The sequence below is a fragment of the Mesoplodon mirus genome (assembly GCF_964341445.2).
Source record: "Mesoplodon mirus genome assembly, chromosome: 5".
Classification (NCBI taxonomy): domain Eukaryota; kingdom Metazoa; phylum Chordata; class Mammalia; order Artiodactyla; family Ziphiidae; genus Mesoplodon; species Mesoplodon mirus.
Genome location: NC_138980.1, coordinates 88,091,974 through 88,236,152, shown reverse-complemented (window position 1 = coordinate 88,236,152; position 144,179 = coordinate 88,091,974).

Here is a 144,179-nt window from a genome sequence, read left to right as displayed (position 1 = left end):
AGCAGAGCTGGGACTTCAACCCAGATCTGTTCTGGGCCTCCAGCCAGTCCTCTTGACTACCAAATCATACACATTCTTGAGAACTTTCATATAGTAAGTGCTGGAATACATTAAAAAGGGAGCTTTCTGCTTCTTACATGTCCCTTCAATAGAGTACAATAAAATCAAGTCAGGCAGAATTATGCAAAAGCAATCCTAATGGCTGCCACTGTAGCAAGTGTCAAAAATGTATTTTTTGTGCTGAACTCTTCTTGGACCAACGCTTTAGAACAGAGTTTTAGTTTGCTGGGCATTTGGTTACACTGTGAATGGTTGACACCTAAGTCCTCAGGATAGCTAGTGTGTCTGGGGTAACCACAGCCCCGGGCTGTTTGCTTCAGGGCTCACGTACACGGATGGTGACCTAAACACATGGCAGAAACTGAGAATATCTGCTGTAATTGCTCTTCAGAAACTCCCTGAGCCTCTCCAAGGAAGTGCTACTACCTTGCCATCTATGTTAGCATCCAGCGTAGAACACACTATTGTCGATCTGTAACGAGGGCTCAGTGAAGCTTTTTCCCATATCATTGGTTGAAAAGACTATCCACTGAAATGACTTTTCAACCTTTGTTAAAAATCAGTTGTCTGCATATTCATGAGACTATTTCTGGACATTATTCTTTTTGTTTATCTATTTGTATTTACACAGATACCACACTCTTTTGATTACTCTAGATTTATAAGTATTAAAATCAGGTAACCCTAATCTTCCACCTTTACACTTTTTCAAAAATTTTCAAAATTGTTTTGGTATCCTGTGTTCTTTGTATTTCCATATGAATTTTAATTTTAACTTATTTTTTTTCAAAAAAATGCCTGCCAAATTTTGATTGGGATTTCATTGAATCAATAGATCAATTTGTGGAGAAGTGACATCTCGTCAATATTGACTCTTTCGACCTATAACTCCATTTATTTAGGTCATCTTTAATTTTTCTCAGCAATGTTTTGTAGTTTTCAACATACAGGTCTTGCACATCTTCTTGTCAGATTTATTCCTAAGTATTTCATATTTTCTGATGCTATACTTCATTTTATAATTTCAATTTCTGTTTGTTACTAATATATAGAAATACAATTGATTTTTATAGATTGCTCTTGTATCTTGCTAAGTTCATTTTTTAGTTCTGGTAGCTTTTTATAGATTTCAGCTGACTTTCCATGTAGATGACAATGTCCAACTAGCTTTTATTTCTGTGTCTCTAATCTGGGTGTTTTAAATTTATTTTTCTTGCCTGACTGCACTGGCCAGAACTTGGAGTACAGTGTTGAAGAAAGCACTGTAAGAGCAGTCATTCTTGCCTTTTTTTTTTTTAATGGAAAGCCATTTTATTTTAAATATAGCAATGTGTGCATGTCAATTCCAAATTCTCTATCCTTCCCCCACCCCTTCCACACCTGGTAACCATAAGTTTGTTCTCTAAGTCTGTGAGTCTGCTTCTGTTTTGTAAATAAGTTCATTTGTATCATTTGCCTTTATCCTGATTTTAGGGGGGAATCTTTGGGCTTTTCATCATTAAGCATGATGTTAGCTGTAGATTTTGTTTGTTTTTGTTTTTTGGTAGATGCCCTTTAACAGGTTGAGAAATTTTTCTTCTATTCATAGTTGGATCAGATTTTTTTTTTTTTTTTTTTAGCAGAAATGAGTGCTGGATTTTGTCAAGTAACTTTTCTGTATATATTGATGATTGTATAGTTTTTTTTTTCTGGTTTGTTAATATGTTGAAATACATTGATTGACTTCTTAACGTTAAAGCAATTCTGCATTCTCAGGATAAATCTCACTTTGTCATGATGTATTATACTATTTATATGGAGTTGGATTTGATTTGCTGAAATTTTGTTCAGAATGTTTACATCCGTGTTCATGGGGTATATTGGTCTGTGGTTTTCCTTTGTTGTAATATCTTTGTCTGATATTGGTATCTGGTTCATGCTGTCCTCATAGAATGACTTGTGGTATGTTTTTACCTTGTCAATTTTCTGAAAGAATGTGTAAAATTGGTATTAGAGTTGACCTTTGAACAAAGCAAGGGTTAATCCACATATTACTTATAGTCAGCCCTCTGTATCCGTGGTTTCTCCACATCCGTGGATTCAACCAATCACAGACTGTGTAGTACTATGATGTTTACTATTGAAAAATATCCAGTTTTAAGTGGACACTTCCTTGGAGTTTGAACTCACATTGTTCCAGGGTCAACTGTATTTCTCTCTTAAATATATGGTAGAATCACCAGTGAAGCCATCTTGTCTTAGATTTCTCTTTGTGGAAATGTTTTTACTACATTCTTAATCAGATACAGGTCTATCTATGTTATTTCTTCTTGAATGAAATTTGATAGTGTGTGTATTTCCAGAAATTTGTCCATTTCATTTACGTTTTTCAGTTTACTGGCATAAAGTTTTTGATAACACTCACCATCTTTTTATCATTTGTATAATGTGTAATGAAATTATCTTTTTCATTTCTGATTTTGGTAATTTGTATCCTCTTTCTTTTTTTCTTGGTCAGTCTGGTTAGAGGTTTATTTTACTGATCTTCTCAGTGAAATTGGTTCCATTGATTATTTCTGTTGCTTTCTGTTTTATATTCCATTGCTTTCCACAGTAATTTTTATTATTTTCTTCTGCTTACTTGGGGTTTAATTTGCTCTCCTTTTTCTAGTTACTTAAGGTCATTACTATGAGAGATTTCTTCTTTTCTAATGTAGGCTAGTGCTATAATTTCCCCCCAGTAGTATTTTGGTTCATCTCACAAATTCATATGTGTTTTGCTTTCACTTTTATTCCATTCAAAATATTTTCTGTATTGACTTTTAATCTGTTCTTTGACTCCTGGATTTTTTTTTTGGAGTGTTATTTAATTTCCAAATATTTAGGGATTTCTAGAGAGCTGTTTGCTATTAATTTCTGTTATAATTTCATTATGGTTAGAGAACATATTTCACATGACTTGAGGTCTTTTACATACATTGAGATTTGATTTTTGGTCTAGAATATGGTCTATTAGTATTAGTATATCTGCCTTACATTTCTTGTTATTAGTAGGAATGTGATATATGTATTTCCATCCTTTTACTTTTAATCTATTTGTGTCTTTATATCTAAGTGCATTTCTTGTAGGCAGAATATAGTGGTCTTACTTTTTTATTCAATCTAAAAGTCTCTCATTGGGGTGTTTAGATCATCTACTTTTTTAAAAATTTTTTTTAATTGTTTTTTTTTACATTAATTTAATTTATTTATTTATTTTTGGCTGTGTTGGGTCTTCGTTCCTGTGCGCGGGCTTTCTCTAGTTGCGGTGAGCGGGGGCTACTCTTTGTTGCGGTGCGCGGGCTTCTCATTGCAGTGGCTTCTCTCATTGTGGAGCATGGGCTCTAGGCGCACGGGCTTCAGTAGTTGCGGCACGCGGGCTCAGTAGTTGTGGCTCACGGGCTCTAGAGCACAGGCTCAGTAGTTGTGGCACATGAGCTTAGTTGCTCCGCAGCATGTGGGATCTTCCCGGACCAGGGATCAAACCCGTGTCCCCTGCATTGGCAGGTGGATTCTCAACCACTGCGCCACCGGGGAAGCCCGATCATCTACTTTTAATATGATTATTGATATGCTAAGAGTTAACTGTATCATACTGGTATTGGCTTTTTATTCATCCTATCTGTTTTTCCTTCACTTTTTTCCTTTTCTATCTTATTTGTGATTAATCAAATATATTCTATAATTCCATTTGTGTCTTTTTGAGGGTTATTAGTTACAAGCATTTGTTTGGACATTTTAATCATTCCTTTGGGGTTTATAGTATATATATTTATCTTATTTCAGTTTACTATTAAGCAATATTATACTATTTCATGTATAAGAACTTTGTAATAGAATAATTCCATCTCCCATTGTGGTTTTTATATTTAAACAGTCAGTTATCTTTTAGATAGATCAAAATGATAGGAAACAATTTTATATGTTTACCCATATATTTACCATTTCTGGTGTTCTTCAATTCTTAGTGTAGATTCATAGTTCAGTTGGTATCATTTTCATTCTGCCTAAAGGATTTCCATTTATATTAAGTGAGATGAGGGTGATGATTTCTTTCAACTTTCTGTCTGAAAATGTCTTTAATTAGTTTTTGTTTTTAATGACATTGTTGCTGGACTCTATGTTGACAGCTTGTTTTTTCTTTCAGTACTAAAGGATGTTGTTCCATTGTGTTTTCACTTCCATTGTTTCTGACAAGATGCCTGACATCATGCTAATTTTTTCTACTATAGTAAACATATCTGTTTTTCCTGGCTGCTTTTAAGATTATCTTTTTAAAACTGGTTTTGAGCCATTTGATTTTGTTGGTGTATTTTTTTTCTTCGTGATTTATGTGCTTGGAGATAGTTGAGTTTCTTGCATCTGTAGGTTCATAGTTTTTGCCAAATTTAGAAATATTAGGCCATTATTTTTTCAAATATTTTTTCTGTCTAACACCTCTCTGCTCTCATTCAAGGACTCCAGTTACATATATATTGAGTTACTTAAAATTTCCCCATTTTTCACTGATGTTCTTTTCACTTTTTTTTTTTTTTTTCAGTACGTGGGCCTCTCACTGCCGTGGCCTCTCCCATTGCAGAGCACAGGCTCCGGCCATGCAGGCCCAATGGCCATGGCCCATGGGCCCAGCCGCTCCATGGCATGTGGGATCCTCCCAGACCGGGGCACGAACCCATGTCCCCTGAACTGGCAGGCGGACTCCCAACCACTGCACCACCAGGGAAGCCCTTCTTTTCACTTTTTAAATTAGTTTTTTGTCTGTGTTTTGTTTTGAATAATTTCTATTGCTGTGTTTTATAGTTCACCAATCTTTTATTCTGTAATGGCTAATCTGCCATTAATCCCATCCAGTGTATTTTTTTCCTCAGACACTGTAGTTTTTGTCTCTAGTGGTTTTATTTTAATGCTTTGTACATCTTCTGTGTCTCTATTTAACTTTTAAAAAAAATGTAAATACAATTATAACCATTCTAAAGTTCTTGCCAATGAATTTTAACATATGTGTCAGTACTGGGTCTATTTTGACTGATTAATCAATCTTTTCATTCTAGGTTTTTCTTCCTCTTTCAATGACTGGTAATCTTGGATTAGATGCCAAACCTTGTTAATTTTATTTTTCAGATGCTGAATATTTTTATATTCTTATAAATTTTGTTGTACTTTTTTTCTGGGAAACATTTGATCCTTTTGAGTCATGATTTTATGATTTGTTAGGTGGGTCCAGGATAGTGGCCAGCCTAGGGCTAACTGTCCCCTATTATGGGGTCAGAGTTTGTTTCACTATTCTACCCAATTCCCTGTGAATTATTAGTTTTCTTTTATTCTTTCAGATGGTTTTCTCCTGGCTTAGGACAGTTTTCCTTACATGCATACGCTGATCAGTACTTCACTCAGTAGCTGTGTGAGGCCATCTGCAGATTGCCAGGGTTCTCTGTGTACAGTTTTATCTCTGGTGGCCTGTCTATGAACTCCAGCTGCCTTGATCTCCCTCAGTTCTTATCTTCATCTTCTCAACTCAGGGAGTTGTCTGCATACTACTTGGGTTTCCTCTCTCTACCCTGAAATTCTTTCTCTCTCCTCTGAAATTCTTTCAAGGCTGTAGGCTTAGGTAAGCCTGTCTTTCAGCGATCACTGTCCTTGTTGCCTGACTTCCGGTTTCTTGGATATTATTCCTTAATATATTTTGTGTGTAACGATTGTTTCTTTCAAGTGGAAAAGTGAATCTGGTCCCTGTTACTTCATCTTGGACTGGCTTTACACTTTTTGTTACTGATTTGTACAAATTTTCTGATGGATGGTGACTCTCAGGATTTTGAATACATCACTATTAAAAATTTTAATTGAGAATTGCATCTAGCCATTTTAAGAATATTAAAAAGTTGTGTTCACAAAAGCAAGCTAAAGAGTCTCATTAAATATTTGAAACTTTTTTATTTAGACACTTTATGCACATCTAATAATTATCTTCTCTAATGCTTTGCATTTCATGCTTATAATTACATAATATAAGAAAATATGATGAATTTTAAAATCATTTGCAGCTTAGATTCCCCTAAATCCCTCAGCATCCTATACAAAAAAATCTAATTTTCTATTTGTACCATGACATGAAAAAATGTTGCGAAGTGCTGACTTATAAAATCTGATTAAAGCAGTGAGCTGTTTCTCCTGAAAAATATTCACAGAAATCCAATGTTACATATACTTTGGGGGCATTTTTAGGTCTCCTGAAAACTACTCATGAACTCTTCCAGTTAAGTCTCTGCTTTAGTGAATGGAAAGGCTTCAGGTAATTTTTCACAAAAATTGTTTCGCTCAGCTGAGCACTTGAAAAGTACTTGGTAGGAGTGAATTAAAAATTAAGAGTAGGGGGCTTCCCTGGTGGTGCAGTGGTTGAGAGTCCGCCTGCCGATGCAGGGGACACGGGTTCGTGCCCCGGTCCGGGAGGATCCCACGTGCCGTGGAGCGGCTGGGCCCGTGAGCCATGGCCGCTGAGCCTGCGCGTCCGGAGCACTGCAACGGGAGAGGCCACAACAGTGAGAGGCCCGCATACCGAAAAAAAAAAAAAAAAAAATTAAGAGTAGATGCTTAAAATAGCAGCTTTAAGCAAGGGGCTGGGTTCTACAGTCAGTGCCTATAGCTAAAATCATGTACAGTTACGTAGACTTCTGAAAATCTCTTAAATCCCCTGTAAAGTAAAATATCCATGTTTGTATATACAAGCCTATTCTGTAATTCTCAAACATACTAAAATTTGAGAACCCTTGAGTTTAAAAGGAATGAAAGGAAGGTCTATGTATACATGTTTGGGTTTCTAAAATGGTCCTGTTTAAACTGTCCAATTCCTAGGTTAAATAGGGTAAAGGTGGAAATTACTAATGTGGGCCTGGAGATACAGGGTTCCGCTTACCTCATTTTAAGAGTAAACATCTAGAACATTAGATGCATGTAAATAAATTATTTTGTTCTTGTAAGGATTAAGTAAAATAGTGGAGTCTATTTTGGATTGGTGGATAGTAGAAGCTGTTTATGATTGAAAGTTAGGGTAAGTTAAAAGCTTGTATAATGAGACTTTTTGGTGTGGGAAAATGGTCCCAAATGAGCAAAGCAAATTGAGATCTTGCAGTATGAGTCTAATATCATTTCAAATACCCCTAGACATGAAATAAAGCATGATCTTATAAATTTCAAGAATCTTTAAAGTTAAACAAAAGTTTTCATATTTTAGGAAATAAAATATTAAATCTAATCAAATGATTAATGTTGGTGAGAGTCACAAACTTCTCTGAGCAGAGAATTCTCTCATTCTCACATAATTCCATTATGTGCTCTAAGATACAAACCCCTCTTAAAGTTTTGAAACCCATGATACAGGGAATATAAAAAGGATTGCAGTATAGCAGTTGGTGGAAATAAGACTCTCTCTAGGTTTGGAAGTAATAAGAATTGCTTAGCCATAGTTTACTGGAGTCTTCCATGAAAATGCATCTTATAACCATGGGATGATTTAGAATTATGTACAAATAACTTAAAAAATTGTATAAGACCCCAAAAGAGAAAAATGAAATATTTTGTTTAGAAATATATATATATGTGGTAAAATATTATATACATAAAGATAGGCAAAGGGATGATAGCCACCATCACTATTCAAATATTTTTTAGTTTGTTTGGGCTGAAGTAGGGTGATGGGATGGGGGTGGAACTCCTAGGTAGATTTCAGTGTAGAGATCACTGTGTTGTATATGTGACTTGAGTGGTAGGTTCATAGGTATTCATTTTTGTAACTGTGCTTTACAACTAATATATTTGTTACATCTATTCAGTTAAAATGTTTAATATTGGATTTAGGGACTTCCCTGGTGGTTCAGTGGCTAAGACTCCATGCTCCCAATGCAGGGGGCCCAGGTTTGATCCCTGGTCAGGGAACTAGATCCCATATGCAGCAACTAAAGATCCCGCATGCTGCAACTAAGGCCTGGTGCAGCCAAATAAATAAATAAATAAATATTTAAAAATATTAGCTTTAAAATAATAATGAAGATGTTTTTATCAGGTTAAGAAAAATAAGAATCATAGTACTAATCTTGTGTTAAAAAATTTTGTATATTTGATGTTTTTAGTAGTTATAAATACGTAAGAGAAAATGGCATAAACCTGGCAGCACCTGCAACTCTAATGGAAAATGTGTAACTGTGTAGTTGATTCAGTCTTATGATTTTAAGAAATTTTACCAAGTGAATAAACAGTGTTGGGATATTAATATTAGAGTCACTATATTTACAAACTTAATTACGTTCACAAGTTATTTAAATACTGGCCATTTTTATTAAGTCAGAGAAAAAAATACTTGAAGAAGGAAGGAAAAGTCACAAATTTAATAAATGCTGTTTAACGTGCTTAAACGTTTTTAGCTAGGTTTGTTAATACAACAAAATATTTAAAGACCCTTTTAGAAATAATTGATAAAATCTGCTAGATGTAAAAATAGATGGTATGATTGGTTATGTAAATTTACAAGCCTAAGGAAGAATGAAGATTTAAACTTTTTAGTTTTAATAAATTTAATAATAATTGTTAAACCAAAACTAAACTTCTGATCAGTCTTTTTATTGTATACAAAAACCACATATTCAAACAGATAACCAAGTATACCTAACTTTGCAAGGTAAATGTAGAATCATGAACTTTAATCATCATCAAATCTGGGGTACAGTTGACATCTTTCTGCAAAAATCCAGGATTCCTAGAAAGATAGGTATATGAATAGAAGGCCAGGTATTTCTGCTGGGAAGAGAGGCAATCAATCCAAGCAGGCATAGTCAAACCTTACTTTAAAAGAGAGTTTGCATTAACTACGATGCAAAGACATAGGATAATCATGGCCTCAAATTGTATAACACAAAGGAAGAGTGCACCCATTTTGTCCTGGGGAGGAAAAAAACAAATTAGCTGCAACAAAATAGCCGCCTCCACTTTTAAACCATGAAAGTGAAATAAATTATTGACCAAGCCCAACTTAAAAGTCTGTTGTTCATTTTACTAATGAGTAATTTGCTATGGTTAAACTATTAGCCATTACAGGGAAAGGTTGGGCCATGACTTTCAACTGTGGTGACTTTGGTTTGAATGTAATTCATCTTGGTCTTCTTCCTGGCTGCTGCAAGATGGCAAGACCAGTGGTCAAACAAGGCTGCTCTTGATTGTAACCATGAACCCAGCATTTGTGAATTTAAAAAGAAAAAAAGTTTATATTTTTGATAGAAACAGGAGGACATCCATAAGTGGTATCAAATAATGTATAAGTTTAAAGGAAGGGGCACTGCAGGATTTGGGTTTCACATGAGTCTCTCTGGAATCTCAAGTCAGGAGCCCATCTCTCATAGCTGCAGGGTAGTTGAAGTGGAGGGCAGCTTTGGATAACCGTTGTTTGGTGGTTGTGTTGTAGTTTCTCAGGTCTTGCACTAAAGAAGTAAAATAGGGCCTCCCTGGTGGCGCAGTGGTTGAGAGTCCGCCTGCCGATGCAGGGGATACGGGTTCGTGCCCCGGTCTGGGAGGATCCCATGTGCCGCGGAGCGGCTGGGCCCGTGAGCCATGGCCGCTGGGCCTGCGCATCCGGAGCCTGTGCTCCGCAACGGGAGAGGCCACAACAGTGAGAGGCCCGCATACCGCAAAAAGAAAAAAAAAAAGAAGTAAAATATTATATGGCAGTGAACTTGGAGATAGTTTTTTTTTTCCTTTAATATAGGTTTTATTATGCACACACCTAGTTTCCAGCCACAGAGTAATTCGGCTCTGTAATGACATCAGAAGGATTATGACATAATGGGTGCAGGGAGTTGTAAAAATGAAACACCACTGTTATCCTTCATCTTGAAACTCCAGATCTGTTATGAGTCATATTGTCATCTGTAGTCTGCTGTGAAGTTGAGCGCTGTGTTCTACAGTGAGACAATAAATTGCAGAGACTTGCTGAAGGTCACAGAACGCAAAGGCTTTTAGCATCCAAGAGGCTAGAATTAAAAAGATGTAGGACACAGAGTCCTACTTTGAACTCAGATGAAGTATGGTTTACTCTTTGGGAAGAATCTTACATACCTATGGGCCTGGGATAGAATGTAAACATATGGTTAAGCATGAATGTGATGGATCAGGATATAGTGTCTATTTGAGTGTGTGTGAGGCTGGGAATGAGGGAATACTATCCTCTATGATTATGCCAAATTATTATATATTATTTTCTATAGAAATGTTATAAAAGGAATACATTGCTGTATTATTTTCCAAAGACTAGTTATATAAGCGTGGCGAACTGTTCATTTAATAACATGAATAGCACTTAAAGTCATGGAACATTGTTTGAAAACTTGTTTACTTGATCTCCTTTAGACAAAGTAGAAATTCAATTTGTTTTAGCTTTGTTAGAAACGCCCTCATCTTCTAATTATCCCTGTTTGTGCATGAGTAGACAGAGCAGTAGATAACACGCTGACAACTTGCAGACCAATGTGTGAATATCTGTTATCACACCTCCTAGTGTTTAGACCAGATGTTAGTGAATTCAATGCGTTTTTCCAAGTGTGACGTGGCCAGCATTTTTAACAGAAAAGACTTGCCTTCTAAAAACTAGAAGGCTGTTCAAAGAGAAAGGTATCTATACGAAAATTAATTATAACAGAGATGCATAGTAAAATACCTTAAAATAACCACCACCAACAAAACTCCTTGTGATAATGTGTGAGTGAAATATATCTTCCTGAAAACTTTTTCTGGGGAAAATGAGAGCTGAATTTCGAGCAGTAGCAGTGAATTTCAGTTGTCAGCACAAGCTGAAGAATTACTGGACATACATCTAGGATGTGAGTAAAGTAAATCAGGTTCCCCAGTGACTGATTTCTATTTAATTTTCTACTGGAAGCAAATAGCCCTGAGATTCTGATCACTCTTTTTAGTGATGTCCAGTGTCCCTGCGTTAACTTGTGGATATCAGTCATGATATTATTGTAAACAACAAATACAGCTTAATGCAATGAATCACTGACGATGACATAATTTATAATGAATATCAAAATCTGCATCAAAGTTTGCTTGGACAGTAAAGATTCATGGCTGCAAAATATAAGCTGCAGATAATAAATTTATAACTTAAGGAAGTTTTCTTATAATGCTGTAGGAAAAGAAGTCTTTCAAACATTTAAAAACCGAGTGTATGCTGGTGTTCCAAAATAAGGGGATAAATCAGAAATCTTTTATTTATTCATAAAACAAAGAGCTTTTTTATTGTGCAATGCCTGTGACCTTAACCTCGCATAAACTGAACATAAACTCCCACCCCAACCCCTGCAATCAGCCTTTTCTTCTGCCAGGGAGAAAAGCTGTTGCCAAATTACCCTGATTGTCCTGAATAATGGACAAATAATAATGGGAATGCTTTGAACTCATGAAACACCTTTCATCCGCAAAGCACAAAACACTTCAAAAAGAATAAGTCACACATTCACATAATCACTCAACCCTCTTGCTGGGGCTGGAGGTGAGGGTGAGGTGACGACGTGTAGCAGTGACGTGTTCTACTTTGTTCAGCAAAAGAAATTAAAACGTATAAAATTAAAGTAGTCTTAGATAAGGAATAGATGAAAATACAGGGATGACTTAACTGGATTGAAAGCTTATGGGACCGAGTGATAAGCAAGTGGTTGACTGTGAATCTGGGGAAAACAGGCGTGTACCAGGGCTGGAATGGGGGTGAGGTAGAAGAGGTGCCTAGGACAACTCTCAGGGTTGCCCAAGTGCCTCATTAAATTGTGCGCTGGGGGTGCCCATCTTGCTTAATCCTAGTGCCAGCAGTTTTACTAGAGCTTCAGTCCTGCCTCGTGTAGTATGGCCACACGGTCTTAGATGTGTGCTTCTCTGTGTGTGGTGACAGTGGTGGAAGGCAGATTTGGTTGACCTCAGACTGAAAGGCAATCTGGTAGGCATTGGCCATAGAACCTGAGATGTGTGATTTGAACTCAGCTCAAAGTGCCTGCAAAGGCAATCCTCTCCCCTCTGTGATGGACTGGGTCTGCCGTCTCATCACGGGGTAACTCAGAGTTGAGTTCCACTGCTTCCGATCCGTTTGGAGACAGAGCAGGCTGGTACAGCTAGCAACGGGGAAGGGAACTTAGTCTCTTTTAATTCCCAGGTCATGCTTCAGAAAATGATGGTTTAAATACTGATTGTGAACAGGTCAGTCATCGTGACCGTTTATGATGATGATAATACTTAAATACATGACATTTAACATATTTTTGGTCTTTTTTTTTTTTTTAATTTATGGAGTTGTAGAGAGCCCTCTTTGTTCCCTACTCAGTAACCATTCAGTTACCTTTTCCTTTCTAAGGGAACCTCAATTTTTTTAGGTTTGACCTTTCAGTCAACCCATTTGACTTGAGGGATGCTAAATTCAAACCTCTTTCAGAACCTAGGCATGAGCTAATCAGCTAATTGGAACTATTTTTAGTCCAGGCATGGGTACTAGTATAAATTGGCCCAATCAGTTTGAAGGGAAAACCTTTAATTGCATAACTGTGGAAATCTCTTCTTCTCTTCACTGAATGCTGCTGGCCTCCATCCCCCAATCAAAAGTGGACCTACATGATGCTATTAAAGGCAGACCAGAGACAGGAAGACAACCTGGGCTTTTTATGACACCACTGAGTCACAAAATCAACAAAGTCAGGGATATTTGTTGCCAGATAAATTTCTTTACTGCCTAAATTACTTGGAGTTTCAGTTTACTGTTACTTTCAGGAAACAGCTTCCACTGATGGAAAAGATTCAGTCAGTTTTTCTCTCCTTTGTATAAATGCCTGATGCCAGTAATATTTGGTGAATCATACCATTAGCTGGGATTTGGAATTTGCCGTTTTTAAAGCATACATGTATATCTTTATGTATATCTTTATGTATAAACATGTATATAGTATATAGAAATAGACAATACAGTTAATATGTGGATAACTGTACATATGGCAGTTAATTATGTTTGCATGCTCATTTTTGTATATGTAGAGCATATGTTATTAACCATATTTTATGTTAAAATATTTTTATATTTCTAGTTTTTTTTTTTTTAGACTATAGACGCTACATCTCATATTATTTATCCTTTAAAACACTCACCATCTTTCTGGTGATAACTACTGCATTCTGAAATAGAGAACCTCAATCAGGCATTCTGAAATTTGGTTAGTTTCTGGGAGACAATAATCTGGGTTCAGAATATATGTCATAAAATAATTATGAAAGACAATAAATTTTGAGATAAAGTCTAGGTGATGTGCAAGTAGAAGATACAGATCAAAAGTAAAGGAAAGAAATGCAATGTGCTCAGAATTCAGTGAGGTTTTCTAGTGATTTTCACTGGGCTTCAGCCCTCTTGTCTGAATTATATGCTCTTGTGGGTTTGTGCCAGCTGTCCCATCTTCCTGTGAAATAACGCTTCCTGCTCATCCCAAAGGAGCATCCAAACAAAAAAAAAGGGGGGGGGATTTTTAAGGAGAGAAACAAATGCCTTTCAGTTTTCTTGTGGGATTTGAGGCAATGAATTCATGGAAATTTATTCAGAAGATATTTTTTGATAATTTAGGGCCCAGCTTTTGTAAATGATAAATATTACTTTTTTTTTTTTGCAGCTGTTTCTTTAAAATTTTTTATTCCAAACTAGATCTGAACAGAAGTAGCTTAAGTAAGTAAGTAGCTTAAGTAAAAAGTTATAGATTAACTACTGTGGCCAAAAAGCTCTTTTACAAAAATTTAATGTTTTTGCACTCCCTGTTGCCCCAAACCTGGGAGTTCCGAAGTTGGATATTATGACTATACTAAGACAGAGTCACATTCAGCCCATGGGTCCTAGAAAGTAAGGACATAAGGATGTAGAATCATTTATATGGAGCCCACTGCATAAACAGATAAAAGCAGAAGTATTCCAATTGAATCAGTGGAAGGCTTCAAACTTAGCCAGCACGGTTTTGCCCTCTGCATCTTTCCTCACCTTCCCTCTGCCTCTTTCCTCACCTTTCCTCTGCCACTGAAGAACTTTAGCGAGCCCCAGGACTCCAAAGAAGGTATCTTAAAACACCACTGAAATAGATGAGTCTTTTAAAAAAAAATAGTCATTGAGCATCTACTATGTGCCACTCACTGGGGACAAAATAGTGAGATAATAAAGCAAAACAAAGTCACTGCTCTCCTGAAGCTTATATTCTAGTAGAGAGAGAAGAAAAGGCAAGTAAACAAATAAACAAGGTAACTTTGAGGATGGATGAATGATAAGAAGAACATAAGCAGGGTACCATGATGGCCCTTGGCAGGCCTGTGGATATCACCATTCAGTGCGGGTAGACATTTAGGTGTCACTGAAGAGGTGACTTTTTAAGCTGGGTCTGAAAGACCTTGAGGGAGGAATAAGCTTAGTTTGTTTCAGGAAGAGAAAGAAGGCCAGTGTGGCCAGAGTGTGAATGAGGGGGGGATGTGGTAGAGCTAAAATTTGAGATAGGATATACAGGGACCAGGTCAGCAGTAGGCTTTATGCCATGTTCAAGTTGGACTCTATCATGAAAACAAATGAGAAAGCACTTTATTTCAATCAGGGAATTGTAATATCCTATGTGCATTAAATGGTTCCTTTAGCTGTTGATGGAGTATAGAAACAGGGAGACAAGTTGAGAGGGTTTTCTAAGGATCCAGTGAGATAACGGTGATGACAGTATACATGCAAAGAAATAGGAAAAAAAGATACATTTTGTGGATAAATGCAACAAGACTTGCTGATGGAGTAAATAAGTGGGGTGATGGAAAAGGAAGAATCAAGGATGAAGCCTAGTTTTATATTTGAGCCACTGGATAAATGGGGTAGTTTTATTGAATTAACTGGGGTTGGGGAAAAAAAGAGGCTGGGGTGATAGAGAGAGAGGTTTGTTTTAGACATACAAGTGGAGATGTCAAGTAGGAAATTTGACATATAAATCGGGGAAAGGTCAGAGTGATATAAATTTGGGAGTGGCTGACATACAGATGATATTTAAGAGAATGAAATGGGCTGAGATCACCTAGGGAGAGAGAGTGGAGATGGAGAAGAGAAGAGGGCAGAAGACTGAAATCTAAGACACTCCAACCTTTAGACCTCTCCAGGAAACTCTCTCAGGTCTCTCATAGTTCTAAAAGGCCTAATTATATTGCAAAAAATGTAGCATCTTCTTTACTGTAAGGCTCTTTTCACCTGCAACTTGCTGTTATGGCCTCAGACTTTGTTTCTCTGTTGCTTAGTTCTTTCTCTCTTCCCTCCTAATTGGAGATGTGTGAAACGTGCTGCTTAGCATGACCCCACAGATCTATTTGTCATGCACGCCGCATTGTTAGATGGCATCTCCTTTGGTTAGGATCGTGTGGGCTGGTGGCACTTAGTAATGGAACAACAGGGCTTCCAGCTGCCGGCTGTCAAGAGTTTTAAGATGGTTGGACTTGAAGCCCATGGAGAACTCACCATCATCCAGGACTCAGCTTGTATACTGGCTGAGCTTGAATGGCAGCCTAGCCCTTTATATCATACAGGTTTAGGTTTTGAAGTAAGAAAGGATAGGCACTTCTGAAGTGTCAGTGTTTATAAAGGTGCCTCTATTTCTTATGCCAATCCAAAGGTAAATATTTTATCCTCTGTTAGGGATCTAGGCAGCCCACTGGGCAAAAATAAATTTTACCTCTGGATGCCACGTGGGGAGGGCTAATCCATAACCTATGGATATGGTAGACTGGGCGATTTGTTGTCCAGGACACATTGTATTCTGTGATGATTCCTACTCTTGGCTCTCTGTCTGGTTCAGGTAAAAGCAATATCCTCAGTATAAAAAATTGGAAATAGAATTCATCTGTGCTAAACCTTGCAAAATCTAAAGATTGTAAATGTGGTAAAAAAATTCTCAAAATGTTAAAACTAGAAATGAATTTAGAGAATGTCTAAACTGCCATTTTATAGATAGAGCATATATCCAATACCCTCTAGTCTATCTCCATTTGGAAGTCTGAAGGCGTTTCAAAATTAAAATTAACATGGCTAAAACTGGATCTCTAATTACTATTACTTTCCCCAATAATCTGTCCCATCTTCAGGGTTCTCTATCTTTTTTTAAATAAATTTATTTATTTATGTATTTTTGGCTGTGTTGGGTCTTCGTTGCTGTGCACGGGCTTTCTCTAGTTGCGGTGAGCAGGGTCTGCTCTTTGTTGTGGTGCGTGGGCTTCTCATTGTGGTGGCTTCTCTCGTGGAGCACGGGCTCTAGAGCGTGAGCTTAGTAGCTGTGGCACACAGGCTTTGTTGCTCCACGGCATGTGGGGTCTTCCTGGGCCAAGGATGGAACACGTGTCCCCTGCATTGGCAGTCAGGTTCTCAACCACTGAGCCACCAGGGAAGCCCCAGCATTCTCTGTCTTAGTAAGTGGCACCACTATTCACTGAATTGCTAATGCCAAAAACATAGGAACTTTTTTGTTTCTTCTCTTTCTCTCACACAGCACATTCAATCAATTCAATTCAATTCTGAGGGTTCTACTTTTAAGACATAACCCAAATCTGATAATATCTTGTCTCTTCCATGGCTTTCACTCACATCTAATCCACCGTCATATTTCCCATGTACTAGTCACCTATTGTTGACTGTGTTGGCTAGCTATTACCCCAGTAATGCTGTGCAACATACCATTCTCAAAACACAGTGTATTACAACAACAAACATTTTTTCTTATGAGTATGGGCTGTTAGGTCAGCATTTCGGACCTATCAGTTCTAACAGATAATTGACAGTCACGATGTACGTTTGTTTCATTTTTTGCCATTCTCCTGGGTTTTTGTACCTGTCTACTTCTCAGATCTGCAGTTTGTTTGGGTTTGATATTTCCCACCCCCTGGACTATGGGGATTAGTTCAGGGATGGCTGTGCATACCATATAATGGATATGAGGCCTCATGGGTCATGAAGCAGAAGAGGTGCCCTCTCTTCCTCCAGACAGTGGGAGGATGACATAGTATGTGCCTGGAAGATGTGTTCATTCTTCTGCTGCCTGAGGGATGAGCCTGGACCTGCTGGGAGACCACTCATGAGCAGAGGGGGAGAGACAGAGAAAAAGCAGTTTCCTGATGACATCATTTGTTCAAACCTTGCCTGAAACCAATATTGCTTCTGGAGTTTGTGATTACAGGAGCCATCAATTTATTTATTATTTACGTCTGCTTGCACTGGGCTTTCTCTCCTTTGAAACTGATGGAGTTCTGACTGATAGAAGATCTTAGATCATAGCACCATTTGCACTGGAGGGAGTGCCCTCGCTACCCTGCAGATAAAGACGCTTCAGAGCAGAAGGGAAACAAGTGTTCATTAAGTGCCTTGTGCTATGGGGAACATTGCATATATCACCTCATTTACTCCTCAGGCAATCCTCAGAGGTAAGAATTATGCTGCCTAGACTTAAGGCAGTGGAAGTTGAGGTTCAGGAACACTGGGGGATTTCCTAAACTTGAATCTCTCATTTAGCTTCAATCTTATGTGAGGTGACAGAGGAAGCTGCATGTGGGAATGGTGATGCAATTCCTAATGCCTGCATTTCCAGCCTTTGACTAATCATGCTTCATGTTGTGCTTATTTTTGTCCCTATATTTCCCATTGATTTCTCACTTTAACACATCTAAGTTTCAGTTTACTTGCTGCCATATTATTACGGGTGCTTGTAACCATTCTGACAAGAGTGCAGACATACTGCTTGCTTGATACGTAATGTTGCAAGCATAAAAGTACCCACATTCAGGATGCAGATGGAAGTGGAAGCATATAGTTAACAGCTCAAATCAGTAAGACATTTGCCCAAAGGAGCAGATTGATTTTATTTACGCCTGCAGCAATGGACTCTCTGTGTCTCTCTTCCTTGGGGCTCGTGCTGCTCAGGCATTGACAGTGACAAGACTGCCGGGGATCAATGAGAATGGAAACCACATTTAGCTATGGTCAGCTGAAGCTGGAGATTTAGCTATCTGTAATTGACTTAAAGACAAAACAGTTGAATTTTCACAGCGTACTCAACTCTACTTTCCTTAAAGGCATTTCTTACTAAGTAGCAGGTTTTTGTGTTAACCAGGATGTTCCGGAAAGAGGTCTTTAAAGGGTGAATTCTCCAAAGGAAGAGGAATCTGAGACAGGAGCTGACTTTGTCTGTGGAGGTAACACTCACTGCAACAAGCTCAGTTGTTTTGTGGTTCTGGATGGTAAGTTCAAGGTCCAACTCTCGCGTCTCTAGATGACTTTGACAAGTCATTCCTCCCCATGACAGCTAAGCGTGCTTCCAGAATTTTGATGGTCAAATCAATCTGTAGGTTCCTTAGGATTAAAAGAAAAAAACTGGCCTTTCCTGTCCTCTGCAGTTGACAAATGATAACCCCAAGCCCAACGCTTGGTTTTTCTCTTCTCAGATTGTTAGTCTTTCAAACTTTATCATTATCTCCATAGCAACTGCAGTCTCTAACAGCTTATGCAGTTTGAACCACATTCAGTAAATGTAGTCCCTCAAAAATCTTGGATTGCCGTGTGACTGTCCCCAAGTCTGTTTGTGCTAGGGCTGTCCCTGGGTCATCCCTGAGTGAGACTTAGGCCAGAAATGGCAGACAGACTCTGTGTAATACGCCAACTGTGAATAAGCAAGAGTGGCTGCCTGCAACCATGGGGGGAGGCCTATAAGCCAGGCTGTATCTGGGTTCAGTTGGAAAGAATTCTGTTATTGATTATCAGGCTCTTGCTTGGGTACCACACAGTGGGAGTGATGGTATCACCCTTTCTAGGTGTCTGAAATGGAGTATTAGTGGCTGCGTATTTGTATTTGTCAGTTAGGCAAGGGCTCAGGAAGGAACAAAGCAGTACTTTTCTTCCTGACTCAGGCAGTTCTTTGCTTCCCAAGCTGCAGCTGTTGCATTGGCCAGATGGCTCTGGAGGTGTTCTGAAGGCCAGGAGGCTGGGAGTAGCTTCTGGGATCTGGATGGATCAGTGTAAGCCTCAAGCTGAGGGGAGCTTAGAACAGCAGCCCAGACTGGGACCTGGGGCAGGGCTTCACAGGGTGTGCACATTGAAGGCTACACTGGTATTTGAACTTTAGCCTCTGTAGGCAGTTTCATTCAGGTGAAGATAACCTGTCTGTTTGTCCTGGGAGAGTTAAATGCAGCTTGAGCTGTGCTGGATAAAGTCGTTTTCATGTGGACCTTACCATGTAGAATAATTGTAATCTCTAGCTAAACTTACCAAATTTTATTTATTTTTATTAATTTATTTTTTTTGAGGTATGCAGGCCTCTCACTGTTGTGGCCTCTCCCGTTGCGGCGCACAGGCTCTGGACACGCAGGCTCAGCGGCCATGGCTCACGGGCCCAGCCGCTCCGCGGCATGTGGGATCTTCCCGGACCGGGGCACGAACCCGTGTCCCCTGCATCGGCAGGCGGACTCTCAACCACTGCGCCACCAGGGAAGCCCCCCAAATTTTATTTTAGTTAGGATTATAAACTATTGATCCTCTTTAGCCATAACTCTTGCTTTTACCGGGGATATTTTTGGAGTGCTACCTCATCTTGAAGAGTTGAACCACCATTTTTCAGATCAGCTCTTATTAAGTTTCCAATTAAGACACTTAATATAATAGATCACAGTCCTAGAATAATTCGACTATGCCAAATTAGGCTCCCCAAATTGGTCTATTTATTAGCAATTCAACAATCATACTCATATTTCATAAAATATTCTTCTGTCATCTCTTGTCCACACCTATTACTGTTCTTTTGAATTTCAGTAACATATACCAGATCAGTATTACATCATATTAATTTTGATGTTTTAAGTTGTCCCTATTGAGAGAGTGATGGGGCTTGCGTTTTATATGCTTCTTTATACTCCTGTAACAACACAGTGCCAGATAGAGCAAAACGTGTTAAGATGTGTAAAACATTAATATAATAGTGTTGTTTTAATGAAATAATGGCTTCCTTTGCTAGTCTAGCAGGAAGAGACTAAGTACTAGCTCTGGTAAAGGAGAATTCAGTATCTGATTCATTCCTTAGTTACATTTGAAGGAAACTATAGACCCAGTGTGTGAACTTATCAGTTGCTGCCTGTTCTACTGAAACTTTACAACTGATGTGGGCTTAGTTTTTTCATAGATGGTTAAGTCAGCCAGAGGAGGAATTTACAAGTCAGTGAAGAACTTGGTAGAGAGGATGAGCCTATTGACTACAACTTGACAGAAGAATTTTCTCTATTCTCTTTTATGTATTCAAACCATTTTCACTAAAGATATAAAAAGTATCTTAAAGTATCTTTTTGGAATGCATAATACAATTCACCTTGGAAAAAATTATATCAGGTTGGAATTATAAAATCTTTCTCCTTTCTCTAAAAAGTTATACTAATCAAATTTATGGAAGTAGCTTCTCATTTTAGAGCACCTGTTTATGCTACATGTATAATGTAGTCTTCGTATGAGTAAAATCTGTGATGTGTGTAATAGCTTACTTGAGAGGAGTGAAAAAGCAAAAGCTTATCTTGAGAAACACCTCCAGAATGTTCATGTAACATTGAAGGAATTGCTGAGTGCAGTCCCACAGTCTTTAAAGGCGGCAATTATTACTGTTCCACACCCAACCTCCCTCTTCTCAATTTGATGTCTTATGGGAAGAGAGAGAATTTTTCTTTATGGTTTGAATTAGGCAAGCAATTTGTAATGCATTACATCTGGCCCTCTCAATAAAAAATGGACCAAAAATATTTTGCATTCCATTGTAAATTAAACTACAAATTCTGTTATTCCAGATGTTTGTCTCCTGACTGAGGATTGTTTTCTGGGAAAGAATATTAATTTCTGAAATGTCAGTCTGGAGGTTCTCAGTGTTGTCGGTGATGGTGTTGTATTTCCCTTACATTCAGAATAAAAATACAGAGTCTCATGAGCAGAATGTTACATGGCCATAAGGAAAAGACCAGAATTAACTGACTGAGGTGTCTCAACTTATAGCAAGGATTCGTTACTTTGATTATAAAAGCCTTTTTATCCTTACTGAGTCTTCTATTAAAACACAAATACTCAGGGAAAGTTAAAATTAAAAGCACAAGCTAATAGTCAGGAGTGGGAGGTGGATTATTCAATACTTCATTACACTCCCAAGGCCATGGGAAGGGGATGCAGGCTAAGGAAAAAGAGATTTGAACATAACCAGGAATAGCCAGATAAGAGGAGAGGTTCTTGGACTTGACTGATAATTGGAACCACCTGGGAAAACTTACTTGGAATAATTGGATGGAATTAGTTATAACTCCTTGTGGGCCTTGAAGAAATGTGATCATGGGTTTTAAGTAATCATTGAATAAATTTTAGAATGTAGGTATGTGGGACAAAAGTACTGTTTTCAATAAAACAAGATGGCTGTATCACCTTAAGACAGGTAGTGATTCTTCCCTAAAATTCACTTTTGTTTTTGTTAGAAAATAAGATATTGGCTTAGATAATGAAATAAGCAATGTTTTTTCTTTTCTCTTTTGCATCTCTGACAAGCAAATACATGGTATATGTGTTCATCTTGATATATATATTTTTAACACTAGTAGGTAATAATTGTCCTAGTGAATTATATATTATGGTTGGTTGTCATATAATTATTTTGACATGAGAAACATTAGAACAACTAAAGACTTTTTTTGCATTAAAAATTAGAAAAATTTCCCTCATGTCTGTGTTACATTTAGTAATATTCAGTAATATTATATTTAGTACTATTCAGTGCTAAGAAGCTTAACTAGAAGGAAAATAAAGAATTGAATAATTTGTGTTCTTTATTTTCGTAACAATTTAGAACAGACCAGAGAGAGTGGTTAGTTTCAGGACTTGGTTGTCTTTGCAGACATGGCATCTTCCAGATCAGAGCTGTGATTTCCTCCACTATCTAAAACATAGGTCTCCTAAAATAACATTCCTTTAATTATTTACTCTTACTTTCTTTAACCCCACATGACCATCACTACCGGAACAATAGTCATCAGGGACAAGGACCTGATTTGAAGTCAGTTACTTAGCAGTGAACCAACTAAACCTATGGATGCTCACTGGTATCCAATTCTCTTTTCATGGTGATTTGAAGGCACAGGAGAATTGTTTTAATGTTTTGTAGGAAGTTGACTTTCTAGTCAAGTGGTAGTTGCTAGAACACCCTGGTGTGAGATAACCTCTAATCAGATGACTGTGTTTAAGACTCTCTAAGTAAAGATAGAGATTCTGGAGACAAAACTCTGCAAATAGAATGAGATATTAAGTGCTTGTGTCACACGAGTGGCTTTATATGTTTCCAGTGTAGAATGACAAGTTTTATATTTTGAGAGGAGAGACACTTATGTTTCCTGTATTTGTCATCTACAAATTGCTTTCAGCCCCAGGAAATCATTCTTTTCTCACAAGGACAGTACGGTGTAGAAAGAACGTGTATTACTCTGTTCCTTCTACAAAGAGAGACAAAGGGTTAGAAGAGTTTAAGTGACTTAAAGTTAAGTGACAGATTGTAGATATCTCCCAAGGTGTAGAGAGAATACCCCTCCTTGTCATTGCCCTTAAGGCCTAACCATGGAGCTGAAGTCCAGGAGAAGCAGGATAGAGGAAGTCTCTTTCCACTCGCATGGGATGGTGAGAGGGAGAGTCTAGACTGCCTCATGACAGGTAACTGAGGTGGCCCCGCAGAGGGAATCTCCAAGGCCTTTCTGTTTCTGTAGGCTGTGGCAGGGACCCACGTGTTCTTACTCCCCGAGTGTGTCCAGGGATACAGCTGAGTTGAACGCAACAGGACTGTCATGGAGCCTGCCTTGGTTAAGAGCGATGCGATCATATAGCCAAGGTAGCAAGTTGAACACTCAGTTGGGAGATGAAATGGAGGTTTGTCCAAGACTTTGTGAGCCTCTGTACACATGAGAGCCCAGGTTAGGTCCCCTTGACCAAAAGCAGGCCCCAACCAAGCCAAGAGAAGGAGGCAATATCACTACCTACCATTGCCCCAGATTTGAGAGGAACAAAGGACTGTGCCTGAGGAAGCATGCTCTTCTCTTCACAAGAAGGTTTTATGCCATAGTCCTCATCTATCCCCTGTACCTCAGACATGCCCAGCAGCGCTGATGAGGGGGCGAAATCTAGAACACTTTAAAATAGATGAAACGATATTATTTTAAAGGTTTTTTTTTAAAGAATGGACAAAATGTATTTTAAATTGAATAGCTCTCTGAACTAAATTTTCAAGCCAGCCAGTAGGAGCACCGTAAGAAAAGTAGGTTGTTCATTGACTAATTAAGGGACCTATATAAATTATGGTGTGAGTGGATTTGGGACCCCATTACACTTATATATACAGAGAAATTCTCCATTGAAAGCTACTCATAATATACATGGATATTCCTTCAAAATAACTGTTCCCAGATCATGAATTTTAGACTTTTATTATTTCAGCTCAAGCCTGCAGATGTTTAGAATTATTATAGCTTTTATTTTACAGTGTTCAAGAGTAACTGTGTAGAAAAAAATAAAAGAACTCAGAAAAAGTGCTTGCTTTATTAGTCACTTAAATGGGGAGTACCGCCATGAAGAAAAGAAGGGAAATGAAAATTTTAGCCTGAGGCACTTAGGACAAGAATAGTTTACCTAGGGAATTCTGTTTCCTCACCTACTTGTGAATTGGGTGGAGGAGAGTGGAAAATCTCCCACCACTACTTTTGGACCTCCTGTAAGCAGTCAACATTTTTAAATGTTCCGTGGTTATGAAAACTTAACCATTCTCATACTCAGAATGATGTTTGAGTTTATGTGGCATTTGATTCAGAGTCAAGGGCATCTGATCATTCAACACACTACTTCATGAAGTCTCTGGGTCAGAAGTTTGATTTCACTATTGTTTTCACTGAAGTTGTAAGTTCTGTGAATTGCTTCTTTTTTTCCCACGTTTGGAAGAGTTGTATTGTTAATATGTAAAATCTTTAATTGCCCACAGCTGAAGTTTCCTTCATTAATTATGAGATTCTTTTCTGCAGTTTATATTGTTGATCATCCTGTGTGAGATTCTGTAACAGCCCTCATTTAACTCTTCTAGAGTGCTTGAAAAATTATCACTTTGGAGACAGGAACAAAATCATATTAGATACTTTTCTCCTTTTGGCATTGGAGCAGGTTCCCATTGTTGAAAGTAGGCATGATCAAAATATTTTAAAATCATTCTCAATTGTTTTGGGATTAAAATTCCTTCTAGGTTCAAGCTTGAAGGCTTTGATCTCTGTCTGAAATTTTTTTCTTCTGCTTTTATGAAAAATAGCTTCACCCATTTTTAGTTTTTAGAAGCAAAAAATGCTATATGTGTGCTGGAGAGTTTCCAATTTTTTTTCCTATTTGAAAAGTGATGTTAGCTAGTTTTCTATCAAGACAGATTGATGAAATTATTATTACTTCATCTATTGTTATTTCATCCATTTTAAAATAAATTCTTTAAAATCATTTTCTTTTTTCTTTTTTTTTTTTTTTAGGGCTTCCCCTAGTTGTGGCAAGCGGGGACCACTCTTCATCGCGGTGCGCGGGCCTCTCACTATCGCGGCCTCTCTTGTTGCGGAGCACAGGCTCCAGACGCGCAGGCTCAGTAGTTGTGGCTCACGGGCCTCGTCGCTCCGCGGCATGTGGGATCTTCCCAGACCAGGGCTCGAACCCGTGTCCCCTGCATTGGCAGGCAGATCCCCAACCACTGCGCCACCAGGGAAGCCCTAAAATCATTTTCTTAATTTGCCTTTGGCTTACTGTAATGTAAAGCTTTTAGCCTTAGTGAAACCCATTGAGTTGAAAATGACAGCCCTCTACAGAGATTTTACTCACCATCACCACTTGGAATCAATACTCTTTTGGTTGAGAGAGGCATGATTGCAATTTACATGATCACAGTACTTAACAAACATATATTAATTTCTTCTTCCAAAAAGAGAGGTGAGGTTTCCCTCTAGAGTATGAGACCTTAGCTCAAAAGTTAACACATGAATTTTACATTCTCACTTTAAACTTTGCGATGGCGGCTTATCTGGGTGATTGAAAGCAATTTCAGTAAGTGCTAAATCTAATTGTTTCATAGTCACACAGGATCTCTGGGGGTTTTCTTCCATATTCCACTGTGTAATATGTTCCCCAAATTCTCTTCCTCTGTACAAAGAACACTTCCCTCAGGATCTGTGTGTTGCTGACTGGTTCACTGTACTTACGTCAGGTTTAGTACATAGCTCTGTAAATTTGTGTTCATTAACCAGACACCCTTTGCTCAGGAAGGACTTGGAGAGAAGCATAAAACTGCAGGAAACCAAGGAAGATGAATGTACACTTCTAACAAGGCAACGGAAGAATCTCTTTGTTTCCCTGTGTGAGATATTACCCATGTAGAGTATTTTGCAGTAACAATAATGGCTAATATTTATTGAGAAATTGTTGATCTGAGTGCTTGGCATGGATCATCTTACTTCATCCTCACCATGTCTTTATGCAGTAGGTGCCATTATTTGCAACTGTGAACCCGAGGAACAGAAAACCGGAGTTACTACTTTGCCCAAGTTTCTACAGCCAGTAAGCATCTAAGGCAGTATGAATCCAGCCATTCCAACTTGAGAGCTTGAGTGCATAAACTTCTCTGCTGTTTTTGATCTAAATCATGTCTTGATGGTTTGAAGTGCTAGATGGTGACAGTGTGTGTCACATCTCAAAATGAGTGTTGCCTGCAGTAACTCCAGACTGCAGTGTTAAATTGAATTTGATCTTAACGGTTTTCTCCCTAATTCGCTTGTGCTTAATAATTCCTTATGATGCATCACTTTTTTCTAGTCTTCTTAAATATATGCATTGATACTATGTGTCTCATTTAGACCATGAAATCACTCATAATAGAACCTCTATTTCCCTCATTCGCCTATTCATTCATTCATCCACCAAATATTTAGTGAGCTGACCCCGAGTCCCTGGCCTTAGAATATCCTTTATTTACTTAATAACATCTGGTTTCTCAAAACAGCAGGGGCTAAGGAACTTGGAGGGAGAGAGGGGAAAACCCCAGAAACAGTATTCTGAGAAGAGGCAGAGGAGGAGGACATCACAGGACCGCTGGAGGCAGGGAGATGGGAGGTGCAGGATGACCCCAGCCAGCAGGACCTGGCCAGGAGATGGTGGGCACATATATCCTCATCTATCTATGTGATAAGACACATTCCTACTCTTGGGACTGATAAGAATGTGATGATTCTTTGCATCTCTCACAGCCTCTAGTCCAGTCATCTGTGCATTAGGGGTGCTTAATTAATGTTCACTTCAGGAATAAATGAATCACGTAGAGGCACACTGAGAACATATAAATAAGAATGCAAATCAGTCAAATAAGCTGCAAATAAATTCTGTTTGATACATGAGAAGGAGTTTCTCGGTACTCTGAATGAATCTTCTTCAGGGCCTGGGTAGCTTGGATATGGGGCTGATGAATCCTTGGCATAAGTTGTGTTCTCTTTTCTTCGGGAACAATATGGTAGGAAAGAGCTGTTTAAGCCTGAAAGTCTGGTTTTAGCTCATCTTGATACTAGTTTAACATCTAACCCATTCCACATACTAGAAGCAATATCTGGCTATATCTGAGTTAGTATAATTTTGGTCTTGAGAGTGCCTTGTATATTGTTTTTGAGAATATTTTATTTTGCTTCCTTCCTTTGGTGGCAAACTGGAAATCTGCCCATGCATAACATATGCTTTACTCAGTGGTCTAAAAATCACTTAAAAATGTTTCCCTTTAAAAGACTTAATTATAGAATTGGGCAGATAGAGGAAGCGATTCATTTAATGTGTTTTTAAAAGTACATAATGGCTTTCAATTCATCCATGAAATGTGACACAAACTCTTGTATTTGGGAATTTGGTGGTGTATGTAAGACCCATGTTTAAATGCTCCATCTCTTGGACAGTTCAGGCCATAGAGTGACTCTGAAAAGCAGCCGCAGGCGAGTGGACCATTTGGCTCCAGAGCTTGACTTCAGCACAGGGGTGACACGTGAACAGTTTTGTCTCTGCTCAACCAGAGCTTCGGAAGGCATGCTCTCCCTTCCTCAGTGTGTGGGGTGGCTTGGACACCTGCCATGTGGACACCCAGGAGAGGAGAGAGATGAGCCCTGTGTTACAGTTTCAGAGTTGTTTGAAGGCAACGTGAGAGGTAGACAGTAAATATTTTTAAATGCTGCAAGGAGTTTTCTCTGGGCATATTGAGGGCTAGGCATCAGGGGAAAGGATTGAGACAGATGCCCTCCAAGTTACCTTGCTGCGCGGCTTTGTGGACTCAAGCTGCTGTTTGATGTGGCTTCCAGCTGCCTTTCATTAAACCCATGCCTTGGGCTGACCCCCAGCACCTGGCCTCTGCTCCAGTGCCCTTTTCTGCATAGGCAAATGGCCAGGACCACAGACGGTTTTGTGATGAGCTGGGCACCCTGGGGGGCAAGAGGTGCCCTGCCCTTCTCTCCACAGGCCCTGCCAGACAGGGCAATACCCTGCCTTTGAGAGCCATTAGTGTGACCACGATATGCCCTTGGAGAGCCTGGGCCTCTCAAAACTACCCAGAAATAGCAAGCAGCAACGAGGGCTCATTATGTCTCCAACGTTTAAGTGTTTTCAAATGGAAACAACTTAGGACATGGCTGTACTGTGGTAGCCTCTGCCACAGTCTTCTGCACGTTTCTTGTCATTGGGTTTGCTCGGCCCACCTGAGAGCTGCACAGTGAGGTGAAATCTTATGACTGCATTTACTCAACCTTTGCTGTTCAAAGTTACATGAGGGGCGTGTGGTTCATGTAGAACCAAAATTTAAGTAACGGTTGATTAGTGGAAAAATGAGCCTTGACTGTTAAGGTATTCCTCCCATGTAAATGAATCCTTGTGCTAGTAACAAGAGGGAATTACTTACTTTGCAATGCTAGAGGCATTCAACAAGGTTTTACTAATCCACATAACACACCTTCAGGGTTTATAGGAAGCAAGCATTTTACTATTAAAAGCAGCAACATCTTGGTATTCTATATTTTAGGGAAATGACTTTTATAAAGATGCCCTGGGCACTTCTGCAGGATGACATGGGTGCTCCCTGGCCATCTCATTCAGCATCAGCATCCTCCACTGAGATGGGAATTGATTGCTGTTGGGAAGATTATTGCAGCTCTTTGGGACAGCCAGAGCACCAGGCCCTGTGCAATTTACAACAGAAACAGGGTTTTGCCCTTTCGCAGTTTGCTGTGAAAAGGCAGACCAAATTGAGAGAGACACTAAAAATGGTGGGTGAATCCAATCCATTAGCATCTCCCTCTGCCAAATCCCCCTCTGAATCACTCTTCTCACCAGGTGAATGGACCTACTTAGGACACTTATTCTTCCCTTGTCTAAAGGGACATGACCTTCCAGGGGTCAGGGGTCGGGCTCTTTCCCCGCCCGCTATGCTTTGTGCATTGTCCTAAATTTTTCTAATGGGAAAAACATCAGAGATAGTGCAACTAGTATATAAATTTTAGTATATTTTTGTTTCTCAGAGTCATGGTAAAAGCAGCGAAGGTTTTTACCTGCCCCTGTTTTGGACTGACCCACTAAGTGACTCTAAGCAAGTCAGGGGATCCCAAGGGCTTCAGTTTTATAACTTGTTAATTAGAGGGAGTTGCATTTAGAGACCGCTAACACTAACATCCCATTCAGCTCTAAGACACTAATCCTCAGAGGCTTTCTCTTTCTGCCTGTGTTATGTCTTTCTCAGCTCTGAATTTTCACTATGTTTCTTTTCTTTATAGTATAGAAGAGCAACATTGGCTTCACCTGGAAACTTGTCAGAAATGTAAATTCTTGGGACCCCTACTGAATGAAAAAATTCTGCAGTGGACCCAGCAATCTCTGCTGATTCTGAAACACACTAAAATTTGAGAACTACTGGTCTAGGGCTCTGATTATTTGCATACTTTTAGCATATTTTGGGCAGGGGTGAAGCCTAATACAATTTATATCTTCTATGGTTCAGAATATAAGTGCTGAAAAAAGCTTGTTTATTAAGTGTATCTGCATGATACTGAATCGGCTATTACTTATGATACATATCTAAATTCTGAAAGTGACTTTTTCCAAGAGCTCTGTACCATGGGGTAAGAGAAATAAAATAGTTCCTGTCTTGCTCACAAACTGCTTTTCCTTTTATTCCTTCTCTCTTAATTGACCTCTTCCTTCTGCAAAAAATATTCTCTCATTTTGCATTTTCCTTCCTATGACTTATTCTTTTAATGGCTAATGTTGTATTTTATGGAGCTGGGAGACAGAGATTGAAGCTTTCTTTAAATACATCATAAGGCAGAGCTTCCCTACAGCAGGGAAGAAACAAACAAAACAACAAGCAATGTTTATTTTAGTATCTGAGGCCATGATTTAAAACCTGTTTACATGGCTAATTATTAAAGCATGATAAGCATACTTTTTCAAAGACATGAGGAAAAGTGCATGTTTTAGACTACCTTCTGTTTCTACTGGGCGATGTTTCCAACAGATGGCAGGAGCATCTGGGAAGCAAGCCAGTTTAGGCGCGCTGATGGGCCCTGTACTAACATAGCAACGGCTCCTGGTCATTTCTATGAGTCAAGAGTGCTGATGAGAGAGGCATTAGCGCTGAGCTTAAACATAAAACCTGAGCTGTCTCCCAGAGCGAGACTGGAAGTAAAAGGATTGTAGATTTGATAGAACTGGGAAGGATGGTTAACTGTTTTGCATTTTAGACGTGATTGGTGTTGGAAAGAAATTAATATGTGTAGGTGTGTTCTTAATGATACAAAGATTATCTCTTTTGTTGAAAGGACCACAGCCAGCAGTAATTAAGCATGTCATTCCCTGCTGGCAACTGCTTAGTTTACGTGCTGTTTTTATTCCCATTTAGCTGTTTTCTGCAGTAAAATACTCTAGAATCAACAAGGACATATATATGACAGGGAAAACATCCACTTCTTACAATATCTCATAAAACTGTGAATTGCAATATCTGAGAATGCAGTTAGCTTTATAGAGCATGCAAAATTTATTCATGGATAGATCTGCAAGGAGACTTGGGTAAATACTGCAAAACAGTCACAAGACACTGGATAACTTTGCAATTCTGATGACATTTCTTGCAGCTGGTATGCAACATAATGAAGAAAGCTTCACATTTTGTGAAATGAGTTGGAGTCTGCAGGATAAAAGGAGGAAAATATATTATCCTTTAAAAAGTAGAACACATTTGACTTAAAAAAAAAAATCAGTGGCAGAGATGGCTATTCCAAAGAATACTAGAGAGAGTACCATTCTCAGCTTTAAATACCCCCACGGAATTTCCTGAATATACCTGGGAAGTTGTAAGTAAAACTGGATAAACCAATTGTAAGCAGTATCAAAGACCATGTCACTAAGAGTAAGGTACAATGAAAAGCAAAAACTTTCAGGCGCTATTTTCCCCCATGCCCTTGTAGTAACAATCAGTACTCCTCTTCATCTATTATCAGGGCCCAACTCTATGGTTTTGGCCTTGGGCTGATGAGCTATTCCACTAAGCTTTGAGAAACAGGAAAATATTTTATCTTCTTATTTTTGAGTCCCCATTCCCCAGTCTGTAAGGACTTAATAAGTGTTGAGTGTTTCATGACTTAAGAAATCCACAGGGAGCCTCTGGCTCAACAGACTGTTGGCTTTTTATCAAACCCAACTCTTTCTTTATGGTCTGTTGGTGCCCCCTGCTCATCTTAAGCCCCTTGCCGAGATTCTGACCTTGCATTAGCTCGGCTCCCTGTAGTGACTTTCTGATCCTTGGGGCCCACAAGAGAAATAGAGGCGGGAAGGAAGAAGCTCCTGAGAAAGGTTCTGTTAACCAAAAAGATAAGTACATGGTAGTGGGTTAATCACTTCATTTCCCTCTTTCTCATATGAAAAATCCTTAGGGCAGAGTGAAAATGTCCATCCTCCTTATATTAGTCTTCTGTATGGTAGTTCTTTTGTAAAAACAGTCAGTTAGGTCTTTGCCATTCAGAGAAGGCCATAAAGTGAGTGGTGTAGAATGTGAAGGCAGGATAGGAGATGGACTCCTTGGTGTTATTTTGGGGAATATGGGAGCTGGATCCTTGCTCATCCCCAGATTCCTTCCTTCCACTACCTATTAAGCCTACAAGTCTACAGTTGATATTTTTTTTTGCGTTAAATGGAAAAACATGCAGATATTTCTGGGAGAAGTAAAAAAGTTACCCATCCTGCAATATATCATTTTCAGAATGATAGAACATTAGAATATGTGATCATAATTCACGTTACTGTGAATAAATTGACCATTTCTAGGTACCTTCACTCTAAGCTTCTTTGCCATAGATGTCTTTGCCACAAACATTTTCATTGCATAACTAATTGGCTGTAAGGCAATTTTGCTATGAAAGATAACAATACCTGGTAGATAGTTTGGTTTGACGGTTTGGTTTCAACTGATTGAAGCACATTAGCATTTCTTTCAGTTATCAGTGTTATTGACAGCTTTTTTGAGCTGACAGATGATGATGATTTGCCCCCAAAGTTGGTTTCTCTTATTTTGATTTAATTTATTTTTATTGAGGTATAGTTGATGTATAATATTATTTAAGTTTTAGGTGTGCAACATAGTGATTCACAATATTAAAAGTTATATTCCATTTACAGTTAGTATAAAATATTGGCTATATTCCCTGTGTTGTACTGCATATTCTTGTAGCTTATTTATTTTATACATAGTAGGTTGTATCTCTTAATCCCCTACCTCTATCTTGTCCCTCCCACATCCCTCTCCTCACTGGTAACCACTGGTTTGTTCTCTATATCTTGAGTCTCTTTCTTTTTTGTTAAATTCACTAGCTTGTTTTCTTTTTTAGATTCCACATATAAATGATATCACATAGTATTTGTCTTTCTCTTTCTGACTTACTTCAATTAGCATAATACCCTGAGTCCATCCATGTTGTTGCAAATGGCAAAATTTGATTCTTTTTTTATGACTGAGTAGTATTCCATTGTATATTTATACCACATCTTCTTTATCCATTCATCTGTTGATGGACACTTAGGTTGCTTCAGTATCTTGGCAATTGTAAATAAGGCTATGGACATTAGGGTGCATGTATCTTTTCGTATCAGTCTTCTTGTTTTTTAGATAAATACCCAGGAGTGGAATATGGTTTTGTTTGTTTTTTGTTTTTGTTTTTGCTTTTTTTAGTTTTTTGAGGAATATCCATACCGTTTTTCACAGTGGCTGCACCAATTTACATCCCAACCAACAGTGTACAAGGATTCCTTTTCTTCACATCTACACCAACATGTGTTATTTGTAGCCTTTTTGATGATAGCCATTCTGACAGGTGTGAGGTGATATCTCATTGTGGTTTTAATTTGCATTCCTCTGAAGATTCATGATGTTGAGCATCTTTTCATGTGCTTGTTGGCCATCTACATGTACTCTTTGAAAAAATGTCTATTCATGTCTTCTGCCCATTTTTTAATTGGGTTGCTTGTTTTTTGGGTTTTGAGCTATATGAGCTGTTTATATATTTTGGATATTAACCCCTTATCAGTTCTATTATTTGTAGACATTTTCTCCCATTCAGTAGGTTGTCTTTATTTTTTGTAGATGGTTTCTGTTGGTGTGCAAAAGCTTTTAAGTTTAATTAGGTCCCATTTGTTTATTTTTGCTTTTGTTTCTTTTGCCTTGGGAGACAGATCCAAAAAACAAAAATTTCTGTTTTTGAGCATTCCACCTGTGTTTTCTTCTGGAAGTTAAACCATAGGGTTTTCAATTTGGGCAGCCTCCTGGTAGTGTTTCTGTTTTTTTCAGCTTCCTTTTCTGTAATCCTACCACAAAAGAACTGCATCTAACTTCATAAGCAGAATAGTCTATAGAAATAGGTTTCCCACAACCAAAAAACAGGTGGGGGAGAGGATCAGATTCTCTCAGTAAATATAATCTAGGAAAAAATTAAATAGTCTATGGGGATATGTTGGAAGTGCCTCGAATTACCGTATCTTGTCTGGATTTAGATTTCATATATTACAACTAATTTTTCTCTATAGGGTAAAAGTACATTTGCACTTGGAAGACAAAAGCATGTTAAGTCAATCTTTAAAGAGTGAATTTGAGTTTGTGAGAGATTGGTTTGAAAGAAGCTAAACATAATCATGAAAGAGAGTTCTAGAGTTTGGCTGGTTGAGAATTAAAAATTGGCATGAATTTCTAGCAAGGAAAGTCATTAATTTAATTGCAAAGATTATGGGCTCATCCCTATGTCTAATAACAAAGGAACTGACATCTCCTATGAAGAGAGAATTTAGCAGTACTCCAGTACCCCTAACTCCTTCACAGCCATTATGAACATGGAAAATCTGTTTCTGGCTATAAATCTCATGTCACCAGAAAATCCAAAGAGAAGTCATTACCAGTTGATAACTCAAAACTCCACAAGTATGTAGATAAGAAAACATATATCCTAAAAAATACATTGTTACCTCCAGTTAACGCCACAGTATAATAAACTAATAAAGCATCCTCACCTCTTTCATTTATTAGGACAACATTCCACTGAATATTTGCACTTTTCAAGGCAGACATTTATTCTGGAGTTGAAACAATGAAGCAATGTTAGGTGATATTGTATCATGTCTGAGAAACTCTATATTTACATCTACCTTTTTTTTTTTTTTTTTTTTTTTTCGCACGTGGGCCTCTCACTGCCACGGCCTCTCCCGTTGCAGAGCACAGGCTCCGGACGCGCAGGCCCAGTGGCCATGGCTCACGGGCCCAGCCGCTCTGCGGTATGTGGGATCTTCCTGGACCGGGGCACGAACCTGTGTCCCCTGCATTGGCAGGCGGACTCCCAACCACTGTGCCACCAGGGAAGCCCTTGAGAAACTCTTAACTACTGTTTTTCATAGTGGTAAAATTCCTATATCCATGTAAAATTAAGTAAGTTAGAATATTTGAGTATTGGCTTATTTTATTTCTGGAAAAATATAGGTAGATTAATTGTCTATATTCCACTGGGTGTATAATAGATATTGGGTGAGTTGCTTAATCTCTCTGTCTCACTTTTCTCATCTATAAGTAATACTAATAACTATGCTTTACAGTAGTTGGAAGAATTAAAATGCTTACTCTAGACCTTTCTGTGATGATGAAATTGCTCTATAATTTAGCCACTCACTACACGTAGCTATTGAGCACTTAAAATGTGGCTAATCTATCTGTGTAACTGAATTTATAATTTAAATTAACTTAAGTTATATTTAAATAGTCACATATAGCTAGTGGCTACCTTACCTGACTGCACAGGTTTAGAGCAATCCTTGGCATGTGATAAATAATCACATGGTCAAAGAACTGGTCAAAATGAAAAAACTCAATGTTAGCAGATTTGTGAAGAAATAGGCACCTGATGCAATCCTGATGCATTAGGATTTTTTTTTCCATTTGCCTGGAATGCTTTTCCCACAGATATCTGCATGTCTTGATTCATCACTCCCTTCAGGTATCTGCTTTGATGTCACTTTAAAAGAGTTCCTCCTTGACCATCCTGTATAAAATTGCACCTTCCCATCCATCACTCTCTCTACCTGTGCTTATCATTCTCTTTACCTCTTAACTGTTTATTTTCTTTATAATATGCATCATTTCTTAATATATTATTTATTTTCCTGTTTATTGTCTGCTTCGCTTCACTAGTATGAAAATTCCCTGAAAGTAGAAAGTTTGTCCCAAGTATTTATTCAAGTGAAAAATGGGAAATCATCCAAATGTTATCAGACTCTCATATTAACACAATGAATTCAGTGCTATAAAACCAAACTAAGGTGTTAAAGGTTTTTAAAATGGTTTAAAGGTTTCAGTGAATCTACTGCCCCTACACGGGTACACAGACATGCTTACCTTGTCTATGCCTCTTCCCTTTTACTATGTACTTTTTATTGGCTTCGGGAAAAATTACAAAAATATACATTCATTATAAAAAGTCAAGCAATACCAAAAATAATACAAAAAAATTGATTCTGTCATTCTTTTGTCTGTGAAAATCAAATGTTGAGGATTTTTGCATCTATATACATTAGGGCTATTGGCCTGTAATTTTCTTGAAGTATCCTCGTTTGCTTTTGGTTCAAGAGGGCATTTGTAGGAATAGAGTCCCTGAAGGAGGTACGGTTAGAATAAAGGCTCTAGGGTGATAGCATACTTGGTGTATTCAAGGGACAACAAGATGGCCAGTGTGCCTAGACCAGAGTGGTACAGGGCAGTAGTGAGAAAGGATGTAAGAAAGGTAACAGGAACCAGTTTATGCAGGATTTTTAAGCCACAGGAAAGATTTCGGCTTTTACTGCGAATTAACTGGGAAGCCATTGCAGTCAACTGAATTAAACAGGATGCTATTTCAACTCAGTGCTAAAAGAAGTTGAAATGGTAATTCTTAAATAGGGGTAAGTTTCTGAGGTTAAACTATTTAGGACATATATATAAAATCTAGTACAGTGTACAGATGCATCTGTATTTAAGAAAATCAATGATACCAAATGCCTGAATCACATCAGTATAAACCTTAACCCTAATTCCCCTAGTCCATAACTGATTTAAGAACACTTAGTTAATCTGCAGGGCTTCTAACAATTTTAATACCCGACTACATTGTCAGGAAATTTTGATAATTTAATCTAGAATATCACTAAGGTAAGAGTGGTCAACTCTTAAAGAATAAAAAAGTAAAAAAAAAATTGAATTTATATATTTCTCTTAGACATTGCAAAATTTTAAATTGTGTCCCACAAAAAGAAATACATATTATATACACGGATAAAGAATCCCTGGGATTCAATGTGTATAACTGAGACATTAGTTTCATAGAACAACTCAAGTCTGTGTATTCTATTTTTAATTTAATTTAATTTCACTCTATACCTGTTGTGCCCTCCAGCCTTAATATTTTTTTCCCTTCTGAGAGTGATACCTTGCTGGGTCACTGAAGACCTCCTGACCTCCCTGTGATTAATGCTTTAAATTCAGCTCTAAGGACATGCAGGGATATGTTTATAATTAAATGGAAATGACTGATACCAAGTATTGTATAATGTTTCCCAATACACTATCGAGGAAAAGAGTGGAGGTTTGACTGGAAAAAGGTCAGACAGAGATTCTAGGCAAGGCTAATTGGTAAGCACCGCATTGGCCAGGAAGTCTTTGCAGGAGAGGTCAGAGGTCATACCCTGTAGGCAGGAGCAGCAGGTGCCACAGGCCAGCTGAATTGGAGCTTCTGCTTACAAAGACTTTGTCACTGACTCTGCTTTTTCAGGAGGTACAAGGTCAGCTAACCTCATTTCTGAGGTAATACATAGAATACGAGGTGGTACTAGCAACCAGGGAAAGAAGAACTCCTAGGAAAATAAGAGCCAACTCCCCCTACCTGAACACATACCCTGTAGTTACACAGCTGCACAGACTCCAGTGTCCCTGGTTCCAATTTTTCAGGCAGTTCCCAGGATTTAGGGCAAATTCCAGAGTCAGAATATTTATTTTTAATCTTTAAGTAAACCTCATATTCACTAATTTACTAGTACGTTCTCCTATGACCAATTACATTTCCCCATGTGCCAACTATAATAAACTGCACAAAGCGTATAGAGCATTTTTGTTTGTTTGAAGAAAGTTGGTAATAAAAATGTGCAGGGGAGCTGTTTAAACATAGCAATGTGGATCTCTACCAAAACAGGAAAAAAAAGCAAATAAAGGCCAACTGAGGGTTTGTAAGTTTGAGCACAGGGAATTGCTTCCTAAAAGTCCTATGGAATCTACTTTTGATAGTTAGTTATGTGACTTCACGTAAGTTATTCCACCTCTCTGAACCTTAATTTGCTCATCTGAAAACAAAACAAAAACAAACAAAAGGTATCTGGATATGGCTATGCAAGTTACTTTCCTGCTTCATTTTTCTAAGGTTTTGTTACTGAACTTGATTTTATATAATGGTAGCATTTCTGAGGTTCTCTTTTTCCCTTTCTGATTAATCCAGCTGGGTAAAATCCATGTAGTAAAATGTCTCTGAGAATGAAGAAGCCCACCCTGCTTACTTTATGACTGACTAATAATTCTATGTCTGATGTAATCCACAGGTTTTGAGATTTATTAGATCGAGTTGCTTATCTTGGAGGCTGTCAAACCATGACAAGATAAGTTTCCCAGATTCATCTGTAAAACAGTACGATGTCAGGAGCACAGTGAGATGATTTTAGAAGAACTGAGAAAGTCATAGGGAGGACAAAATGACTAGTTTTTTTCCTATCTAAGTGTTGGCATGTAAAGTCAACTTTATTGCATAAATAAGTTTAATATTTGATAAATTTATGTTTCAGTACAGAATAAATTTTTTATTATTATTTTTTAACATTTTTATTGGAGTATAATTGCCTTACAATGTTGTGTTAGCCTCTGCTGTACAACAAAGCAAATCAGCTATATGTATACATATATCCCCTTATCCCCTTCCTCCTGTGCCTCCCTCCCATCCTACTATCCTACCCCTCTAGGTGGTCACAAAGCACTGAACTGATCTCCCCGTGCTATGCCGCTGCTTCCCACTAGCTATCTATTTTATATTGGGTAGTGTATACATGTCAGTGCTACTCTTTCACTTCATCCCAGCTTACCCTTCCCCCTTCCCATGTCCTCAATTCCATTCTCTACCATCTGCATCTTTATTCCTGTCTTGCCCCCAGGTTCATCAGAACCTTTTTTTTTTTTTTTAAGACTCAATATATATGTGTTAGCGTACGATATTTGTTTTTCTCTTTCAGACTTACTTCACTCTGTATGACTTCACTCTTACTACACTTTGTATTCACTCACTACAAATAACTCAATTTCATTTCTCTTTATGGCCAAGTAATATTCCATTGTATATACATCCCATATCTTCTTTATCCATTCATCTGTCGATGGACACAGGTTGGTTCCATGTCCTGGCTATTGTAAATACAGCTGCAATGAACATTGTGGTACATGACTCTTTTTGAATTATGGTTTTCTCTGGGTATATGCCCAGTAGTGGGATTGCTGTGTCATATGGTAGCTCTATTTTTAGTTTTTTTTGTTTTTTTCGTTTTTTTTTTTTGTGGTACATGGGCCTCTCACTGTTGTGGCCTCTCCTGTTGTGGAGCACAGGCTCCGGACATACAGGCTCAGCGGCATGGCTCACGGGCCCAGCCGCTCCGCAGCATGTGGGATCTTCACGGACCGGGACATGAATCCATGTCCCCTGCATTGGCAGGCGGACTCTCAACCACTGTGCCACCAGGGAAGCCCCTATTTTTAGTTTTTTAAGGAACCTCCATACTGTTCTCCATAGTGGCTGTATCAATTTACATTCCCACCAACAGTGCAACAGGGTTCCCTTTTCTCCACGTCCTCTCCAGCATTTACTGTTTGTAGATTTTTTGATGATGGCCATTCTGACCGGTGTGAGGTGATACCTCATTGTACTTTTGATTTGCATTTCTCTAATGATTAGTGATATTGAGCATCCTTTCATGTGTTTGTTGGCAATCTGTATATCTTCTTTGGAGAAATGTCTGTTTAGGTCTTCTGCCCATTTTTAGATTGGGTTGTTTGTTTATTTGATATTGAGCTGCTTGTATATTTTGGAGATTAATCCTTCATCAGTTGCTTCTTTTGCAAATGTTTTCTTCCATTCTGAGGGTTGTAGTTCGTCTCATTTATGGTTTCCTTTGCTGTGCAAAAGCTTTTAAGTTACCTTAGGTCCAATTTGTTTATTTTTGTTTTTATTTCCCTTTCTCTAGGAGGTGGGTCAAAAAGGATCTTGCTGTGATTTATGTCATAGAATGTTCTGCCTATGTTTTCCTCTAAGAGTTTGATAGTGTCTGGCCTTACATTTAGGTCTTTAATCCATTTTGAGCTTATTTTTGTGTATGGTGTTAGGGAGTGTTCTAATTTCATTCTTTTACATGTAGCTGTTCACTTTTCCCAGCACTCCTTATTGAAGAGGCTGTCTTTTCTCCATTGTATATTTTGCCTCCTTTATCAAAAATAAGGTGACCATATGTGCATGGGTTTATCTCTGAGCTTTCTATCCTGTTCCATTGATCTATATTTCTGTTTTTGTGCCACTACCATACTGTGTTGATTACTGTAGCTTTGTAGTATAGGCTGAAGTCAGGGAGCCTGCTTCCTCCAGCTCCACTTTTCTTTCTCAAGATTGCTTTGGTTATTCAGGGTCTTTTGTGTTTCTATACAAATTGTGAAATTTTTTGCTCTAGTTCTGTTAAAAATGCCAGTGGTAGTTTGATAGGGATTGCATTGAATCTGTAGATTGCTTTGGGTAGTATAGTGATTTTCACAATGTTGATTCTTCCAATCCAGGCACATGGTATATCTCTCCATCTGTTTGTATCATCTTTAATTTCTTTCATCAGTGTCTTATAATTTTCTGCATACCGGTCTTTTGTCTCCTTAGGTAGATTTATTCCTAGGTATTTTATTCTTTTTCTTGCAATGGTAAATGGGAGTGTTTCCTTAATTATTCTTTCAGATTTTTTATCATTAGTATAGGAATGCAAGAGATTTCTGTGCATTAATTATGTATCTTGCTACTTTACCAAATTCATTGATTAGCTCTAGTAGTTTTCTTGTAGCATCATCAGGATGCTCTATGTATAGTATCATGTACAAACAGTGACAGCTTTACTACTTCTTTTCTGATTTGGATTCTTTTATTTCTTTTTCTTCTCTGACTGTTGTGGCCAGAACTTCCCAAACTGTGTTGAATAATAGTGGCGAGAGTGGGCATCCTTATCTTGTTCCTGATTTTAGGGGAAATGGTTTCAGTTTTTCACCACTGAGAATGATGTTGGCTGTGGGTTTTTCATATATGGCCTTTATTATGTTGAGGTAATTTTCCCCTATGCCTACTTTCTGGAGAGTTTTTATCATAAATTGGTGTTGAATTTTGTCGAAAGCTTTTTCTGAATCTATTGAGATTATCGTATGGTTTTTATCCTTCAGTTTGTTAATATGGTGTATCACATTGATTGACTTGCATCTACTGAAGAATCCTTGCCATCCTGGATAAACCCCACTTGGTCATGGGGTATGATCCTTTTAATGTGCTGTTGGATTCTGTTTGCTAGTATTTTGTTGAGGATTTTTGCATCTATGTTCATCAGTGATATTGGCCTGTAGTTTTCTTTTCTGTGACATCTTTGTCTGGTTTTGGTATCAGGGTGATGGTGGCCTCGTAGAATGAGTTTGGGAGTGTTCCTCCCTCTGTTACATTTTGGAAGAGTTTGGGAAGGATAGGTGTTATCTCTTCTCTAAATGTTTGATAGAATTCACCCATGAAGCCATCTGGTCCTGGGCTTTTGTTTTTTGGAAGATTTTTATTCACAGTTTCCATTTCATTGCTTGTGATTGGTCTGTTTATATTTTCTATTTCTTCCTGGTTCAGTCTTGGAAGTTTGTGCTTTTCTAAGAATTTGTCCATTTCTTTCAGGTTGTCCATTTTATTGGCATAGAGTTGCTTGTAGTAATCTCTCATGATCTTTTGTATTTCTGCAGTGTCAGTTGTTACTTCTTTTTCATTTCTAATTCTTAGATTTGAGTCTTCTCCATTTTTTTCTTGATGAGTCTGGCTAAAGGTTTATCAATTTTATTTATCTTCTCAAGGGCCAGCTTTTAGTTTTATTGATCTTTGCTGTTGTTTGCTTTGTTTCTATTTCATTTATTTCTGCTCTGATCTTATGATTTCTTTCCTTCTACTAACTTTGGGTTTTCTTTGTTCTTCTTTCTCTAGTTCCTTTAGGTGTAAGTTTAGATTGTTTATTTGAGATTTTTCTTGTTTCTTGAGGTAGGATTGTATTGCTATAAACTTGCTTCTTAGAACTGCTTTTGCTGCATCCCGTAGGTTTTGGATCATTGTGTTTTCATTGTCATTTGTCTCTAGGTATTTTTTGATTTCCTCTTTGATTTCTTCAGTGATTTCTTGTTTATTTAGTAGTGTATTGTTTAGCCTCCATGTGTTTTGTGTTTTTATATTTTTTTCCCTGTAAGTGATTTCTAATCTCACAGCCTGTGGTTGGAAAAGAGGCTTTACATGATTTCAGTGTTGTTAAATTTACCCATGCTTGATTTATCACCCAAGATGTGATCTGTCTTGAAGAATGTTCCATGTGCAGTTGAGAAGAAAGTGTAATCTGCTGTTTTCAGATGGAATGTCTTACAAATATCAATTAACTCTATCTGGTCTATTGTGTCATTTGAGGCTTGTGTTTCCTTATTAATTTTCTGTCTGGATGATCTGTCCATTGGTGTAAGTGAGGTGTTAAATTCCCCCACTATTATTGTATTCCTGTTGATTTCCTCTTTTATAGCTGTTAGCCTTTGCCTTATGTTTTGAGGTGCCCCTAAGTTGGGTGCATATATATTTATAATTGTTATATCTTCTTCTTGGATTGATCCCTTGATCATTATGTAGTGTCCTTCCTTGTCTGTTGTAACATTCTTTATTTTAAAGTCTATTTTATCTAATATGAGTATTGCTACTCCAGGTTTCTTTTGATTTCCATTTGCATGGAATATCTTTTTCCATCCCCTCACTTTCAGTCTGTATGTGTTCCTGGGTCTGAAATGGCTCTCTTTTAGACAGCATATATACAGGTCTTGTTTTGAATCCATTCAGTGAGCGTGTATCTTTTGGTTAGTGCATTTAATCCATTTATGTTTAAGGTAATTATATGTATTTTCCTATTACCATTTTCTTAATTGTTTTGAGTTTGTTTTTGTAGGTATTTTCTTTCCTTTGTGTTTCCTGCCTAGAGAAGTGCCTTTAGCATTTGTTGTAAAGCTGGTTTGGTGGTGCTGAATTCTCTTAACTTTTGCTTGTCTGTAAATGTTTTAATTTCTCCATCAAATCTGAATGAGATCCTTGCTGCTTAGAGTAATCTTAGTTGTAGGTTTTTCCCTTTCATCACTTTAAATATGTCCTGCCACTCCCTTCTGGCTTGCAGAGTTTCTGCTGAAAGATCAGCTGTTAACCTTATGGGGATTCTCTTGTATGTCATTTGCTGTTTTTCCCTTGCTCTTTTTAATAATTTTTCTTTTATTTAATTTTTGATAGTTTGATTAATATGTGTCTTGGCGTGTTTCTCCTTGGATTTATCCTGTATGGGACTCTCTGCGCTTCCTGGACTTGATTGACTGTTTCCTTTCCCATACCCCTATAATTCGAATGTTGGTGCATTTAATGTTGTCCCAGAGGTCTCTGAGACTGTCCTCAATTCTTTTTTCTTTATTCTGCTCTGTGATAGTTATTTCCACAATTTTATCTTCCCGGTCACTTGTCCATTCTTCTGCCTCAATTATTCTGCTATTGATTCCTTCTAGAGAGTTTTAAATTTCATTTAGTATGTTGCTCATCATTGTTTATTTGCTCTTTAGTTCTTCTAGGTCCTTGTTAAATGTTTCTTGTATTTTGTCCATTCTGTTTCTGAGATTCTGGCTCAGCTTTACTATCATTACTCAGAATGCTTTTTCAGGTAGACTGCTTATTTCTTCTTCATTTGTTTGATCTGGTGGGTTTTTACCTTGCTCCTTCATCTGCTGTGTATTCCTCTGTTTTCTCATTTTGTTTAACTTACTCTGTTTGGCGTCTCCTTTTCAATGGCTGCAGGTTCATAGTTCCTGTTATTTTTGGTGTCTGCCTCCAGTAGGTGAGATTGGTTCAATGGCTTGTGTAGGTTTCCTGGTGGAGGGGACTGATGCCTGTGTTCAGGTGGATGGGCTGTATCTTGTCCTTCTGCTGGGCAGGGCCACATCCGGTGGTGTGTTTTGGAGTGTCCCTGAACTTAGTGTGACTTTAGGCAGCCTCTCTGCTAATGGGTGGGGTTCTGTTCCTGTCTTGCTAGTTGTTTGGCATGGGGCGCCAAGTACTGGAGCTTGCTGGCTGTTGGGTGGAGCTGGGTTGTAGTGTTGAGATGAAGATCTCTGGGAGAGCTCTCGTTGGTTGATATTATGTTGGGTTGGGAGTTTTCTTGTCGTCCAATGTCCTGGACTTAGGCTTCCCACCTCGAAGGCTCAGGCCTGACACCTAACTGGTGCACCAAAACCCTGTCAGCCACACAGCTCAGAAGAAAAGAAAGAGGGAAAACAACAACACCAACAACAAAAACAACCAAAAAAGCCAAAAAAAAGCTAACAGACAGAAACCTAGGACACATGGTAAAAGCATACCTATACAAAGTCACACAAAGAGGCATATGCATACACATTCACAAAAAGAGAAAAAGGAAAAAAAATGTATATAAAAATGAAGAAAAAGGTAGAGAGCAACCAAACCAATAAGCAAATCCACCAGTGATAATAAGCAGTAAATACTGTACTAAGATAAACATAAAACCAGAAACAAATTAGATGCAGAAGGTAAACCCTAAGTCTACATTTGCTCCCCAAGTCCACTGCCTCAATTTTGGGAAGGTTCGTTGTCTATTCAGGTATTCTTCAGATGCAGGGTTTATCAAGTTGATTGTGGGCATTTAATCTGCTGCTCCTGAGGCTGCATGGAGAAACTTTCCTTTCTCCTCTTTGTTCGCAGAGCTCTTGCATTTCAGCTTAGGTTTTGGCCCTGCCTCTGCATGTAGGTCGCCCTCTGTTCCCCACCCAGACAGGAGGGGGTTAAAGCAGCGGCTTATTAGGAGGCTCTTGCTCAGTCAGGCTGGTGAGAGCGAGGGATACGGTGGTCAAATTGGAATGCAGGGTGAGCCTGAGGCAGCAGAGGCCGGTATGACGTTGCAACAGCCTTAGGCACACCATGTGTTCTCTCGGGGAACTTGTCCCTCGATCTTGGGACCCTGGCAGTGGTGTGGTGCACAGGCTCCTGGGGGTTGTGGATAGTGACCTGCGCTTGCACACAGGATTCTTGGTGGCTGCGGCAGCAGCCATAGTGTTTCATGCCCATCTCTGGGGTCCGAGCTGATAGCTGTGGCTCATGCCCTTCTCTGGAGCTCACTTAGGCAGTGCTCTGCCTTCTGTGGGAACACTGGGAAGGAATTCCCTCTCCAGCTTTGGGTATCTTACTTCCTTTACTAGTCATTTACTTTGTGTGCCTGTCTACCAGTTACCATAGCTTCTGGACCTTATTTCCTTGCTTCCAACACAGAAAATAAATCACAGAGGGATTGTATGGGTTAGATCCTTTAGACCCTTTCAGTGGTCTAAAATGAGTTAGAGTGAAGAGAGAGACTGGATGTTAGGAGAATATTCCATAGGTACTTCAGGTGGTGAATATGCTAAGGGGTAAGGAAGTTCTGAACTAGGATAGTACAGGAATGACTCTTAAACAGTAGTGCTGTGACAAACATTACTCAAAAGGCACTTCTCAGTTATGCTTTTGATCACTTTGCATTTAATTAAGAGTAGAAACTGAATAGAATGAAATTGCTTATGAAGTTAGTAATAATTTATGTGGAAATTGAGATAAACCATAACTATGGGCAGTTGGGTCCAAATTGTCCTGAATGTGTCTTTATCTGGGTTTGGGATGTTATGTCATGCTATTACTACTTAGCTGTTCACCACAATCATGCCAAGGACACACAGACTTTGGAGAATCTTTTCAATTTTTATTTCATTTTCCTTGAAGATGATCTGATTTTTCTCTTCACAGTGGAAAGTCACAGGTACATGGTCACAGCGGGCATCTGGGCACAGTATTTAGAATGAAAACTATATTTATCTTCTATAATGAATGTTAGATTGATAGTCTGTGTCTCAGCTCCCTGGCATCAGTTTAAATGGGATTTACTTAATAAGGAATTCATTGTAGAGGTAATTTATTGTAGAGAAGTGTATTACAGAATTTGAGGTAGCGATACTAGGGATTTCTTCTAAGTCACCAAAGACTCAGGGGACTTTCAGAATGCTCCATGCTGACATGAAAATCATCTCATACAAATGCAGATAGTGACAAGATAAGACAGGACTTACCTTTGTGTTAAAATAATTACTGTTTGAAAGGATAACCTCTTCTTGTCTACAGAAAGCTGAAATGCTATTATGATTGAATGAATTTTGCTTCATAGTCTAAGGTTTTGATGTCCCCAAACCCATTCATTGACTTCACACTGAGGGTTCTGCCCAGATTTATAGGATAACGCTCCAGCATTTTGGACCTGCTCTAAATTTCAAAGGGAAGTAGGAGATGATTGGATCAAATTATTCAGATATTGCTTGAAAATTCATTTTATTTTGTGTAGGTATAGACTAGTATATTTGCACAGAGAACTTAATTTTAAGTCACTAATTTCTCCGGAAGAGGAAAAACCTTGCATTTGATTACAAATGCCATTCAGAGAAATGTCTGGAAGGCAGATATTAACTTGATTTTCATTTGTTTCCATTCCTTTATTACCATTTTTTCCTTTTTTATATCCACACACATCCACAAAGTTGGAAACATGCCAGTTTTTCTAGACTATTTTATAACAATCCAAATTGAAAATGTCTGTTTTCCAGAGAAAACTTTGTGGCAACAATCTCATCCATTTTCATTCAATTTATTCTTTGAATGTCCGGAAGAAAACTGACTGAGCAATCACAGCAGTGATATTTCAGTGGCTAAACTTGTTATTTTGGAAACAAGATTATGATTTAAACAGAATCAAACACGTTGACCTCCATATCACCGCCCCGGAGTCCTTGTGAACATCTCCAGACTGTCCTCTGTGTCCTCTGACTGGCAGGAGAATGTGTCTTCTGACTAGACAACTGAGTCCCAGGGCTTCCCCTCACACTGACAAGTTTTGTTAATCAAATTAATGTATGGTTCATCACCCCAAAGGAAAAAAGGTTTCATCTAGAAGTAATTATTAAACTATGCTAAAAATGAGTTATAAATTCTATAATACTATAGTATTAAATAAAATAATAACAAAGCACCATAGAAGGCAGAGAGATCCTTGAAGGACCCAAAACCCATGCGATATGGGGGATTCTTTGAGTTAAAGAACAGCAATAAGAAAGAGGGGAAAGACAAATTGGGGACTTTCAGCCAAAGAGGATATAACAGTCATTTCCTTTTCAACATCTTCAGCACTGCCTTGGAGACCATTTCCAGTTTTGATTCTTATTGGTATCTTGCCATATTAGCTTGACAACTGGCCTTGACTATTTAGGGTGTATATGAATGTGTATAATGACAAAGAAAAAAGAAAGAAAGCTTCTATTATATCTGTCTATGTTACATCTATATATTCTATATATGGAGCTTGTATTATATGTCAGATAAACTACTGAGTGATCTTATGTATGTTATCTCATTTAATTTTATCTATAACTCCATTATCAAACAAAGAACCCAAGGACGCCTATTTGGAGACTCTATAAAGTACTGTGAGAAGAAATGCAATGTGATTTTTGGGGGGCAGTAGCAGGCATGGTTATTGCAAGTCTTAAAAACTCGTGGTGGTCATTTAGGAGGAGAAAAATAGACACATAAATTAGTCCCTGCCTCCTAGATTAAGTGTCTCTAGGATGGGGGAGGAGCATGACAAACGTTCTGTAGCCTGGAAAATTTAGCATTTGGTTTTATCAATTATTTTTTCCTGATCCTGTTGTCCCATGGGTGCTCAACTGTCTATATAACTGATCACACTTTTCATTTTTAAAAATCTGTCTCAACCAGAAGACTAATTCAAAACTTCAAGAATAAAACCCAGAATATAAGTATTATTTGTTGAAATAATGATTTTAAATGTCTTCCAGTGTTTCTTCCTCAGTTGACTCTTCTTAATCCTCTCTCCAACCTCTTCACCCCTCTTGAATTGCCCTCTGCACACAGTGACTTCTTATTTCTGATAAAAGGCTAAGTGTTATATTCAAAGAGATGTAGAAATTGGCTACAGGCCATGTCCTTTCTCATTGTCTTCATTTATAACAGGAGTAACTGATAGTGTTTTGCTTCTCTTCCTGTGAAACGTTTGTTTTAAGCATGCCTTTAAAAGGAGTTGGTGGTGCATGCTATGTAGGTCTCAAATGAAGGGTTGATTGGTTAACAACTAGACTGGCTTTAACCAACTTTTCCCCTCTTCTACTCTGCAGTATTCTTCTCTAGCAATCCACAGAACCAACTGTCACAGCCATCCCTGATCTCCATTCTTTGCCTAAACATTTAATGGTAAAAGGCAGACCTCAGATTATACATGTGATTCATTATTAAAATGATGTAGTATGTATGTTAGTTAAAGGTTTTTTTTTTTTTTTTCATGTGTGGTACATGATTTTTGAAAGAGAATATCCCTGACAATACCTCAAGACATAATTGTGGGCAAAAATATACTACTGCTAAGCCCAGGACTGGAAATTTTGAACAGTTGGGTTTGTTTGTACAGACTATTCCATGTTGTGTCTTTGAATCAAACAAAATCTCCAGAAGTTATTAAGAGCGTCACCTGTTCTTTTTTCTTTTTTTTTTTTTTTCTTTTTGCGGTATGCGGGCCTCTCACTGTTGTGGCCTCCCCCGTTGCGGAGCACAGGCTCCGGACGCGCAGGCCCAGCGGCCATGGCTCACGGGCCCAGCCGCTCCGCGGCATATGGGATCCTCCCAGACCGGGGCACGAACCCGTATCCCCTGCATCGGCAGGCGGACTCTCAACCACTGCGCCACCAGGGAGGCCCCATGTCACCTGTTCTTAATGCTGGGGACAGTGGGGAGTTGAAAGGACTTGCAGCTCTAATGTCTTTGCCAGGTTTGAAAAAGCAATTTAATAGTGCCCAAACCCCTTTATGAATGTGAAGTTCCCCACTGCTTTTGAAGAGCAGCCTGTTACCCCCGAACCTTTGAACAGTCACCAAAGAAGACATTGCACGAGGGGCATGCATGTTAATGGCAGCAGTTGCACACGATCCCAGATGAATGGTTCTTTCTCCTCTCCCCTCATCCCTTGTGATTAGAAAGAAATTTGTTAGGTATGTCTAGAAAACTAATTACATCATCATGAGGAATATCCCAGTGGGGAAATCTTTTCTTTCCACATCAAAAGGATGGCCAGCGGCTACTGTGTTGAATCCAGTAATCTGCGGGAGATAGTGCCAGGGATGGGAAAGCAGCTCTGCTCCTCAGGAACATCTGCTCACAGACAATGCTGGGAAATTAACCATGTATTGGGAGGCAGCTGCAAAGCATGCAGCAAACAGGCATCAGGGAAAAGCTCAGCAAGTCAGAGGAGATAAAATGGGAAAGAAGCTTATGAAACATGGAAGTTCAGGACAGTAACAGGAATATTGATTTATTAGAAAATGGCATCGAGAGCCAGGAGTCCTGGGTTTATGTACCAGCTGTGATTCTTATGGACCATTTTTCCTCCTAGAGTCTCCTTTTCCTCATCCCTAAAATGGGGACTGGCACTGTTACCTCACCGGCTGGTTAGTGAAGATTAAATATGTTAAATATAAGGTACCAGATAGATCTGCATTTTTATAGAGTGAGATCCAATCTCACTTTGATATTTCAGCTAGCAGCCCCTCATTTTTCTGAGAATTACAGTGTGATATGCCATTGAAGGCGTATTTTTCTTAGGATGGAACCCTCTGCATGGATGTACCCTAAGAACAGTGCTCTCAACCTGGCAGTGAAGTCTATGAGTTCTAAACATGCTATTAAAAAAATCAGTGGGTAAACGATGAAATCAAAGAGGAAATGAAGGCTATGAACAACTAGCACCCAGTCACTTAATGTCAGTGAAAATAAAGAGAGACATTAATGATCCAAAGAGTATGTTGTAAAATAGTAGTACACAAGAAACCTTAAAATACACTCAGGGATTCAAATTAAATCCTAAAATAAAAATGTAGGGCCTCCCTGGTGGCGCAGTGGTTGAGAGTCCGCCTGCCGATGCAGGGGATACGGGTTCGTGCCCCGGTCTGGGAGGATCCCATATGCCGCGGAGCGGCTGGGCCCGTGAGCCATGGCCGCTGGGCCTGCGCGTCCGGAGCCTGTGCTCCGCAACGGGAGAGTCCACGGCAGTGAGAGGCCCGCATACCGCAAAAAGAAAAAAAAAAAAAAAAAAATGTATATGACCTGAAAACTTTGAGCCATAGAACTTTCTGTGACCTGGGAGAGACTAGTTCAACATCCACAATTTACAAAAGGAAAAATAAGGCGAGATGGCCTAGAGACTTCAGTTACAAGGAACAGTAGAGAAGGCTGGTTGTAAATCAAAGATACCAGCTTCCCTCACACAAGGAGTGTGATTGCCAGAAAGTGAGTGCACAGCAAGAGATGTTTGTCCACTCTGTTAGCGAGATGGAGCCATTTGGCCAGATCTCACCAATGAAATGTGAGTGGAAATGATGTCAGTCATTGGAGAGACAAGAGGTTAGGAAGCAAGTGTGCCTATCTTCCTTCCCTTGTGTGCTGACTGGGTTTCAATGCCACAGGTAGCTTTGGAAGCCATATTTGAAGATGGCAGTGCTGTCTTTGGATTTCTGGATGACTGTGTGAAGCAAGGCTTTCACTCTCTCTACCCTGTCCTTTCTTTTCCAATAACTGATCTTTCTGAGCTAGATAGGTATTTCTTCTGTGTTAAGGTAGAGTTTCTTTGTTAGAGTAATTAGCTTTACCTTAATGACGTAGAACTAGGTCCCAGATTTGTTTTCAATAATTTACCTGTATGATGTGGGCTGCTGTTTTTTTCCCTCCTTATGCCTGAATAGCAAACATGCCATTGGCCCATGTGAACCACACCTTATTTTTAGACAAGCTTTTACAGGTAAGTACTTCAAGAAAAGATAAACACTTCAAGAAAGATATTAAGAAATGTAACAGCATCAGGATAAAGAGTAAATTGCATGTGAGCTCCTAAATAATTAGGTTAATAATTGAACTTCACTGTGTGCTCTTTCTTCTCCTATAAGAACCAAGGTTTAGGGGAAATTTTCATGAGTATTATGGTATGTATTTGCATTTCTTTGGTATGGTTGTTATTGCCATCTATTTGTATATCTACCCTAGACAGAATGAGAAGCAAGGCAGAGCTAAAGAAAATTTTAAGCACATAAACTTAAGAGCTCTGGAACCAGATGGTCTGGGGCTAAATCCTGATGATAACACTAGCTCTGTGATCTTGGGAATATCACATATCTGTTCTATGGCCTCGGTTTCCTTATCTGTAAAATGAGACTGTGATGGTCCATATTTTATAGAATTATTAGGAGGATGATATAAAGTAATATCTATAAATTACCCAACACAGAAACATACTCAATAGATACTCTTTTGTGGTGGAAGAGAATGTACTGTTGAATTAATGAGGTATGTAAAGTTATCCAATACTAAAACAAACAAAAACCAAAACTAGAATTGTTAGAGAAGCTATATAAGGCTTTTATATATTTATTTTTAAATTGCTTTTCACATTAAAAAAATTTATTTATCTTTTTGGCTGTGTTGGGTCTTTGCTGCTGTGCATAGGCTTTCTCTAGTTGTAGTGAGTGGGGGCTACTCCTGTTGCAGCACATGGGCTGCTCATTGCAGTGGCTTCTCTTGTTGCAGAGCACAGGCTCTAGGCACACGGGCTTCAGTAGTTGCAGCACGAGGGCTCAGTATTTGCGGGACATGGGCCCTAGAGCATTCAGGCTCTAGGGTGTGCAGGCTTCAGTAGTTGTGGCTCGTGGGCTCTAGAGGGCAGGCTCAGTAGTTGTGGCTCACGGGCTTAGTTGCTCCATGACATGTGGGATCTTCCCAGACCAGGGATCAGACCCATGTTCCCTGCATTGGCAGGAGGATTCTCTTTATTTTTTTCCTTTAGTTATCTATTTCATACATATTAGTGTATATATGTCAATCTCAGTTTCCCAATTCATCCCACTACCACCTCCCACCCCGCTTTCCATGCTTGGTGTCCATAAACTTGTTCTTTACATCTGTGTGTATTTCTTCCTTACAAACTGGTTCATCTGTACCATTTTTGCAGATTCCACATATATGCGTTAATATACAATATTTGTTTTTCTCTTCCTGACTTCACTCTGTATGATAGTCTCTAGGTCCATCCACGTCTCTACAAATGACCCAATTTCGTTCCTTTTTATGGCTGAGTAATATTCCATTGTATATATGTACCACATCTTCTTTATCCATTCCTCTGTCGATGGGCATTTAGGTTGCTTCCATGACCTGGCTCTTCTAAATAGTGCTGCAATGAACATTGGGGTGCATGTGTCTTTTTGAATTGTGGTTTTCTCTGGGTATATGCCCAGTAGTGGGATATCTGGGTCATGTGCTAATTCTATTTTTAGAATTTTAAGGAATGTCCATACTTTTCTCCATAGTGGCTGTATCAATTTACATTCCCACCAACACTGCAAGAGGGTTCCCTTTTCTCCACACCCTCTCCAGCATTTGTTGCTTGCAGATTATCTGATGATGCCCATTCTAACTGGTGTGAGGTGATACCTCATTGTACTTTGGATTTGCATTTCTCTAATAATTAATGATGTTGAGCAGCTTTTCATGTGCCTCTTGGCCATGAGGCCATTTCTGTCTTCTTTGGAGAAATGTCTACTTAGGTCTTCTGCCGAATTTTGGATTGGGTTGTTTGTTTTTTTACTATTGAGCTTCATGAGCTGTTTATATATTTTGGAGATTAATCCTTTGTCCATTGATTCATTTGCAAATATTTTCTCCAATTCTGAAGGTTGCCTTTTCATCTTGTTTATAGTTTCTTTTGCTGTGCAAAAGCTTTTAAGTTTCATTAGGTCCCATTTGTTTATTTTTGTTTCTATTTCTATTTCTCTAGGAGGTGGGTCAAAAAGACCTTGCTGTGATTTATATCAAAGAGTGTTCTTCCTATGTTTTCCTCTAAAGTTTTACAGTGTCTAGTCTTACATGAAGGTCCTTAACCCATTTATAGTTTATTTTTATGTATGGTGTTAGGGAGTGTTCTAATTTCATTCTTCTACATGTGGCTGCCCAGTTTTCCCAGCACCACTTATTGAAGAGGCTGTCTTTTCTCCATTGTATATCCCTGCCTCCTTTTTCGTAGATTAGTTGACCATAGGTGCATGGGTTTATCTCTGGGCTTTCTGTCCTGTTCCATTGATCTATATTTCTGTTTTTGTGCCAGTAACATATTACTGTAGCTTTGCAGTATAGTCTGAAGTCAGGGAGTCTGATTCCTCCAGCTCTGTTTTTTCCCCTCAAGGTTGCTTTGGCTATTTGGGGCCTTTTTTGTCTCCATACAAATTTTAAGATTTATTTTTGTCCTACTTATGTAAAAAATGCCATTGGTAATTTGAAACGGATTGCATTGAATCTGTAGATGACTTTGGGTAGTACAGTCATTTTCACAATATTGATTCTTCCAATCCAAGAACATGGTATATCTCTACATCTGTATGTGTCATCTTTGATTTCTTTCATCAGTGTCTTATAGTTTTCTGAGTACAGGTCTTTTACGTCCTTAAGTAGGTTTATTCCTAGGTATTTTATTCTTTTTGTTGCAATGGTGAATGGGAGTGTTTCCTTAATTTCTCTTTCAGATTTTTCATCCTTAGTGTATAGGAATGCAAGAGATTTCTGTGTAGTAATTTTGTATCCTGTAACTTTACCATGTTCATTGATTAGCTCTAGTAGTATTCCGGGGGCATCTTTAGGATTCTCTATGTATAATATCATGTAATATGCAGACAGTGACAGCTTTGCTTCTTCTTTTCCAATTTGTATTCCTTTTATTTCTTTTTCTTCTCTGATTACCGTGGCTAGGACTTCCAAAATTATGTTGAATAAGAGTGGTGAGAGTGGACATCCTTGTCTTGTTCCTGATCTTAGAGGAAATGCTTTCAGTTTTTCACCATTGAGAATTATATTTGCTGTAGGTTTGTTGTATATGGCCTTTATTATGTTGAGGTAGGCTCCCTCTATGCCCACTTTCTGGAGAGTTTTTATCATAAATGGGTGTTGAATTTTGTCAACAGCTTTTTTCTGCATCTACTGAGATGATCATATGGTTTTTCTTCTTCAATTTGTTAATATGGTGTATCACATTGATTGATTTGTGTATATTGAAGAATCCTCGCATCTCTGGGATAAATCCACTTCATCATGGTGTATGATCCTTTTAATGAAATGTGTTGTTGGATTCTGTTTGCTAGTATTTTGTTGAGGATTTTTGCATCTATATTCATCAGTGATGTTTGTCTGTAATTTTCTTTTTTTGTAGTATCTTTGACTGATTTTGGTATCAGGCTGATGCTAGCTTCGTATAATGAGTTTGTGAGTGTTCCTTTCTCTGCAATTTTTTGGAAGAGTTTGAGAAGAATGGGTGTTAGCTCTTCTCTAAATGTTTGATAAAACTCACCTCTGAAGCCATCTGGTCCTGTTCTTTTGTTTGTTGGAAGATTTTTAATTACAGTTTCAATTTCATTACTTGTGATTGGTCTGTTCATATTTTCTGTTTCTTCCTGGTTCAGTCTTGGAAGGTTATACCTGTCTAACAGTTTGTCCATTTCTTCCAGGTTATCCATTTTATTGGCATAGAGTTGCTTGTAGTAGTCTCTTAAGATGCTTTGTATTCCTGAGGTGTCCATTGTAGCTTCTTTTTCATTTCTAATTTTATTGATTTGAATCCTCTCCCTCTTTTTGTTCATGAATCTGGCTAACGGTTTATCACTTTAGTTTATCCTCTCAAGAACCAGCTTTTAGTTTTATTGATCTTTGCTGTTGTTTGCTTTGTTTCTATTTTATTTATTTCTGCTCTGATCTTATGATTTCTTTCCTTCTACTAACTTTGGGTTTTCTTTGTTCTTCTTTCTCTAGTTCCTTTAGGTGTAAGTTTAGATTGTTTATTTGAGATTTTTCTTGTTTCTTGAGGTAGGATTGTATTGCTATAAACTTGCTTCTTAGAACTGCTTTTGCTACATCCCATAGGTTTTGGATCATTGTGTTTTCATTGTCATTTGTCTCTAGGTATTTTTTTATTTCCTCTTTGATTTCTTCAGTGATTTCTTGTTTATTTAGTAGTGTATTATTTAGCCTCCATGTGTTTGTGTTTTTACCTTTTTTTCCCTGTAAGTGATTTCTAATCTCACAGCCTGTGGTTGGAAAAGAGGCTTGATATGATTTCAATTTTCTTAAATTTACCCAGGCTTGATTTATCACCCAAGATGTGATCTATCCTGAAGAATGTTCCATGTGCAGTTGAGAAGAAAGTGTAATCTGCTGTTTTCATGTGGAATGTCTTATAAATATCAATTAACTCTTTCTGGTCTATTGTGTCATTTGAGGCTTGTGTTTCCTTATTAATTTTCTGTCTGGATGATCTGTCCATTAGTGTAAGTGAGGTGTTAAATTCCCCCACTATTATTGTATTCCTGTTGATTTCCTCTTTTATAGCTGTTAGCCTTTGCATTATATATTGAGGTGCCCTTAAGTTGGGTGCATATATATTTATAATTGTTATATCTTCTTCTTGGATTGATCCCTTGATCATTATGTAGTGTCCTTCCTTGTCTGTTGTAACATTCTTTATTTTAAAGTTTATTTTATCTAATATGAGTATTGCTACTCCAGGTTTCTTTCGATTTCCATTTACATGGAATATCTTTTTCCATCCCCTCACTTTCAGTCTCTTTGTGTCCCTTGGTCTGAAGTTGGTCTCTTGTAGACACATATGTATGGGTCATGTTTTTGTATCTATTCAGTGAGCCTGTGTCTTTTGGTTGGAGCATTTAATCCCTTCACATTTAAGGTAATTATTGATATGTATGTTCCTATTACCATTTTCTTAATTGTTTTGTGTTTGTTTTTGTAGTTCCTTTTCTTCTCTTGTGTTTCCCTCTTAGAGAAGTTCCTTAAGCATTTATTGTAGAGCTGGTTTGGTGGTGCTGTATTCTCTTAGCTTTTGCTTGTCTGGGTTTAATTTCTCCATGGAATCTAAATGAGATCCTTGCTAGGCAATCTTTTTTTTTTTTTTTTTTTTTTGCTGTATGGGGGCCTCTCACTGTTGTGGCCTCTCCCGTTGCGGGGCACAGGCTCCGGACGCACAGGCCCAGCGGCCATGGCTCACGGGCCCAGCCGCTCCGCGGCATGTGGGATCCTCCCGGGCCGGGGCACGAACCCGTGTCCCCTGCATCGGCAGGCAGACTCTCAACCACTGCGCCACCAGGGAAGCCCCAGGTAGGCAATCTTGATTGTAGGTTTTTCTCTTTCATCACTTTAAGTATATCCTGCCACTCCCTATGGCCTGCAGAATTTCTACTGAAAGATCATCTGCTAACTTTATGGGGATTCCTTTGTATGTTATGTTTTGCTTTTTCCTTGCTACTTTTAATATATTTCCTTTGAATTTAATTTTTGTTAGTTTGATTAATATGTGTCTTGGCATGTTTCTCCTAGGGTTTATCCTGTATGGACTCCTCGTGCTTCCTGGACTTGGGTGGTTATTTCCTTTCCCATGTTACGGGTTTTCCACTATAATCTCTTCAAATATTTTCTCAGACCCTTTCTTTTTCTCTTCTTCTTTTGGGAACCCCTATAATTTGAATGTTGATGCTTTTAGTGTTGTCCCAGTGGTCTCTGAGATGTCTTCAGTTCTTTTCATCCTTTGTTCTTCATTCTGCTCCTCGACAGCTATTCCCACCATTCTTTCAACTCATTTGTTCATTCTTCTGCCTCAGTTATTCTATTATTGATTCCTTCTAGTGTATTTTTCATTTCAGTTATTGTTTTGTTCATCTCTGTTTGTTTGTTCTTTAATTCTTCTAGGTCTTTGTTAAACATTTCTTGCATCTTTTCAGTCTTTGCCTCCATTCTTTTTCTGAGGTCCTGGATCATCTTCACTATCATTATTCTGAATTATTTTTCTGGAAGGTTGCCTATCTCCACTTCATTTAGTTGTTTTTCTGGTGTTTTATCTTGTTCCTTCATCTGGTACATAGTCCTGTGCCTTTTCATTTTGCCTATCTTTCTGTGAATGTGGTTTTTGTTCCACAGGCTGCAGGATTGTAGTTCTTTTTGCTTCTGCTGTTTGCCCTCTGATAGGCGGATTCTTAACCACTGCACCACCCAGGGAGTCCCTGTAAGGGCCTTTTAGAAGCCTATCTGCATACTGATGTCATTTTTGTTCTTTGAATAAGTGCTTTCCTTAAGCTTTGAATATTAGAGAAATCAAGTTCTTTCCTTAAATAATAGGGCAATAAATTATTTGCTATTAGCATGTTGAAAGGTGTAACTGAATTTATAAGACATTTTGCTACTTCCACCTTTCTCCATCATTTCCCATTGTAATTAAATGAGACAAGCTATTGGAAGAGTTCTTCATAAGGTGTAATGAGTTATTACAAATTCACCCATTTGTTTGCCCATTTAGTATATGTCTATCAAGTATGGATGAGGTATCACGTATTCAGTTAAGGACTGGAATGGTTATTTAATGGTCTAGTCATGGGTTTTGCCATCATGCAACACCAATTCTAGCGACAGATTACAGACAAGGACACAGTTTTGTCATCTATTGTGTTGCCCTGAAGGAATGTACAAAGCAGTATGGAAATAGAAGAAAATGACAAGTGATTTTATTGCTAAAATGCCTTTTCCTTCTTTCAGAATAATTGATCCTAAATCTAAACTTTACTCCAATTAAATTTCAAGGTCAGGATAAAGAGATTATTATCACTCTCTAAAATTATAATAATGTTTACAGCAGGAAACAAAATCTAGGTTTTCTCAATATCAGGATTTATTACCTAAGGTAAAATATTGGCTTAGGCTTTACTTGGGTCAATATTTACCCAACTCTGTTTCATGGCTGTCACCACAAAAATGTCTGTTTTTTTAACCTCACGTTAACAAACAGCTGTTAGAGAAACTTGAATTCTCTTTTTGGAACTCATTGAAGGGGTAGTAAGTAGACCCCATTAGTTGTAGCACAAAGTTGGGAGTTCATACAGGAATCTTTGTAAAGCTCAGGTTTCCTCCGCCCCAAAGGGAGCTGTGTGAATCAGAGCTCTGTGTGACTTGGTGCCCTGCCTTCTCCTTGACCTGTTCACACTGAGGCACACTGTCTCTGCCAGGGGGAGGACAAAGTCCTCACACCGAGCAGAGTGGTGCAGCCAGAAAGGTCCATGGCCAGAATATATTGGAGGCAGAGCAGTCCTGAGGATGTTTTCTTCCCTGTTGACTGGTCTACTTGCTGCCTAGAGTCTATGACTAATAGCACTAGGATCATGGATGCATTTTGAGAAAGATTTGCCAGCAATACACCTTTTTTTTGTTGGTGTTTTGGGTTTTTTTTGTTTTTTTGCAGTACGCGGGCCTCTCACTGTTGTGGCCTCTCCCGTTGTGGAGCACAGGCTCCGGACGAACAGGCTCAGCGGCCATGGCTCACGGGCCTAGCCGCTCTGCGGCATGTGGGATCTTCCCAGACCGGGGCACGAACCCGTGTCCCCTGCATCGGCAGGCGGACTCTCAACCACTGCGCTACCAGGGAAGCCCAGCAATACACCTTTATGTTTTATTTTAATAACTGTTTATTATACAAGAATTTGTGCTCACTGTGGAAAAGATAAACTATAGATGAATGAAAACGATAACAAAAATTATCCAATTCCTACCACCGGTGGCTTCTAGGCTTTTTCTATGCATATGTACACATATATATTATACACATTGTTTTGTAACTCTCATATTATTAGGAACATTGAGGAAAGACTTAGAACTAGAACATTCTTAAATTATCAGTGTACCTAGTATGTTTGATGTTCTCAAATATCTTCAATATATATTATGTCAAATATGACATTGAATAATCTCATGGGGGAGATTTACACATAGATTCCGTCTTCATTGAGTACTGTGAAGCATTATGGTAGAGTGAAAAGACTTGAGTTTTGGAAGCAGACAGAAATTCTTCAAATTTTACTTTGTTCACTTAGTGGCTGTACAACCTTGGCAAAATTATATAGGTTAAACATTATGAAACTGCCAACATTTGACCTTTTTTGACTTACAAGACTGGCAGTTTCATATGGTTCAGTCTAATTCCTAAACTCTTCGAGTATAGCTTTTTCAAGTATTAAATGTACGATAATACTCTCTAGCAGAGTTGATGTGGGAATGAATTTAAATTATATAATATTTGTAAATTAGTTGGCATATACTTGATATTCAACAAATGTTAACTGCTTATCCTAAAATCTTCATTGGGAATACAGAATACGCTTGGTGGGTGAGTGAATGGGGTTCTTTCAAGAAGTAGATGCCAAGATGGAATAAATACATAAGAGACTTCTTAAGGAAAATGCTTCTCAGAGAAGATGGAGTGAGGACAGGCTGGTGGAACCATCAGACCATGATGGAGGTCTGACCTCAAAGAAGGAGAGAAGGAAGAAAGGAAGGAAGGCTGGATGGAAGAGTTTTAGAACATCTTGCAGTTTTGAGGAAAGTTTGTCAAGGCTATCAAGAGCTGTGGAGCCAAGGTTGCCCATTTGAGGAGTCCCATGTCTCCTAGGAGCTAGTTTGCCTGAGTCTCCCTGCCAAGCTTGATTGTTGGCTGGGAGTAATGTGGGAAGCAGAGCCTTAGCACCTGGGAAGGTGGGATTTTCAGAGGGCAACCCCTGGGGCCTCCCACTCAGAGATCAGAGAGGCACCTTCTTATAGCCACCACTTGTGAATATCAGACATTAATCAGTGTAATGTGTTACTCATTAATCTTGGAACATTGAAATGAGAATTTTGGGAATAATTAGTCTATAAGTTAAATTTTTCTAGCATCCTTTATGCCTTCTTTCCCGTATCTACCCCACATTCCCCTCCCAGTTAAATCTTTACTGACTTGACCCTTAGCCTGCTCTTAGTCATGCCCTGAATCTCTTTTCTTCTGGCCTCTCTTCCCACTTAAATGCCTTGAGCTCTGTAAATCCCTTAGAATAACATTAGGTTTTTCATAATCATTGACAAACTATCTCTTCTGTTTTTGTTTTTTTTTGGTTCTTTCTACTGATAATATAAGATTCCTGACATGAGATAATCATCCTTTTGTCTCTGAGTAAGGGAGTCCCAGAAAAAGAAACAGGAGAGAGCTGATGGGAATAATATCCAGGGACAAGGATCATCATGACTCTTTAATTATTGCCAAAAATAATCTTGCCTATAGTTATGATAATCATGTTGTAGGTTCTGAGTATTAATAAGCTGATGAGGTGGTATGATGCTTCAAGATGTAGCCACTGGGCCTTTTTTTTTTTTTTTTTGGTCATTACAAAAAGACACAGGAAGAACATATAAAGAGTCATAGAATGTTTTAGTGTGGGGCCATTATGAAACAGTATACTGTCATTTTTCTAGTTAACAAAAATCACATGCAAATGTCACATAACCAAAGCAAAAGATGATTGACAAACCTGTCATGTGTACACATTTTTCTACCTTCTCTGTGGATTTAATACATTTCAGCAGTCATTGTAATTGTGTTAGAATTTATTCTTTGCAAAACCATCAGAGTCAATGAGCTAATATCAAAGTTTATATTAACAACTCAAAATAGTTCCAACCTTTAAATTGTTGACATGGAAACACATCTTTCTTCACCTTATCAGAACTCTGCACATGTGCTGATGTGGACTGGGCCCTGGATTAATCAGAAATATACTATTCGATTGTGCCTTCAAGTCAGAAAGTTAAGAAGGGAAGCATTATTATTCATATATTCCGTGTATCTACAGAAAACAATCAGTCTAATGGTGCTGCCATGTTGGCTGATTTTCAGTCCTGTTTTATTAAACTGGAACAATCTTCACACAATCTGAATTTTTTCAGCTCCAGCACCAGAGTAATTAACAGATGTTTACTTTGAAGAAGAGATGCAAAGCTTTTTCTCTCAAAGTTATTTTTGAAAGTTGAAAATGTTCTTTGAATTCAGTTTACAGTATTAAAAAGAAAGTAAGATGAGGAAAAAACTATATTCCAAACAGCTGATTCCTAAACCATGTTAGAGAAAGGCAGTTAAGGGGTTTGGGTTAACCATGTAGCATCAGGAACACAAACATCCTGAACCATTGTGGTTCATTTTGCTTTGTTTGAACTGTTAGACCAGTCATTTGGGAGAAGGTTAATCAGTTCATCTGGGTGGGTGCTTGGCTCTGAAGGCCAGAGCGAGGATCCTAATGCCCATATGTTACTCACCTGGATTGCTTCATCAAGATAATATTTTGGTGCAAAACCATGTTTGAGAAATAATCTGATATAACTCAGTTGTACCAGAGTTTGGCCGTTTCCAGATACCAATAAAGAAAGATAGGATACCTTCCCCCAAAGGAGAAGGGCAGATCAGGGATGGCTAATCTATTTACATATATCAAAATTCATTTTTGAGATTTTTCTCTTTAGTACTGCACCTAGGTGAGTTTGAAATTTAAAACAACATGGAGGAAACTTCTGGCATACTGCAGTGAAAAATAAACGAATTAATATTGTTCCCTTTGCAGATTTTTAGAAGTTTTGAATATTAGACTCACTGTGAGTCTAAGAATCTCATTTTTTTTCAAAACAGAATGTAATTTTTCTTTCTTTGAATTCATAATACCATCAGGGGATTAGGTATTATGGTGCCCACAATCCAAGTCAATGAACCAAAGAAAAGAGGTTGGATGATTTTACATGGGGCCCTAAGTGGGAGTGTGGTCCAGGACAATCTGTTTGAGCCTTGGAGTAAAAGGTGTCACAGGGCCTGCCAATTGCATGATTAATCCCCTTGGGTTTCAATCTTTACTCATAAGTAAAAAGCTTCTTCGTCTGTATTTTGGTAGCATGTAGTTTCACAGTCATTCATTTATTCATTCACACATCCATCTATCCATTCACTCCTTCAGTCAACCAATGCATAGTTATGGAGCACTTGCTATGTGTCAGGCACTATGTATACATTGGGGGTGCAACAGTTCCTGCTTTCATGGATCATAGGTGCTAATGGTAAGGGATCTAGGGGCAAGAGAGTGATGAATCTCTCTGCCTCCTCTAACTGTATTGCCTCATTTTAGAAGACAAGGTTCATGTGCCCTCGGTGCCTGGCATAGGGGTAGGCATAGCAAAACTGTTGACTGGGATGTCCTTGAAGCACTGCCATCTGTAGGTACTATTCCTTTCATTTGGAGCATGGAAAGTCTATTTATTTAGATTCTTGCTTGCAGTCCTAAGACAATCAATGTTATAGTAGTTGGCACAGATCACACTTCCCCCGTCACATTCCATCAACTCCTTCACACATCCACAGAGCTGGTGGCTAATTCAGAATTCATTCCTTATAAGCCCTTCTGTGTGAGCCCAAAGAGTCAAATATAGCCATGATGTGCTCCCACCAGCATTTTAGCAACTGGAACAAATCTGAGATGTTATTGACAACTCTGGTAACAGCTCCTGGATTTTAATTAATTACATTAAGAATAAATCCCCATGTAATTATCTTGATTCCCACGGCATTTATTAAATTTGGGGGAAAGTGTGTAAATACCCCATCTTAGGCACATTTTTCCCTACTGGATTTGTGTGATTAGTTTCATACTAATTAGTTCTCTCTTTGTGGTAAATTTTATTTTTGACATCAGAATTGTTGTTGGCCAACTAAAATATGGCTGTCTTGATTTTGTTTTGTGGGGTAGAACTGAAGAAGTAAAAGCATGTGAAGAGTCAAAGCGGAAGTCATTTTGTATTTGATGCTGGCTTTAAACCCTTCTGATGATTATTGCTGATAAGTAATATGGGTGAATATGGTTATATCTGTTCTATCAGAGATGCGATGCCATGAAAATCACCTTCTTTAGCAGGATGGCATGACTCACAGGTCCTATTCCCGTAGCTAAGTCACCTCTATTTTCCTGGATACACCTTCTTTGAGTTTGTTCCTAAATGGCTTTAGTTCTGAGCCAGGAGGAGCAATGTGCATCAGAGAGCTGTTAGTCCACCTGGGCAGAGAAGGGCTCAGGGAAAGGAGTAAATGTACATGTAAGAGAAGTATTTTTAGTGCTTCAGATATTCCTGAAGATATATGCACACATCCAGGTGATGGAATATTTTGCCTTGTGAGATGAGTTAAGGTCCAAGTACAGCTCAGGGGCCCTTCATACTTTGATGCTCAGGGATTCAGTCTCCTGGCTTCCCATCCTGGAGCACATGGATTTCAATGAGCCAGACAGGGAAGCCTGAGAGTTGAATGGCCTGACATTGCTACAGATAGTTCCCATCACTTTGGAGCAACTTAAGGCGAACTCAGAAGTCACAGAAGGGTCAGGGCTTGGTAAGTCAAATGGCTATAGCTATAACAAATGAGTGAGTGGAGCCTGAGAATGAGTATTATGGTACCTGGGACCCAGATACCAAAAGTCATTTATAGTAGAGTATTGTCCACCATATTGGCAACTAGATTTAGGGTTGCTAGGTCTGATTTTTCAGGATGTAAGAAATTCCGATTTTGATGTGAATCTCTGTTATTTAGATGTTGGCCATAATTTTTAAAAACACACTGTTGTGGCACAAATAAAATACATATTTGAAATACCAGGTTGCAAACTTGGTTTAAGAATTCAGATATATTTATAACCTTAGTGGTCTTGGCTCTTTGTTTTCTGGGAACATATATTTGATGGAACCAAGTACCTGGGCCTCAATGTTTATCTGAAGGGCAAAGACCACCCTTTCCTTTGGCAAAGGGAGAGCCAGATGCTGGTGCCAAAGATTCACTTCCTACTTGAAGTAAAGCTACATTAGATTCCTAAAATCTAATAGAATTTAACATGAAATCTTTTTAATCTCTGAGAAATTGGGGATCACAGAACTCTGTGATGGAACCAATTGTCTGAACCTGAACTTGGCAGATTACAGGTGACTGTAGATTGCCAATCTTCCACTGAGATGCCAGTTAACCACCTACCCATGCATGGCCTTAATAGTTCATAAAATCCTTCCGTATGCATCATTTGATTAGTTTCTCATCTACAAGGGTAAACATTTTTTCTTTACTACAAATAAGTAAACTGAAGCTCACAAAAGTGAAGTGATGAAGTAAGTTGATATGGCTGGTAAGTAATGACTTGGAAAGCCAAGGGGCTTTCCATCAAAGCAACCAACCTCTTCCTACAGGGCCGTACTTACGTGGTTCAGTTCTCTTCTGCCAAATCCCTACTAGGCATTGCAAAGGAAAACCACGCAGTGACATAGCTCCAGAGACCCTGACTTATGAAACATGAGTATTTCTCCTAGCCAAATTACTATTTTTGACAACTATTACCATATGTGTCCACTGGCAGCGTATAAAATTAAGTTAGATTATTAATAAAAAACAAAGTTAGTCAATGAAAGACCCTAATTTTACTAATATTTCACAGAATATATGATGTTGAAATTACACTGATATAAACACTGATATTAATATCATCATTGATTAGGGAGCCATTTCAAAGTTGTCAATATATCATTTTGGCAAAAAGGTAATTAAATGATAAGATCTTCTACTAGAGAAATTTCTTACTTTATATCTTTTAAGTTTCTTCAAGATTCCAAAGGCATATTAGCATTACCATTTTCTTCTAGCTGTTTTAAAACCTTAATGTGCATGTACATCAACAAGGGATCTTATTGAAATACAGAATCTGATGAGTAGAGCTGAGGTGGGACCTGAGAGGCTACATTTCTTTCTTTTTTAAATTTTAATTTAAAACATATTTTTTAGATTTAATTTTTATTTTATATTGGGGTATAGTTGATTTACAATACTGTGTTAGTTTCAGGTGTACAGCAGTGATTCAATTTTATATATATATATACACACACACACACACACACACACACACACACATATCTATTCTTTTTCAGATTTTTTCCCATATAGGTTATTACAGAATATTGAGTAGAGTTCCTTGTGCTATACAGTAGGTCCTTGTTTATTTTACATATAATAGTGTGTATAAGTTAATCCCAAGCTCGTAATTTATTTCTCCCCCCTACCTTTCCCCTTTGGTAACCATAAGTTCGTTTTCAAAGTCTTTGATTCTATTTCTGTTTTGTAAATACTTTCATTTGTACCATTTTTTTTTAGATTCCACATATAAGTGATATCATATGATATTTGTCTTTCTCTGTCTGACTTATTTCACTCAGCATGATAATCTCTAGGTCCATCCATGTTGCCGCAAATGGAATTATTTCATTCTTTCTTATGGCTGACTAATATTCCATTGTATATATGTACTGCATCTTCTTTATCCATTCCTCTGTCAGTAGACATTTAGGTTGCTTCCATGCCTTGGCTATCGTAAATCATGATGCAATGGACATTGGGATACATGTGTCTTTTCATAGTATGGTTTTCTCTGGATATATGCTCAGGAGTGGGATTGCTGGATCATCTATTAGCTCTTTTTTAGTTTTTTGATGAACTTCCATACTGTTCTCCATAGTGGTTGTACCAATTTACATTCCCACATATAGGACAGAACATATAGGAGGGTTCCCTTTTGAGAGGCTTCATTTCTAATAAGCCTCTGGGTATTGCTACTGCTGCCACTGGAAAGACCACACCAGGAATGACAGAGTGTCATAGCTTTCTAGGGCAGGCTAATAACTTTTAAGGCACCTTCTCTCACGTTACATGTGGAAATTTACCACCTCTTTTAAGTAAATGGTTGAAAATGAAGTCCTCTCAAGAGTTTTTGTTTTGTTTTGTTTGCATGTTTATTGTAATAATGTATAACTTCAATCAAAATGTGTTTGTAGCATTTATACTTGTTATACACCAAATCAGCTGACAGCTCATCTCACCATGTCTATGAATGTCTTAAATGGCATGTGACCCACATTCTCTAAGTCGCATTCCTGGCTTCTTAGTGGCCAGAGGTATAGGTCATGGCAACAGGTAAAACCATGAAACAGGAGATGTTTCTCAGACTTTAGTCACCTTTGTATAATCGTCATGATTTTTAGAAGTCTACATGCCATTACTATTTATTTCCAAATACATTATCTATCTCTCCAGTTTGGGCGACATGGCAGATTGAGGTATTGTTGAACATCATCTCACTAAAAAAGTACAAAATTACATTGAAAAATAACCAGATTTGAAAGAAACACAGGGTTTCATGGCCTGAGCACCAAGCATGTGACTTGATGCTGGAGAAGTTCAGAGTATACTAACTCTAAATATGAGTTCTAAGAGCAAGAGACTGAGGACTTATCCTTTAGAGGGTTGGCAGATGTGGTTTTGGATTGGCAGGAGGCAGAAAGCTTGACTGAGACCCTTTTCTAAAGATGGAATCCTAGAAAAGCTGCCCATTTAGTATAAGAAAAAGGTCTCCAACAGGCTAAGGGAAGGAACAAGAAAGCTGCAGGAAAAAAAGATGGAGAAAAAAATACCCCATGGGAAATCAAAACTCAAGCTTTTTGTTACACATAGACATGGAATTCAAACGTATATATTTCACACGATATGACCAGTGTAAAATCTGGTCCCACATTGATGAAATGTGGAACATGGTGAAAGCAAACACAGAACCACTCTGGAAGGACCCTTTTTTTTTTTTTTTTTACTTTTACATCTTTATTGGAGTATAATTGCTTTACAGTGGTGTGTTAGTTTCTGCTTTATAACAAAGTGAATCAGTTATACATATACATATATTCCCATATCTCTTCCCTCTTGCATCTCCCTCCCTATCCCACACCCCTAGGTGGTCACAAAGCACCGAGCTGATCTCCCTGTGCTGTGCAGCTGCTTCCCACTAGCTATCTATTTTACGTTTGGTAGTGTATATATGTTCATGCCACTCTCTCGCTTTGTCACAGCTTACCCTTCCCCCTCCCCATGTCCTCAAATCCATTCTCTAGTAGGTCTGTGTCTTTATTCCTGTCTTACCCCTAGGTTCTTCATGACTTTTCTTTTTTCTTAAATTCCATATATATGTGTTAGCATACGGTATTTGTCTTTCTCTTTCTGACTTACTTAACCCTGGATGGACCTAGAGTCTGTCATACAGAGTGAAGTAAGTCTGGAAGGACACTTTTACAACACAGGGCACACAGGAATTTTCTGGTGGGAGTGTGAGTCCAGGAGCACGTAACAGTGAAGATGACCTCACAATGGGAACAAAAGGTACCTGCAAACCATGTGAGGAATGCATGCTATGAAGAAGATTCAGCAGACAAAACATCCCAAGAGCTTGAGTAAAGCAATCTAACACTTCAAAATAAGTTAACTTGATTAAAGAGATAAAAGTAGGAATACAGACCACAATGAAAGAACTATAGACTGTTGGGGGAAAAACAGGTTTGTGAAAGATATGTAAAGAACTCCCAGAAACTAAAAAGGGACATTAAATTTTTAAAAATTACTGGGTAATTAAAAGTTGCCAAGATTTTAATGTTCCAGTGGGTTTTCCTGTGTAGAGTGGGGGTATTTACTACTACTTTTTTCTTGTTTAATGCTCAAAATATGAAGATTTAAAATCGGTCAAGCACAGAAATCTAAATATTTAAACTCTGCTAATGATTGAAATGGGGACATTTGAAAAATTCTTAGACATGCAAACATCAGTTTCAATCAAATTTTCCAAACCTTAAAAAAAATTCACAAATGAAATATGTCACGTTCCCTTCAGTGCTTCAGACATTTTATAAACAACACATAGACATACTCTTGACTAATGATTACAGAACATAGTGAGTATCTTGGAACTTCACTCATGTGATTATGTTATATGACAAAGGTGAAGGGCTTTTGCAGTTGTAATTGGGCCCTAAATCAGTTGCTTTTGAGTTAATGAAAAAAGAGTTTATCCTGGTTGGGCTAGACTTAATTAAGTGAAAGCCCATAAAAGAGGAACAGTGCCCTTCCTGAAGAGCGAGAAATTTTCCTGCTAGAGGCAAATGGCTAAGTTGTGAGCTCTCTGCATTTGTCATGGAACTATGAACAGCCTTGGGACCTACAGGTGGACTCTAGCTGAAAGCTAGTAAGAAAATGAGGAGTCAGCTATATAGCTGTATGGAGAGGAATTCTAGCAACCAACGGAGGGAGCTTGGGAGTAGATCTTCCCATCAAGCCTTTAAGGAGACCTGAGTCAGTCACACCTGGATTGCAGCCTGGAAAGAACCTGGGACAGAGAACCCAGTAAAAGCCATGCCTGGATTCCTGAACCAGAGAAACTGTAAGACAATAAAAACATGCTGTTTTAAGCCACTGAACTTGTGACAATGTGTTACACAACAGTGGTAAACTAATACATTCTCATTGATAGTGTTTATGCCAGTCATATGGGCACAGTGGGACATCCCCTCTAAAGTAAACAACAAGTTGTTAGATCTTCTACCTTTTGGAACTCTTTGGGTGTTGGAGCCAGTCTATGCCATACTTGAGATTGCTGTCTAATCCATTCCTGTGTGACTCTCAAGGCTAACAGATTAGAGTAGGGGCTGGATCAAGAGGTTTCTGCAGCAGGTGCAAGTTGTTGCTCTGCTGCTCAGTTTGTATCACCCAGCAGATCTAATGGCATTGAAGTTCAAGGTATGCACTATGCATAAAAAATGCCATGAGGCATCTCTGGAAAATGTCCATAGGAAAATTCTGGAGCAAGTTCGTGCCTTCTGCAGAAAATAAGTACTCTGGGTTAAAAACACTGTTCCTGGTATGCTTCACCCTAGTAGAGACTGAGAGCCTGACTAGAGGGTACCCATTGTCTGTGCAACCAGAACTACCCATCAGGAACTGTGTATTATAAGATGCACCAAGTCATGAGATCAGGCAAGGCAATGGCAATCCAATGAATGATGAAAATGGCATACTTGGGATCAAGCCTGGGTAGAATCAGAAGATACTAACAAACCACATAAATAGCTGAGCCAGAGCTGTATGTTCCCCACTTCTATTAGACCAACCCCTCTTTATCAGCCCACAATATGGCTTTATAAGGGTTTTTCTATAACCAACTCATAAAGGGGAATACTCAGGACTGGTGCCAGCCTGGAATGAACCACTGTTGCATCACAGTTCCCCCTTAAGGCCAGTGCTGTAGGACATTGTAAATGAAAATCATCGTATTAGGCAGAGATGTGAACAAACACTTGGTCATTCACTTTATTTGGAGAGAGAATTGACTGGAGATGTAAACATATACTGAAATCCTGGGAAATGGCAAATAGTTTGTTCAGCTGGGTAAAGAATTCTAGAAAAGCAGCCTGAGGTTGGGCTGATTGGATTGGCACGAAATCTATGAATCTTCGTGTTTCATCTTAGAGGATACTCTCAGAGAACAAGTGTGCAGGATGGCTCATTCTGTGGATGTCAAACATCTTCTCTCTTCATTCACTCCTGTACCACAGTGGGCACAGAGACAGTGGCCATGATGGTAGGAATGGAGGCTATTCATGTACTGAACAATAAGGTTTCCTCTCACCAAGGTTGATGTAGCTATTGCCACTGCTAAATGTCCTAGTGGCCAACAGCAGATATATACTGTATCCTTCATCTGTCACCAATCTTTGGGTACACCAGACAGCTACCTGGAGTAGGGTTGCCAGAGATAGCAAGTAAAAATACAGGATGCCTGGTTAAATTTGAATTTCAGATAAATAATGTTATTTTTTAGTATAAGCATTTTGGGACATACTCATATGAAAAATTATTCATGTTTATCTGATATTTCCATTTAAATTGGGGTCTTATTTTATCTGGCAAACCTAACCAAGAGGCTAATCAATTAAACCAGATTCCTTCCATTTACAAGCAAGAGGGAAAACAAAGAATGGCTTTACTGGAATCAGTATCTGTTCAGGATATTAGTTGGATTTTCCTGCAAAGAGTGTGTACAGAATACCTCATTTATCAGCAGGTACCCCACACAGTATTGTCCTGGATTGATAAACACGTTTTATAGCAGAGGAGGTATGAGAATAACTATGGGATACCCTGGCCTTATCTGTACTCCATCTCCAGTAAGCAGCCAGACTAATAGAATGGCTTATTAATATCTCAGGTACTAGTTGGGTAATAATCTGTAGAGATGAGGCCCTGTCTTGTCAGAATTTGGATATTCATTAAACCTGCCATCTTAGCTGTGGGGAAAAAATTATTTAATAAAATTTCATCTCTCTTCTCTCCCTCCCTCCCTCCCTTCCTTTTTTCTAATAAGTTCCATTTATTATTTATTTATTTACATTTATATTAAAAATTATTAGTAAAGTATAGTTGATTTACAATGTTATATTAGTTTCAGGTGTACAACATAGTGATTTGATATTTTTTTAGCTTATACTCCATTTAAAGTTATTATAAAATATTGGTTATATTCCCTGTGCTGTAACATATTATCCTTGTATCTTATTTATTTTCTACCTTGTAGTTTGTACCTCTTAATCCCTTTCCCCTATCTTGCCCCTTCCCCCACTTCTCTCCTCACTGTAACCATAGTTTGTTCTATGTATGAGACTAGTTCTATTTACTTGTTCATTTCTTTTATTTCTTAGATTCCACATATAAATGAAATGTCTTTCTCTGTCTGACTTATTTCACTAAGCAAAATACTCTCCAAGTCTATCCATGTTGTTGCAAGTGGCAAAATTTCATTCTTTTTTGTGACTGGGTAATATTTCATTGTGTGTGTGTGTGTGTGTGTGTATGTATATACATACACACACACACACCACAGCTTCTTTTTTTATTAAAATTTTCTTTTTATTTTTTATAATTGCTTTACAATGGTGTGTTAGTTTCTGCTTTATAACAAAGTGAATCAGCTATACACATACATGTATCCCCATATCGCCTCCCTCTTGCATCTCTATCCCTTTCACCCTCCCTATCCCACGACTCTAGGTGGTCACAAAGCACCGAGCTGATCTCCTTGTGCTATGCGGCTGCTTCCCACTAGCTATCTGTATTACATTTGATAGTGTATATATATCCATGCCACTCTCTCACTTTGTCCCAGCTTAGCCTTCCCCCACCGTGTCCAAGTCCATTCTCTAGTAGGCCTGTGTCTTTATTCCCGTCCTGTCCCTAGGTTCTTGATGACCATTTTTTTTTTTTAGATTCCATATATATGTGTTAGCATACGGTATTTGGTTTTCTCTTTCTGACTTACTTCACTCTGTATGACAGATTCTAGGTCCATCCACCTCACTACAAATGACTCAATTTCATTTCTTTTTATGGCTGAGTAATATTCCATTGTATATATGTGCCACATCTTCTTTATCCATTCATCTGTTGACGGACACTTAGGTTGCTTCGATGTCCTGGCTATTGTAAATACAGCTGCAATGAACATTGTGGTACATGACTCTTTTTGAATTATGGTTTTCTCAGGGTATATGCCCAGTAGTGGGATTGCCGGGTCATATGGTATTTATATTTTTAGTTTTTTAAGGAACCTCCATAATGTTCTCCATAGTGGCTGTATCAATTTACATTCCCACCATCAGTGCAAGAGGGTTGCCTTTTCTCCACACCCTCACCAGCATTTATTGTTTCTAGATTTTTTGATGATGCCCATTCTGACTAATGTGAGAGGATATCTCATTGTAGTTTTGATTTGCATTTCTCTAATGATTAGTGATGTTGAGCATCCTTTCATGTGTTTGTTGGCAATCTGTATATCTTCTTTGGAAAAATGTCTGTTTAGGTCTTCTGCCCATTTTTGGATTGGGTTGTTTGTTTTTTTGATATTGAGCGGCATGAGCTGCTTGTAAATTTTGGAGATTAATCCTTTGTCAGCTGCTTCATTTGCAAATATTTTCTCCCATTCTGAGAGTTGTCTTTTCATCTTGTTTATGGTTTCCTTTGCTGTGCAAAAGCTTTTAAGTTTCATTAGGTCCTATTTGTTTATTTTTGTTTCTATTTCCATTACTCTAGGAGGTGGGTCAAAACAGATCTTGCTGTGATTTATGTCATAGAGTGTTCTGCCTATGTTTTCCTCTAAGAGTTTTATAGTGTCTGGCCTTACATTTATATCTTTAATCCATTTTGGATTTATTTTTGTGTATGGTGTTAGCGAGTGTTCTAATTTCATTCTTTTACATGTAGCTGTCCAGTTTTCCCAGCACCACTTATTGAAGAGGCTATCTTTTCTCCATTGTATATTCTTGCACCCTTTATCAAAGATAATGTGACCATATCTGTGTGGGTTTATCTCTGGGCTTTGTATCCTGTTCCATTGATCTATATTTCTGTTTTTGTACCAATACCATACTGTATTGTTTACTGTAGTTTTGTAGTATAGGCTGAAGTCAGGGAGCCTGATTCCTCCAGCTCCATTTTTCTTTCGCAAGATTGCATTGGCTGTTCGGGGTCTTTTGTGTTTCCATACAAGTTGTGAAATTTTTTATTCTAGGTCTGTGAAAAATGCCTGTGGTAGTTTGATAGGAATTGCACTGTTTCTGTAGATTGCTTTGGGTAGTAGAGTCATTTTCACAATGTTAATTCTTCCAATCCAAGAACATGGTATATCTCTCCATCTATATGTATCATCTTTAATTTCTTTCATCAGTGTCTTATAGTTTTCTGCATACAGGTCTTTTGTCTCCTTAGGTAGGTTTATTCCTAGGTATTTTATTCTTTTTGTTCCAGTGGTAAATGGGAATGTTTCCTTAATTTCTCTTTCAGATTTTTCATCATTAGTTTATAGGAATGCAAGAGATTTCTGTGCATTCATTTTGTACCCTGCTACTTTAGCAAATTCATTGATTAGCTCTAGTAGTTTCCTGATAGTATCTTTAGGATTCTCTATGTATAGTATCGTGTCATCTGCAAACAGTGACAGCTTTACTTCTTTTTTTCTGATTAGGATTCCTTTTATTTCTTTTTCTTCTCTGATTGCTGTGGCAAAAACTTCCAAAACAATGTCAAATAATAATTGTGAGAATGGGCAACCTTGTCTTGTTTCTGATATTAGTGGAAATGGTTTCAGTTTTTCACAATTGAGGGCGATGCTGGCTGTGGGTTTGTCATATGGCCTTTGTTATGTTGAGGTAAGTTCCCTCTATGCCTACTTTCTGGAGGGTATTTATCATAAATGGTTGTTGAATTTTGTCAAAAGATTTTCTGCATCTGTTGAGATGATCATATGGTTTTTATGCTTCAATTTGTTATTATTGTGTATCACATTGATTGATTTGCATATACTGAAGAATTCTTGCATTGCTGGGATAAACCCCACTTGATCAGAGTGATGGTGGCCTCGTAGAATGCATTTAGGAATGTTCCTTCCTCTGCTATATTTTGGAAGAGTTTGAGAAGGATAGCTGTTAGCTCTTCTCTAAATATTTGATAGAATTCACCTGTGAAGCCGTCTGGTCCTGGGCTTTTGTTTGTTGGAAGGTTTTTTTTTTAATTAATTAATTTATTTATTTTTGGCTGCCTTGGATCTTTGTTGCTGCACGCGGGCTTTCTCTAGTTGCGGAGAGCAGGGTCTACTCTTCATTGTGGTGTGCGGGCTTTTCATTGCAGTGGCTTCTCTTGTTGTGGAGCACGGGCTCTAGGCATGCGGGCTTCAGTAGTTGTGCCTCGCAAGCTCTAGAGTACAGGCTCAGTAGTTGTGGCACATGGGCTTAGCTGCTATGCGGCATGTGGGATCTTCACTGACCAGGGCTCGAACCCGTGTCCCCTGCATTGGCAGGCGGATTCTTAACCACTGCGCCACCAGGGAAGTCCCTGTTGGTAGATTTTTAATCACAGTTTCAATTTCAGTGCTTGTGATTGGTCTGTTCATATTTTCTATTTCTTCCTGGTTCAGTCTCGGAAGATTGTGCATTTCTAAGAATTTGTCCATTTCTTCCAGGTTGTCCATTTTATTGGCATAGAGTTGCTTGTAGTAATCTCTCATGATCCTTTGTATTTCTGCAGTGTCACTTGTTACTTCTCACTTTTCATTTCTAATTCTGTTGATTTGATTTTTCTTTCTTTTTTTCTTGATGAGTCTGGCTAATGGTTTATCAATTTTGTTTCTCTTCTCAAAGAACCAGATTTTAGTTTTATTTATCTTTGCTATCGTTTCCTTCATTTCTGTTTCATTTATTTCTGCTCTGACCTTTATGATTTCTTTCCTTCTGCTAATTTGGAGGGTTTTTTGTTCTTCTTTCTCTAATTGCTTTAGGTATAAGGTTACATTGTTTATTTGCGATGTTTCTTGTTTTTTAATGTAGGGTTGTATTGCTATAAACTTCCTTCTTAGAACTGCTTTTGCTGCATCCCATAGGTTTTGGGTAATCGTGTTTTCATTGTCATTTGTTTCTACGTATTTTTTCATTTCCTCTTTGATTTCTTCAGTGATCTCTTTTTTATTAAGTAGTGTATTGTTTAGCCTCCATGTGTTTGTATTTTTTAAAGAGTTTTTCCTGTAATTGATATCTAGTCTCATAGTGTTGTGGTCGGAAAAGATACTTGATATTATTTCAGTTTTCTTAAATTTACCGAGGCTTGATTTGTGACCCAAGATATGATTTACCCTGGAGAATGCTCCCTGAGCACTTGAGATAAAGTATATTCTGTTGCTTTTGGATGGCATGTCCTATAAATATCAATTAAGTCCATCTTGTTTAATGTGTCATTTAAAGCTTCTGTTTCCTTATTTATTTTCATTTTGGATGACCTGTCCATTGGTGAAAGTGGGGTTTTAAAGTCCCCTACAATGATTCTGTTACTGTCGAATTCCCCTTTGATGGCTGTTAATATTTGCCTTATGTATTGAGGTGCTCCTATGTTGGGTGCATAAATATTTACAATTGTTATATCTTCTTCTTGGGTTGATCCCTTGATCATTATGTAATGTCCTTCTTTGTCTCTTGTAATAGTCTTTGCTTTAAAATCTATTTTGTCTGTTATGAGAATTGCGACTCCAGCTTTCTTTTGATTTTCATTTGCATGGAATATCTTTTTCCATCCCCTCACTTTGTCTCTTTGTGTCCCTAGGTCCGACGTGGGTCTCTGTTAGACAGCATATATACAGGTCTTGTTTCTGTATCCATTCAGGCAGAGTATGTCTTTTGGTTGAAGCATTTAATCCATTTACATTTAAGGTAATTATTGATATGTATGCTCCTATGACCATTTTCTTAATTGTTTTGTGTTTGTTATTGAAGGTCTTTTCCTTCTCTTGTGTTTCCTGCCTAGAGAAATTCCTTTAGCATTTGTTGTAGAGCTGATTTGGTGGTGCTGAATTCTCTTAGCTTTTGCTTGTCTGTAAAGGTTTTAATTTCTCTGTCAAATCTGAGTGAGATCTTTGCTTAGTGAATTAATGTTGGTTGTAGGTGTTTCCCTTTCTTCACTTTAAATATGTCCTGTCACTCCCTTGTGGCTTGCAGAGTTTGTGCTGAAAGATCAGCTGTTAACCTTATGGCGATTCCCTTGTATATTATTTTCCTCTTGCTGCTTTTAATATTTTTCTTTTATTTAATTTTTGATAGTTTGATTAATATGTGTCTTGAAATGTTTCTCCTTTGATTTATTCTGTATGGGATTCGCTGCGCTTCCTGGACTTGATTAACTATATCCTTTCCCATATTAGGGAAATTTTTAACTATAATCTCTTCAAATATTTTCTCAGTCCCCTCCTTTTTCTCTTCTTCTTCTTGGACCCATATAATTCTAATGTTAGTGCATTTAATGTTGTCCCAGAGGTCTCTGAGACTGTCCTCAGTTCTTTTCATGCTTTTTTCTTTATTCTGCTCTGCAGTAGTTATTTCCACTATTTTATCTTACAGGTCTCTTATCTGTTCTTCTGCCTCTGTTATCCTGCTATTGGTTCCTGTAGAGAATTTTTAATTTCATTTATTGTGTCGTTCATCATTGTTTGTTTGCTCTTTAGTTCTTCTAGGTCCTTGTTAAACGTTTCTTGTGTTTTCTCCATTCTATTGCCAAGATTTTAGATCATCTTTACTATCATTATTCTGAATTCTTTTTCAGGTAGACTGCCTATTTCCTCTTCATTTGTTAGGTCTGGTGGGTTTTTATCTTGCTCCTTCTCCTGCTGTGTGTTTTTCTGTCTTCTCATTTTGCTTATCTTACTGTGTTTGGGGTCTCCTTTTCACAGTCTGCAGGTTTGTAGTTCCCATTGTTTTTGGTGTCTGTCCCCAGTGGCTAAGATTGATTTAGTGGGTTGTGTAGGCTTCCTGGTGGAGGGGACTAGTGCCTGTCTTCTGGTGGATGAGGCTGGATCTTGTCTTTCTGGTGGGCAGAACCACATCCGATGGTGTGTTTTGGGGTGTCTGTGGACTTATTATGATTTTAGGCAGCCTCTCTGCTAATGGGTGGGGTTGTGTTCCTGTCTTGCTAGTTGTTTGGCATAGGGTGTCCAGCACTGTAGCTTGCTGGTTTTGGAGTGGATCTCGGTCTTAGCATTGAGATGGAAATCTCTGGGAGAGCTTTTGCTGTTTGATATTACATGGAGCTGGGAGGTCTCTGGTGGACCAGTGTTCTAAACTCGGCTCTCCCACCTCAGAGGCACAGGCCTGACACCTGGGTGGAGCAGCACGACCCTTTCTTCCACATGGCTCCGAATGAAAGGGAGAAAAAAAAAAGAAAGAAAAAAATAAAATAGAATAAAGTTATTAAAATAAAAAATAAAAGCTAATTATTAAAATTTTAAAAGTATTAAAGAAAAAAGAATGAAAGAAAGAAGAGAGCAACCAAACCAAAAAACAAATCCACTAATGATAACAAGAGCCAAAAACTATACTAAAAACAAAACAAAACAAAACCGGACGGAGAGGACCCTAGGACAAATGGTAAAAGCAAAGCTACACAGAAAAGATCACACACAGAAGCTTATACATACAAACTCACAAAAAGAGAACAAGGAAAATGATATATATATATCGTTGCTCCCAAAGTTCACCACCTCAGTTTGGGATGACTCGTTGTCTACTCAGGTATTCCACAGATGCAGGGTACATCAAATTGATTGTGGAGATTTAATATGCTGCTCCTGAGGCTGCTGGGAGAGATTTCCCCTTCTCTTCTTTGTTTGCACAGCTCCTGGGGTTCAGCTTTGGATTTGGCCCCGCCTCTGCATGCAGGTTGCCTGAGGGCATCTATTCTTCGCCCAGGCAGGACGGGGTTAAATTAGCAGCTGATTCGGGGGCTCTGGCTCACTCAGGCCGTGTAGAGGGAGGGGTACAGAATGCGGGGTAAGCCTGTAGAGGCTGGCGTGACGTTGCACCAGACTGAGGTGCACCATGTTCTCCTGGGGAAGTTGTCCCTGGATCACAGGGCCCTGGCAGTGATGGGCTGCACAGGCTCCCAGGAGGGGAGGTGTGGCTAGTGACCTGTGCTTGCACACAGGCTCCTTGGTGGCTAAAGCAGCAGCCTTAGCATCTCATGCCCGTCTCTTGGGTCTACGCTGATAGCTGCAGCTCGTGCCCATCTCTGAAGCTCATTTAGGCAGCGCTCTAAATCCCCTCTCCTCACGTACCATGAAACAAAGAGGCAAGAAAAAGTCTGTTGCCTCTTCGTCAGCCCCAGACCTTTTCCCGGACTCCCTCCTGGCTAGCTGTGGTGCACTAGCCCCCTTCAGGCTGTGATCACGCAGCCAACCCCAGTCCTCTCCCTGGGTTCTGACCTCCGACGCCCGTGCCTCAGCTCCCAGCCCCCTCCCGCCCTGGCAGGTGAGTAGACAAGTCTCTTGGGCTGGTGAGTGCTGGTCGGCACCGGTCCTCTGTGCGGGAATCTCTCCGCTTTGCCCTCCGCACCCCTGTTGCTGCGCTCTCCTCCATGGCTCTGAAGCTTCCCCCCACCACCACCCGCAGTCTGTACCTGCGAAGGGGCTTCCTAATGTGTGGAAACCTTTCCTCCTTCACAGCTCCCTCCCACTGGTACAAGTCCTGTCCCTATTCTTTTGTCTCTGTTTTTTCTTTTTTGTTTTGCCATACCCAGGTACGTGGGGAGTTTCTTGCCTTTTGGGAGGTCTGAGGTCTTCTGCCAGCATTCAATAGGTGTTCTTCTGCCAGCGTTCAGTAGGTTGTTCCACATGTAGATGTATTTCTGATGTATTTGTGGGGAGGAAGGTGATCTCCACGTCTTACTCTTCTGCCATCTTACCACAACTTCTTTATCCATTCATCTATTCATGGGGACTTAGGGTGTTTCCATACCTTGAGTATTGTAAATAATGCTGCTATGCACATTGGAATACGTATATCTTTCCAAATTACTGTTTTCGTTTTTTTTAGATATGTACCCAATAGTAGACTTGCTGGATCATATGGTAGTTTTTTTCTTTTCTTTTTTTGGGGGGGTGGTACGCGGGCCTCTCACTGTTGTGGCCTCCCCCGTTGTGGAAAACAGGCTCCGAATGCGCAGGCCCAGCGGCCATGGCTCACGAGCCCAGCTGCTCCGCGGCACGTGGGATCCTCCCGGACCGGGGCATGAACCCGCTTCCCCTGCATCGGCAGGTGGACTCTCAACCACTGCGCCACCAGGGAAGCCCCATATGGTAGTTTTATTTTCATTTTTTTGAGAAACCTGAATATTGTTTTCCATAGTAGGCTATAAAAATTTACATTCATAAGAACAGTATACTAGGATTTTCATTTCTCCACATCCTGGCCAACGTTTATTATTTGTTGTCTTTTGATGATAGCACCTTACACGTGTCAGAATGGCTATCTCATTGCAGTTTTGATTTGCATTTTCCTGATGATTAGTGATGGATAGCATTTTTCTTAGGCCTGTTGGTCATCTGTATGTCTTCTTTGGAAAAATGTCTATTCAGATTTTCTTTCCATTTTTTCATCATGTTGTTGGTTTTTTTCTATATTGACTTGTATCAGCTCTTTTTATATTTTGGATATTAATGTTTATCATTTTCAAATGTCTTCTTCCATTCAGTAGGTTGACTTTTCGTTTTGTCTGTGTTTTCCTTTGCTGTGTAAAAGCTTTTGAGTTTAATTAAGTCCCATTTGTTTATTTTTCCTTTTGTTTTCATTGCCTGAGGAGGTAGATAAAAAAAAATATTGCTAAGACTTAAGTCAAAGAGTGTACTGCTTATGTTTTCATCTAGAAGTTTTGTGGTTTCAGGTCTTATATGTAAGTCTGTAATCCAATTTGAGTTTTTTTTTTTAATATGGTGTAAAAAATGTTCTAATTTCATTCCTTTACATGTAGCTGTCCACTTTTCCCAGCACTACTTATTGAAGAGACTGTCTTTTCCCCATTGTGTATTTTTGCCCTGTTATCTTAGATTACTTGGCCATTTGTGCGTAGGTTTATTTCTGGGTTCTCCATTCTGTTCTGTTGATCTATGTGTCTATTTTTGTGCCAGTACGCTAGTGTTTTGATGACTGCAGTATAGTCTGAAGTCAGAAAGCATGATGCCTCCAGCTTTCTTCTTTTTTTCTTAGTATTTCTTTGGCTATTCAGAATCTTTTGTGGTTCATACAAATTTTAGGATTACTTGTTCTAGTTCCTGGAAAATGTCATGGGTAGTTGATAAGGGCTTCCATTAAATCTGTACATTGCTTTGGGAAGTATGGCCATTTTAACAGTATTAATTCTTCCAATCCATGAACATGAGATATCTTTCCATTTCTTTGTATTATTTTCAATTTCCTTCATCAATGTCTTATAGTTTTCAGAGTATAGGTCTTTTACTTCCTTGGTTAAGCTTATTCCTAGGTATTTTATACTTTCTGATATGATTGTAAATGGGATTTTTTTTCTTTCCCTTTGTGATAGTTCATTATTAATATATAGAAAAGCAACAGATTTCTATATATTATTCTTGTTCACTGCAACTTTACTGAATTATGTTATTCTAATAATTTTTTTATGGAGACTTTGGGGTTTACTATATAGAATATATCAGCTGCAAATAGTGACAGTTTTCTTCCCTTCCAATTTGGGTGTCTTTTATTTCTAATTCTTGTCAGGTTTCTGTGGCTAGGACTTTGAATACTATGTTAAATAGAAATGGCGAGAGTGCCTCCTTGTCTTGTTCTTGATTTTAGAGGACAAACTAAGTTTTTCACCATTGAATATTACGTTGGCTATGGGTTTGTCATAAATGGCCTTTGTTATGTTGTGCTATACCACATCGTTGAGAGTTATTAACATGAATGGGTGTTGAATTTTGTGAAATGCTTTTTCTGGTGTCTATTGAAATGATCATGTGATTTTTATCCTTCATTTTATTAATATGGTGTATCACATTGATTGATTTGCATATATTGAACCATCTTTGCACCCTGGAATAAATCCCACTTTATCATGGTGTCTGATCCTTTAGATGTATTATTGAATTCAGTTTGATAATATTTTATCTGGACTTTGTGTCTGCATTCATTAGATTCATTAGATTTGGTTTTTTATGTAGTGTCTTTGTCTGGTTTTGTTACCAGAGTAATGGTGGCCTCATACCATGAATATGGCAATGTTCCCTCCTCTTAAATTTTTTGGAATAGTTTGAGAAGCATATGTATTAACTCCTCTTTATATATTTGGTAGAATTCCCCCATGAAGCCATCTGGTACTGAACTTTGGTTTATTGGGAGTTCCTTATTTACTGATTCAATTTCAATAGTAATAATCAGTCTGTTCAATTTATTTCTTCCTGATTCCGTTTTGGAAGATGGTATCTTTCTAGGAATTTATCCATTTTTTTCTAGCTTTTCCAATTTGTTTTCATATAACTGTTCATCATATTCTCTTATCATTGTTTGTATTTTTGTGATATTGGTTGTGATTTTCCTTTTTCATTTCTTAGTTGGTTTATTTGGGTCCTCTCTTATTTTCTTGATGAGGTTGGCTAAAGGCTTACAAATTTTGTGTATCTTTTTAAAAAACCAGCTCATGGTTTTGTTGATCTTTTCTACAGTTGTGGCTTTTTTTTTTTTTTGACTCTCTTTTATTTTTTCCTGTCTCATCTTTAGTATTTCCTTCCTTTTCCTGATTTTGGACTTCTTTTTTTCTTCTTTTTCTACTTCCTATAGATGGTAAGTTAGGCTGTTTGAGATTTTTCTTGTTTCTTGAGGTAGGCCTGTATTGCTATTAACTTCCCTCTTAGAACTGCTTTTGATTCATCCCATACGTTTTGGAAAGGTGTGTTTTTATTTTCATTTGTCTTGAGTTATTTTCTGATTTCTTCTTTGATTTCTTTATTGACCCATTGGTTTTTTAGTAGCATGTTGTTTAATCTCCCCTTGTTTGTGTTTTTCCCATTTTTTTTTTCCTGTAATTGATGTCTAGTTTTGTACCCTTGTGGTCAGAAAATATTCTTGATATAATTCCTGTTCTCTTGAATATACTGAGACTTGTTTTGTGTCCTAGCACGTGATCTATACTGGAGAATGTTCCATGCACACTTGAAAAGATTGTTCATTCTACTGTTTTGGGATGGAAAGTCCTGTAGATATCTAATAAGTCCAGCTTATCTAATGTGTCATTTAAGATTACTGTTTCCATACTGATTTTCTGTCTAGATGATCTGTCCATTGATGTAAGTGGGGTATACTATTATTATTGTACTACTATCCTGTACTATTATTGCAATTCTGTCAATTGTTCCCTTTATGTCTGTTAGTATTTGCTTTATATATTTAGGCAATCATATATTAAGTGCATATATGTTTACAAATGTTATATCCTCTTCTTCTATTGATCGCTTTATCATTATATGATGTCCTTCTTTGTCTTTTATTATATACTCTGTTTTAAAGCCTACTGTGTCTGATATGAGTATTTCTACCCCTGCTTTCTTTTCATTTCCTTTTGTATGGAATATCTTTTGCCATCCCTTTACTTTCAGTGTGTCTGTATATTTAGCTCTGAAGTGAATATCTTGCAGGCAGCATACAGATGGGTCTTCTTTTCTTATCCAATCAGCTACCTATGTATTTTGACTGGAACATTATTCCATTGACATTTGACATTTGAAGTGATTATTGATAGGTATGTACTTATTGCCATTTTATTATTGGTTTTCTGGTTGTTTTTGTAGTTTGTCTCTGTTCTTCATGTTTTAGTTTTTTCCTGTGTAGTTTGATGATTTTCTTTGGTGTTATGTTTGTGTTCCTTACTCTCTAGTTTTTGTATATCTATTGTAGGTTTTTGATTTGTGGTTACCATTTAGTTCATACATATTGAGTTATAACTATATCTACTTATTTTAAACTGTATTCATTTTACTTCTGACTCAGTCTTAAAGCTCTACATTTTTTATTCCATCCCCCCAACATATCTCTGTCTTCTTATTTTATCCTTCTCTCTCTCTATGAAATTAGGTGAAACAGTTACCTATCTTTGTCTTGAAGGCATGTCCTTGTGTGGGAGCATCCCTATGCAGTCTGTGTGTGCCCAGTGCCTTTGGTAGGAGAGCTGGATCTGAAGTGAGCATGGGCTGTTTCTTCCTCCAGGGAGTGCTGGCATTAACTGCCTTGGTGGGAAATAGGGCTAGAGTTGGAGGGGCTAGAACCAGAACTAGGTGCATAGGTTTCCTCCTATTTTTAATGTCCATCACTGCCCAACTGAAAGTGGTGGGGGCCAAGGGGCTAGAGCAGAAGCCCCGAGGGAATTGGGTTTTCCTGGGTGTGATGGTGGGCTCCACCTTGGAGACTGGTTTGGGACATGGCCAGGTCCTGAGGGCTTGGGGCTACATTTCTGTGGTGATTTCACTTTTCCCCCAATGTGTGTACCTTGATTAAAGGTTGCTTCAGGGCTGAAGTGTTGGTGACATACCACTGAGCTGGCCTCATTCCCTCTCAAGTGTGCACCAGGATGCGTGCTCAGGCAATGGTCATCTCCACCCTGGATCTAGCCTCACTCCCTTCTAAGTGTGTGCCTACACACTGGCCAGAGGCTGGGGTCTGAGCCTGCTCCATTCCCTCCATATGTGCACACTCTTATTGGCAATGACAGACTCTGCCTTTGTGGGGAGCAGTGACAGAGCAAGAGGGGTTGGAGCAAAAACACGGTGTGGGCTGGGGGCTGTGCTATGGTGGTCCTAGCAAGTCGCCCAGAGCCTCAGCTACTTTTAAATCTGATGTCTCTGCTGTGACCAGGAGTAAGCAATTCTGGGTGCTTGCTCTTTGAAAGCAGAGTCTCAGTTTCTTATGGCCCTCAGGTAAGCTCCACTTGTTTTCAAGCCAACTAAGTGGGCTCATCTTCCTGGTGTCAGACCCCAGGGCTGGGGAAACTAATATGTAGCTTGAACTCCTCACGCCTCAGGGAGGATCTCTGAGACCCTGATATGCCCCTCCTCTTCTGTGTCCCCTGCTAAGGATGTGGGTTCCAAGCAGATTGCTTTCCATCCCTTCCCACTGGACTCCATGTGGATCATTTTTACAGCCTTGGTTGTAGAAGAGTTGTTCTGCTAGTCCCTGGTCAACTTCAGTGAGAGTTATTCTCTATGTAGCTGTGGTTTGATGTGTTCACAAGGGGACGTGAGCCCAGCATCCTCCTAATTCAGCATCTTCATCTCCTCCTCTTTATCCATTATTCAAAAAAAGTCTTGACTAACTAAAAACAGAATAAAACTTCTTTAGTCTGAGGTAAGATATCTACCAACAATGTCTAGTTAACATCATTTGAATGGTAAAAAAAAAAAATAGAAGTATTCTCTTTTCAGTTGGAAACACTCTAAGAATGCCTGCTATTCCAATTCCTATTCAACATTGTCTTGTAGGTCCTCTCTAGCACAGGAAGAAAAGTCAAATGAGATAAGGAGTAAATGTTAGGAATCCCTGTGAGATGGGGTGGCTTCCGCAGAATGATGGGGAAGGAAGTGAAATTTCAGTGGCCTAAGGGTGTGGAGTGTCAGAGTGGAAAGTCAAGAGTGTAGATGACTCTTTCAAGAGATCTGGCTTTGATGAAGAAAGAAGGACGTGCCTTGAGATGGGCATGGAGTTTAGGGAGATTTAAACATTAAGGTAGAAAAGACTAAAATATGTTCAAATATGGGTAAGAAAAAGCCAGGAAAACAATGCTGTATGCTCAGGACCCAGGAAGACGGATATATTGCTTTTCTGCTTTTTCAGCAGAGTCAAAAGTCTCATCTGTTTCCATATGCAATAAGATTTTGCTTATTTGGATTTACTAATTTATAATGAGACTACATCAGAACTTGGGATTATTCAAATAGGGACAGAGCTAGAGTTTATCTTTGACAGGTTTTGTTATTATATTTTAATTGGTTTTACCAATGAACTCAATAGTGTAAAGAGAATTTGAGAGGGATGTTTATCCCACTGAAGAAGTCTTAAAAGATAAAAGAAAAGCATTCTATTTGAATACTAGCAGTGATGTGCTAATTACAAATTGCTCTTTTGGACTATGGATATTAAATAGGCTCTTGGTTAATAACAGTTGTTAGCCTGACTATAAAGTAATACAATGGCAGTGGTCCAAAAATATTATATAATTCCTTATCTTAACTTGGAGAGCCTACCACTTTCCTTCTCCCAATTATTCCAAATTAATGAGGTTTTGCTGTGATGCAGAGAGTGAACCCAGAGAACATTGCCCAATTTGCTGACTAGGGCTTGAAACTTTACGCTGTGTTTTTCTTTTTCTTTCTTTATTTTAACCCAAAGCACTTTTCCAGAGGTAATTCAAGCTGAGCTCCTTTCACTCACACCTGGTATAAGTGTTGGTTTCTGCTCTGCACCGTTAAGTAGAAGTTGCCTGATAGTGCAACGTCCTCCCAGACTTAGGGCCTCTGGATGCAGAAAGCCAATTTACTTCTTGCTGCTTTGTCTTGGGCACCTCACAATGTGCTCTAATGACAGCACAGCAGTTTTAATAGCCCTTTTTAATGGCTAAAAACAGACCCAGTCTGTCCAAACATAGCCTATTCACCAACTCTCGTCAAAACAATTCAGTTTTGCTATATGATGATGCAGCAGACCATGGAAGCCAGCCACACAGACTCTATTCAAGTCCAAAGTTGGACCCTGGGGCTAAAGCAAGTCAACCCAAGCTGTGGTCATATTAAATACTTTTTTTTTTTTTTTTTTTCACTGTCTGTTTCTGAAACAGGGCTTCTGTTTCAGTGGGACAAAGCAGGCTCCATTTGCAAAAGCAACTCAGCGCAATTAAAACAACCATTAGAGAAACTTCTTCCTGGAAGGGGTGAGGGATTTTCCTTTTGAGTGTAGTGTATTATTTATACTTAAATACCTTTGTTTCACAGCACAGAAAAGAGAATCTGAAGCTTGCTTGTGGGTAATTTACTTCTCACCCAAGTTAAATATCTCTGTCCTTCCTGGAACTTTTTGACTTTTCTATCTTTGTCATCAGGTGGTTTGCATCTCAAGTTCTTTATGGTGTCCTGACCTACAAAGGGATAGCAATAAAGGGAATACCAAATGACACTCAAAATAAAAAATAACTAATTTCTCCAGGCTCCCTCAGGGATGTAATTTTAAAATGTAAATGTGTTAATGATCCTTCAGTAAAAAAGCATCTTTCCCTGCAGTCTTCATTTTATTTTTAAAGGTGGCTTTCTAGGCAGTATTTAACAAAGGCACATTTAATGATGTTGCCATAAACCGATTCATTCAACTGTTCTTTTCATGTACACAAAAATTATAAAACTGTTTGCTTGATGCTGATTGTTTATCACGGTCAATGTGCAGGGCTAGAATTTTTGCTTCAGAATGAACTGTATACATGATAAAAACATGTGGCTACGTAGTTAGTGGAACCATATTTCAAATTGCTGCCTTCTCCATTGGGACTCTGTGTAGCAGGAACAAAGACCTTCAGACCCAGCGGACAGTGTGTGAACTCAGGACCACTCCCAATGTGACCTTCAGGGAAATGATGGAACAGTGGTTCAAAGTCTTGGGAAAGGTTGTAGAAGGAGCATCCATTAATTTTTAAGAGTACAATCGTCTTAGGTGACCTAAAGCTGTTCCTTTGCCTCTAAAAATATGGGAATGATTGTTGAGGTCAGGGAAAAAGAAAGAATCCCTTTGGCGGGAGTAGATAATAAATGAAATCTGGAGGAAACATTAAGCCCTGTGAATAGAAAGGTGTGGCAAATGGGATAGTTGAGTATAAGCCAGTGCTGGTAATGGGCCCCAACTGAGCATGGCTGCTCAAGGGGAGTGTGTTCCAGGAATAGTCAGTGGTGGGTCCTTGACCTCAAGTCACATGCTCATGTGATCATGCTCTTCTGTGGGGTCTCCTTGTTGGACCAGGATGCCTGAGACTTATAGGGACAAGCAGTACAAGGCAAAGAACAACTGTGATAGCCAAGAGAGAAGCACAGACCACTGCTTCCCTAGTGAAGCAGAGGGAAATGGCCCAGAGTTCAAATACGAAGGTTTGAGACAGCGTAGCAGATGGACACAGCAGTTAAAGCTAAAATCCTTGTGTAGCCTGAGTACACATAGAGAGTTCTAGCCTGTGGCACAATCAGTGGACCCTCACAACTACAAAGTAAGCCCACCTAATGGGGCCTAAACCCCAAATATGAAGGACCTGACCGATGTCTAGTAACCCAACTTGAGCACATGCGCCTGATTTAAAATCTACAGATCCAACATATCCTGAGTTTCTGGGTGTCTGGATCATTTCTGCCCTTTCTGGAATCTGAAGAGGTCTAATTTGGATATATGAACCCATGATTTCATACCCAAGCTTGACATGGCCTACACTGGCTTCAAGGAATAAAGATGCAAATATTTCCCCTATATCTTGTTGCAGTTATGCATGTGTCTAGTTTAGAAACAGCTAGAGGCCAGCGCATTAATATGTTAGGTTATTTTGGGAGGAGGACAATGGAGTGGAGGCAGGTTATTCTACTTTGTCTTGCCTTGAGTCTACTGTCTTTTGCTCTGAAAGGGGGACAGCTCTGTTTCCCCAGCATTGTGATACCTCAGGCAATATATCAAGTTCACCTAGAGTTGGTGGCAAAGAAAATCACTTTTAATACCTCTACTTTGTCCTTGGTGGTGAGTTTCACTTCACACTAGTTATAAAGTCCAAACAAGAGTGTCCCAAATAGTGCCTAATGGGGAGAGAGCAAGTGGGAGGGATCTGGAGCATATTTTGTGTTTTAGCACCTTTCATGAGGTAGTCGGAGTCTGTCACTCATGTGATTGACTGGCTGCCTTCAAAATGCTTTCCAAGGCATTTAAGAAGTGCAGTATTTTCTTTTCTCTGCTGCCTATATTACTGACACTAAATATTTAATCGCTAACTAGGACTACAGTAGCTGCTCCTCAGAAGTGATGAATAATGAGCCCCTGTACACTTGTGAACTCCCTGTTGTTGGCTGATTAGGCTGACTTTGCATGAAGAGATTGAACGCAGATGACTTATTGCTCAGAGTGAAAGAGGAGAATGTAATGCGGAGAACACTCACAAAACTGAACATGGAAAGGCTGCTTTGCCATTGCTGTGAAATTATAACAGTGGCTTGAATAATAATAGTTTTTTCAGTTCACATAACTTTTTTTTTCAGTTTAATCCACGTGTCTTTTAAATGTGTTCTGAAATTTACCCTTTTTTATTCCTATGGTTTATTCCTGCCCTGATAGATATGATTTTTTTTATTTTTACACAAGAAGAAACTACATCACTGAGAAATGAAGCTATTAACCCTTGACTGTACATCAGTAATAGTATAAGGATTGCAGTCTAAGTTGCAATCTCATTGCCTTGCTCTCTTTTTTAGAAGCAGTGGGACTCTGGCAAGTTATCTGTCCTCCTAAAGTTCTTGTTTTCTCATTAGTAAAATGGGGACAATCACACCTCTCTGAAATATAAATTTGCTACCATGACTATAAATAATACATGTAACTTGCCCAGCCTCACTGCTGGCACACAATAGGTACTTTATATATGATAGTTTCTTTATTGTTATTATTATTGTGTATATTTAACTGGTGCTTCTAATACAGTGGTAACATCTGAATATAATCAGTTTCTGACTATATTAGTTTGCTTAGGGCTGCCATAACAAAGTATCACAGACTTAGTGTTTTAAACAGACACTTTCCTTCTCACAATTCTGAAGGCTAGAAATTCGAGATCAGGGTGTTGGCTCAGGACTTCTGCTCCTTGGCTTGTGAATGGCCATCTTCTCCCTCTGTCTTCATATGACCTTGCCTCCACACGTTTGTATCCAACTTTCTTCTTAGAAGGACATCAGTCATATAGTGTTAGGACCCACCCTAATGACTTCATTTCAACTTAATGACCTCTTTAAAGATCCTGTCTTCAAATATGGTCACATTCAGAGGTACTGGGGCTTAGGACTTCAACATAGGAATTTTGGTGTTGGGAGGGAAGCAGGGGGGGACACAATTCAGCCCATAATGTTGGCTTCCAATAATAAGTAACAGTCTAGTTTACTTCATTATCTTTCGGGGATATATTTACTCTAAGGGAGGAGAGGCAAAGAATATATTTTTGTGGAATATGAAAATGCAGTTGCTGCCTCTTTTTGATATGTAAAACTATGTCTGATTCCCAAATAGATGACTTCATCTACTCCAGGCTGCTGCTGTTGCTTTCTCTCTCTTTCTTTTTCACTTTTCCTGGATGCATTTCCTTCTTGCTTGGATAAAACTCATTGTTCTTTTATGATCTACTTTTATTACACAGCACCTTCTTTTTTTTTTTTTATGACCACCCTCTCTGACCCACATCTTCCCACAAAATTCAGTTTCTTCACAAAAAACTGTCAGTTCAAACACTAAATTAAACTAAAACTTTCTTTCCTCGTGCTGACTTTGTTTGGTTTGAATATCAAAATAACACTGGATCTTGGCTCAAGTATCACAGATGCTGCTGTTCTAAGATTAAGTAAGTTTTCTTATTTTTTGTATATTTGTTTCCTGTTGCAGATGTCACAAATTACCACAAACCCAGTGGCTTAAAGCAACAGAAATTTATTTTGTTACAGTTGTGGAGGCCAAAAGTCTTAAACTAGTGTCATTGGACTGAAATCAAGGCATTGGCAGTTTGGGTCTTTCTGAGTTCTCTAGGGAGGAATTCATTCATTGGATTTTCCAGCTTTAGGTGGTTACCAGCTTTCCTTGGTTTGTGGCCACATCACTTTAATCTCTGTGCCAATGTTCATATTATCTTCTCTGCGTTTGTCATTATTAAATATCCTTCTGAGTCACTATTATAAGGACACTTGTGATTGAATTTAGGGCCCACCTGGATAATCCAGTTAAATTCCCCATTTTAACACAGTCACATCTGGAAGGACACTTTTTCCTTCTAATAGTTACAGGTTCCAGGATTTAGGACCTGATCTCTTTTGGTAGCCATTATCCAGCCTACCACATGCTGTATGCTCTTAGGACAGCTTCCAGAGACTTTGGATGGTTTTAGACTTTTAGTAATTTTTACACTAATAATTTTAATGACAATTGTTTCTGAGGAATAGGTCTGCAGATCTCCTCCCACTGCCATTACAGAAGCACATCAATACATCTTCTTAATCTAGTACATCAAGATGTTTTTAGCACATGAGCTTTCAGTTTATGTTCTCTGTTACATTTGGGGAACTGGAATTCTATAATTTTATAAAACCTCAGAGTCATGCAAACCCAAATTGATATAAAAGAATCCTCAGTAAATGGTTATTAGACCCCAATGGCTATTCATTTATTCATCTACAGATATGTTATTACAACTTCTGGTTGTAAAAATTGGTGTTATTTTATGAGTGGTTCATACAAACATCTCACAGAAGAAACTTTTAAAAATGGAGTAAGGTGTTTCATTATAGATAGGATTTTATAATGGTATTGGGGGGGACATCCCTGAAGTATGCTGTGATGATCAGAAGCTTGAAATCTGAGTTGCAAGAGATCTTAGTTTTTGCATCCCCAATATCCATTCTCCTTTCTTCAGGTAATTGCACCTTGATTTTCCTTTGGGAAGTGACTCCACCCCCATTCTATGTTCATGTGGTGCAAGTGGCCTTCTCTCTCTTCTACTTCAAGTTCTAGATGTTGGCACATGAACCAGATAGGCCAATTAGAGCATGCCACCCTTGGCACAGTGACTGGCATATGACTTAAATGTAGCCGGTGACTGTTGTTATTCTTGTTGGTGGTGGTATTGTGGTTTACCCGTGTGTGTGTGTGTGCAAGCATATGTGTGTTCACCCCTGAGATTTAAACTTGGGAATTTTTGTTGGAACTATGTGAGAAGAGATGCTGTTTTGCTTTCATGATTGCTCAGGTAAGAGGATGTAAATCTGGAAATTTGAAAGGACATTTTCCTATTATTTGAGGAAATCTGTGTGAGAATAAAGTCAACAAAGAACAAGGTGGACCTAAGAGATAGAGAAGATTCTAGATAACACCATGTGATAGGGCGATGTCTGTCTAATAACAGCAAAAGTGTGGGTCTGTCATTTACATGAAGTCATACATTTCTCCCCATTTCCAGCCCACTCCTCTCCACATGGCTCTTCTTCTCTTGCAACTCATCCAGTTTGGGTTGAACTTCTATCATTTGGAACTAAAAAGTTTCTGGGAAATACATGCATTAATATTAATTTTCCAAAACTATTTAAGTTATATGTCTCATACAACTTAAGCATTAGGCGATAAAATTAATCATTGGTTACAAGTGGATCTAGCTGCCTTTGACCTCTTAAATATATCAGTTACTAGTTTTCCTGAGAGCTTTAGAGATTGTTGAATTAGGAATTTGAGAAGAGTAAGATGTGATGTTAGCTTCACCACTATTTAGAGGCCAATGATTACGTGTGTGTGTATTTTTTTTTTTGATAGTATCTAGTTCTTCCAAGCAGAGCCCCTCAGATTCATACTCAGGCAGGGAAAGCATACACTTCATAAAACTAGGTACTGAGGGAATTCCTAGGGACACCCAATTACAAAGACCCTTTGTCAGCAAGTCTGTTGCCCTAAAACAGCAAAAGCCAAGAATAACCTAAGCCTTCTCTTGAGCCTTCATTATCACCAAGAACTCCAAACGTGTATACCTGAGGGAACAGAAAGAAAGGAACTGAGTCAGAACTCACACAGAGCGTGAGCATATTTTTGAACAAGCTCCAGAGGTTTTCCTATAAAGGATCACTGGGAACATGAGACAAACTGCGGACTTAGAGGCTACAGTGGAATTATTTAAAGGCATCTTGATTTTGTGTGTTGTACTTGCCTGTGGTTCTGAAGCCTTGGGAGCAGAGTGTAGGGGGTGGGCTGTTGGGATTTGCGGGGACTCTCACACATCAGTGCAATCTCCACAGTTGCAAGCTCTTGTTAGGGGACTGCCAGGGAACTAGGCCACAGGAACATGAGGCCGGGCCCAGCTGGAACGACTTACTCTCTCCCCCAAGGAAGTATATGAAGTGGGAAGGCTCAGGGGAGTCTGGGCGCCTAAAAAAGCTAGTTGTGGGCAAGGGCTCATTTTTGGAGAGAGGAGGGAATGGTTTTGCTAAATTAGGAAACCGGAGAAAGAAAAGGACAAAACAACCCTTTGGTAACTTTGAATTTTTTTTTCCAGTGGAATACTTCTTTTCTAGTTTGGTGTATAATCTTGGATGGAGGCCATTTGTCTTTACTGTTCAAGGTTTTCTTTTTTTCAGTGTCCCTCTCTCATTTCTAGTAAATTTCCCTCAGACCTCGGTTATTACTTGTGTATGAGAAACATTTTCTCCTATTATTTAGAAAGGACGGGACCCACCTTTTCCTCATACAGATCCCCACACAGTTGGCTACCCTCCCACCATCCCACAAATCCCCATGAATATTTGCATGTTGAGTTGCCTATGCTTAACCTGGGGCAGGTAGATGTCTTAGAGGCAGATGGGCAAGAGAAAGAAGTTCCAGTTGGTTCACAAAGATTTTATTGCTTTGTGACTTTGAGCTCTCTAAGGACTGGCAATAGGGACAATAAAAGAAAAAATTGAGATTTTAAACAGTGAGATTTAAACTTCATCAGTGAGATTTAAACACCTTTAAAAATAAATGAAAGCTTAGCTTTTAATAGGTCAGCAGCAAAGTTTGAGTCTTACTCTGTAACATTATTATTTTCCCTTTCGGGGCATACTTGGTCTCCAGAAAAGCTTTTTAAATAGTTCTTTATTTAGTTTATATGAATCTGCTTAACAAAATATTTCTTTGAGATAGTGTAAAGGTAAACTTCAACCTAATCTATGGTAAATGATCACCAATTCCACTACTTGAGCTGAAATTAATGAGCTTTTATGATGATAGAGTCCATTTTTAATCCCTTTTCTCCCTAATCTTTTCAAACTTCATTATTTTAAGACCTTTTGTTACTTACAGTTATTTCTGAAACCTCCAAATTCTTGGTCATTTGCCTCTTTCAATCCTTTTTTGGTTCTTTATATCTGTTTTTACTCTGTGGCCTAGATCTTGAAATGTAATCTAGAAAAAATCATACCGACCCTAAACAGAGGAAGAGGATGGTGAGTTTCTTCTTCTTATTCCACTAATTCTCCAAGAATCTGGATCATTATTGCTACCTACAGTGTGATTGCTCTTGCCTTAAGTTCTTCCTTTGGTTTAACCCACATAATTTCTATTATTTTTGTATCTGGATTATTTATTTTTGTTTCCTAAACACTAAATGTTACAATATTTCCTAAATATTTTTGTATTTGGATTTTTTATTTTTGTTTCCTAAGTACTGTTTTGTCACTTGTATTTTCCTGTTAGTGCTTTTCTGACAATATTTCTGATGTCTATATAACCCCTCATTACAAACCTCCACTCTGCCTCTAAGGAAGGAGGAAGGAGGACCCCAGAGAGAAAGCATCCCAGAAATAGCGACAGAAATATTGACAAGGGCTGCCTTCAAATTCCTCAGTCGGCTACTGTCCTAAAGGGGATTAGATAGATTTGACAGGAAGAGTCTGTATAAGTGGATTCAATCCTGCATTTTTCTGCCAGACAAATGGTCGTTCAACAGTGCTTTCATCACATCACTCTTCAGCTCAAAACCCTATGCAGGTTCCATTCTGTATCAGCGTGAGATTCCTGGCTGGCTTCCCTATTCCAGCAGCACGTACGCAGGCTCCTGTGTGCCCTCCTGCTACTTGCAACACAGACCTGTCAGCTGGCTTCTGCTCCCTCCATCTCGCCTTTGTTCACATCTGTCCTTTATGTGTCAAGGAAACCCTTTCCTTATCCATCTTGTCTGACCCGACCATTTTTGCCCTTGGATTTTATTCACAATTATTTTATTTTGGAATACCTTTAGACTTGAAAAATTGGAAAAATAGTACACTGAATTCCTGAATACCCTTCCCCACCTTCCCCTAATGATAACATCTTATGTAGCTATAGTACAACCATCCAAACCAGGGCATAAACTAATCTAAAGACATTCTTTAAATTTTGCAAATGGTCCTTACTGATGTCTTTTTCCGCCAGTTCAGAGTCCAGGATACCACATTGTATTCAGTTGTCACATCTTTTTAGTCTCCTCAAATCTGGGACAATTTCCTCATTTCAGTCATTTTTTGTCTTTGACACCCTTGACACTTCAAAAGGTGCTGGCCAGTTATTTCATAGAATGTTTCTCAACTTCAATTTGTCTGATTTTCTTCTTACTAGATTGATGTTACATATTCCTGTCAAGAGTACTGCAAAAGTGCAGTTGTGCCCTTCTCGGTACATTGTGTCAGGAGGTACATGTTGTTGACATGTCTTTTTACTAGTGATGTTCCTTTCAGTCACTTAAGGTGGTGTCTGCCAGGTCTTTCTACTCTAAAGTTACTATTGTTTCCCTAGGGCTGCCATAACAAAGTACCATAGACTGGGTGGCTTAAAACAACAAATATTTATTCTCTCACAGTTCTAGAGGCTAGATATCTGAAACCAAGTTTTGCTTAGGGACATGCCCCATGGAAGCCTCTTGGGGAGGATCCTTCCTTGCCTCTTCTAGATTCTGGTAGCCCCAGGCGTTTTTTGGCTTTTGGCAGTATAAGTCCAATCTCTGCCTCCATGGACATGTGGCATCCTTGTGTCTGTCTCTGTGTCTTTCTCTTCTTCTAAAATACCAGTCAAATTGGATTAAGGGCCCACCCTACTCTAGGGTAACCTCACTGTGATTTCACTAACTGGATCTACACTGACCCTAAATAAGGCTGCCTTCTGAGGTCAGGAAGGACATAGATTTTGGGGAGGGATACTATCCAGTTCAATGGAGTTACTATTTTTCTTTTTGTATCTTTGTTACTTTGGGGGGAGTTACTTTGAGATTATGCAAATATCTTATTTCTCCTTAACACTTTTGCCCACTAATTTTAGGATCCAAAAATGATTCTCACCTGCCACAATTACTACTGTGGGGCAACAAAATGATGAGATTCAATTTCCACCATTTCTCCTGCATTTGTCAATTAGAAGTCTGCCATAAAGGACTTCCCTGGTAGCGCAGTGGTTAAGAATCTGCCTGCCAATGGAGGGGACACAGTTTCGATCCCTGGTCCAGGAAGATCCCACATGCCACAGAGCAACTAAGCCTGTGTGCCATAACTACTGAGCCCATGTGCCACAACTACTGGAGCCCACATGCCATAGCTACCAAAGCCCACGTGGCTAGAGCCCATGCTCCACAACAAGAGAAGCCACTGCAATGAGAAGCCCATGCACCGCAACGAAAGTGTAGCCCTCACTCGCTGCATCTAGAGAAAGCTCCCGCGCAGCAGTGAAGATCCAATGCAGCCAAAGATAAATAAATCAAATAAATTTATATAAAAATATTCTGCCATAAAAAATTTGTCCTTGCTCTCTTACACAGTTTTTAAACATTATTTATATTATCATGAACTCATGGATTCCCATTTTGTTCTAGGGGCTAAAATCCATTATTATTATCATTATTATTTTTGCTCAAAGTGTCCAAGATTTGGTCCCTGGGGCCCCTTCATCTTGGCTCCCATTCTTTTGCGGTACGCAGTCCTCTCACTGTTGTGGCCTCTCCTGTTGCAGAGCACAGGCTCCGGATGCGCAGGCTCAGCGGCCATGGCTCACGGGCCCAGCCGCTCTGCGGCATGTGGGATCTTCCTGCACCAGGGCATGAACCCGTGTCCCCTGCATCGGCAGGCGGACTCTCAACCACTGCACCACCAGGGAAGCCCTTGGCTCCCATTCTTGAAGCCTTGCCGTGTGCTGACTGATGAAGCTTTTCTTGATGACTCTGCTCCTAAGTTTGTTTTCCCTTCTGAATTCTTATTGTACTTTGAAGTTAGTAGCACATTATAGCACTAGTTTTAATACTTTTACTTTCACTTAACTATTTTTTATTCTTTAGTATCATCTCCCAGATAAGAAATAACTTCTTGTATTTCTTCAATTTCTCCTTACTTTCAAGATTAAACACTGAATCTCAGGATTAAGCCCATAGTAGTTACTCAAATGATTCCAGCTTGGTTGATTAGTCTATTGATTTACAAAATTATAGTTCTATTCACTCAAAATTCAAGATTCTATAGTTCTTTTTAAGAAATTTGAAAACTGAGAGCATGATGTTTCTTTCTGAATATAGCAAGTCTCTTCTTTCTTCTGGTGTACATTTCTAAGCACCTGGGTTTCTTTGCATTAAATACTAAGTACTACTGACAATGCTTGCTTGGTTTAAAATTTTCTACTAATTTTAATTAAATACACCAAGCAGCTTTTTACCCACATCCCCAAAGCCTTAATATTAAGAGCATATCAGTACACAAACAATTACTAGTTCCTTCCTGTGACAGGGTGGAGTAAATACATCTGGATAAATGTTTGCTGGAGGATTAAACCAAAGAGAGCCAATTCTCATCTAAATGTTTGAGTAAATACACTTGTGAACAGCTTTTGCCAACTTTATTTTAGATTCAATTTGTGAATATGTATATACCAGCAATAACTTGATGAAGGAGAGGGGATTGTTTGTAAACCTATTGCATCCCTTTCATGAAGCTGATTAAGAATGGAATAGTAGCATCAACTAACACTGCATATATTATGAAAAGTCAAGTTAAAGCCCAGTGTGCTTTTTATTGCATTTTTGGAATACAGTCCACCTCAGTTAAGGATGAAAAGTGTGCACTAAAAAATGTAGAACATTTTGTTTCTTTTACGTCCTCACCCTCTGCGAAGAAGTAATAGCATATGGCATCAATAGAATTAAAGAGGATTACTTGTCCCACATGACAACCTGTTTATCTACATGGATGCACAATTTCATAAACTCTTGAATATGGAGCTAACATACTGTGCCTCACTAGCTGGGACCTGTTTGTGGGCAGTAGACTATTCAGCTTTCGATATCCAACTTTACCATTTTCTATATAGCTACCATAAAGTATGTGTTCAATGTGTGAGAAACATTTTACTAAAAATTATCTGAAAATGCTCCTTGTCATGATGTTTGTTTTCTGAAGAAGAAGGCTTTCATTGCATGGGAAGACATTTATATGTTTAGTATATGATAAATTAGGTTATGTGAGTTTGGGAGTCACAGTGCTGAGTTTCTGCTGAATTGGGTGTTTGGAGGGTAATCTGGAAGGAAATAGTCATCAACTATGTGATGTGAGACTGAAATCTGGTTGGGGCAAGAAGTGTCAGGAGAGGACCAATGGAAGTGAAAACCAACCAACAGAGAAACCAACAAGCCAAAACCCAAACAAACAAGGAATTCAGAGGACAAGGGTGTATGATGTGGAATTTGAATTTGCTTGCTTCGGGATATGCCTCATAGGCCCCATCTGAAAACCAGCAGCTTTTTGCAAATTCTAAGATTCAAACACTGCACATAGTTCTGCTCATTTTTAATGCAACTGTAACCACTCATATTTAGAAACAGTTGTTCAAGAGGTAGAAGAGACCAAGAGAAAGAAAATTTTCTTATCAGTTTCCTGTCATCTTGGAAATTGTTTTCAACTCTGAGGGTATGGAAATGGGCTATTGAGGTCATCTTACTTAGTTCCTGAGGGTTAGGGAGAATATGCAATAGCTGATATTTCATTTAACGCAAACAATAAAGAGTTAGGCATTATTTTCCCTATTTTACATGTATAAGGATTGAAACTTGCAAAAATTATGTATAGCAAGTGGCCAAGTCAGGATCTGAATCCAGACTGTCAGACTCCAAAGCCACGCTATCATCCTAATATCTAGAATTTCGAAATCAGCAAGTTCTCAATAAATGTGAATAGAGTTGTATGAAAAGTAAGTTGAAGGCCTCTTTTAAACCAAACATTTTACTGCTGGTAATAGGGGAATGGGGGAGAGAGGCACAAAGTCACAGCTATTAGCTCTTTGCACATATTAACTCATTTATGCCTCAGGAGAGTCCTATGTGGTTGTTGGTACAGAGGGTTGGAGTAATGTGCCAAGGTTATAGAACTTGAAGTGGTAGACCAGGCAGCCTGGCTCTAGAATCTGTGCTCTAGATTATGTCGTGTATATTCTGCCCTGGAGACACATAGTTCCATTTGACTGAGGGGCACTAAATCAATAGATGAGTTGCCCTAGTGAGTAGTCAAATGGAACTATTAAATAAGAAAGTCTATATGTCTTTGTTTGGAGGGGCATAAAAGTAAGTTCCCTGCAGCTCAGGTAGACACAGAGGAAGTATTCCTTTCTCTGTCCCTCTCTGTGTATAGGTCACCTCTACCCTGCCATGCTGGCTTCATTCTCATTAAGATTATGAATCTTGGTGGTATTAACTCCAGCTAGGAGAATTACTCTCCACCTGATTCTGTTTCAAAAAAGGTTCTGTGTTTAGCAGAAACACAGAGCAGCACCCCTCGAAGGCTAATTTTCTGCCTTTCCAGCATGCTCCTGTAAATTTGAAAAGTGAAGAAGCAACACTAAGTACCCCACCCTAGTTACTGAAGTGGATAAATCCCAGCTGTCAGGGAGTCAACCTCTTTTACTCTGGATCCTAACCCTCCTGTGAGTGTGTATCCCAACTGGTCTTTTTTCCATCCTCAGCCTCATTTCCTTATGAGTGCATCAGCCAACACAAAGATCCTCTTTCGAATGAGCTGGCAGGGCCCTGAATCCACTGCTGGCTTTTCTCAATGACAACTTGCACAATTGAGATTTTGGCAAAATCGACTGCTCCTCCTTAATTCCAACCTAGACAGACTATGCAGGGACTTTTTTGCAGAGAATAATAGACAGTCACCTCTACTAAAAATGATGGGTGGCTTTTAAGGAGTTGATTAACACCAAATGTTATTGTTCAGAACAGTGGTGGGAAGGGTCTTGGTAACGGTAAAAACATAAGCCACTGGTTCTTGTTCTCTTATATTGCTTGGCTGCTGTCATAAGCCATAAAACTTTTCTTTTGTGTGACTGCTTGGCATTGTCATAGGTGAGAACTAGAAGGCTTGTGTCCTCTTCCCAGCTCTGCCCTTGATTTATCACAGAAGCTTTTGCTTTTCCACTGTGTGCCTCTTTCCCTTTTCTTCTCTAAGAGGGCAAATATGTTGTCCTTACTTGGACACTTGTGTCCTATGTTTCCTCTTGTGACCTTAACTGCCTTGCAAATATGGGCTCTAAATTGTGACCTAAAACTGGAAGCCAGGGAGAAACTGGCACTGATGAGGGAGTTCTCCAAATAACTGACTGAATTTAGTATCTCAACTGGGCTATTAGGATTGAATTTGGCCATTCCCAACAGATGGAGGCCTGGATCCTTTGAGAATAGGGTGAGCTCTGAAATCATCTCTTCCATTCACAGCACAAATGGTATCTGCACACCATTGTGTGGTCCATCTGGTCAACTCTTTGTCCCAAACAACTCTTCCTCCTCAGGGAGAAAGAGAAATACTAAAAGAACAAGCCATTTGGACTAGATCATTCATTCATATAATTTATAAATACATATGTGAAACTGCCTACACAGATTCTGGTTGGATTAGAAAATGTTCATTGTGGAATGCAGGCACTTGGGAAATGCTGCTACATCTGCTCCTTTCCATTTGAGGATGTGGTCCTTAGAATGGTTCACCTCAACCCCAGTCTGTGCTATGCAGGAATGATATTGGGTGTTGGTGGGGACAGAGGCAGGAGTATGGTACATAATAGACGACACAAAGGTCACACAAAGTGACTCCTCCCTGTACCTTTTCATCTGGTCTGCAAATGGCCAGCTCGATAGGGCACTCATGTGTAGAATTGGAAGGGTTTAATGACTGGAGTAACTTGAGCAGTGGAAAATGTCAGAATAGAGTGGCAACTCAGGCTACAGCACGCTTGTCCCATTAAGTCCCTCTGCTCATTTCATAGAAGTGCTGTAAGCCTCTCATTATGAATAATGCTACAGGTGTGGATGTTGGTACTAAAGTTGATGAGATAGTAAAACATAAAGTTAATTAAAAGTTTATATATATACACACACGTACATTTATATGTAATCAAATCCTTCTATATGTTCACTTTTAATATGTATTATATAGTATATTGAATTAAGTCAATTATATATGTCACAGTGGTGTTTCCTCATTATCTATGAAACACATTATAAAATAAAAGAAAGCTTTAAAAATGGACGTTGTTCGTAGGGAAACCACTGATTGTGTTTCAAGACTAAAAAAGCCGATAGCGTTAACCTGCTTGCTGTGTGATTTTCTTATGTTTTCATGGTCTAAAAACTCTAAGAAAAGCATTCATACCATTTGTCAGGATTCCTTCATTAGGAAAGTGATTCTCCTTCAAAATTTTTTTTTTAAAGAAATAATGCTTCAGAGTTAGATATCTTCTGGCTCTAAGTGTGGGACCTAGTTAAGGTAACATCTCTCAATTCCTATACAAGCATCATGGCCCTCTGCAAAGTCCCTCTGCCACTGGCAGGAATCAGGACAGACTGTTTACGATGTGATATGAAGAACTACTAATGGAACATGTTCAAATGTCTAAAACTTTCTATAATCTTCTGTCTACCTCTGTTTTGTTTTGGTATTGGTTCCATATTCTATGAGAGGGGGAGACAATCAATATTTTCTCCTATTTTGCTTATTTACATGGGTGTTTGGAATCTAGAATGGTTTTCTTTTTCTCTTGACCTTTCTAGAAGCTCACGGATTCAAACCCAAGCTTTTTTACGTGGTGAGATCAATAAGTATTACTAGCGCGATGAGGTGTACAATCACTATGCCACCTATTTTTTTTTTTTTTTTTTTTTTTTTTTTTTGCGGTACGCGGGCCTCTCACTGTTGTGGCCTCTCCCGCTGCGGGGCACAGGCTCCGGACGCACAGGCTCAGCGGCCATGGCTCATGGGCCCAGCCGCTCTGCGGCATGTGGGATCTTCCCGGACTGGGGCACAAACCCGTGTCCCCTGCATCAGCAGGTGGACTCTCAACCACTGTGCCACCAGGGAAGCCCTATGCCACCTATTTAAACTCCCATTAGTTACAATTTTAGTTGTTAAGCATCATTAAATAAGCATTCTCTGGCCTGAGCATCTAACACCTCAAAGTCATGCAAATGCTGGTTCATGAATTCTGATAAATATCTTTGAACAATTTTGGACACAGGACACCAAGTTTTTCAATGAGTATGAAAACCTCTCAAAGATAGCTGATTGAAGTCAGGTATAAGTATTTAAAACAATGCTTTTTTCATGGACAACTGGGAAAAGAAAATATGCCAAATGAAGCTATTGGCAAGCCCTGTTGTAACTATTATGAAGAATGTATCTAGGTGATAGCACACAAAGTTCTGTTGTTAGTCCTTTGGAGCTATTGCTCAAAGATAATAAACACTTGACAAATAACCCACAGTGGCCCCTATCTATTGAGTTAGGTAATAAAGGTGGAGGAGACCAAGAGGTTGAAGATAGAGCTCTTTCCTGTAAGGCATGAATAATCTTAATAGTCCAAGGTACAGTGACAATTTTGGACCCAGGAGAGCAGCAGGAGTGGAAGAATTAGGTGTAGAGAAGCAAGGTAACAGAAGAAAGAAGACCATGGCTTGTACCAACCCAGGCTAAGGACTTTTAGGGCCTCTTGTCAGGATAGGAGATACCCTCAAGTCCATTTGTCTCAGAGCCTGAGAAAAAGATCATTAATTATAATTCTAGTAATCAGCATAGTTTCTATTTCATTCATAGTAAAGATGGGTGGATTATCTTACTTGGCTCCTACCTAGTCCCTTAGAAACCAATTTACTAAACTAAAGTTTTTATTAGCCAACAACCTTATTTATAATGTTGCAACATCTTATCTTACAAACTAACTTTTATGTTCATATTTAGACAACTAGGGGCTATCATGTTTACCCTCAAAAACAGCCTCCATGTCAGTTTTCAAATAATGTCATGGAGGTGTGGAGCTGGAAGACAATTTAGAGATTTGTTATAAATGACAGACTTTGAGTAATTATTTGTATAATTCGATATAGAAACATTTTACCATTAATAATCTGAATATTTTAGGTAAAAGTGACATTTGGGGCTTTTATTATGCAAATAAATTTGCCTCAGTCTTTTATTTCACTTTGAATGCAGAGAGTAGCTTACTTTATGTAGTCAGGTGGGAGAAGTTTAATTCTTTTAATCAGATATCTTAAATCAGTAATTTCTGACTTTTAATAGTTTCTTTTCTTCCTTTTCCTGTAGTATTATCTCTTAGGATTGAGGCAGGTTTTGGAAATTTGTTTTATTAAAAGCGTAAAAGGAATGAAAGAAGTGAATAGATAGCAAATATCAGTCTATGTAGGACAATTATCAAGAAAATAAATATAACCAAATATGCAGCTGTCCTAGAAATCCCTTCATAAACCACAGTATTGCCTCACATAACTGTAATAAGAACCAATAAATTTACTTTCATTATTTTTTAATGTCCATGCACTGCGAAAGAGTACACATGACTCTAATTGTGATTGTGTCTGAACATGAATAAAATAGGGCTCATTTAGCATCCAATTCCAAGGAGAATTATTACCCATGGATATATCATAGGTACAATGACCCTTTCCTGATATATAAATAAGTGTATGTAGCTGAGATGGTGATTTAAAATTTGATAAATGTTTGCCCTCTCTTCAAACGTGTGATTAAGATTTTGATTGGAATTACATAGTTTAACTTAACAAAATTCCATCACTGGGCAAGTTTCAAATTGAGTTCATCAGATAAGAGATTGCAATCATTCACTTTGTCAGAACCACACCCCTCCTAGTGATAAACAAAATGTGTAGGTATTTGGATTAAAGGTAGCTTCCAAAAGTTACCTATTAAACCGTTAATACTTATTCTCAAAAGTGGTTCCATAGAGTTGTGATTTAAAAACTAATGGTGAAAATGGAAGAGGGAGGGAGTTTCAACAACTTGAAAAGATATAGTTGCTCCCCTTTCCTTAATTTAGAGGGTTAAAAAAAGGCTATAATTAAAGACAGAGTGGAGTTTATTAACAAGCTGAAAATGGCAGAGACGATGCTCACTGGAAAATTATTTTCAAGATGTTGAAAATAACAAACTCTTCAACTTGAATGTCTACTTACATTTATAAAAATCAAAAGATCTTGAGAGCTCATTTTTTTCTAACTCTTTCTCATCAGGGAAGAGTCAAGTTAAACCAGGAAAAGAATCTGTCCTTTCAAATTAAAGCTGAGAAGGAGATGTCACAGAGCCCTTCAGAACCAACTGAAGCCTGTAACACCTCATACTGTTGAAGATAGAAAACTCTTACTCAGGATATGGAAGGAGAGAGGTTTTGAAAGAGGCCTCTCAAATTAGACTTGCTAGAAATTCAGCAGTGTCAAGTTAACCACGTAGATGAAGAAAATTAAAAAAAAAACATCCAGCAGTAATAGTGAATAAAAAAGAAATGTACTGGTGAAGATTTTTCTTTTTAAATCCAGGCTCGCAGGTTCTGAAACAGGAAAGTGTTTCCTTATGCACAGGTCCCCTTTCCTTCTTTCTCTATCAGTTATCTTCTCTGTGAAGCTCTTTCTAGGCAGCATGGCTTGAAGGACCAGTTCTAAACATTGTTTTATCCCTCTCCATTACCATCCTCAGCTAATAATTAGGTTTCAATCCTATATTTTTTCCATGACGTGAATCTATACACGTTATTACATTACTTTATGGTTATATATGAAGAAATTGTGTGTGTGTGTACATAAATCTAAATGCTGAAATGACCTCTCTGTAATTAGACCAACACAGAAGCAACTCATAGAGAGAACCAGTAAATGTAGAGAAAAAAATACTTTGAGGAATTTTTAAAAATCAATGAAATTAACTGCTCTGTTTTGCAGAATTAAAACAACAAATGCATCTTGAAGTTTTATGGAATAAAATCCTCTGATTCTAAAAAGAATATTTAATTCAGTGACAGCTCTATAACATGAGTATTTAAAAACTAAATTATGTCTTAATTTACTACTTTGAAACTAAATTAAGGAGTATAAAATGTAATTTGGGTTTTAGGTAATAAATTGATTAATTTTTCTTTTATTTTTCTGTATACCTGGGCAATATACAGATGCACTGGACAGAAGGTACCACTTTCTCTTTTCTAATATATGAATACTTTTAACACACATTTTCCTCTTTTTATTTGAGCTCCTTAGATTTTCATTTGTATAGGCTTCATAGCTCTTTATTCAATTCAGTTGTGTCTAAGTCTTTTCTCATTATGGGTAGCTAGTAAGTCATTGAAAGCTGTGATGACCATTAGATCAAGTTGACTTCCCTTACTCCTCATGTCACTGTGGCAGGGAGTAGAGAAGCCAACTTTGGATTGAAGGAGAGAATAACATCCAAAGGAAGGAAAGTCAGCACTTTTAAGGTATTTGCACCTGATATCCACAAGGAGAGTGCCTTAATCAGTTCAGGCTGTCATAACAAAGTACTATGGACTTGGGTAGCTTATAAACAGAAGATTACTTCTCACAGTTCTGGAGGCTAGAAGTCCAAGGATGAGGATGCCAGCATGGTTGGTTCTGGAAAGAGCCCTCTTCTGGGCTGCAATGGCCGTCTTCTCATTGTATCCTCACTGGGCAGAGGGAGGGTTAGAGAGCTCTCTGCTGTTCCTTTTATAAAGGCATTAATCCTATTCATGAGATCTCCACCCTCATGACCTAATTAGCTCCCAAAGGCCCCACCTCCTAATATCATCACATCTGAAGTTAGGAATTTAACATATGCATTTTGAGGGGACACAACATTAGGTCCATTGCCGAGAGATTGCATGTTGAGAGGGATGGGATTGAAAGTTGAGTTGAGCCTTTGATGTGGGGATATGATAGAGCGGTTAAGAAAATATGTTTGGAGTCAGACAGACCTAAACAATAATTGTCATTTTATGCTTTTATTGGTTGTGAAACATTGGATGGGCAAGTCCCTTAATTTCTCTAAGACTCAGTTGCCTCATCTGTGATATGGAAACAATAATAGGACTAATTAATTTGATTATTGTGAGTAACAAATGAGGATACTTTATGCCTGTAAAATGCTTATCACAGTTCCTTGGACATAGTAGGCACTTAATATTTATTACTAGGCTGCTTTATCTTAATGCTGTGTCTAAGTCTGAAGTTTTAGCTTGCTTTTTCCAGTTCTACTTGGTTAGCACACTTTGACCTTGGCATTTCAGTTATCTGTGCTTAAGCTCTTAAGAGCAGCCTGCAAAATGGTAAAATAAAGATTCGTAGCTTTGATTCATTTGACCGTGCCTAGCAAGAGTTGCAGACTAAATCTGAATAGGTTAATCCAATGAATGCATCCACCTAAGCACGTATCCATCTTTCCTTCCCTGCAGTTTTAAGGCTGGGTGGGTTTCCTCCTGTGTAAGGCAAAATTCCTCTGCATTGACTCTTGAATTGGTTGCCGCTCCTTCTTAGTTATCCTTGTTCCTCTGTGTCATCAATGTGATTTCTCTACAGGCTCTTTCTCCTCACCTTGTGCACATACTCCATTCCTCCCATTCAAAAACATAATGAAACAAAAAGCGTGTGTCCCTTCATGGGAAGGGTAGGTGGGAGTGGAATTTTTTGATTATATAGTCTGACTTTGGAATATATATTTTAGATATCATATATATTTTAAAAATGAGTAACGAGTCTCTGTTTGTCTCTACTTCTACTTACACATTACAATGCAACAAAAGTGCCTCCCCCATCCACCCCCAAAGATCCCCATGCACCTCTAAATCAGTAAAGGAGAAAGTTCCAGTTTTTATTTCACAGGAGACAGCCACTCCAGTAACAATTTTGCCTACTCTGTTCTTGAAACTCCCACTTTCCTTTGGCTCCAATAACTCTCTCCTTTCTAGTGTCCCTCCTCATCACGCACAGTCTTCCTTGGTATTTTTTTGCCTTGCTACCCTGTAAGTCTCTTTTCTGTGACCATTTCTGGCTTCACTTCTACTCAGCACCCCCTCTTTGATCTCAGTCACACTTTTCATCTTAACCACCTTTCATAACAGACTCCTAATTTAGACTGGCTTCATTCTGTGAGATTTATATTGAGAAACCCAACTTCCTCCTGTTCATCTCTAATATAAGGATGGAGTCATCTTCTTCAAGGCTATGTATTATTTTTTTAATATTCTCCTTAGTTGATAGGGCTGCCATGTGTACACTCTTGCACACTCTCTTTGCTGTAGAATTAGTCAGTACTGATATATTTTTTTGTCTTCTACATTTACATTGACTGTGTCCTCCTCTGTTCATCCCTACTACCTCTACCTTCTTTAGAACCCTATCTTGTTTGACATGTTATTTACCATCTCCTTCACACTAGCATCTGAAGCGTAGCAGAATATGCAGCTCTAAAATGTGTCTCTTTGGTATAAGGATTCTTTTGAGCTGAAGGCAATTGAGAAGAAGGAGATACAAGAAAAGTTGTCTACGCTTCTCCTATTTGTCTAAAAGCAGAATATAAATTTGTAAAGGTGGCCCCCCTCCTCTCTCTACCAGGAAGGGCAGAAGTTAATCACAGGGACAATTCCAGAGCCTTATCAGCCCAAAGATGGTACCAGGAAAGAGTCTACTTCAACAAAACCTTCCAACCAGCCCTTATTTACCGTTATTTTCCCCCATATATTTGCCTCCTCCAATTTACACTCTTGAAGGCTCAAAGTCCTCTCATTTGTCTTGTCACTTCTCTATAAATTTTTTGTTCTTTGCTAAGATGCTATATAAACCCAAGTTCCAACCACCCCTTTGAGTTACCCATCACTGAATATACTCCCACGTATAGGAACAATGCAATTAATAAACTTCTGTTTCCCTTTTGTTAATCTGTCTTTTGTCAATCTAATTTGCAAGGCCCCAGACAATAAACCTAAGAGGAGTAGAGAAAAATTATTTTTTTCTCCCCTATGTATCTTTGCCTTAGATCTTACCCCCCTAAAATTTGTCTTTGTCACTGATATGATCTATCCAAAATGCATATTTTTAAAAATTTATTTATTTATTTTTATTTATTTTTGGCTGCATCGTGTCTTAGTTGTGGCATGCAGGATCTTCGCTGAGGCACGCGGGATGTTTCGTTGCAGCACTCAGGCTTCTCTCTAGCTGTGGCATGCGGGTTTTCTCTTCTCTAGTGGTGGCACAGAGGCTCCAAGGCAGATGGGCTCTGTAGCTGTGGCTCATGAGCTCTGTAGTTTGCCACAATCAGGCTCTCTAGTTGAGGCACACGAGCTCAGTAGTTGTGGCATGCGGGCTTAGTTGCCTCATGGCATATGGGATCTTAGTTCCTTGACCAGGGATTGAACCCGTGTCCCCTGCATTTTAAGGTGGATTCTTTACCATTGGATCACCAGGGAAGTCCCAGCATATTTGTTTATACGATGACTTCCCTTCATCTACAGCTTAAGGTTCCAATTCCTTAGCGTGATGTCCTTGGACCTTTGCTACCAGACCTTACTCATGTCTTCAGTTCCATTGCCTGCCTGAAATTTATACCCCATAACTCTGAATTCCAGAAACGCTGACCAGCATAGAGTTTTCTATAAACATTATGCTGTTTCAGAGTGTTGTGCCAAATGTTTTTCTCTGGGATACTCTTTCCTTGATAAAAGGAAGAGTTTTCTTTCCCTTGATAAAATCTATTCATTCTTTAGTGCTCCGGTCAGGAGTTATTTCAGAAGAGAGTTCACTGACCTGCCCTCTCACTCCACATAGCCCAGATTGGAGTAAGTCCTTTTCTATGCTTCTATAGCACATAGTGGAAACTACAGTTAGAATTATCTGTTGTCAGTGGATTTCTCACGAGAATATTGAGAATGGAAACATTATCTTTTTCTATTTGTATCGATTAGTTCCAGTATAAATCATTGCTGAAGTTATGTGAATTCTAGCCAAATAAAGCATATTTGACTTGTCTTAAAGCAGTTGTCCCAGAGTAAAAGTTGTGAAAATGTCTTCAAAAAAATATGGCAAACATAAATCACTGTGGATATTTTTCCCCAAGGTTTTTTTTTCTTTTCTTTTCTTTTCTTTTTCTTACACTTCTTTGTTCTTCCCACTATTTTTTTTTTTCTATGTAGCAGGAACAAAGTACTGATTGGGCAATTCTTAGATTGCTTATGGCATTTTAAGGATATATGGAATAAATTAGCCCATTTTTGAAGACTGTAGATCTTTCTCAAATAAAAATTACTCAATGATGGAAAAAGTTCTAATCCCCCAGCTGCACTCTTGGGGCCAGAATAAACTGTCTATGACTGAATGAAGTGTCTGTCCAACTGGTCAGTCTGAAATGACAGTGTAGAACTTAAAAAGAGGGGCTTTTTTTATATAAGACAGATTTCTGTTCTATAAATGAACTGGGGTACAAATGCAAGGGTTAAAAATAAAGTTCTAAAAGTTTAGAGCTAACAGAGATGTTCTGACAAAAAAAATGCTGTGGGAAAACAACTTGAGAGAGAGGAAAGAAATAAAAAGAGAAATCATAAATATGTGGTGTGGAAGTAACGGAGATCTCTAAACATTAGGAATTCTCTGGAGCATATTAAATTTGTCTAAATTATACAGTAATACTGTATGTCCTTAAAAGTTTGGGAGTTGTCATTAGCAGCAGTGTACATGGATGCCGTTAGAAGTTCATTTCCCTATTTGAATTGAGTAAAGGGAATGCTATTTTATAAACCAAAGTAAGAAGATAATGATTTATTTTTTTAAGTATTTCTTAGCATGGGCTAAGAAAATGAGGCAAGGAACATAAAATGCCTTACTTATAATGTGCAAAGTAATAGAAGCATCACTATTTAATACTACTTTCAATTTTTAAAATATAGTAATGTGATAAGGATTATATAAAAAAAATACAGCAACTAGTGTTCCCAACTTTTGTTTAAAACATGATTAAAAAGACAATTTAGGTGATACAGACGAACTTCATGAAGTGGGCAATCTCATTTTGGAGCATTGTATAGTGGGGCAGTAGGCAGGAAGGTCTTACAGGCTGAAGAATAAAGAGCAAGGAAGAGAAAAATAGAAACTGATTGGCTGGGGCCATGTAGTCAGCCTTGTTTGAGGTGAGAAGGCCCACAGGTTGTTTGGCTTGGGGCTTGGGTGACTGGATATGCTGCTTCCGGTCAAGCAGAGCATTTACAGAGACCTGAGGGTTTATCTGACTCTGGGTTTGCTGAAGTGGCCCCCCAGGCAGGAGCAGTTCATCTTGGGCCTGGAAAGTTATTTCAACACTTGAATATCTGGGGGTGAAAAGGGTGAAAAGGCATTTTCATACACACATGTTTCTTTCTAAGGTTTGAAGAAAATGAACTTGCACACTTAAATTAAGAATATGGTAATCATTTTTAAAGAAAGAAGACTGAGAAAGCAGGAAAACCGTATAAAAATACACTTATCAAATTTTTCACAGAATTAGAGAATTGGGAATTGAATCCCCTGTACAAAGGAAATAATGCTCTCAGGCTTCCTACATTATGAATGTCAACAACCCTACTGGGAAACTGAGGCTCTACTCGCAAATCTCACCCTCATCCTACATGGATTTTTCAAGGTTAATTACTTTGCTATCTAATTTAAAAAAATTTGGCCTGTGTTTATTCTTTCTCATTCCATCACTGTTCAGAACCCATATTCTTTTGCTTGGGAAAAAAAATGTGAAATCAGGTTTATGAAGATGGAGGTGGGGGAAAGCACAGATATTCAGAGAGGAGTTTCAAATGCTACCATGGAAGTTGCCAGAATCACTAAGCCACCCTTGGCAACTTACATATAATCTGACAAACAGCCCTGGACTGGTTTCTGTGTATACCCCCTCTCCACACTGAGACTCTGCTGCTTCTGACATTATATTTAGTCTCCCTCTTCCGGGTGCCTCCCTTCTCAACCCATCCCCTTCGACTTGGCATTCTGTATGTTCTTTCTTTTTCTTTCCCCTCTTACATCTTAAAAGTAATAATTTAAAAAAAATGGACTCAAGACTAAAGGAATAACTGCATTAATACTCTCTCCCCCATACCACCCCCAAATCATGACTTGTAAGTTAATGAGGTAGCATATAGGACCATTTTTCTCTGACCTTTATTTATTTATTTATTTGTATTGGAGTATAATTGCTTTACAATGTTGTGTTAGTTTCTGCTGTACAATGAAGTGAATCAGCTATATGTATACCTATATGCCTGCCTCTTGGACATCCCTCCCTCCTGTCATCCCACCCATCTAGGTTGTCACAGAGCAACAAGCTGAGCTCCCTGTGCTATACAGCAGGTTCCCACTAGTTATCTATTTTACACATGGTAGTATATTTATGTCAAACATAATCTCCCAATTTGTCCCAACCCCCCCTTCCTGCCCTGTGTCCACATGTCCGTTCTTTACGTCTGTGTCTCTATTCTTGCCCTACAAATAGGTTCATCTGTACCATTTTTCTAGATTCCACATATATGTATTAATATATGATATTCGTTTTTCTCTTTCTGGCTTACATCACTCTGTAAGAAAGACTCTAGGTCCATCCACATCTCTACAAATGACCTAATTTATTCCTTTTTAGGGCTGAGTAATATTCCATTGTATATATGTACCACATCTTCTTTATCCATTCATTTATCATTGGACACTTAGGTTGTTTTCATGTCCTGGCTGTTGTAAATAGTGCTGAAGTGAACATTGGGTTACATATGTCCTTTTGAATTATGGTTTTCTCAGAGTATATGCCCAGTAGTGGGATTGCTGGGTCATATGGTTGCTCTGTTTTTAGTTTTTTAAGGAACCTCCATACTGTTCTCCATAGTGGCTGTATCAATTTACATTCCCACCAACAGTGCAAAAGGGTTCCCTTTTCTCCACACTCTCTCCAGAATTTATTGTTTGCTGATTTTTTGATGATGGCCATTCTGACCAGTGTGAGGTGATAACTCATTGTAGTTTTGATTTGCATTTCTGTAAATAATTAGTGATGTTGAGCATCTTTTCATGTGCCTCTTGTCCATCTGCATGTCTTCTTTGGTGAAGTGTCTTCTGCCCATTTTTAATTGAGTTGTTTGTTTTTTTGATACTGAGCCGCATGACCTATTTGTATATTTTGGAGATTAACCCTTTGTCAGTTTCTTCATTTGCAAATATTTTCTCCCATTCTGAGGGTTGTCTTTTCATCTTGTTTATGGTTTCCTTTGCTGTGCAAAAGCTTTTAAGTTTCATTAGGTCTCATTTGTTTATTTTTATTTTCATTACTTTAGGAGGTGGGTCAAAAAAGATCTTGCTGTGGTTTATGTCAAAGACTGTTTTCCCTATGTTTTCTTCTAAGAGGTACATTTATGTCTTTAATCCATTTCGAGTTTTATTTTGTGTATGGTGTTAGGGAGTGTTTTAATTTCATTCTTTTACATGTAGCTGTCCAGTTTTCCCAACACCACATATTGAAGAGGCTGTCTTTTCTCCATTGTATGTTCCTGCCTCCTTTGTCATAAAGTAGGTGACGATATGTGTGTGGGTTTATCTTTGGGTTTTCTGTCCTGTATCATTGATCTTTATTTCTGTTTTTGTGCCAGTACCATATTGTCTTGATTACTACAGCTTTGTAGTATAGTTTGAAGTCAGGGAGCCTGATTCCTCCAGCTCTGTTTTTCTTTCTCAAGGTTGCTTTGGCTATTCGGGGTCTTTTTTGTTTCCATACAAATTGTAAAATTTTTTGTTCTAATTCTGTGAAGAATGCCATTGGTAGTTTGATAGGAATGGCATTGAATCTGTAGATTGCTTTGGGTAGTAGAGTCATTTTGACAATATTGATTCTTCCAATCCAAGAACAGGGTATATCTCTACATCTGTTTGTGTCATCTTTCATTTCTTTCATCAGTGTCTTATCATTTTCTGAGTACAAGTATTTTGCCTCCTTCGGTAGGCTTATTCCTAGGTATTTTATTCTTTTTGTTGAGATGGTAAATGGGATTGTTTCTTTAATTTCTCTTTGTGATTTTTTATTGTTAGTGTATAGGAATGCAGGAGATTTCTGTGCATTAAATTTGTATCCCGTGACCTTACCAAATTCATTGATTAGTTCTAGTAGTTTTCTGGTGGCATCGTTAGGATTATCTATGAATAGTATCGTGTCATCTGCAAACAGTGACAGTTTTACTTCTTCTTTTCCAGTTTGTATTCCTGTTATTTCTTTTTCTTCTCTGCCATGGCTAGGACTTCCAAAACTATGTTGAATAAGAGTGGCGAGAGTGGACATCCTTGTCTTGTTCCTGATCATAGTGGAAATGCTTTCAGTTTTTCACCATTGAGAGTGATGGTTCCTGTGGGTTTGTCATATATGGCCTTTATTATGCTGAGGTAGGTTCCCTCTATGCCCATTTTCTGGAGAGTTTTTATCATAAATCGGTCTTGAATTTTGTCAAAAGCTTTTTCTGCATCTATTGAGATGGTTATATGGTTTTTATTCATTAATTTGTTAATATAATATATCACATTGATTGATTTGCCTATATTGCAGAATCCTTGCATTCCTGGGATGAATCCCAGTTGATCATGGTGTATGATCATTTTAATGTGTTTTTGGATTCTGTTTGCTAGTATTTTGTTGAGGATTTTTGCATCTGTGTTCATCAGCTATTTTGGTCTGTAATTTTCTTTTTCCGTGATATCTTTGTCTGGTTTTGGTATCAGGGTGATGGTGGCCTTGTAGAACAAATTTGGGAGTGTTCCTCCCTCTGCAATTTTGGAAGAGTTTGAGAGGATGGGTGTTAGCTCTTCTCTAAATGTTTGATAAAATTCACCTGTGAAGCCATCTGGTCCTGGGCTTTTGTTTGTTGGAAGATTTTTTTTTTTTTTTTTCCCATATGCAGGCCACTCACTGCTGTGGCCTGTCCCATTGCGGAGCACAGTCTCCGGACGTGCAGGCTCAGCGGCCATGGCTCACGGGCCCAGCCGCTCCGCGGCATGTGGGATCTTCCCAGACTGAGGCACGAACCCGTGTCCCCTGCATTGGCAGGCGGACTCTCAACCACTGCGCCACCAGGGAAGCCCCTGTTGGAAGATTTTTAATTGCAGTTTCAATTTCATTACTTGTGATAGGTCTGTTTATATTTTCTGATTCTACCTGGTTCAGTCTTGGAAAATTGTACCTTTCTAAGAATTTGTCCATTTGTTGATAATTGTCCATTTGATTGGCATATAGTTGTTTGTGGTAGTCTCTTATAATCCTTTGTATTTCTGTGGCGTCAGTTGTGATTTCTCCTTTTTCATTTCTAATTTTATTGATTTACGTGCTCTCCCTTTTTTTTCTTGATGTGTCTGGCTAAAGGTTCATCAATTTTGTTTATCATCTTAAAGAACCAACTTTTAGCTTTCTTGATCTTTGCTATTGTTTTCTTCATTTTTATTTCATTTATTTCTTCTCTGATCTTTATCATTTCTTTCATTCTACTGACTTTGGGGTTCTTTGTTCTTCTTTCTCTAGTTGATTTAAGTGTAATGTTAGATTGTTTATTTGTGATCTTTCTTGTTTCTTGAGGTGAGATTTATTGCTGTAAACTTCCCTCTAAGATCTGCTTTTGCTGCGTCCCATAGGTTTTGTGTCATCGTGTTTTTGTTGTCATTGTTTCTATGTATTTTTTAATTTCTTCTTTAATTTCTCCAGTGATCTCTTGGTTATTTAGTAGCGAACTGTTTAGCCTCCATGTATTTGGCGTTTTTACAGTTTTTTTCCGTAATTGATTTCCAATCTCATAGCATTGTGGTCAGAAAACATGCTTGATATGATTTCAGTTTTCTTAAATTTTCCGAGCCTTGATCTGTGACCGAAGCTGTGATCTATCTTGGAGAATGTTCCATGTGCAGTTGAGAAGACAGTGTATTCTGCCACTTTCTGGTGGAATGTCCTGTAAATATCAGTTAAATCTATCTGGTCTATTGTGTCATTTAAAGCTTGTGTTTCCTTATTTATTCTCTGTTTGGATGATCTGTCCATTCGTGTAGGTGGGGTGTTAAAGTCCCCTACTATGATTGTGTTGCTGTCACTTTCCCCTTTTATTGTTGTTAGCATTTGCCTTATGTATTGAGGTGCTCCTATGTTGGGTGGATATATATTTATAATTGTTAAATCTTCTTCTTGGATTGATACCTTGATCATTGTGTAGTGTCCTTCTGTGTGTCTTATAACAGTCTTTATTTTAAAATCTATTTTATCTGATACAAGTATTGCTACTCCAGCTTTCTTTTGATTTCCATTTGCATGGAATATCTTTTTCCATCCCTTCACTTTTAGTCTGTATGTTTCCCTAGGTCTGAAGTGGGTCTCTTGTGGACAACATATATATGGGTCTTGTTTTTGTATCCATTCAGTGAGCCTGTGTCTTTTGGTTGGAGCATTTCATCCATTTACCTTCAAGGTTATTATTGATATGTATGTTCCTATTGCCATTTTCTTAATTGTTTTGGGTTTGTTTTTGTAGGTGTTTCTCTTCTTTTGTGTTTCCCACTTAGAGAAGTTCCTTTAGCATTTGTTGTAAAGCTGGTTTGGTGCTGCTGAATTGGCTTAACTTTTGCTTGTCTGTAAAGCTTTTGATTTCTCCATCGAATCTGAATGAGATCCTTGATGGGTAGAGTAATCTTGGTTGTAGGTTTTGCTCTTTCATCACTTTAAGTATATCCTGCCATTCCTTTCTGGCCTGCAGAGTTTCTGCTGAAAAATCAGCTGATAATCTTATGGGGCTTCCTTTGTATATTTTATTTTGCTTTTCTGTTGCTGCTTTTAATATTTTTTCTTTGAATTTAATTTTTGTTAGTTTGATTAATATGAGTCTTGTTGTGCTTCTCCTAGTGTTTATCCTGTATGGGACTCTCTGTGCTTCCTGGACTTGGGTGACTATTTCCTTTCCTATGTTAGGGAAGTTTTCCACTATAATCTGTTCAAATATTTTCTCAGACCCTTTCTTTTTCTCTTCTTCTGGGACCCCTATAATTCGAATGTTGGTGCTTTTAGTGTTGTCCCAGTGGTCTCTGAGATTGTCTTCAATTCTTTTCATTCTTTTTTCTTCATTCTGCTCCTCGGCAGCTATTCCCTCCATTCTGTCTTTCAACACATTTGTTCATTCTTCTGCCTCCGTTATTCTATTATTGATTCCTTCTAGTGTATTTTTCATTTTATTTATTGTGTTGTTCATCTCTGTTTGTTTGTTCCTTAGTTCTTCTAGGTCTTTGTTAAACATTTGTTGTATTTTCTCCATCCATGCTTCCATTCTATTCTAGCGATTGTGGATCATCTTTACTATCCTTACTCTGAATTCTCTTTCAGGTAGGTTGCCTATTTCCTCTTCATTTATTTGGTCTTGTAGGTTTTTACCTTGCTCTTTCATCTGTGACATATTTTTTTGTTGTCTCATTTTTTTTTCATCAGTGGTATTGTGTTCCTGTCTTATTGGTTGTTTGGCCTGAGGCCTCCAGCACTGGAGTTTGTAGGCTGTTCGGTAGAGCTGGGTCTTGTTGCTGAGATGAGGACCTCCGAGAGACCCCACTCCTATGAATATTCCCTGGGTTCTGAGATTCTCTGTTAGTCCAGTGGTTCAGACTTGGAACTCCCATCACAGGAGCTCAGGCCTGACCCCTGACTCATTAACCAAGATCCTGCAAGCTGCATAGGGCGGCAAGAAAGAAAATAATTAGCAGAACAATAACAAAGAGTAAAAAATAAATAAGATTAGAGAACTAACAGATATATTAGGAAAAATTAAAAAAATAAAAATATAGATGAAACAACCATAAGGTAAAACAGAACTACAATAGCAAAAAAGAGGAAAAAAAAAAAAGAAAAAAAAAAAAAGGCCAGAAAAGGCCTTGGCTGTGGGGGCCGGGTCTTAGGCAGGGGCTGGGTTTAGGCCTTGGGCGGGGACTATGCTTAAGACCCACAGGGCTGGAAAAGGCCCTGGGGGAGTGGGGGTGGGGCTTAGGCTCAATGCAGCAGTTGGGGCCCAGGAGTACCTCTGGCCTTGGAGGGTGGAGGATCAGGTCCGGGACCCAATCAGGCTCCCCGGGTCTGAGTGGGCAGGGGAAACACTAGACACATTTCCCTCCATCCATTCCTGGAGGGTCCCTTCCCATTGGCCTCTCTTATTCTTCCCACTGAATCCCTCCTATGCCCCTAGGACTCATGTGGCCAGAGGGGGCCCCGGAGGGCAGGGGACCAGACCTGGAAGCCCAACAGGCTTCCTGAAGCTGAGTGCATGGGGCAAATGCCCACGGTGCTTCCCCTGATTCCCTGGTCCCGGAGGGTCTCCCCCATCCACCTCTCCTCCTCTTACCCCTCCTCCCTCCCATGCCCCTAGGATGCACGAGGCCAGAGGTGGCCCCAGATAATGGAAGACCAGGCCCGGGAGCCCAGCAGGCTTCCTGGGGCCCAAGTGGGCTGGGGAAATGCTGACTGTACTCCCCTCTGATCCTCCGAGCTCCCAGGGCCCCTCCAGGTGTGGGAACCCATCCCCTCTCACAGCCATCCCTCAGGGGTGCCAGTCCTGTCTGGCCTCCACTTCTCCTCCCCCCTCACTCCCCCCCATGTCCTACCCTGTAGTTTGGGGGTTCCTCCCGTCTCCCTGGTCTTCAAGTTCCCCCACCAGCATCCGGCAGGTGCCCTAGTTGTGGGGAGACTCGAACTCCGTGTCTTCCCAGGCCGCCATCTTGACTCCACCTCTGACCTTTGAAGACACATGATTTATCATACATTTTTCTTATCTGACTCTCTTCATTCAAGCTCAAGTATCCATGTCATATCTATTGTCAATACTGTATGATGAGAGTTTAATGATTATTCTTTATGGTATGAGGCTACGGTAACCTTTCCTGGAGGACAAATGTGACATTGAATAAGTCATGCTTTGACACTTGTATCCCCCTCAGCATCCTTTTTTTTTTTTTTTTGTGGTACGCGGGCCTCTCACCACTGTGGCCTCTCCCATTGCGGAGCACAGGCTCCGGACGCGCAGGCCCAGCGGCCATGGCTCACGGGCCCAGCGGCTCCGCGGCATGCGGGATCCTCCCAGACCGGGGCACGAACCCGCGTCCCCTGCACTGGCAGGCGGACCCTCAACCACTGCGCCACCAGGGAAGCCCCTGCATCCTTTCTTTTTGCTTGCTCACTCTCATTTAAGATCTTCATGAAACTCATGAAGCCTAAATGCCGATTTACTCAGACTTGCTTTTCCTGGAACCTTGACTCTGCCAAATCAATCTTTGTCTTCTAATACTGCCCCCCAACCCCCCCAAAAAAGGAACTACCCTGTACCTCATTCTTATTCATTGGACAAGAAACTGAGTTGATAAAGTATTTTAGGAGTTAGACTTTTCAGAACATGGTATTTTTCCTGTGATAGTACATTCTTAAAAGTCTACAAAGTCTGTAACAAAAGGACTCTTAAATGATAGAAATTCAGACAGTTTCAGGGATGGAGGTGATGCGAATGAGGGAAGGGTAGAAAATCTGGTGTAGAGACGTATTTTCTGATCTCATTTTTTTCCTAGGCTTTGGGAGAGATGTTTAGGGGTCATGAAGTGTATGAAGACTAGGAATATCAGATAAACGTGAGTTATGTAAAGCTGGTCATAAATCTTCACTAACCAGCCTTTGGAAACTTGTTGCATTTTAAAGTCTTGTTTGCATTAAACCTTCTTAATCCTCTGTTACCCTCTAAAGTATTGATCTTTTATTGGTTTATGCATTTGTCTGTCTCCTGGCAGTCCTCAATTTATCGTTTTCATTATTTTTCTGTACATAGAGAACCTGAAAAGTGATAAACTACCTGCATAAACTGGAGAGCCATCATGTTCTCTGTGAAATAAAACTATTGATTTATTTTAGTGAGGCAGTGAGGGTTCCAAGTCCATATTTGCAACATTAACAATACTAACTTATTTGGGGAAAAGAAGTTTAATAATAATACCATTCTAGCAGAGAATACAGGGAATAAATATGGTGAAACCTATAAAAATTCATACATTTTCTGTTTCTACAGATAAAACTGAACTGTGGCAGAGTCGTACGCAAAGTATAGGTGTCAAGATAGTTTTTGCCTTTTAATAAAAAGAGAAAAAATGTTAAGGGATCTACTGCTGTGGTACACTCCTCTCTCATATTTTACTGCAGTTTTACCCCAGTTTTCATCTTCTTCATTGTACAAAGTTCTAAATCACAATTTCTATGCCATGATGTTTTCTCTAAGTGACCTATCTCTCTCTTCCCTACTCCTCTGGATAACTGTCATTCAGCTGGCTCTTTTCTTTCAATGTTTCCCTTATGTTTCAATTTGCTTCTTTTCCTATGTCTTCTTTATTAGAAGCATGCTTTGGGCTTCTAGTTATCTGCAAATCATGCTTTTCCTTTCAAGGAAAAATAATGCTGAGGTTTCTGTTAAGATCTTTGTCTTGTTTAATAATTTAAAATGTTCAAATCATCTTTACAACATTGTCTAAATTATCATCCTCAGTTACATCAATTTGTTAGGCGGATGTTGTAATCCTCTCTCTTCACAAGTGGAGAAACTTGGGGCTCTGAGACATTAGGACCTGATTTAAGATCATACACTTAGTCAGTGACAGCATGAAGACAAGAGCTGGGACCTCCCTGCTCTCTGTGTGATGTTCAGCACATGAGCTTAGGCTGGAAGCGGTCATAGAATATACCATTCTAATCTATTTTGAAAATACACTTTGGACAAAGATTTCAGTGTCAAAATCAATGGAAAATGAGTTTAATACTCTCCAGAGGTTTACAAGTGACAAAGTGTTGATCAATAGAGCTTAAAAACCTGTCACAAAATATATTACTCTCCCACTGACAGCTGATGTCATGAATTTTTCACATTTATACCAGTGAATTCTGCTGCATCTATGATCTAGACATTTAGACTGGACAAGGACATATTTTCAAGTCAAGAATATTAGAACAAGATGTAAACTTACCCTCTTAGTTAAGCTTGTGACTCATTATTCATAGTGAATTTCCTGCTGTACAACAAGCCCACTCAAGCCTAAGGACCTTTGTCCCTGCTATTAACCCAACTGAAATTCTCTTCGTCTAGATTTTGTGTGCTCTGTTTTGTTATGAAACACTCAGTTTGGTTGTCAAGTGTCATTCAGAGAAGACTTTCTTGAACAACTGTCTAAGGTAGTTCCCTACCCTTGGTCACACTCTGTCATATCACCATTTGTAGGGTTGTCTCATGGCATTTATTAGTATCATAAATTCAGTTATTCATTATTTGCTTAATTGTTTATTTTTTCACCCTCTCTTCAGAATGGAACTTTATGAGAGAATGGTCCTGCCTCTTGTTCAACACTGTGCTTTTAATTTTATAATTCCATGTCTCTTGTTCAACATTGCATCCTCAGCATTTAGAAGAGTGCCTGGCTCATAGTAGATGCTCAGTGCATCTGTATTAAAGAAACAAATTAATTCATGACACGTATTTGTTCTACAGATTCCCAAATGTTTGACACGTATTTCTTCTACAGATTCCCAAAAGTTGACAATCCAGCCACTGTTTGAGATGGAATTCAAAGAAGCCAGGAATATTTTTGAATAGTTTAAATTATGATGTTTGTTTAAATATTAATGAAAATCAGCCTCCCATAGTTTCCATTTATTCTGCCAGTGGAGGTCAGTTTTCTGTTTACAGCATGAAAACATTGAATCTCCTTTAGCTTTCCATCCCTTGAAATGATGGATAAAGTGTCCTTGTCCTTTGTGTGTCTCCTCTTTTCGTAGTAAACCTTTTCTACCCCCTTTTGCTGGGTGCTCATATTGCATAGTTCTCAAATCTCCAACACCCTCACCCCACCTCTCCCCACCTCCTTCTTTGGCTACACTTCAGCTGGTCCATGTTTCTCTTAAAAAGAGTTCTATCAAGTGCAGGAAGGACCCTAATCTCCCTCCTCTTGGAAGGCTGGAGAAGTGTGGTTAATGGTAAGAGCTTTGGAGTAGATCAGATCCAGGCTCAAGTCCTTCTTTTACTTAGGGGCTGACTTTAGGTGAGTAGGCATGTTTTCTAAGCCTCAGTGTTCTCATCTGTAAAATGAGAATGAGAGGGGAAAAAAGGTAATCAGGTATATAAACCACTCATTTGAGTTTGAAAATACCTCTCCCCCATGATTTTTGGTCCAGTTGAGAAATTGATGCAGGTATAAACCAGGAATAAAAATATCAGCTTTAGGGCTTCCCTGGTGGCACAGTGGTTGAGAGTCCGCCTGCCCATGCAGGGGACACGGGTTCGTGCCCCAGTCCGGGAAGATCCCACATGCCGCGGAGTGGCTGGGCCTGTGAGCCATGGCCGCTGAGCCTGCGCGTCCGGAGCCTGTGCTCCACAATAGGAGAGGCCACAACAGTGAGAGGCCCGCGTACCACAGGAAAAAAAAAAAAAATCAGCTTTATTGCTGATGAAGGTGAACTAGAGGGCACAGATGGTGCTGATCCTAAATGGGCTTCCTAGTACTTCCTTCACTTGTCTAGGTGGTAAACTAATAGTTAACTAAGTCCTCTAGTTACTTTTATCCTAACTGCTCTCAAACCAAGTTACCCTAACTTTTTCCTTTTCATCTGTTAAGCAAATAATTTTATAAATATTTGTATATATATGTGTGTATTTGTATAAATATACACATACATATACATATATATGTGTTTCCATTTAAAAATGTAGTCTCATTATTCCAGCCTGATTATCTTATTGAAATTAGTCCTCTATAATTGAATAAATTGGGCATCCCACCAAGAGTTCTGTCATGTATTAATTCAATAAGCTGACTTTCCAAGGTTCCTTTTATGCCATTTAACATAAATGTTGATCAAAATATGGTCAAAAGCAGAATTACATGGCACATCACTGGTGTTTTGCTCTACAGTGACTTCTTGCGTAAGACTGAGGGTATAACTAACTCTGCTTTCATCTCAGCAATGTCTCTTCATCCTGTAAACAAGAATATTGTTGGAGATACTATCAGATTTCTGTTTTGAATTATAATTCTCTGTCTACAGCTTTGCCTTGCTATGTCAGTATATTATTTTTATTTTTAAAGTCTCATTCCTTATTCATAGCATACCTGTGCAATCCTTTAGTGCTTACTACACCCTTTTCTAAATGCTCAAGAATAATTTTGGAACTTTGCCAGTATCTGTATCAAGTCTATTTGTAAGTCTGAAATCTGTCCTTTGAACTATGGAACACTCACCCATGGAAACTCACTCACTTGATTCCTCAAAGATAAGAGTAGAACAGCCAATTACAACTTCAAAATTTTCTCTGTATGCTTAGAAGTAATTTGTAAGGGGCTAGAGACTCAGCTTCATTAAACAGTTGGGTGTTTACCTACTATCATTTTCCTTATCTTGGGCTCCAATTTTATTTTACCCCCATCTGTTTTACACTTTCCAGGGCAAAGCTTATCCTCCTTGATAGCATACCTGGAAAAAAGTAATCTGCTTACTCTTAGCCTTTAACCCATTTACCCCAAGCAATGGGCCAAACCCTTCTTTTATCTTATCTAGCCTCTTAACATATAGATGGAAAGGGTCTCTGGTAGTTGTGCCTAACATTAGCTTAAGAAAAAAAGCATCTTTTCCTTTTTATTTGCTTTTGACTTTCATGACAATATCTGTGCTACCCTTGTATTTATTAATATTTGTTCTGGGTGTCCTGTCATAGTCACATAACACCAAACCAAAGCAAGACAAGGAAACAAAATCACAAAAGGCTTAGAGCATTTACTGTTTGCCAAATTCCTCTTTTGGTAGATAATTGTTATTATATTGACATTACTTTATTATTATTTTATTCAAATTTCTGTCCCTACTAAGTCATACTGCCTTTCAGAATAATAGCAATCTCTCACTTTGGAGACATCTTGATAGCAAATTCAGCCGGCCAGATTTTAAGGTTTCACGTGTCAGATTAGGGTGTGCATGTATGTTGTATACTGAGAATACGTTTTAAGTTCAAAGTGGTAGCCCAAGCTAAATTTAATATAACTATAATACCACTATTTCAAAATAGACCCATAACACCTCAGCTGCATGGGACCAACAGACAAATGTGACTGAGTGGATCTGTGCTGACACAGGCAAAATTTTGCCAAACACATTAAGAACTGCTTAAGTTTTATTCCTGTTGATGACCAAAAGTTGTGTTCATTTTTATGGTTTGTATTCTAAGACTGAGTAATACAAAATTTCTTAAATTTCAGAAATGTTGAGACTGGTTTCTTCTCACTGTGAAAATTCATTGTGTGCTAGTTTCCCTGGTATCAGAAATCATTCTACACCATGACAACAGCTCACATTCTGGGGAATAGTACACCCAGATGCATCTCCTTTTCTATAAAATATGAAGTCAGCAGTTAAAGTTGTTCTGCCATGTACTTTATGTGGGGTAGTGGTGGTTATAACTACTGAGTTTGGCTTTGGATGGACATTTGTCTGGATGGACCAGGCAGTTCAGGTGAGACAGTACCATCTCCTGCCCACCCTCATTACCTTATAAAAGAAGAAACCTGAGCTGAGAGACCTCAAGTGACTTTTCAGGTCATAAGAAGCGAGTAAATGGCAGTGTCAAACAAAGTAGCCCTTCTAACTTTAAAAACAGCACCTTTTTGTTTTACCACAGATAGAGACAAGCTAGCATTTCTTAATTCTTGAGAAAGTTCATTCTAATCCAATAAGACACGTTGAAAAAATTATTCAAATGTAAGGAAGGGAGAGAGGAGTTTATGTAATATTTAAGAAGATGAGAGACCTTTGTGATCAGACAGACCTAAGTTTAAATTTCATTATCAAGCAGCATGACAACCTTGGGCAAACTACTGAACCTCTCAAAACAAGTGTTCCATCTGTAAAATGAGTATAAAATGAGATTATGTATATAAAGTACTAGAATAGTGTTTATTGAGCACACAGCATGTGCTCAATAAGCAATCTATTTTTATATTAAATTCATTATTTTAGGGCCTCCCTGGTGGCGCAAGTGGTTGAGAGTCCGCCTGCCGATGCAGGGGATACGGGTTCGTGCCCCGGTCTGGGAGGATCCCATATGCCGCGGAGCGGCTGGGCCCGTGAGCCATGGCCGCTGGGCCTGCGCATCCGGAGCCTGTGCTCCGCAACGGGGGAGGCCACAACAGTGAGAGGCCCGCATACCGCAAAAAGAAAAAAAAAAAAAAAAAAAATCATTATTTTAATTTGATGTTTTATTTACTCTTAAGAGTAATCTCAAACTAGTTTACATAAATATTATTGTAGCCAGATATTGATATTAATATAATGTATTTTACATAATATTTGTTAGGATTATCACAGTGTTCTAAAAATTACTACTTAGGGTCAGATTTTATTTTCTATTATAATTTAAATGTATAACATCAGATTATTTATATTGTAAAGCTAAGGAGAAATCTTTTAACCTAAGGCTGTCTTTCAGTGTCTACTTCAGTGTTGGATGTAGCAAACAATTTTTATGAGGATATTAAGATGGAGGACTTTAGTCAATCTTTGCTGTCAGGGGTGGGGGTCAGAGCAAAATAAAGATGAGAATTAATGTTTTGTTGAAGAGAATGATGCTAGTGCTAGGGAGGAATTAACAAAACCTGAGACAAAGAGGCTAAAAATATCTAAGGATACAACATTTCAACTATTTACTAGGATTCAGAGCTAATCAGTACAATGAGTAGCAAGTTCTCTTCCATTTTTTGCCTGAATGTGATGTTTAAAGGGAAGGAGAGGCTAGAGGTGAAGTAAATTTAAAATCCGAGGGATTATAAACTGCAGACCTGAAAATCTTCATGCTCCTTGTCTTTTAGTTCATTAATTATAGGTGATGAACTTTAAAAAGAATTAAGCCAGTTAGCTTTTAAGGTGCCCATCTAAAACGCTTAAGAGAGTAGCTGACAGCTCTGGAAGAATTTAGAAAACACTGTAATCAATTCTTAGATTATCCAAGTTTTTTTTAATTTCCTTATGCCACATGAGACACCACCCTGGTCACTTCTGGTTTCTTCAAGTCCTTCATCTTCTGTGGCTGCATATTATACAATCAAAGAAAGAATTTTCTGTTTATAGTGTTCAACTGGTTTTTGTGGCAAAGGTCAAAAAGTAATAAATTGAGAATTTAACTTCTATTGGACTAAAAGGTAAGGAAATGAATTTCTATCTCTATCACCATAAATCTACAGAGGTACTGGCAACGGAGCCTAAAACAAATGACCACTCTCCATGTCACATGTCAAACATGGCTTGTTCACAGGTGGCTGGAGCGAACATTTGGCTCTTGGTTACATTGATAAGCAATCAGGGGTGCAGTTTTTTTCTCAAGTCTACTTGTTCCCATAGGATACTATCTGGCTTCTATACAGATTTCTTAAAGGTGATCAAATGACAGTTTGATACACAATTTTAAAAATCTCTTAGTGAAAGTTTTACATGTATATTGCAATAGTTCCCATGGCACAATATTTCTTTGTCGTATATCACTCAAAATGCGAAAACAAAATCACACATGATTTATTCTGTAAGGATTGCTCCTTATTGCAATGGTTCTTAAACATAACTGAATTTAGAATCACCTGGGACCTTTACTAAAAAGTCAAATTTCCCTTCACCCTAGATTCAAAATTATTAATTCTTGAACAGCACTAAGAATCTGGACTTTAACAAGAAGCACAGGGATTCCTTTGGTTGGACAAGTTTGAGCCATATCTTCAGTTGACAGACAAGGAGGTCTGGAAGGTGGATAGCTGATGAAAGTCAGTCACTTTTTCAGATCAGAAAACATACCACTGATCTCCTGAGCTCAGACCTGCTCACATTGCTTTTGGGGATGATGACAGAGTTAAAAGCATCATGTAACTACAAAGCTTAAGGAAAGTGACACCAACATGTTTAGCACCTCATTCTTTGTTTTTGTCTGAGTAAGAAAACCAACAAACTCTGAAGCAATTACTTTAAAAAATGTATGGACTTTCTGGTTGCACTAGGAAATACTCACTTATTCTTTTTAAAAGTACCTATGTGTAGGGACTTTCCTGGTGGCACAGTGGTTAAGAATCCACCTGCCAATGCAGGGGACTTGGGTTTGAGCCCTGGTCCGGGAAGATCCCACATGCTGCGGATCAGCTAAGCCCGTGCACCATAACTATTGAGCCTGCACTCTAGAGCCTGCGAGCCACAACTACTGAGCCCACGTGCTACAACAACTGAAACCTATGTGCCTAGAGCCTGTGCTCCACAACAAGAGAAGCCACTGCAATGAGAAGCTCGTGCACCACAAGAATAGTAGGCCCCCCGCTCACTGCAATTAGAGAAAGCCCGCATGCAGCAATGAAGACCCAAGGCAGCCAAAAATTATAAATAAATAAACAGATAGATAGATAAATAAATAAATTTATTAAAAAAACCCCACAAACCTATGTGTAAATGAAGCTTGGATTTCCATTGTGCTTTTCCTTAAGCTTTAAAGCGTATAGATAAAAATTGAGTAATTCCCCAACCCAGGAGAAGACTATGAAATAGTAATGGGATCAGGTGAGAATAGGAGAAGTGGTTTTAGACATTTCGTTTCATTAAATATTTGAGATTGGATTAAATTAGATTAATGTTACAATTGACTAAAGATGACATTTCTTTTTAACTTGCTTTATTTTAAAAAAAAGTTTTAAATTTTCTCATATTTTTTAGTTTCTCTTTGAAACTAAATTTGGACTGTATTATACTCCATCTTTCATCCTTACTTCTCTCCTTGTTCTTTTTTCCTTTACTATTTCTTATACTTCCCCTCTTGCTTCATACTTTGCTTTTCTTCCTCACCTAGGCACTCTTTCCATCTGTTCCTTCATCAACTTTGTCTTCTCTTTCAGTTTACTTAAGCATATGGCACTAACCAGCTAATCAGCTAGAGACCACCATTCATTCTGAAGATCAGTCTATGTTCATAGGGATATGGTTATAAGAACTATTCAGGAGACCTGACCTTGAGGATGCTTTCTTTTAACTATGTTCGCTGGAGTTGTAGTTATTGAATGGATTGAAAGTATCTATCACAGCTCTCTTTTTATCTCCTCTAAGTTCAAGTCTGGGTCATCCCAACAGAAGTCTCTTCTTAGCTCCTAATCGTCCATGGGCTTTGTGTCCCCCTCAGAGGGTGCTTTATTCTTGGTGGATGGAGTGGGTGGTGGGTGGTCCAGGGGTATTTGGGAGTTCAGTTCCCATCCCCATACTTTCCAGCGTTCAGGCAGTAACTCTGTCATCACTCGCCTCCCTCTTTCCTCAGAATCTTATTTTTCAGGTGTGCATTAAAAATATCCTTTTGTGGAAGAATTAGCTACTCCTTTGTAAACTAAATGCTAAGCCATCTTCTGCCATTGATGTTTCTACCTTGGAGCTTTCATGCCAGATGTCGTCTCCTTTTTTCTCCGGGCTTTTCAATGTTGGTCATTCTAAGATTCGTAGATAAACATTGGGCTGTTAGCTGACCTGATTTAATTTCTTTATTATAAGCTCTGGAGTGCTCCCTTTATTATGCAGAATCTCATGCCAAACAGTCTGCCCTACAGAGGAAAGAAAATATTTGTGAGCAAAGCAGATGGTTGTAAAATACAGCAGGGAGGAGCACACAAACTCTTCACAAATCGTCCATCAGGAAATGTACTATGACCCAGTCAGAATTATTTTCAAAGGGGAAGAATGAAAAGCAAAGTCTTTAGTGGCGTTTACTTCATTGGTGAAAAGATGGCTAGAAAACAAAGAATTTCAAGGAACTGAACAGTATTTGGAGGATGAAATTATTCAACAGGTAGTAACACTTTAAGATTTATTTTGAGGTTTAAGTACTACATGGACCTTAACTGAGTCTTTGAAGCTTCAAGGCCAGAATATTGGAGTATTTTAGAGCTTTCAGCTAGTTGCTCTCAGCTTAAATCTAAGAGGCTAGGTGAGCCTAAACTGTTTACATGGATCGTAAAGTGTTTTATGGATGAATGGTCTGATCTGCTGCGAGACGAGGCCATATTCACTATTGTATATTTTGCCTATTTATCATTTTTTGTAAGTCTTCAGACAGAAAGTGTTGGTGTTAAAAGATGTTAATTACAGAGGGCTATAAAGTTACCCAGCTGTTCTGAGAAATGCTTCATGTTGAGTGGATATTTGTTTCTTTAATCATGTAGAAAAAGTTGACATCTTCGTGGTCAACCAACTTTCCTTTGTCTTTCTTATGACTGACTGCTGACCTGTTGAAGGCTGTAAGATGCATGAGTATTTATTTTTATTATTTGGTGAGCAATACTCGAGTTTAGTGTCTAAAAAATATAGTCATATATGCCTTTAACATATCCCATTGCAACAATTTTACTACGAACTTTTCCTTTTGTGGGCCACTTCACAATTTTTCCTGTAAATTCCAAGATACAAAATATTAATCCATTTTTTTTCTCACCCTTAGGATGAACTAGCATTTGCTATCATACTCGGTAGAACAAAGATTCCACGATGCTCTTATTTTCTCCATCTACAAACTATGGGCTACCTTTCTTCTTCCCAAAATCTTTCTTTTTTTTATCTTCCTTTAAATAAGCACTATTCTCTGACTTTTCCTTTCCTTACCACTTTTTAAACCAGAAATTCAACAAAAGCTATATTAAAGAGAGGAGCAAATATATGATGTGTTATCCATTAGTAAACTGAGTCCACCAAATCTAAATTATATTGGATCATCTTAAACATAGCATAACACATTTCTGTAGCTAGCATTTATATTTCCTGTCTTTAAATACACAGGTTATATAAAAAGTAGAATAATTAAATTATAAATTCTTTAGAGGAAGGGAAAAAAACCCTAAATACTGTCATCAGTGAAACCATAAAACTGCAAAGAGCAAAGACTATATAGAGGTCAGGGGAAATGGAGCGTGGGTCGTGGAGAGAAAATTCCCCAAAGGATCATATTTCAGACAACTGCTGTTTGAATAAAACCACTTCTGGGCACATGCTTAAAGTTTACCTCTACTTACGATTTCGTACAAGAGCCAGTATTGAGAAGGCTGCAGCACATAATAATAATAATGATAGTAATAATAACAATAATACTATTATCTCCATGTTACAGAATCAAAAATTTCAGTATTTTCTTATCTATTAATCCTGTGATATCAAGTCTTTCAAGAATGCTCAGGAAAATACAGTGCAGATCCACACACATTCCCAGAAGGGGTTGTTTCTCTTAATTTTCTCATTTTACAAATAGGGAAATCAAGGCACAATAAGATGAAATGGAGCTGAAAGGGGAAGCCAGTGAGATGAGGGCTCCCCTTCCTGGCGGTGTCTGAACACGCATGTGCATGTGCCTCAAGCCCTGTTGCTTTCCTGAGGTATGCTTTGCAGGTTAGATTCATTCTAATTCAAATGATTTTGCCAGACGTTCTGGTCTGTCGGCAAAATTGCAGGGGGAATTTGTAATAAGACAGTTGCCCAAATGGTCATTACAGTATTGCTTTTCTGACCTCAGAGGGGTATTATACACAGAGGGATCTTTACCAAAAATACTGTGTGAGGTTGAACAAAACCGAGAGGCACTGGAAAGGAATGTGGCATTAAAACAAAAGGACTTTCAGTGACTCTCACTGCTTTCTGACTTGTAATCGCTTTTCTGTGGCTTCCAGACAGCTGCAAGAGGCCCCAGTAGCTTTACTGGGTGGCTGCGATATGTGTGAATGGATTTCATGTCGTTCTGTGTATGAAATTTGTGCTTGTTTTGTGCCCATGGAAAGCTACACTTCTCTTGTATAATATCAGTGATTTTGTAAGTTTGACTTCATGTTTTGTAACTTTAGAAAAAACTGCTAATAGAGCTTACACCTTTTGGGAGAGTTTGCATTCTTACAGAACTCTGTACCATAAGGTATTTACTGAACATTCTTTATTACTAACTGAAATAAACATCTGTAACCACAGTTTCGCATCATGGCAATGTTTAAAAATGGCATCAAGTTTTAAGACGTGGAATGGAAGTTATAAACTCTCAAACAATTGAAAGTCACTCAGCTGCCCTTTTAAATCTTCCTTATTAGATTAAGTTTCTTATTTTATAAACATCTAACTTCTAAAAGTTTCGGGCTATTTTTTGTAATTTCAAAATCAGCTAAATCAATAAAATTCCTATACAATTTGTATAAAATGTGTAGTTGAATGGCAGAACTTACCACCCCCCCAAATCTCTTAGATTTTCTTGTAATTATAAAGACAATCAAGATCATTTCAGGGAATTTGTAAAACATATAATGTAAACAAGCAGAAAAAAACTGAACCATAACTCATTTCCTATTCCACTTCCCATTGTCAAACATTTGGACATAATGGTGTAGTTCCTTCCATTTTGTGTTCTTTTAATGCTTGATATTATGGTATATATTTCTTTTTTGCATCATATATATTTTCAAATCAGATAAAAAATTCTTTGTAAATAAATGTTCTCTGGTGTTTGCAAAGTAGTGCATAATTGAGCTCAATTACTGTGAACACAGCTAAAATGGAAAACAGTTTGGGGTGTGTGTTGTTAACCTGCCAAACAGTATAGCATAATGGTTTGCAGCAGAGTATGTAGTTAGAAAGTCCCAAGTTTGAATCTAGCTTCTGTCACTTATTGTTAATTTGCCAAGTTCTTCTACATCTCTGAATGTCACCTATCCAGCCTGAAAAGTGGCAAAAGCACTGTACCCACTTCACTTTTTTTCTGAGGATTCAATAATAATAAGGGGTCCTATAGAAGCAGAAGTTTTATGAGAACAAATATAAGGTTTAATTTTTCTCTATTCCCAGCTATTCTAGGCTGAATCTTTCTTTATTTCTCTTCAATATATTAGGCAGTTTTAACTCCTCTGTGGTTATTTTTAGCTATTAAAATGTGCATATAGTTCAGCTGAATACTTCAGTCAACTTTTTCCGCCCGAGTTCAGGCTTGCCAATGATGGGGAATGTTCTATATCTCCAGTCGTCTAGTCTGGGAGCAAGGAGAAAGGACTAGGGCAAAGAACACAAGTCATTTTACTTAGCTTGGCTTTGAAATAGTCTTCTCATGCTCTTTCTCTGGCTAAAACTGGTTGACCACCATCAATGCCTTCATTGTGACAGTAATTCAAACACTCGCTTCCTCACTGGATACTCATGCACCGTTCTGACTGTGTCTGCAGATTTTCCCACTGCACAGTTTCTCTAACACCATTTCAACTTCCTTCATTCCCTTTCAGCTCCTACCAGTAGCTGACTGTTGAAAGTTCTTGGCTACTGGGATTCCCTTGCCTGGTAGACAAGACTCTTAGTGGGGTTGGAAGGGAAGGTGTTGAGGAGACACTGGCAGATACCTTCTTTGGTGTTTCTTGATCAGTGTTACCCCCAAATAATAGTGCTGGCTGCTCCTCTGCCTGATAGCAATGTCACACAAACTTGCAGAGATGTGCCTGTGTGGTTCTGCAAATTAGACAGAATTCTTCACACTTTCCTTTGCGAATGGAAACATCCCAAGGAAGATAGACTGAAAATGTTAGGGGCTTGGAATCTATCAGATCTGACCCTCAGCCTTGGTCCTTCCACTTCCTACTTTCTAGGGATGTGACCTTTGGCATATTGCACAAACACTCTGGTAATCAATTTCCTAAATTCCTCAACTGTAACAAGTAAATAAGAAAGGCCAGAGGGTTGGTATAATGATGAAAGGATACACAGTATTCTAATTCCCTTACGATGTCTATAGTTTACTTCTTCCATCTCCCTGTTCATCCTACAAAAATGTGTGCAACCTATGTTTTTCTTGCCTTTTTTTCTCCTCTCCTCTCCTCATTTTTCCTTTCTTTCCCCTTTCCTTTCTTTCTTTTCCCTCCCTCCCTTCTTTCCTTCCCTCTCTCTCTATTTCATCTGTTGTTGGGAAGTAGAAATAGAAAGGTGCTTGGGTATATGTATAAATGAAATGAGTTGGGGGATGACAGGAGGGCAGTGATAATACCATTACACTATGTCAATTGTCTACACTTGATGGGCCCCAGTCACAAAAATTTCCATGCCTTGACTGGAGTCAGGAGCTTTCTGGTTTTCTTCCTTTGATGAAGTGTAATGATTATAGAGGTGTACAGAAAGAGCAGTTCTGTCTCATTTAATTTGTAAGGGCATAACTTCAAGATCAAAGAACATGGTGGCATAGGCTAAAAATTTATTTCAAGTGAGGAGTATAAAATTCATATGAATAAATTCATAGACAGTCATATATAGTTTTCAAATAATTCTTGAAGTTTATAATTTCTCTGGTTGTACACAATTCAGAATCCTATGTTTATTCACATTAATTTTTTTTTCTTTTTTTTCTTTTTTGCGGTACGTGAGCCTCTCACTGTTGTGGCCTCTCCCGTTGCGGAGCACAGGCTCCGGACGCGCAGGCTCAGTGGCCATGGCTCATGGGCCCAGCCGCTCCACGGCATGTGTGATCTTCCTGGACTGGGGCACGAACCCGTGTCCCCTGCATCGGCAGGCGGACTCTCAACCACTGCATCACCAGGGAAGCCCCACATTAATTTTTATAAGAAATATGTATGGAAGAAGTTTGAAAATGAAGAGAGAGTAAGTCCCCAATATTCCTAGATACACATTAAGACTTGTATTAATTAGCTTCAAAATTCATTTTTTGATAGAAAAATCCAAGCTGGAAGTTATTTTAAGTTGCCAAAATAACTGTACAGGCACTAAAGTTTAGCCTTGTTTCCTCTGAGGGAAAATGATGCTTAGTGGGTTTGATATAATTGTGTATTGAGAAATGAGAAAGCAGGGAAGTGGGTGGGCAGAATGCAAAGTGGGAAGGGGGGTGATAAAGAGAAGAGAGAATGAACACATAGCAGAAGCATTGAAGCTTTAACTTAAATACACATGATCTTCAGCCTGTTCTAGAATACAAGGGTGATAGTCATAATTGCCCAGCTGTTGTTTGGAGAGTTCAGCAGCTGCACATAAGTGACTATACAGATATGGAGTTTTCTTGTCTTTTCTTATGTGACTCTGGGTAGTGCATGATATTATCTTACCCCAGAATGGATGGAGGAAAAACGATGTTCTGTGAAAGAGATTTATTAGAAAAATCAAAGGAGCAAGAGAATTGTACTCCTTCTTGACCTCATTTTGTTGAAATGTTTATTCAAAATGCAATTAACTATACCTGTCTCATTAACACCATTTAGAGTATTCCAAGTCTTGATTTTTTAATTGCCTTAAGCCGTGTACATTTTGAAGGAAAGATTCAGTTGTAAGTGGTTATTTTTCCCTCCAGTGACCTAGTGGAAAAAATGAAAATGTAGTAAGAACTTTTTTCTTTTATTTAAGGTAATCAGTGCTTTATTTCTTGCAGTCCACACAGTTTTAAAAATTAAGATGTAGTGAAGGGATGATTTATTAAGAAAGTACAATGGAAATTGTAAAATAAGCCTCATATCTGAATTTTAGAGCTACATGGCAAGCATATATCATGGGCTAAGTGCTACATGGAGGTATAATAATTAATGTAGAGTGCTGCTCTGGGGCAGAGAGCCTAATTTCTCTGTTGTCCAAGCCTTTAAGATACCATCTAGTTACATTCTGAGGTCCTTTTCCACTGAACTGCTTTTGGATTTTCTCCCTTATAATTTTCTTTAATTCTTTAGCTGGAACCAAACCAATATGATTTTATTTCTTCTAGTAGCTTTCAGTTGCTAAATAGTAATCTCATATCAACTTAGAATTATTTCTATTTTTTTTCTTTTTCTCAGTTTGCATATAACTTTGTTTTCACTGATTATTAAAAAATTTTATTTCTTATAAATAATTTAGGTTGCTTCTACTCCTTTGCTGTTAAATCTATGGGCATCTTTGCCTGAAACAAAGAATAAGCAACTATTCAGCACTTACTGTGTGTTGGAGATGATGCTATGTACTTCTCTTGTAGTTATCTCCATTAATCCCCCAAGAGACCTTGGGAATTTTTATTATGATTATCCCCATTTTACAGGTGATGAAACTGAGGAGCAGAGTGGATAATGTGGATAAAATTTTAAAGCTTGGAAGATTGCAGAAGTAGGATTCAGACTCTCTTCTCCTCACCTAGTCAATGCTTAATGTTGGCCTAAGATTCACTTCTGTCCTCCTCTCCTTGCTTCCTTGGTAAGCACATTCTGGTTCTTGGTCTAAAATTAATTATGTTATTCCAAAATATGTTTTTCCAGATCTGTCTTCTCCTGGAGTTCTAACATCATACATGCACTTGCCTGGTTGATACCTCTACTTGGATATGGATTAGGCAGCTACACATAACTAGTCAAAGCAGAAGCATTTTTTACTAGTTCCCTATATCCCACAAAGAACTTCTGTCTTTCCCATCTAAGTCACAATCTTCCTTCCACTTGCTCAGATCAAAATGATTGGTATTTTATTATCCCTTTTTCTCATCCCCATGTTTAATAAATCAGCCAGCACTATCAATTTTAGTCCAATGTATTCCAAATCCCCTTACTTTCTCCAGATTTGGTATTGCCACTTTAGTCCAAGATTTTGTTGTGTTTCACCTGGCCTAGAGCAAGAGTCCTCACATAGGTCTCTTGATTCTACTACTGCCCCCTAATATATCTATTATTTTCAAGTCATCAGTTACAGTGATGATTCTAGTACGGAAATTACATTATTAAACATCTCTACAGTGAATTTTCACTACAATTAGGATAAAATAAAAAATTCATATTCATGACCTTCTGGTCTGAATTACTCTTGTTATCATTCAGATCTTAGCTTAAATGACACTTACTTGGGAATACTGTTCCTGACCATTCAGGATAAAAGTAGTCACCCTGTTACTTGCAGATGACTACATTTCCTATTAATTTTTCTTATGCATTTGCTTTTTTTGTTTGTTTTTTTGCTCAGTGTAATAGAGCTTCCATGGGTCTCTCATCTTGGTTATATCTGCACCCATATGTACTTAATGAATATTTGTAACAGACACACACATCCAAACAGAAAAAATTTATGTCATCACATTCTAAAATCCAATCATTTAGTCAATATGCCCTATTGTGAACTGTACACATCCTTACATATTTTCTTGGAAATATACTTTTAGATGTGGAATTGAAGCAAAAGGCAACCGTATTTTAAGTTTTGGTAGATATTTAAGAATTGTTTCTCAGAAATTTTTATGAGTGCTTACCAACAGTGGATGAGACTTTCCATCACTCTATTCTCTCATCAACCCTTGGTATTGTTTTTTTCTTTTTTCCAATTTGTGCTAATCTGAAAGGTAAAAAATGGCATTTCAGTATTGTAGAAATTTGCATTTATTTCATTAGTAGTTAAATTGATCATCATTTTAGAATTTAAATGCCATTAACATTTCTACTGTTATGAATTCCCTGTCATATTATGGTACCTATTTTTCTATGTTTCTTTTTACTATTGATGTGTAAGAGCCCTTATATGTATTGCAAATTAAAAGTTTTAACTGCTTTTAATTTTGATTTTACCCTTATTAATGTTGCTTTTGTGCTATATAGAAGTTTTCATTTTTATGTAATGATGTTTACAAAGTTTTATTTAATTTTTTTCTTTAGCGTTTGGTCTAGAAAGATTTTCCCAATGCTTTAAACATATCAACAAAAGTTTTGTTTTATTTATTTTAAAGGTATTGTTTTTATGTTTAAAATTTTTATTTGCCTGAAATTTATTTTGGTATAAAAAGTAAGATAGAGAATTGGCTTCTTTTATTTTAAAAAATTAAAAATAAAGTCAGTTTTTCCAGTATCAGTTTTCTTCCCACCGTCTTTTACTGACAAATTTTTCTCTCATTTTTTTTCACATTCTATATTCCCATGCCTACTTGGGTCTATTAGTATATTCCTTATTCCAGCATATTCCAAATAATGTTCTTTGGAAGATAATTTTAGGAATTCTCTTTAGAACGATTTCATGATCATGTAAATTTGGCAAATTTAGGTTATGTAAATTTCAATAGGTTTCTATAGAGCAGTACTCCGCAGATTCTTTAATATACTGAAATTCATTGTAAATCTCTAAGAGGTGAATAAAGAAGGTTTCATTTTTGATGAATATTTGTCCAATGAAAACTTTTTGAGAAGCACTTCAGTTGCACCTAATTTGGGTAACTTGATCTGTTCTTTTTATTGATCTATGTATAAGCCAGTGCCACAATCTTTTAATTAATGTACCTTTATATTTCACCATTTTATAAGGCATATTTTTGCTCATTAGTATCTTTTTTCAGTATATGAAAGGTTTCTTCAAGTGTTTGCATAACTCTCGTAGAATGAACATTTTATTTATGCTTCTATAAGATTGACTTTGATTTTTTTCCTTTCTTTCTTCTTCTTCTTTTTTTCTTTCTCTTTTACCATTTCCTTGTCTTTGCTTAAGTTTAGAGAAAGGAGGATCTCAGGCAACAGTAAGATTTTCCAAAGGCTAACCATGACTAATCTGAGATTAGTTCCGATAATTCTTATTAAGAAGAAATAAACCCCCTTGAGAGAGAAAGCAGCTAATCAATAAGAAATGAGCAGACTAAGGCAGTTTGACAATCAGAATCCTGAAGTGTGAGAATAAGTGAGCAGGATTCAGAATTGGATAACAAGAAGTAGTTAATAACAAGTGAGGCATGTGTCTCAAAGTATATCTTAGTCATTTTTTATTTTCCAAGGTATTCTAAAATTATCTTTGAAACCATGCTCAAGTTTCAACTTTTAAAGAAAATTATAATCTTGGTTTAGAAAAAAAGGTAGAAAGTTGATGTTGAGATTAGATAGGCTTAGCAGGGCAGAGCATTGCTATCTGATAGCTTAGGGAAATATGTACCTTCATTTTAAAATCTTACTCTATGCACTTGTATGACAGTGGAAGAATTAAGACACCTGAGGTCAATTTGCTAGGGTTCCTGAACTTGAATCAAGAAAACGTGGGTTTGAATCCTGACCTGTCACTAGTTGTATGACTTTGCACAAGTCAGTTAGGCTCTCTGATCTTCCCATCCCTACCGCCATGGTGTGATGGAACCTGCTCTTAAGACAGAGCTGATTGTGAGCATCTCCTCCAGCTCCACATTTGGTGACTTTATGGTAGCTTGATCGACCTTGGTGGGAATGTGTACAACATGGAAAGTGACGCATGCTACAAATCAGGGTACTTTTGTGGTTATTGTTGTCCTTGCTGTTTTCAGAGAGGCTGTATGAGCACACTTCTGTCTGTATTCCATACCAATTTTAAAGATTTGTTGGAAAATTCAAAATGATTTCATAAATATAAAATAGTATTGTCAATTAATAACCTTGCTCTACTGAAGACATTACATAGAATTTTATCTCTGAATATCTCTTTGAAGACTAAAAGTAAAAAACTACAGATCTCTAAAAAGAAAAGAAATTTGGAGCATACAACTGTCAGTCATTCAATTTTGCCTAATTTTGGAAATACTGTAATTATTTTCATAAAGTAGGTATTCTATACATGCTTGTTTTTATATCAAAATGAAAAATAATGAGTTTTGTACAGTGTATTTCTTGAAATTTCCCCTAATTGTTGTGGTTGAGACATAGAAAACTAATGAGAAGAGTAAATCCTATCCTAAGAAAGATCACATAATGCCTTCCAAAATTTGATGCCAGTGTATTTTAGATTTTTCACTCTAGTTGACTATGGACTATGTAACATCATACTGCTTTCATAAAGAAATCTTTGAGTCATATTCCCAACTACTTTCTGACTTTGACCACTCTAGATATGTTAATGGAAAACCAAGTGACAGTTCCAGTCAGACACTAAATACTTTATTATGTAGTGGAAAGGACATTGAATTCAGTTAGGAGGTCTGGGTTCTAGCCCTTACTGTAGCCTGAATGAGAAGGTGGGAGGAAAAGTAGTTGTGAAGGGAATTTTATCTCCACTTTGAGCAGAGACCTCTCTCTAGTACTATTAGACAAAATGTTTCTTCCCTTCTCATCCCATCCACCTTACAAACCATTTCATTGGCATGCCACTTCTCAAGAATCTAGAACACGCCTTGTATGGGCCGAATGTTGGAAGTGCTCAGCTTATAGAGAGAGAATTCATGATATGTTTGGCAAAGATGTAAAGAAATCAGAAAATAAACTTTTGAGAGATCTTTACAGTGAAAAGGTGGAAGCCATTATGAAATTGTTAACCTAGCTGTCAAACCAACTATACTGATTGTATTGATCAATTTGAGAATGGTAAAGTTGCTTTCAGAAAGTTCTTTCTTGAGGTATTGGTTTGGGATTTGCTCCAACTTTACTGTTCTTTGATAGCATTTAAAATTAGCCCTTTATTTTTATTCGACTTCCTTTTCGAAAACAGGGAAATTGATATCTATTGCATAAGAATTTTATTTAAATATGCCTGATAATGTAAATATATCCAGTGTGTTAGAGATGAGAACTTTAGCCTGATTAAGTCATCTGCTTAAGAAAAGTCTATTTCATTGCCCTGTAGTGACATTTGATTAGTTAAATGTGTCTTGATGGGTTAGAAGAATTTTTAAAAAATAAACCATAATGTTTAGGATCCATTCATCACTTTTATTTTAAATTATTTTAATTTATTTTTGGTGGGGGGGTACCTGCACCGCACAGCATGTGGGATCTTAGTTCCCCAAACAGGGATAGAACCTGCATTCCCTGCACTGGAAGGGTGGAGTCTTAACCACCGGACCATCAGGTTAGTCCCTAGAGGAATTTTTTAAGAATTGACCTTGTATTAACATTTTAAGATTCTTGAAATTATTGATAGAATCAAAATTTTAACCACAAATAATAAGTCAAGTTTTTTTTTTTGTCTCTTTAAGTAAGTCTGCCCATGGTTCAGTGTTTTGTTGTTGTTGTTTTTAAGAGCTTGAACTTTAGCCAGACTAATTTTTGTTTTTTTGGTATAAGCAAGAGAAATTAGTCAAGGGGCCACTATGAAAGAGAGAGGAAGAACCAAGAAAGGACAACTGAAAAGTAGTTGGACTTCTATAGTCAACAAAAATGCAAATGCTAAGGATATTGACAAATCTCTAATTAACAATTTTTATATAATTTTCATCCACTTACTTTGATGAAATATCACAGTGCTCTTAATATTAAACACAAGTAAAATATACTTTGATATTACAGTGGATAAAGAGCCAAGTTTTGAATTAAAATACAGACTGTGAAAATCAAACTCAGTTTAGGAAGTCTTATACTTAGAAATAAATTTTTGGTTTCATAAAATTCTGCCTGTATAAGCTAATTTAATTTGATACTCAAGAATCAGTGTTATTTTACTTTGATAATTAAAGTCAGTGTTAAAATAATATGAAAGATCTAATTATCCCTTGCCTTTGATAGCACTGCTAGAATACTCAGAACACATCCTACCAGGAAGCAGGAAGTACTGGAAATCCAACAGAAGGGCTGGTTTCTCTAAGATTGCAGGTCAACAGGGTTTTAATGTTGTGTGTATCCTGATATTGGAGGAATACAGGATTTCAAACTCTCACCTTATTTGCTTACCACAAAGAAATATTTTAAGTGTACTATTAATGCCTTTTAAATATATATATATATAACAGCAGAAGGGGAGTTGTTTTAGTGGGTAAAATGTTACTTCACATCTTTCCATGTCTACTGACCCTTTTGTTAAATTCTCATCTCAGCCATTCCATATTCATTCCCTGGTGAGAGCTTTTTTGTCTTGCTAACCCCTTTATTGGTGGTGTCTTTGCTGCTTACCTATATCCATTTTTCAAAAGTTTTCTCAGAGTACCCCAAGACCTTTCATGACCATTCCAATACATATTGCAATTTCCTGCCCCTCAATATCTTTAGGAGTAGAGTCTGTTACATTCATCTTAGCAAGAAATAATCTTAAGGTTTTATAGCAGTATTAAAATATTTTCCATCATTAAAATAAATTGCAAAATGTTATTCATAGCAATTTACAAAGATTTTTGTTGTTTTAAACTTCTTGCTTTAAATCTAGAAATTCACTCATTTATTCACAATTTGACATACACTTTTAGACTATATATCTCATATATCAAGCACTGTTGTAGGTACTGGGAACACAGTGGTAAATGGAAAGACTTCTCCTAAATTCTTATTGATACAGAGAGATGAATAAGTAAGCAATTGAAAATTATTATAGCTTATGACAAGGAAGGAGACAAGCAGAATAATAGACTATAAACAGGCATGGGATTATTTTTCTTTTTCTCCATTTTACAGATAAGAACATAGGAACAGAGAATAGTTAACCACATGTTGATGACCCCTGGCCAGCTGGGATTAGCCCAGGACTATTGAAATTTAAAATCCATGCGTGTTCCTCTACTATATGCTACCACTAAAGAAAATTCATTAAATATATATTTCAGTGGCACTAAACTGTGATCTATGGAATTTGAGCTAAACTGTTTATTTAACCTTCAAGTTACTGTTTAGAAAAATCATCATTTACATTTTTAACTCATAGAACAATGTATCAACAAAACAGAAACAATCATATAATGATATTCTGGCATATAACAGAGGTGCTTTCACAAAGCAAAGGCAAAAGGACTAACTATTCAGTAAATAGCGCTGGGACAGTTAGTTATCCGTATGAAAAAAAAAATCTGACTTGTACCTGACATTATACACAAAAATAAATTCCAGAAGGAGTAAAGATAGAAATTTGAAAACCATAACTATAAAATTTTAGAGAAAAATATGAGCCTTTCTTTGTAATGTTAGGGTAGTAAGGGATCCTTAAGTCACAAAAAGCACAAATGATAAAGGAAAATATTGATAATATGCCTACATCAAATTTTTTAAATAAAAAAATTTAAGCCACAGACTGGAGAAAATATTTGTAAGAAATACAACTGAGTAAAGAGGTAGAATCCAAAACTGATAAGGAATTTACATAAATAAGAAAAGTGGAAACAACTCATTGAAATATGGGAGAAGGATATGAACAGGAAGTTCACAGAAGAAACAAGAATGACTAGTTAACACATGTAAAGATGCTCAGCCTCACCAGTACTCAGGGAAGTGTGAATTATAACCATAGTGAAATACATTTTGACCCATCAGATTGGTAAATAAATAACAATGACAATATCAAGATTGATAAGAACATGAAGAAACAGTATGTCTGTCCAGTATAGTATATTCTATTCAAGAGTGTGAATTCTGCAATAATTTTGGAGAGTAATTTAATAACTTTTTGTAAAATTGACCAAGAACTAGCAGTGACTTAACAATTCCTATTTTAGGTATAGACCTAGAGGAAACTCTTGAATATGGACTGAAACAAACAAACAAACCATGTACTTGAATGGCTTTTGTAGCGTTATGCGCAATGGTAAAATATTAGAAACAAAATCCATCAATAGAAGAGTGGATGAGTAAATTGTGAGTTATATAGATAATGCATAACCAGTTTGTATGTACTGACATGGATTAATTTTAAAACATAATTTTTAGGGAAAAAAGGCAAGCTACAATATGATGCTATATATGTAAATAAAAGGACTCTTTATATATGGTTATTAGATACGCACAGTTGCTGAAAAATATGAGATAGAAATATAAACCTGAACTTGAAAAAGCACTTCTGGGAATGGGAGAGGGCTATAAAAGAGGTACACTTATATCTGGAAAACTTAGTTTCTTAAAAAATCTAAAGTAAATATAATAAAATATTAACAGATGTTAAGTCTGCATGATGAGTACATACGTGTTCTATTTCTGTGCTTGTCTGTACATTTGAAATATTTTATAACAAAAATATTTCATGATTTCATATTTCCTGATTTCTTAATTCTCCCTAGCATTGCATAGTCATGACTTTATCATTTAGCTTTTTATTTCTGTAGATAGTACTTATTTTTTCTCACTCCATTATATAATGGTAATGGTGCTATAAATGGAATTTTTCATTTAAAGAAAATTAAACAAAAAAGTATATGTATATATATATATTCATATACTGAAAAATGGCTTTTATTTAGTGAAGAAACATAAGTGGAATCTTTTCAGAGACTATTGAGGGTATTGTAGACCATGGTTGTTTAAGATACAGTTGCAAGGCAACTATAAATGTTGATGATGACCATGATTATTTTCCCTGCGGAGGTGTGAAGATCCTTGAAGAAAATCTACCTTCTCTGTTCTCATGGGTAATGCTGCCAATATAGAGGTTAAGGTTGCACAGGTCATACTCTGGCTATGTAGCCACAGCTATGTTGAGGACAGTGATGGGGGGACAGTGGAGTCAATTCCCCTCCATTTGCCATGCCTTCTCCCCATATTTGGATGGCCTATTCTCCACTGTGTGCACCATTCTTGAGGTACCTGGTGCTCTGATGCTAACCAAGTATCAGCTCCTTAGATGGCTTTCAAGGCTCCACGTGAGCTGGCTTTGTTTCATCCTTCAGCTTCATTTCCTGCTGCTGCTCCTGGCAGCAGCTCCTCCCTGTGCACCAGTCTGCATTACTCCCTCATGCCTGTGCTTGTGTTTTCCCTCTGCTTAGAAGGTATTCTGCTCTCTATCTCCTTCTTCTTTTGGCCAGTTCTCACTGTCTTTCAAGACCTACCCTAGACATTATCTTCTACATTTATTCTTGAACTCTGCATTGAGCCTGCATTTCAGGTTGTTCTTAGGGCAGCAGCAGAACTTCAAGGAGGTACCAACCATATGTTTTCATATGAGCTGATGAGAATCTACAGAGAAAATTTCCCTGAAATTCCTGAGTTGAGTATGGTATGGGGGGAAGGAATGCATCCGATGTATAGATAAGTAACAGAGAGAACCCCAGAACCTGAAAGTGCTTTATAGATAGAAGTGAGAAATACTTCTAATTACATAGATAGAGGAAAAATAGGGCCACTGTCCCATCCCCATTCCATCTCATACCTGGGTACCTGTAAGTCCTCTAAGAAATTGGTCAGAAGCCCAGAGAAAATAGAGAAGGAGACTGAGACTAAATATAGACTGATCTGTGCTATTTGGTGTAAGGGGGGCATGAAAACAGAAACTGAGCATTAATAGAGCAGTTTCAAAAGTTTTAGCTGTTTAACCCTTGACTTTGTGGACTGATGGTCTATATCCTAAATTTCTATTTCGATGTGGAGGTTGAGTTGAGTAGTAACATCCTTTGAACTGTGTCTGCTTCCTCCTTCACACTCCCCTCCCCACGACCAGCTTGATTCTTCTACCCTGTAATGCCGATGGTAGCATTAGATTCCCCTGGACTTCTTTTATTCTTTATTTTAATTGTCAGAGATCTAAGTGATTCCTTTAATATTCTAATACAGGGATCTTTCTCTTTATAAAATTTTATTTCTTCTCAGTTCTGTCTCTTAACTGTATATCCAGACACAAATTTATGCCATAACTGACATGAACCAGGAACTCCAAAGTGCGTAAATTGTCAACTTTATTTTTCTGGGCAAGCAGAGTTTCACATTATGCTGTCTTGCTCAGAATTCCTTGTTGCTAATATTATCATGTCATTCAGAGAAGTGGAACATTGGAACCGTAGAACTCAAGACAGATCTTAACCCCAGTACGAGAGGTCATTCCTTTGCCACGTCTCTTTAATATGTCCTAGAGACTTCATTGGGTACAACTTACCTCTTTGAAAAGACCCTACCAAGCATTTTGACACAAAGCAACATGAATGAATGAATTAGACCAGAAAGCTGTACTTTGTCTTCTGATCTATTTCAAGTTCAAAATGTTTAGTACAAAATAGGAAATCATAAATGTCTTTCAGTGGTCTAGTTATTGATGGTCAGCCTTTTAGAATCCACAGAGCTCTGTTTATGGCAGACCAGCTAGAGATGAGAATGAGATTCATTCTCATACCACAAGGTACATGGTGAAGCCTGGATTTTCTTGGATAAAATTATAAAGAACCTGACTTGACCCCAAATTATCTTTGAAGTTGTACAATTATATGGAAACATTACTGAAGTGTATTTGAGGCAATTCTAGACTTCACATAATACTGGGATTTAAACATTATTTGAGATAAAAGATTTTTTCATTTCTAGTGAAGAGGTAGGTACGTGGTATGTTTAGACGTCATTCACATAAGGCTGTAGGTCACAGAGCTACCTTGTAGCATAACCCACTGCATTTGGAAATGGTGGTCTGGCAGAACAGTTGTATGCTGAGAACTGTGTAGTACACTGACACCATCCTTCCAAAAGCCCATGGCTCTTCGTAATTGTCTGTACCTGTACCTCAGACCACAACCACTATTGTTTAGTCAGGCTACATGCCCGGCCAACACCTGTAAAAATGAGCACTTCAGGAACTATTAGCATTAAATTTACTTCTTTGGAAGAGTCAGTTTTAATGAAATTTATAACGCCTGAAAATATTTGCAATAATGTGCTTCAATTTAATAGTAGTGTGCTTGTGATATCGCAGAAGGAATAGGTCTGTTAAATTATCTTCTTCTGTTTCTTGTGATAAGATTATGATAGTGATCTCTGCCTCATGAAATTCCTTTTGTTTTCAGCCTTTGAATCTAGACTAGGTTAAAGGTACATGTGGATCTCTTCAGCAACTTTTGTTTAATTAGGTAGAGCTATTCTACTAGATCAGTGACATTGATCAAAACATATAGAATCGGAGTGTTTGGTAAATATTATTCTGAGTCTATCCTTCTTCATCTGCGTGTCATTAGGAAATCTTTTATGAAGGACTGTTCAAGTGTATATCTAATAGATATTTTTCGGTTAAAATTGACACCCCTGTTGATGAAATGAAATGACTGTTGTAGGCCTATTGATGTACTTTTCCCAGGATCCACAGCAGCCTAAATGCTCTTTCACATGTGCGATCTTCCTTGTCAGGATACGCAAGGTCTTGTGATTTGCTCTGGGATTACTCTGTGATTCACTTATGTGCTTAGCTTGGCATTTCCTTGATTACACACAAATAGAGGGACTGTGTTGATTGTAGATGGAAGGAGTAAGAGAAACATATGTGAAAGGGTCACAGATTAAGTTGTCCAGAAAAGTTGTCCAGAACTGCTGAGTGTTAGGAGCACTGGGCTTATGTATCTGCCCGGTGCCCTAAGGTGCCACCTCCTATTTGACATGGCCTTTACGTGTTCAAACACATGGGTCATGACCTTCTTCTGCCTCTGTTTTAGTCAAGGTGTAGAGTCCTTTAAGTCACCAAGAAAAACTAGTCTTAGAGCTCTCCCTTGACTACTGGATTAAAGGGAAATAACATTTCAGCTAAAAGGTACCATCAAATAGTTTTCTATTGATTTGGGATTTTTTTTTCACTGAACCACTCTTTGGCATGTTGGGAACAGAAGGTGTTTCATGCACTATTCTTATGTACTTTTCTGATAAATAGGAAAATCTCAAACTATTTGTATTAGAAGAGACAACATATGGCAACACATTTAAGATTGATGCCATTATTCAAGAGGCCATTTTCATGCATTTTAAAGGAGCTTGTCTGTACTTTAAAAGTAATATTCACAGAGGAAGACTATTATTCACATTAAGAAGGGAAACTCATTGGAGAGTTACTGAATTAAATCCAGTGATGAACGGGGCAGGATGGAGGGAGTCAATGGAGGGAGAAGCCAAACAAGGTTCCCAGGGCCCAAGAGAGAAGAAAAATGTGAGACCAGAATTCAGGACTAAGCAAAGTCAGGTAGAAAGGGGTGTTTACAAACTTTGTTGTGCATGAGAATCATCCAGAGCAAATGTTAAAAATACAGAGGCTAAGAGCCCACCTCTGATCCACTCAATCTAAACTTCTGGATTGAGATGGATGGATTTCTATTGTAGGTGATTTTTTTTTTTTTAACCTCTAGGTAATTCTGATGAACAGTAAAGTTTGTTAAAACCTGGATTGGATCATCAGAAGTCTCAGGTATATTAGGTGAGTTTTAAAGTACTTCTCTGAAGAAGTGAGCAGTGTTTTTTATGATTATGTCCCCAACCATCCAGATGAGAAAATTTGGCTCCAAGCATTGCTAGGAGTAGTGTGGATTGTACATTGTGGAGACCAGTTACAGATTTAAAAAGAAGTGTGGGAATCAAAATGATTAACTGTCTTGCCTAGGATTTAATTACTAAGTCCTCCACTGCTTCCAAGGTCTGAAAATATACTGAATTGGACTTCAAGTTCAGAAAATTATTTTGATTATTTGTTCTGCACTAACTCGGTTGTTTGTGACCTTAGGCAAGTCATTTAACCATTTCAGCCTCATTTTTTTCTCTTCTATTAATGGGATAAAAATTCCAACCTTTCTCATTAAGTAGGAGAAATTACTTTGAAAATTCTAAATTTTCATCTAATGGAAGTTTAAGTGGATTAAAAATGTAAACCCTAAAATGTAGATGTATAAAAATCTAAAATATTAATAATTTTATATAACTGACCTTGCCTTTGCTTTGAAGACTCAAATCTTCAAAGACTAAATAATTTCTTTCTCACATTCCAGTATATTCAGTCTGATCTCTTTTCTACTCACAAACATATACTATTATG